Source organism: Geotrypetes seraphini, chromosome 16 (assembly GCF_902459505.1).
Source record: "Geotrypetes seraphini chromosome 16, aGeoSer1.1, whole genome shotgun sequence".
NCBI lineage: Eukaryota > Metazoa > Chordata > Amphibia > Gymnophiona > Dermophiidae > Geotrypetes > Geotrypetes seraphini.
In genome coordinates, this window is record NC_047099.1 from 17,743,759 (window position 1) to 17,887,937 (window position 144,179).

A 144,179-nucleotide genomic window follows, 5' to 3' on the forward strand; every position below is an offset into this window, starting at 1 on the left:
CCTACAATAAGAGTCAGCATATTTTGTGTAAAATTTGCAGAACTGTTGCCAGGAAGGAGTAGTAAAATTATTCCAGGACATATCTACCCTAAGTTCATCTTTGTATTGCACCACTGGGTAGTTCAAGTGGTTGGTTTTGGAGACCTTTAATTTGGATCTCAAATTGTTGATTTTGTTGTTAAAAAATTCAGTCAGAGCATCTGCAGATGGTGTGGAGTCTAAGGTAGAACAGGAAAAGGTCTGTATATCATAGAGATTGTTAACTAATTCAAAGAGATTTCTACTATTAATGCTCGGCGAGCCAATTTTTTTGAGCGTAACAATTGGTGCGTTTTTTTATTATTAGTGTTTTGTATTCTTTTAATTTTAGTCTCCAATTTGATCTCCCGTCACTTTTCCTAATTTGGCATCGTACCAGCCTTCCAAATTCTTATCTCTCATTTTTCTTAATTTAATGGGGGCCATTTTGTTTAATATCTATGTACTCATATTAGACCAAGAATCCGCCGAAAAAGAATCTGAATCTGAACTAGAAGTTATGTCATAGTGTGACCAGAATTCTACTGGGTTCACCAAACCTCTGCTAGCTAACATTTTCTTATTCCTTTTTGCCTCCTTGGATTTGGTTGGAGAGCGTCTTACTTGCCAACTAAATAGGAAATTGCATAATCAATGGTCTGACCATAAAGATTCAGTCCAAGTGGCTTGCTTCCAGTAGATCTTGGGATTAACTAGATCTTTAGAGGAAAAAGTAATTACCGTATTTTCGCGGATATAACGCGCGCGTTATACGCGATTTTACCTACCGCGCATACCCCTCGCGCGTTATATGCCTGAGCGCGGTATAGAAAAGTTTTTAAACATATTTCCCACCCCGCCCGATGCCCGATTCACCCCCCCAGCAGGACCGCTCGCACCCCCACCCCGAACGACCGCTCGCACGCGCTCCCACCCGCACCCGCATCCACGATCGGAGCAAGAGGGAGCCCAAGCCCTCTTGCCCGGCCGACTCCCCGACGTCCGATACATCCCCCCCCCCCGAAGGACTGCCGACTTCCCGACAATATCGGGCCAGGAGGGAGCCCAAACCCTCCTGGCCACGGCGACCCCCTACCCCCACCCCGCACTACATTACGGGCAGGAGGGATCCCAGGCCCTCCTGCCCTTGACGCAAACCCCCCTCCCTCCAACGACCGCCCCCCCCAAGAACCTCCGACCGCCCCCCCAGCCGACCCGCGACCCCCCTGGCCGACCCCCACGACCCCCCCACCCCCCTTCCCCGTACCTTTGGAAGTTGGCCGGACAGACGGGAGCCAAACCCGCCTGTCCGGCAGGCAGCCAACGAAGGAATGAGGCCGGATTGGCCCATCCGTCCTAAAGCTCCGCCTACTGGTGGGGCCTAAGGCGCGTGGGCCAATCAGAATAGGCCCTGGAGCCTTAGGTCCCACCTGGGGGCGCGGCCTGAGACACATGGTCGGGTTTGGCCCATGTGCCTCAGGCCGCGCCCCCTGGTGGGACCTAAGGCTCCAGGGCCTATTCTGATTGGCCCACGCGCCTTAGGCCCCACCAGTAGGCGGAGCTTTAGGACGGATGGGCCAATCCGGCCTCATTCCTTCGTTGGCTGCCTGCCGGACAGGCGGGTTTGGCTCCCGTCTGTCCGGCCAACTTCCAAAGGTACGGGGAAGGGGGGTGGGGGGGTCGGGGGGGTCGGCCAGGGGGGTCGCGGGTCGGCTGGGGGACGGGCGGAGGTTCTTGGGGGGGGCGGTCGTTGGGGGGGGAGGGGGGTTTGCGTCGAGGGCAGGAGGGCCTGGTAACCCTCCTGCCCGTAATGTAGTGCGGGGTGGGGTTAGGGGGTCGCCGTGGCCAGGAGGGTTTGGGCTCCCTTCTGGCCCAACTACACAAAGGTACGGGGAAGGCGGGGGGGGGTGTCGTGGGGGTCGGCCAGGGGGGGCGCGGGTCGGCTGGGGGACGGGCGGGGGTTCTTGGGGGGGGCGGTCGTTGGGGGGAGGGGGTTTGCGTCGAGGGCAGGAGGGCCTGGGATCCCTCCTGCCCGTAATATAGTGCGGGGTGGGGTTAGGGGGTCGCCGTGGCCAGGAGGGTTTGGGCTCCCTCCTGGCCCGATATTGTTGGGGAGTCGGCGGTCCTTCGGGGTGAGGGTGCGAGTGGTCCTGCCGGGGGGGGGGGATGTATCGGACGTCGGGGGGGGGGGGCATCAGGCTTTCAGGATGGGGACAGACCTTCAAGGGGGGACAGGACTTCAAGGGGGGACAGTGCACGGAAAGTCAGGGGGGGTGAACGGAGATTCAGGACAGCGCACGGAAAGTCAGGGCAGTGCACGGAAGTCAGGGGGGGTGAACGGAGAGTCGGGACAGCGCACGGAAAGTCAGGGCGGGCGAAAGGAGCGTCGGGCATCATGCGCGTTATATGCCTGAGCGCGATATAGAAAAGTTTTGGTACATATCATCGTGATTTCTGCGCGCTATACCCCTGTGCGCGTTTTACACAGGTGCGCGTTATATCCGCGAAAATACGGTAGATCTAACTGATGGCCTTTTTGGTGGGTCTTTTCTGGGGCTGGCACAAAGAAGGATAGTAAATCTTTAGAGACACTCTGTGGATATTCAAATCACCGGTCAGTAAATTATAGGGGCCTGCTATTGAGGATTTCACTGACCCTGAGCTTCTTGCTTCTTATATTGAAGAGAAGTCACCGACACCGATTGACTCTGTCTGATTCACCACTTCTGTCTCTAAATCTTGCTGCCTAATTGACTAATTTACTATTGTTTACCTTTGCATTGTCTCTGCACTATCGTTAGACATGCTACACTCAGTCTAGATAACCTGACATTTCATTAGCAGCTTGACCTCTCTCTTGTTTGTTTTGCTGGTTTCACATTTATTGCCTGTTAACCTGAATGACCCAGTTGCTTTAGAACTACATAATCTGTTTATTGGTGGAAGATAATTTTTTCTACACTTTCCTTTAGGTTGCTAGTGTGCTGTCTTTTTTCTGACCATCTGGCCGCTTTGCTCTCCAGACACCCGAAGCTCCATGCCCGTTGCTCTTTTGCAGCACACCTTTTTCACTTGCCTCATGGTATGTTTTATTGCTTCTTGCTGCCTTTTACTGTTTTCACTAAATGTTACTGCTCTCTCATTATCTGCAATTTTACCTTTTGCTATATACTTGTTTGCTAGAACCAATTATTTCCCACTACCTAACTACAGTATGCCATTGTGCTTATAGACTAATATAAATGCTTTTACATGTCTCGTTCACTGATTTCACTCAACATCAAAAGTTTCAATAATACTGTCAAGAAACAAAATTTTTTATCCTATTTAGATGACAACAAACCTGACATTATTTTTCTTCAGGAAACACACCTCAATGCTATTGACTCTGCCAAATTCACTAAGAAAGGATTCTTTGCTCCCCTTTTCTCACCTGCTCTCAATGGGAAAAATGGTGTTCTTATCCTTATTAGACAGAACCCCTCTATCTTGATTATGTATAGTTCCAATGACACACATGGTCGCTGGACTAGCATCAAACTCAATATTTCTGACCAAACCCTCAGAATAATTAACATATATGCCCCTAATATAGACCAACCTGATTTTTTCCACAACCTGGCTAACCATTGTAAGGATTGTTAGTCAGGCTTCCACAATGTTTGGTTGGTGGAGTTATGTTTGAGAGGCGCCCTTACACACGCCAGGTCCCAGGTTCAGTTCCCTCACTGAAGATTCACCAGGAAGTAGACTCAAATAAGAAGCACAGCCAGAATGATTGCATAAAGAATATATTATAGAAATAGGCTTACAGAAAAGCAATATTCAGAATGGTTACATAAGAACATAAGAACATAAGAAATGCCTTCACCGGATCAGACCGAGGTCCATCAAGTCCGGCGATCCGCTCACGCGGCGGCCCATTTAGGTTCTCTTATTATGAAAACCTGAAATTACCGTATCCCTCAATATGATTTGCAAGAAGGTGTATATCCAACTTGTGCTTGAAACCCCGTAGAGTATTCTCCGCCACAACATCCTCAGGAAGAGAATTCCAAGCACCCACCACTCGTTGTGAGAAACAGAACTTCCTGGCATTTATCCTGAACCTACTGCCAGCCAGTTTCAGGCTGTGACCTCTTGTCCGTGTCACATCTGAAAATGTTAGTAATGCTGCTTCTTGGTTACAATGAAGCATTACAATTAAGGAGAGAGCAAAGCAGTTTCCCTGCCTTACAGAGTTTAGAGGCAAAGAGACAGAGAGTCTGAAGTCCTAAGGAGAGCCAGAGAGAGAGAGAGAGACAGAGAGACAGAGAGAGAGAGAGAAAGAGGGATGGGGTGATAGTCTAAGTTTTAGGTTCCATAGATAAAGAGAAGGATAGACAGAGAGATAGACAGAGAAAGAGAGAGCTTCATGTGTGTTGCAGAGAGAAGGCTTTTATAGTTTGGAATCTTATTCTGAATATAGAAACTATTGTATTTCCCAGTATCTTTCTGTTTAGAATTTGTAAACTGTTTGAAACAATGGTTAATTTAATTGATAAGGAAGGTGTGATACTTGCAGGCATGGTAGATGGGATTAGTCTCTGGCTTCTTTGTCCCATTCAAGCAGCCTATCTTCTTGATAAACAATCCAGTCTGGCTGGATGCTTAATGTATGTGAATTCTGTGCAGGAGCACAGAATTCTGCATCAACATTCCAGAGTCAGATAATTTCCCATAGGCCTTTGTTGACATTAGTTCTGCCAGCTGAAAATGCTGATTGCTAGCAATAGCTATGCTGACAACCATATTCTTCAAGATCTGGACACACCATACATAATAGGTGGAGATTTTAATCTCATCCTTGACCCTCAGCATGATAGGAAATCTCACGCCCCATATAAAAAAATGAAATCTTGGTATACACTGCATATTATTTCTCAATTGCAACTTATCACAACCCAGACTTCACAACCCAGATGTCAACCAATTTACGTTCTTTTCAGCCCCCCACTCCACATACTCCAGAATAGATTATTTTCTCATCAGCTTATCATTAACCGATCATCTAGTCACTACTGAAATTAAAGATATAACAGTATCGGATCACGCCGCCATCATCCTTACTTGCAAAAATTTCTCTCTTGAACCCCATATCAAACACTGGTGATTCAGTACCTCTCTCCTTGATGAGGACCATTTCAGAGACACAATTAATATTGCTATAGCGGAATTCTTCAAATTTAATCTCCCTACTCACACTAATTGGATTAATACCTGGGATGCCTTTAAGGCTTACATACGAGGAACCATTATTCAATTCTCCAGCCATCTCCACTCTACCAAAAAAAAACTCCATAATGAACTGGAAAAACTCATTCATGAAGCTGAACTGCTACACCAGTCTGATTTAAATACCTACCCTTATTAACTTACGTAAGTTTCACCTCCAATACAATTCTCTCCTTAGCTCCTCCACGGCCAAGTCCGTCTTCATTCAAGCATCCACCTATTATGCTGACAACAATAAAACTGGTCATCTAGCAAGCTACCTGAAGAAATCCAATGATAAAATATCAATATCTTCCATTAAAGATTCTTCTGGCAAATTAATCACTGGTACTTCAGACATATCAACAAATTTTCTCTCCTTTTATTAACAACTTTACTCCTCAGAATCTTTAATATTGAATCTTTCTTGTCCCTACCCCATCCTTTGCTAGCATCCGAAGATCATCTTTTGTTAGATAAACCTTTTACGTCACAAGAACTTATTGATGCAACCAATTCTCTCGCCCCCAACAAATCTGGTCCAGATGGACTGACTACTGAGTTCTACAAAGCTTTTCTGCCTTCCCTACTCTCACATATGTTATCCTTCTTCCATTTTCTATGTACCCAAGGTCAGTCTCATGGTTCTTTTGCTGAAGCCACTCTCATCGTCTTTCCTTAACCAGGCAAAGATCCCCTAGACATGAAGAACTATTGTTCCATTTCCTTGATTAACATTGATGCCAAACTTTTTGCTAAAATACTTGCCACACGTTTACAATCTGTCCTACCCAAACTTATCAACCCTGACCAATCAGGTTTTCTAAACAACAGATACTCCTCTAATAACACTCATTTACTATCTCATATCCTTCATCATACCACGTCTCATTCTGATAGACTCTTGATAATGGCCCTAGATGCTGAGAAGGCCTTTGATCGGATGGAATGGCATTTCCTTTTTCATACCTTGAGATGGTTTGGATTCTCTGACTCTTTCATTCAAATGGTCAGAGTTCTCTATTCTCATCCACAAACAAGAGTCATGATTAATGGTCATCTTTCACAACCATTTCATCCGACTAGAGGCACACGTCAGGGTTGCCCCCTCTCACCCTTACTCTTTAATCTCGCCCTTGAACCTCTCTTAACAGCTATCAGACAAGACACTAGAATTAAAGGATTTCATGCAGACTCCTTTTCAGTTAAACTTTCAGCTTATGCTGATGATGTTCTTTTATATATTGCTCCAGAATCTCTAACCTACGTCTTGGAACAAATCCAATTATATTCTGCAATTTCTGGTTACAAACTAAACATCACAAAATTGGAAATTATGCCCTTAAACTGTATTGACTCATAACCTGATGCTCTTTCCCATGGTTTTATATGGTCCCCCAATAAAATTAAATACCTTGGAATTTATTTTGGACCCTCTATTGAATCCACCTTACAACTTAATACCGAATTTCTCATATCTATCATTCAAACTTCACAAGGAGATGGTCTCCTCTCAATCTCTCTTGGTGGGGTTGACTCTCCACTATCTGCATGATGATTACTCCCCAAATAAATTACATCCTTAGTATGTTACCCATTCTTTTCCCTCATTCTGTATTTACTCATATTGAAAAAATCCTTGTTGACTTTTTATGGGAAAGAAAACAACCTAGAATTGCACTCAAAAAACTGAAATGTCCTCGAGACCAAGGAGGTGTTAGTTTCCCCAGTTTTCGAGATTATCACATTGCCTTCCTGATGTCACAAGGATCTCTATGGTTGAATCTTAATCCTTCTACTATACTTCCCACATGGTTACAATTAGAACACACTTTAATCGACTCGTTTTACCTACAATATGCTCCGACCATAACCCTTCCTTCCTATGCTAAAAAAACCCCAATCTTATTTAGCACCTGGCAAGCTAAATCCCATCTAGATGCTATCACTGACAAAAAAATGGGTGGACTCTATCTCAGCTCCAATATGGATCAATCCCAAAATAAAAATCAATAAGGAAATAGTTGCTTGGAAAGCTTGGCAACAGAAAGGCATTTGGAACATTGGCCATTTACTTATGGAAGATAAATGGATCTCCTTCTCTGACATCATGGCCAAATTCCAAATTCTCCCTTCACAGTACTTCAAATGGGTACAGTCGCACCATTGTCTCAAATCTAGTTTTTCTTCCCCCTCATCCCTACACAAATCTCCTGATCTACCTTCCATGACACTCTCGTTTTCCCTCTTTAAAGGTCAATCATCCAAAGGTATAATTCATACAATCCAAATGCTATAAAACCTTGTCAGACTCCATTACCAAATGGAACATGACTCTACAAATGTCCTTCACTGAAAAAACCTGGTTAGCTATATGGCCTCGACTCTTAAAATCTTTGCGATCAGCCTCACTATTGCAAGTGGCCCTATTCCTTTACCATAGGGCATTTTAGACTCCTAACAAGTTGGCAAAATGATCCAGGTCAAATGATGGTTGTTGGACATGTAAATCAGGGAAGGGGTAAAACACGGACCTGATGGACCTCGCAGATTTAACCGCACGTCCTTAAAAATCTGAGATCCGTGCCACTTGTAGTTAGTCTCTGGCTCTGACAGACCTCGATGACAATTTAGCGCTGACGGATCCGTCTCAGCTTAGGGAGGGAAAAGTATTAGGATCCGTCAGTGCTAAAATATCATAGAGGTCTCTCAGAGCTAGAGACTAGTGCTGGAGTGGCTCTAAAATGAATCCTTTAAACCGGTTTCCTGAAGCCCCAGTAAATTTAAAAATCTGAGGTTTGCAGCTCTGACAGACCTCTTGATCATTGTAAATCGGACTTTTGATGTTCTCTTCTTTCATATAATATTTCACCCACTGTTGTATTACACTCTGTTCTCCTTTTCATTTCTATGATATACATCTTTTGTCCCATAACTTATACTATTACTATTACTGTATTTGAAATCTTTACTACTATTGCATTGAATCTACATACTTTTATTCTTGTCCTGCAGTACTGACCGTATGCCCCTGATTTATCTATATTTTAAATTCACTTTACCGCAATTTAATATACTTGGCATGTGATGTTACTTGTTACCATATGCTTCCCCTTTGGAAGCATTACCACTGTTTGTAACGTTCTTTATATATGAAAAATCAATAAAATTATTGAACTAAAAAGATAGTTTTCTCCGAAGTAAAACTAGTTGGCTAAACCATGCAATAAACATCAATTTATCCAGACAGTGCGCACAGCTAGGGCTTAAAACAGACCCAGTGCAACATGAAGGTAGAGGCGAAGAAAGGCCCCCGAGAAGGATGGAGTCTTTGGTGAAGTGAGGGGGACGATTGGTCTCCCTTCCCCTCACTGTGCTGATGTGCCTTTATGGGGTGGGGCAAATCCCCTGAAGGACCTGACTGCATGCCACTGATGGGCAGGAAGTCTCAATTGTGACTTGGATATTTTGTTGGAAAATGCCCGTCCACATCTTTGTCAGAAATATTTTCCCAATTAAATGGTCCTTTATGTTCAGGTCAGGTCTCAGCAGAATAATAAACCACTTGGGAATGATTATACAGCCCAGAGGTGTTTTTCACCAAGCTTAGGTGCCCTTCAGGTGCATTAAAAAACTGGCACTATTTAGAGAATCTGAGCCAATATATCTGCATTACTGAATATTCTGTCTTCTTATCTACATTTTCTTCTTTCTTCTAACAGACAGATTTATCCATCATGGAAGAAATCATAAGGGCACACAGATTGGTAAACTCAACTACTTTCAACAACTCTGACATTGAATTCTCATCTGTGTAGAGGTGGCATGAACAAAAAGGTCAAACAAACCATTTTATCACCCTCGACATTAAAAGGAAGAGAAATCAGGTTTGTTAGAAAACTTTTTCCCAGTTAAATGATCCTTTGTGTTCAAGTCAGGCCTTAACACAATGATGTAGCACTTTGGTAAAAAAATACAACCCAGCAGTCCAGCACTAGAAGCCAGGATGGCAAATATCTCCACAGCCACCATGTATTTGCCTTTGGTGCTCAGGTAGGCCGGGATGAAGGACACCCAGACACTGCAGAACACCAGCATGCTGAAAGTAATAAGCTGTGCCTCATTAAAACTGTCAGGCAACTTCCTTGCTAGGAAAGCCACAATGAAACTTAGAAGAGCCAAAAAACCAACATACCCAATCACACTATAAAAAGCAATAGTGGACCCCTCGTTACACTGTAGAATCATCTTCCCTTTTTCAGACTGTATATCATAGTCTGGGAATGGAGGAGAGATAAGCAGCCATGCAGTGCATATAACAATTTCACCTGAGGAGCAGAGAAGGACTACATAGTTGGAGACTCTTGTCCCAACCCATTTGCTTAGCTTGCTGTTTGGCTTGGTAGCTTTGAAGGCAAGGAGAACTGTGATGGTCTTTGCCAGCACTGAAGAAATTGCAGTTCCAAAAATAATCCCAAAAGACACTTGTCGTAGCAGACAGTTCACTCTTCCAGTACGGCCAATAAATAGCAAGGGACATAGGAAAGATAGAATGAGAGAGGTGAGGAGGATGTAGCTGAGATCCCGGTTATTGGCCTTCACCACAGGAGTGTCTCGATATTTAATAAAGATTCCAAGTATTGTAGCTGTGATGATGGAGAAGAAAACAGCAATGGAAGCCACAGCTGCTCCCAAAAGATCATTATAGGACAGGAACTCTATGACTCTGGGGAGACACTGTTCCTTCTTCTCACTTGGCCATTGATCTTCAGGGCACTTCACACAGTTCTCCGCATCTATGGAAGATAGTACATATTAACTCTAATTGTTTAAACATTTTCATACCAATGATTCAGAAATTTTAGGAAAAGGGCAAGACCAGTTTAGATATACACTTTTATTTCTATATGAAAATTCTAGACAAATTCAAATGTCCTTTAGTCATAATCTGTACATCAGTCTTGCATAAGAAAATGTGTATCTTTGTTCATATGCTTTAATTTGATCAGTGAAGGTATCCAATATTCATGAAATGATATGATGCATTTTGTCTACCCAATGAGTTGGAGAATTCTCCTTCAGAGCAAGGGACACAGTCAAAACAGCAGACCTGCTTCTCAGGAGATAGAATTTTTCTGTATCCAGGAGCACAACTCTCAGAGCACACAGAATGGGGAATCTGAGGAAAAGAAGAATGAGAGAAATATAGTTGTACTACATTCAGCAGTTGACTCTGCCTATTGTTTCTGCTTCCAGATCTTTCACTGTGCTAAATAAAAAATCCTTAAATTTTCCCCGCTAAAATGAATATACACAAGCTACCACAGGGCCACTAATTTGCCTAATTTAGGGCCCCATTTACATAGTCACAGTTGTCAGTATTGGCACAGTAAATGCAACGCAGCCCATCGGAAATGAAAGGGCTGTGTCACATTTGCTGCACAGGAATCACTACTGTTGCTTTGTAAGTGGCCCTTAATGGCGTGTAATTGAAATACACATTGCACCTATTTTGTTTCAGCTTGGCACCCTGTGCATGCCCCACCCATCCGGTAACCAGGAAAACACAGAAGAGTCCCAAGAAAGCAACAGCAAAGGTTAACAAAAAACACAAAGCAAACCAGAGATTTTATTATTTCTTTGCTATATTATAGTTCTCCCCTCATCCACTTTGTTTAACTGTATGTCAAGTCTGCGTATCATGTTTGTCCTTGTCTATAAATTTTAGATTTTGTAACCCTTTTTTATTAATGTAAAACACATGGAGGGGCATAATAATAAAAAAAAAAAACGTCTAAGTCTCCTTTTGGCCTAAGGTCTTAAATGTTGAAAGTAGAAGCAGGGAAAATGTCCATTATCAAAAAAAAGTCCAAAAGGAGGTTTTTTTGGGAAAGGGTAAAACACGGACCTCATGGACCTGACGGATATCGCAGATCTAAACACGCACGTCCTTAAAAATCTGAGGTCCGTGCCACTTGTAGTTAGTTTCTGGCTCTGACAGACCTCGGTGACAATTTAGCTCTGACGGATCCATCTCAGCATAGGGAGGGAAAAGAATTAGGATCTGTCAGAGCTAAATTGTCATCGAGATCTGTCAGAGCCAGAGACTACCGTTATGGGGATGAGACAGTGGCAGGAATGAATCAGCCCAAACAGTTCTGCGGCTTTTAATTGAAATATCCTCAGACATTGTAGCAGGCACACCTATTTCTGGCGATCTGTCTTTCCATCACTGAATAACTTACACTGACTGATTACTTATTCTGGCAAGCCTCTGTTTCTTCGGGAAAGACATTTTAGCTCTGACGAATCCTAATACTTTTCCCTCCCTAAGCTGAGACAGATCTGTCAGAGCTAAATTGTCACCGAGGTCTGTCAGAGCCAGAAACTAACTACAAGTGGCACGGACCTCAGATTTTTAAGGACGTGCGGGTTTAGATCCGTGAGGTCTGTCAGGTCCAGGAGGTCCGCGTTTTACCCCTTCCCGTGTTTTTTTGATAATGGCCTGCCTCCACGTTCAGCTGTTAAAATGCCTAGACCACCACTACTTCTAAACTTACACCATATAATCAACCTACAAAAAGCCTAAGTCCCAAATGCCCAAAACAAGGGCTTTTAGGCGAAGGAGGAGCCAGTCCTTCGCCTAAAAGCTGGATTCTGTAACCGGTGTCTGTCAAAAACAACACCAGTTACAGAATTCCCCCCTACAATGATCCGGGCAGGAGGGAGCCCAAGCCCTCCTGGCCCGCAGCACCCTGAACCCCCAACTACGTTCGGGGCACGAGGGAGCCCCAAGCCCTCTTGCTCCACGATCCCCAACCCCCCGCTGAGTCCAAGGGGCCAGGAGGGAGCCCAAGCCCTCCTGGCCTGGCGATCTCCAACCCCCCTCCCCCCTGATCTGGCCAGGAGGGAGCCCAAGCCCTCCTGGCCCAGCGACACCCCCTAACCCCCACCCCCCACTAAATTATAGGCAGGAGGGATCCCAGCCAGGAGGGATCCCACGACAGCCCCCCTGAACCCCCATTCGCCCCCCGCCTACCCCACGACCCCCCCTCCCCATACCTTAAAAATTGTTGGTCGGATGAACGGGTGCCAAGCCCATCCATCCGACAGGCCAGCCATCTCTGGAATGGCTGGCCTTAGGGCCTGATTGGCCTAGGTGGCTCAAACCCCACCCACAGATGGGGCTTGAGGCACCTGGGCCAACCGGAATCGGCCCAGTTGTCTTAGGCCCCTCCTGTGGTACAGTGGTACTGCGGTACTGTGGTACAGCAGTTCTGTGGTATATAAACTGTTATTATTATTAAACTTGTAAACCTTATTGATAGAGAGTTGTTGACTAAACACAAATTGTGTTTGTGATTTATATTGTCCACTTAGAAACTGGATACTGACTAGATGAGCCTTTGGTATGGCCCAGTATGGAAATTCTTGGATATACTTCAAAATATCATACATCTTACACCACATAGTCCTTTGAAACTCAGCCACCCCTCTCACCCTACTATTCTTAACGGCCTGGTCCACGTCCAGGAGAATCAGTAACAGAATACAACTAAATCTGCCGTCCACAAAAAACCTCCATTACAGGCGAATGTTCCATTCAATGTTTACATTTCTGGGCATAAAAACTTGAAATGCCTTACCAGAAGCGATCCAAACAGAAACTGGTCACACCCTATTCCGGAAGAAGTTGAAAACCTTCCTCTTTGACAACTGAACTTACAAGCTACTCTCAGAAAAACTAACTATCTTATTTTTCGCGCCATAAGACGCACCGGAGACTACAAGGAAAAAATGGCCAAGGAAGAAAAAAACTTAAAGCCATTCTTTCAATATATTAAGAGAAAATGACCCACGAAGGATGCGGTGGGGCCGTTGGATGATCAAGGAATAAAGGGAGTGCTAAAGGAGGACAAAGCCATCGCCGACAAACTAAACACATTTTTGCATCTGTATTTACCGAACAGGATATACACAACATACTGGAAGACAACAGGCTATATGAAGGAAATGAAGACAGGAAACTGACTGGGTTGATGGTCAGTCTAGAAGAGGTATGCAGGCAGATTGATAGGCTTAAAAACAACAAATCCCCTGGGCCAGATGGCATTCATCCGTGGGTAATCAAGGAACTGAAAGGCGTTATAGCTGAATTGCTTCAACTAATAACCAATCTGTTGATCAAATCGGGAAGGATTCCGGAAGACTGGAAAGTGGCAAATGTTACGTCGATCTTCAAGAAAGGTTCAAGGGGAAATCCGGGAAACTACAGACCAGTGAGTCTGACCTTGGGAAAGATGGTAGAGGTGCTGATAAAGGACCGCATCATTGACCACCTTGATGGACACAATCTGATGAGGACCAGCCAACACGGCTTCAGCAAAAGGAAGATCTTGCTTGACGAACTTGCTGCACTTCTTGAGGGAGTAAACAGACAGATAGACAAGGGTGACCCGGTCGACATTGTATATCTGGAGTTTCAGAAGACATTTGACAGGGTCTCGCATGAATGACTGCTTTGAAAAATTGCAAGCCATGGAATCAAAGGTGAAATACTCATATGGATTAAAAACTGGTTGGTGGATAGGAAACAGAGAGTGGGGGTATATGGACAATACTCGGACTGGAAAAGCGTCACGAGTGGAGTGCCGCAGGGTTCGGTGTTTTGACCTGTGTTCTTCAACATATTTATAAACGACCTTGAAATTGGTACGACGAGTGAGGTGATTAAATTTGCAGACAATACAAAGATATTCAGAGTAGTGACGACACAGAAGGATTGCGAAAACCTGCAACGTGACATAAACATGCTCAAGAAATGGGCTGCGAAATGGAAAATGAGGTTTAACGTGGATAAGTGTAAGGCGATGCATGTTGGTAACAAAAATCTTATACACAAATACAGGATGTCTGGTGCAGTACTCAGAAAGAAACCCCAGGAAAGAGACTTGGGAGTACTGGTCGACAAGTCGATGAAGCCGTCCGCGCAATGCACGACAGCGGCGATAAGGGTGAACAGAATGCTATGAATGATTAAGAAGGGGATCACGAACAGATCAGAGAAAGTTATCATACTGCTGTACCGGGCCATGGTACGTTCCCACCTGGAATACTGTGTCCAGCACTGGTTGCCATTCTTGAAGAAGGACACTGTACTAGTCGAAAGGGTCCAGAGAAGAGCGACTAAAATGGTTAAGGGGCTGGAGGAGTTGTCATAAAGTGAGAGATTAGAGAAACTGGGCCTCTTCTCCCTTGAAAAGAGGAGACAGAGGGGACATGATCGAAACATTCAAGATAATGAAGGGAATAGACTTAGTAGATAAAGACAGGTTGTTCACCCTCTCCAAGGTAGGGAGAACGAGAGGGCACTCTCTAAAGTTAAAAGGGGATCGATTATGTACAAACATAAGGAAGTTCTTCTTCACCCAGACAGTGGTAGAAAACTGGAAGGCTCTTCTGGAGGCTGTTATAGGGGAAAACACCCTCCAGGGATTCAAGACAAAGTTAGACAAGTTCCTGCTAAACCAGAACATATGCAGGTAAGGCTAGACTCAGTTAGGGCACTGGTCTTTGACCTAAGGACCGCCACGGGAGCGGACTGCTGGGCACGATGGACCACTGGTCTGACCTAGCAATGGCAATTCTTATGTTCTTATAAGATTCACCCTAGATTTAGAGGAGGAAAACAAGAAAAAAAACATTCTGAACCAAATTGTGTACTAATATATGCCAGGCTCTGTACCCTGTCCACCCTCCCCTCCATGTCAGCTCTAGCAGTATACACATTTCAAATCTGACATATTGTAATCACAAAATAGAAAATAAAATCATTTGTTCTACCTTTTGATGTCTGGTCATTATTTATATCATGTTGTAGTCCCAGTGTCTTCTAATAACTCGCTTCCCAGGGTCTCCTTTCTTTATCCGTTCCCTCCCTCCATTCCAGCAGCTGAAGACAGGCATCTGCCTTCAGCGGTCTGAGACAGGAGGCAGGAGAGAGCCAGAGGCCAAAGAGGGGCCCAACAGCTGAAAACAACCATCCACGAAGAAGGCAGGCCACGAAGAAGGCAGGCCCTGATGTCAGCATCAATCTATGCATGACATTCAGACAGGCCCCGCTGTCACCAATCAACCGCACAACTATCTCCAGGCGCAGCCATCAGGTGCAGCACAACTGCAACAATGTGCAAAGGAGCTGCGTCAAAATCGGAGCCCTGCCATCACCTTAGCATGTTTCCTCTGCCGCAGCCCTCTGACGTACATGACCACGGCCGAGGGAACGCGCTGCAGCAGCAGCAGGGCTCCGATTTCGACGCAGCTCCTTTTAACATTGGCGGAGCTGCGCTGCACCTGATGGAGGGAGGAAAGGAATGGCGGGCTAGATCTCGGCGACAGCAGGAATTGTTTGGTGGGCCTGACATGTCTGATCTAAAGGTACTGGGGGGGGAGGGGTTGGTTATATTTGTTTTGTAAGACACACCCTTTTTTCCTTCCACTTTTATAGGGAAAAAAGTGAATATTATGAAGTGAAAAATACGGTAACTGCACCTCCACTTTGTAAGAAACTAAAACTCTTCCTTTTGACTACAGAACTTACATGCTTCTCTTCTCTTCTCTCCTCCCCCTCCTTTCTAATTCCCATTGACCTCCCTGCCCTCTTCTAACCCCTCCCTCTGTAAGTCGCCTAGAGCCTGTATAGGTATGAGCGACACACAAATGGAAGATTAAATTAGATTAGAAAGTCTTTCACAGCTCTCAAGAAGATACACTCTTTTATGCAGTTAGCAGAGACTACTACAAAACCTTGATGTTTATGTGAACTTTCCTAGCCTATATTGTAGTTCTTTACTCCATTTCCTCCCTTTATATGTAACACAGCAGTTATGTATGTTATATAATGCTAAAACTATAGCTATGTAACACCCTTGTTTCAGGAAAATCGTTGGCTTCCAATCACTGTTCCCTCTGAGAAGGAGTCGTTTACCTATACCTGCCAGTGGAGGGCACTGTTTCACTATTATATTTTCAATTGTGAAAGACAGGCATGCTCTGCAGGACTCCAGGGAACCTGCCTGTTTCTAATGATGGAAGACACAATATTGAAGCATCACCACCCCCTGCTGCATTGGCGGCAATATAGTTGGAGGAATGCCGCTCAGCTTCCAATATCCAGTCATATCATAATACATTAATATAGGCACCATTGGGTACATTTAGGAATACTTCTGTTCTGTGTTCACGGAAGAAAATCCTGGAGAAGGACCAAGATTGTTTAGCAAAGTAATGCAAGAAAATGGAGTAGATTCTGCGCTGTTCATGGAGGAAAGTGTTTATGAACAACTTGAAAAACTGAAGGTGGACAAAGTGATGGGACCGGACGGGATCCATCCCAGGATACTGAGGGAGCTCAGAGAGGTTCTGGCGGGTCCTATTAAAGATTGGTTCAACAAATCTCTGGAGACGGGAGTGGTTCCTGGGGACTGAAGAGCGGATGTGGTCCCTATTCACTAAAGTGGTCACAGAGATGAAGCGGGAAACTATAGGCCGGTAAGCCTCACTTCGGTTGTTGGAAAAATAATGGAAGAGGCAACATGGTTTTACAAAAAGTAAATTGTGCCAAACAAACCTGATTGAATTTTTTGATTGGATGACCAGAGAACTGGATTGAGGACATATGCTAGATGTAATTTACTTAGATTTCAGCAAAGCCTTTGATACGGTTCCTCATAGGAAGCTCTTGAGCAAACTTGAATGGCTGAAGTTAGGACCCAAAGTGGTGAACTGGGTTAGAAACTGGTTGACGGACAGACGCCAGAGGGTGGTAGTTAATAGAAGTCGCTCGGAGGAAGGAAAGGTGAGTAGTGGAGTCCCTCAGGGTTTGGTGCTGAGGCTGATCCTGTTCAATATGTTTGTTGAAGGTTAGAAGGAAAAGTTTGCCTTTTTGCAGATGATACCAAGATTTGTTACAGAGTAGACACTGAAGAGGGAGTGGAAAATATGAAAAAGGATCTGCAAAAGTTAGAGGAATGGTGTAATATCTGGCAACTAAAATTCAATGCAAAGAAATGTAGTGATGCATTTGGGGATTAATAATCAGAAGGAACTGTATATGCTGGGAGGTGAGAGACTGATATGCACTAACGGGGAGAGGGACCTTGGGGTGATAGTGTCCGAAGATCTAAAGGCAAAAATACTGTGTGACAAGGAGGTGGCTGCTGACAGAAGGATGCTGGACTGTATAAAGAGAGGCAAAGCCAGTGGAAGGAAGAAGGTGTTGATGCCCCTGTACAGGTCATTGGTGAGGCCCCACTTGGCATATTCAGCTTTGGAGACCGTATCTGGTGAAGGACATGAGAAGACTTGAAGCGGTCTACAGGAGGGCGACGAAAATGATAAGAGGTTTGTGCCAGAAGACGTATGAGGAGAGACTGGAAGCCATGAATATGTATACCCTAGAGCAGGGGTAGGCAATTCCAGTCCTCGAGAGCCAGAGCCAGGTCAGGTTTTCAGGATATCCACAATAAATATGCATGAGATAGATTTGCATCTCAAGGAGGCAGTGCATGCAAATCCATCTAATACATCTAATACATCTAATACATACTATAGGTTTTCACGTATTTGCATACGCTGACGATATTCAACTTCTGCATCCTTTGGATCCTAGTAACCCTTTGGATATCACAACTATTAATAATAAACTTGAACAAATCCATAATTGGTTAGACACAAATATGTTAGCTCTTAATATTGAAAAAACAAAAACGGTGCTTTTTCCATGGAAAGAAAATCCTAAACTTATTACCCCTATTAATATAAAAAATATTCCTTTGCAGTTAGTTGATTCAATTAAAATTCTAGGAGTCATATTTGACAGTAAATTAACTTTTCATGAACACATAGGTAGTATCGTAAAATCATCATTCTATAGACTCCGTCAAATTCGCTCTCTTTCACAATATCTTTGTTCCAAATCTCTAAATATCTTGATCCACTCTTTAGTAATCTCTAGAATAGATTATTGCAATGCCCTTTATAAAGGAATTGCACAGAATGAAATAAGACGACTTCAAATAATACAAAATACTTCAATTAAATTACTAACAAGGACAAAAAAATTTGATCACGTAACACCACTGCTCAAGAAAGCTCATTGGCTTCCAGTATCCCATAGAATAACATATAAACTAAGCCTACTCACTTTTAAAGCGATGCTTTTTAAAACACCTGCATTTATTTTTAATACACTAATTCCTTACTCTACAAATAGAACATTACGATCCAACGAACAGCATTTATTAACAATTCCATCCCTCAAAATTATTAATACTAGAAGACAATATATATTCTCTATTACTGCTCCACAAATTTGGAACTCTTTGCCAATATACTTAAGGAAAGAACATGATATTGAGAAATTTAAGATTAATTTAAAAACATTCTTATTTAAAGATGCTTTTGACTAACAAGTTTTTCCCTAGAATTTCAATAATGCTGTTTTTGACAATTCTTTGAACTCCCATCCTTTTGTTTTTCCCTACCTTCTTTTCTATAATAAATTGTATTTCATTTCCCCTTTTTCCCTTCATTCATGTTTGTTAAATTGCATTTTAATTTTTTTTTTTTTTTATTTAATTTTATTTAATGATTATATATTAATTATTGTTTTATTGTTAATTTTAAAAATGCAATTTTATTTTAAAGTTGTAATTTAAATATTTACTTTTATGTATGTACATCGCTTTGAAGCAAGATTAAGCGATTAATCAAAATTTTAATAAACTTGAACTTGAAACTTGATTGTGGGTATCCTGAAAACCTGACCTGGCTCTGGCTCTCGAGGACTGGAATTGCCTACCCCTGCTCTAGGGTATACATATTCATGGCTTCCAGTCTCTCCTCATACGTCTTCTGGTCTGACCTGGTTCCGGCTCTCGAGAACCAGAATTGCCTACCCCTGCCCTAGAGGAAAGGAGGAACAGGGGAGATATGATTCAGATCAGGGGTCTCCAAAGTCCCTCCTCGAGGGCCGAATCCAGTCAGATTTTTGAGATTTCTCCAATGAATATGCATGAAAGCAGTGCAGGCAAATAGATCTCATGCATATTCATTGGGGAAATCCTGAAAACCTGACTGGATTCGGCCCTCGAGGAGGGACTTTGAAGACCCCTGATTCAGATGTTCAGATACTTGAAAGGTATTAACATAGAACAAAATCTTTTCCAGAGAAAGGAAAATGGTAAAATCAGAGGACATAATTTGAGGTTGAGGGGTGGTAGATTCAAGAGCAATGTAATGAAATTCTAGTTTACGGAGAAGGTGGTGGATGCCTAGAATGCGCTCCTGAGCCAGGTGGTGGAGATGAAAATGGTGACAGAGTTCAAAGAAGCGTCGGATGAACACAGAGGATCTAGAATCAGAAAATAATAGTAAATATTGAAGAACTAAGGCCAGTACTGGGCAGATGTACACGGTCTGTGTCTATATATGGCCTTTTGGTTGAGAATGGGCTGGGGAGGGCTTCAATGGCTGGGAGGGTGTAGATGGGCTGGAATGAGATTTGACGGAGACTTCGGCAGTTGGAACCCAAGCACAGAACCAGGTAGAGCTTTGGATTCTTGCCCAGAAATAGCTAAGAAGAAAAAATTTAAATCGAATCGGGTTGGGCAGACTGGATGGACCATTCGAGTCTTTATCTGCCGTCATCTACTATATTACTATGTATTTATCCCTTCATTTCTGTAAGCACTTCCCATAGAAATCTGACAAGAAAGCTCATAGAAGAAAATAAAGTAGATGCTATGCTATGCCTTTTAATAAACATGTGACCTTTCTTAATACTTTGACAAGACTCTTAACAACTTAGACCCAGATTCTTTAAGCAGTGTCAATTTTATAGGTGTCCAAACTCAGTAAAAAGGTCTGTTGAAACAACGTTTTAAGCCGAGTTTCATGGTGCCCCCAAAAATCGGCATCAGAATCGCACCTCCATCTGCCTAACATCGCTGTAGGCATGGCTAATCTGGGAGGGGTGTTAGTCGGCCTAAAGCACGATTCACTTCAACGGTAAGCACTGGAAATTTAGGGCAGGAAAACCCTGGTTTACATTTCTGGCACCTACTTTTGCCAGAGGCTCAATTCTGTACCTGGCAGCCGATGACGATGGCACCGGTTACAGAATCCAGGCCTCAGTGAATTTAAAGTTTATGGTCTTTTTTTATGTCTGTCAGTCGTATGTTGTTCCTCAGATTGAACTGTTTTAAAATACATCTCCCTCTCCATCTGGTGCCCATTTTATGTTGTTGTTTTAAATATTAAACATGCATATCTAGAAATATCTCCAATTCTTACCCAATGTTTTATAAACCATTTTGATATAAATGCTATATTCATCCAGAATAATAAATAAATAGAATTACATGAACTCTGCCCTCAAACATGTCTACACTCAAGTTTTAAAAACATTTGCACTGTCTTATCACCATATAAAATTTACTGCAGGGTGATTTTATAAAATCAAAGAAGCTTTTAAATATGTTCAACTGTGTTAATGCATGAAAAATCCTTTGTTTCTGGAAGGACACATATATTGACCACTTTCTCCAGCTAGTCAAGCTTCACATCCTGTTTTCTCTTTCTTCTCCACTTCCTGATTGTGTTTATAGGATGCAGTATACAGTATATCCCATTCAAAATAATAATAATAATAATCATGCCTGGTTAAAATAAGGATTCCACAAGATGGCACTTTGGTTGACAATGAGCTGCTGGCCCTCTGGGGCTGACTGATTGAAGCTCCCAACTTTAATGCTACCTAAGGAGCCATCAGGGAGCAGGATCCAGTTTGCAATGTCAAAGTAAGCTGGCACATTGCCTTTGTCATCAAAGAAAACCTCGCGTCCGTCACGGGTTTTGAAGCGAACCTGCTTAATGTAATGGTTGAGCTACAAAGGGAAATGGTTAGAAAATTATATTTAAGCAAAAGGTTGAAACAAAATTGGCATTTTTTAATATTCACTAAAATCAAATCAACCCGCCCCCCTTTTTTTAGTAAATGCTCCGACGCTCATAGCGTCAGAGCAGTATCAGAATACAGTGTTTCCCCGGTCGTTCGCGGTCAGTGGTATTTTCCGACCACGAACCGCCGACAAGGAGAGGGCAGCGGGAGTGGCAGGAGAGAGCAGCCGGAGTGCCAGCGAGTGCAGAAAATCACTCGCTGTATGCTCCGACCGCCTCTTCCTACCCTAAGTCGGGCCTTATCCAATCAGGAGCTGCTTTGACATGTAGCTCCTGATTGGTAAGGCCCGACTTAGTGCAGGAAGAGGCAGTTAGAGCATCCAGCGAGTGATTTCCTGCACTCGCTGGCGCTTCGGCTGCTCTCTCCTCCCTCTCTCGCTGCCCTCCCAAGTCTCCCCCATGAAAAACCGTATTCATGGTTTTTCAAGATCTGCGGGGGGTTCCTGAAATGGAACCCCCGCGAATATTGGGGGAGTACTGTATTTCGCATTTACTAAGCCTTTTACCGCAGCTTAGTAAAAGGGGGCCTAAGTCATTCACGGAAATGCTTACTGTACTGAATATAGCTCATATCTTGTATCATCATAAACATACATAATTTAAAAACCCACTAACCCCCCCCCCCTAATAACTACAACAATCCATTGATCAAACATCAGACATCAGTTGAAATTATCACAGGTCATATCTTCACTCTACTTTCATCCTTAATTCATTCAGAAACCCCTACATGAGCCAACAGAAAGAAGTGTAGCCAGTGGCATAGCAAGGAAGAGTGGCGACCGGGGTGGTAATGCCCCTCTCCGCCCTCTTCTCTGCTCATCCACTTTTTCTTGACCCCACCCCGCTGCGCGCCCCGTTCCCTTCCCCATACTTCTTTAAATTTCTCAGCATGAGCAACATCACGAATTTGCTGCCCAAGTCATGTCATCTCTCTCTCCTGAGGCATGGGACCCAGGAGTGAGGTCAGAGAGAGCCGACGCAGACGCAGGCAGCAAGCTCGCAATACTGCTTGTGCCAGGAAAATGAAAGAGGTACGAGGGAAGGAAAGGGGTGCACACATGCGGCTGGAGGGGGCGAAGAGGAGGACAAGTGCCGGCGCCTCCACCGAGACTGCACCCAGAGGGTTACTAGTAGAGAATGACACGGTGACAAAATTCATCACTGTTCCCGTCCCCGCGGATAAGCGCGGGAAATAATCCCATGTCATTTTCTAGTGTCTATTTCAATCTCAATCCTTCTACACCAGCATTCTTCAAAGCAAAGCTTGCGGGTCAGTGGTTGTGGCCATGAAGATGGTTTCCCGCGGTTATCCGCGGGGACGGGGACGATGATGAATTTTGTCACCGTGTCATTCTCTAGTTACTAGGCCACTGAGTGTAGCTATTCAGCTGTTTCTTGAAGGATGCAGTGTCTTTTACCTGCTTTAGCCAGAGTGGCAGTTGATTACATTCTCATAGGCCAGCTCCAGGGAGCAGAATATCAAATAAAAATAACTGTAATCATAAACAACCTCTTTTGGTGCAGTCTGAATAATTTACTATACTTTCTAGAAATAAACTTTTAGGGCTCCTGTTACTAAGGTGCGCTAGCGTTTTTAGTGCCCGCAGCAGTAGCTTAGTAAAAGGAGCCCTTACTTACTAATCTTTGTTTTTTTCAGTCTAAAGATGCTTCGAAGAGTACGTCATCTTTTTTTTCAGCAACATTTTGCAGTTCTGGTTCAGGCTATTAGTCTATCTCAGTTGGACTGCGGCAACTCGCTTTATGTTTCTTTAAGTAAATGCAATTTGATTACAGAACTCTGGAACAACCTCACATCCCCGCTCAGAAATTCAAACTCCCTCCAATCCTTCCGCAAACACCTGAAAACTTGGCTCTTTTCAAAAATCTAACATCTCCCGCTCTCTGGTACCATGTCCCTCTCTATCTTCCTAGTTCCTTTCCTATAACCCTTCATTGTAGTTCTTTTCTACCCTAACTCTGTAAACCGTGCCGAGCTCTACGCTTGCGGAGATGGCGCGGTATACAAACCTAAGGTTTAGTTTAGAAAGACAGAGTAATAGTCACAATGTAGGGTCATTGAGTACTTGTAAGTAGAATATAGGGATGATCATGTTACACATTTATTGAGATCCCTTCACTGGCTTCCTGTCTATTGGAGGATCCAATTTAAGTGTGCAATTTAAGTGGTATTTTTCTCCATTGGTCTCTGTTTTGTTTAATGCACCAGAAATCTCTAACTCTAGGAGCTCTCAGAAATTTAGGGCAACTTTTACAAAGGCGCACTAGTGCCTTAACGCACATAATAGCGCGTGCTAAATTGCCGCTACCGCCTCCTTTTGAACAGGCGGTAGATTTTTGGCTAGCGCGCTAATCCAGTACGCGCGCTAAAACACTTAGCGCACCTTCGTAAAAGGAGCCCTTAAACTTGGCTTTCTTACTGTTAGGAGAATAAAAACTAAGGCCAATTTCTGTCGATCATTCTCTTTCCTATTCGTAAAAGTTTGGAATGACCTTCTCTCTATAGTTAGAGTTCTCGCTCATTTACCCATTTTTCATAAATCATTGAAGCCATATTTATTTCACAGATTTACTAATGGCTCTCCTTTCTCAAATAATCAACCATAACAGTTAAAATTTTGGCATAAAAGATACAGTTTCTGCTCTAATCTCTTGTATATTTCATTAATCTTTTAACTTTGAGCCCTCTTGTTGGGATGAATCGGTATATAAAATCAAAGATTAGATTAGATTAAAGTAGTCAAGGCCATAAATAACCTTAGGCGCTGTTAGGCTTGATTCTCAGTAAAAGTTATGCACTAGAAGTGTAAGCCTTTAAAAGTCTGTCCTATATTAACGGCATCTAAATTTGATATGAGCATCAATACTGATAACGGCACCAATGCATGATATTTTGTCACAAAAGACTTTAAAATAGGATGTCCGGTCTCAGCAGCTGCCTAAGTGGCTTTTGAGAATCACATACAGGCATTCCATACAGAATTGTTGTCTGTCCTAATGAACAGACACCTATTCCTGCCGAACCACCCCGATTCTCTAACTAGGCATTATTTAGAGAATCGCATTGCCGCTGAGCAGATTGCGGAAAGGAAATCTCCCTGCCATGATCAGTTGAGCGGCAGTGGCAAGGAACCCCCCGAATCCCACCATAAGTCAGCCACCTACCCTGAACTCCCCCCCTTACATACACACACACTCTGTCTACGGCAGGAGGGATACTCACTCTCCCTTGCAGGAACCCCCAAAACAACCCACGGCAGGAGGGATGCCCAAGTCCTCCTACCGCAAACTGTGAAACACAAGGCCAGTGCTATTTTTTTAAGGCGCCAGCCAATGTAGGTGCCATTTACAGAATCCGGTCCCTACTGTCTTATTCACTATATTTTGCCACAAAAAACTTGAAGGGCCTGATTCTGTATAGGATGCCTGGTCTCAGCAGCCACGTAAGTGGCTTTTCAGAATCGCACACGGGCGCCCTATACAGCAGTGGTCTCCAACCCTGTCCTGGAGGACCACCATGTTAGCCCTAATGAATATGCATGGGGCAGATGTGCATGCCTGTCATTTCCATTAAATGCAAATCTCTATCATGCATATTCATTAGGGCTAGCCTGAAAACCCGATTGGCCTGGTGGTCCTCCAGGACAGGGTTGGGGACCACTACTATACAGAATTGAATCTGTCCTAACAGACAGACACCTAACCCCACCTAACTACCCAATTCTCTATCTGGCATCCATGTCACAGGTGTCATTTAGAGAATCACATTGCGGCTGAGTTGATTGCAGAAAGAAAATATCCCTGCTGTGATCTGCTGAGTGGCAGTGGCAGGAAGCCCCCGAACCTCACCGTAAATCGGTTGGTAGTAGGGATGCCTACTCCCTCCCACCGCCACCCGTGAAATCCCCCACATACACTATCTGTGGTAGGAGGGATGCCCACTCCCTCCTGCCAGCACCTCCCAACATCCCCGACAGGAGGGATGCCCACTCCCTCCTGACAGCATACCACAAACATATAACCCCCCACCCCCTGAAACCCTGACCCCCCCAAAGCCCAATTGAACCCACATACCTTTATCTGCAAGGCCGACTGGATGGTTGCCTACTTCCTCTGGCCAGCAGGCCCACCTCTTCAGAATGGTTGGCCTTCCCCTTCCTAGTGCATCCTGGGATGCACCGGGGAGGGGCCTAAGGCCCTGTTTGGCTCAAGTGCCTAAAACCCCACCCATAGGAAGGGCTTCAGGCACCTGGGCCAACTGGATTCTTAGGTCTCCTTCCCAGTGCATTCTGGGATGCACTGGGAGTGGCCTAAGACTCTGATTGGCTTTATCCCTAAGGCCACTCCCACTTCCAGGTGACACCATACCTATACCCAGCCTTGGGCAAGCCTAAGCATTCCTGGGCACTTCTCTGCACCCATGACAGATGGCTACAGTGTAGGCGGCCTGCCTCGGATTGTTTTATTTTAGATAATGTGTGTTCCAATTGGCTGCTTAGACAGCAGCAGGACGTCTATCGCTACCTACAATAGGGATGCCATTTATAGAATTTGGCCCGAAATGTCTTAGTGAAGCAGAACTAAGGGATATTACAGTACAGGAAATACTAGTCAATCAGACATGATCCTTTACCTGCCATGGCTGGAATTCCACTTTTAGATCCCCTCCGGATTGGATCTTAGCTGTGTACATGTTGTGCAAAGCATGAGCCAGGACATAGACCGAAGTGTACAGACTATAAGTGAACTGAAAATTATCTACATCAAACTGTGAATGTGAGAGGTTCGACAGCATCTCCTTTCCTGTGCATTCCTCACAACTGATGAATGCGTTCTTCCAGAGAGACTCCAGGAAGGAAGGTTCTGGGAAAGTGGATGGATGGATACTGTAAAGGAAATCCTTGAATCCTGGGATCTCTCCCTTAGAAATGCTGAATGCCAGAGAACCATTGAATATGAAACAATACGAAACCGCATCTGGAGTATTTAGGTTGAGAAGGGAAGAGATAGCAGCAGAGATGATCCACACTTTGTTGACGATTTTACGCCAGTCATCAAATATGCTGAATTCTAATGCCAAGTAACTGGCAGTGCTGTAGAGAATAACCACATTGGCCAATGAGTTGTTGACCATTTTAATAATCTGTCTATGTCTGGTGTGCTGTTGCTCTGGAACATAAAAAATGCGGGGTATCACTTCCATAAAAGCTACACAGCTGCCACTCCTGATTATTTCCCTCTTTAGTTCTTCACAGTTTCTCTGATCACCTTCGTCATTCGAAGTGAGAATCCCCACCCAGTTCCATCTGAAGAAGTTCAGGAGCTGAATCAAACCCTGATACTGAGAACGATCATTTGGGACAGTGCGATAAAAGGATGGGAATTCAATTCGGTTATTAAAGAGTAGATCCATTGCTCCGTAACTGATCTGTGATTAAAATACAATATGTAAAAAAAAGGAGCTGCCGCTCTTTCATTGATTTTGCTCTTGTCTCTGACACTTTGTCTGTTGCAGCATGATTTTCAACTGGAACCGAGCAGTCATGTTAATGAAATAGTCTCACATCTAAGATCAAGGGCATAAATGTGGAAGGCAAGACTTGTTTTACGTCAGCTTCTGAAATATCCCTGGGAAGCTGACAAGCAGAAAAATAAAAAATAAAAATGATAGTGCATAAAATTTATAAACGTGTGATATCAAGAACTATTATCGCAAGCTGCCGTGAGAGGTCACAGCAATGATTTTGATGTGCTGCCCCAAGAGGCAGGAGTGAGGGGAGCTGTGTCCCTGCTGGACCTCCAAAGTAGAGGTCTGCACGGGAACGGGAATTGCGGGAATCCCACCTAACCCATGGGACTCCCACGGGGACCCCCCTCAGGCCCACGGGACTCCGACGGGGACCCCCTCTAGCAAACGAGACTCCCACGGGGATGGAAGGCTTTAGAAGCAGGGTTTGTCCATATAATATAATGGACACATCAGCCTTAGTAAAAGAGGGGGTTTATAAGTTAATTAACTGAACAGAAAACAAAAAAAGGGTTCCACCAAAGAGATTCCACAAGGAAAACAGCAGCACAAACACAAAAGAAACTGTGGAATTGATGATCTTGTCAGAAGTAATTGCTGCTTTTATGGGGACGGGCGGGGATAGAGGTAATTCCTTGCGGGGATGGGTGAGGATGAAGATCCTGACAGGGACGGATGGGGACGAAGAAGATCCTAGCGGGGACAGATGGGGACGGAGAGGATCCTGGTGGGGATGGGCAGGATGGGTGGGATTTCTATCCCCGCACAACTCTCTACTCCAAAGAGATAGGTAGGCCCAAGGGGCCTACCTGGACATTGGCAGGTGGGGAGGGGGGCTTTCTGGGTGGGTTGTTGTCACAGGCTGGGGGAGGGGAGGAGGAGCCAAGGAGGGGTGATTGGGGGTAGGAGTAGGGTGTTTTATTTTGGGGTTATGCAGATGCCGGCCCGATATTCAATTCTCGTAGAACGAGTGGGTAAAAAGATGATCAAATAAATTAATACCTAATGGTGTTTCTGAGTATCTCCTTATAATCACAAATGTTTTCTTTTTTTACAGGTAGTTTCTAACTTCACCCCAAAAAATATTTATTTAAATTTCTCCATAAACACCTTTAACACTACAAATTCACATACTACTCCCAACAAACATATTTCTTTTAATAGGGTGTGAGCATATCATAATATCATAGGAAGTCAGATCATAGGACCTCTTATGGTCTAGATATCATTTCAAGTCTTAATCATATATGCTCACTCCCCCTTCCAATCCATTCTAAAGTACTCATGAATAAAGCCTAAACCCTAGTCCCTACCATTAACAGCTCTGTTGCACAAAAAAACCTCTCCAACAAACGAATTACATTACCAATCCCTGATAGTTAATACCATTACAGTATTAACAAGTCTACTCATAGGAACAGATATACCATAACAGAACTGAACATTCCCAAAAAAAGGGCAACACTTATCTTAAGTGGATCAAACCACAGTCAGCGCTAATGTATATTACACACTCCCGACACCCTCTTGTGCATGGGCATTTCAATCCACAACAGATCTTTTCCGGGCGATTTTAAACTTTCACATTTCTCTTTCTGTTTTCTTCTAACCTCAGCTGGAAGGGCACTTAACACGTTCAAGGGTCCTTGGCTTGGAAGGGGGAGTGAACATATATGATTAAGAAATAAGGTTGCAGGGTGTAGACTTGAAATGATATCTAGATGTGACTTCCTATGATAATATGCTCACACCCTAATATAAGATGTGAATTTGTAGTGTTAAAGGTGTTTGTGGAGAAATTGAAATAAATTTTTGGTGAAGTTAGAATCTATCAGTAAAAACTAAAATTTTTTAGTGATTATAAGGAGATACTCAGAAACACCATTAGGTAATAATTTATTTGATCGTCTTTTTATCCACTCATTCTATGAAGATTTAATTATGGGTAGGATGTTATTTTGAGGCCTTTGTCTTTTGGGCCTGATATTCAATGACAGCACTCACATAGTTAAGCTGTCTGATTTAGGACAGTTTTTGAGCTGACCTAAATTAGGCCGGTCAGAAATGTGGGTGCTGGCACTGGCATGCTCCTACCCAGTGCTACCTCTGACTTACCTACTTTATAATTGTGAGGTCTGAGGGGATATTCAGTGGTACTCTCCACTTAGGTTCTGCTAAAAATCCCCACTTAGGCAGTGAGAAGCGATTTAAGCGGGCAGGTGAGCTTTCTGCCCACTTAAACTGCTTTGAAAATCACCCCCATGGTCTTTTATCTGCTGTCTTGATCTATGTGTCATCCCAGGAATGTTCTCCTCAAAATGTGTCTTACAAGAGTTCTGTGGAGATTTAAAATGGTTCTGTTCCAAAGTGGTAAATCAGTGCGGCAAATCCAATCTCAGCAAACCAATAAACCCCCAAATTACCAGAACAGGGAAAAGACAGCAAACTCTAGAGGAATAAATGGAGAGACATTCTTCCTGTACCTGAGGGTATCTATACAGCCCTGTGAGTTTTGATATTGCATATGTTGTCGCTGAAGAGAGGCTTCCAATCACACCAGCCAACTGACCCTGCTGATAACAGCTGTATCCAGGAATGGGGTCCTTTTCCCCTGATAAGGTGATCAAGGCTCCACACAGTGAAATAATTGCCTCAGTACATGAGTCAGCTATATGGAAGCCCAGCGTGATGTTAGGCAATATCTCAGGATTTTGGTTGATCTCCTCAATAGCATAATAAAAAGCCAAAAAATGCCGATAGTATTGAAGATTTAATCTGTAAGCAAAGTTATGGTATATTTAATATATATTCAGGTGTTTGATAATTTTGTGATTCAAGTATGTACAGTATTTAAATTGAGAGAAAAACAGATTCACCATTATCCTTAGCTCTGGCTCTATTTTTTATTTTATTTTTAATTTATAAGCATTTCAAACAAATGAAACAAGTAAATAACACTTGTTTAGAAAATTTAGTAAGGAGAAAGAAAAAAACGTAAGAAGTTAAAATGTAGTGGAAACAGGAAATCATTTCTGCAAAAGCTATTTAATCTCCTCCCACCAGTTCAAGTCCATTATAAGGAAATCCAAAAACCTTTAGGAAAGGCAAAATTAGATGTTAAAAGATTTTAAAAAGAGGAAACAAGCGGCATGCAATTGCATGGAAGGAGTAACTAAATTACTTCTCAAATGTCCCTCAATCCGTCCTTGAGGAGGCTCCAGCAAATTCTTTAAACAGCTAGAAAAAATGTCAAATGCGTCGGATCCAAAATTACATACTTAATAGGCTGAAGGACTCTGTGTCTTAACAACAAAAATCACCTACGTTGTTTTTGTAGCTCATGTAATAGCTCATGTAATAAAGCAGGAAATAACAACACTTTTAATTCTCCTAAATTTCACCTATCCTCCCCTCTCTTAGATGGAAGATAATAAACATTATGAAAGTATGGTGTTTCTTCTCTGTCCACTGAAGAACTTCCAGAAAATACTGATGAATCATTTCCTACAAAGAGGTCTTTTTATCTCTATGAAAATTCACAAATCTTACATTTACACTGTTTATATAGTTTTCAGTTTTCTCTAATTTCATATCCACACCTAAAATATTTTTCATAGTGGATGTCTATGTAGCTTGAACCTGCTGTAACGATTTCCTGCATAATAGCTAGTTTTCCCCCACTTCATACTGTACGTTAAAAGGGCTCATCATTTTCTCCAAAACTTTTTAATGTACTGATGTCATCACTGGGATATTTCTTAGATGATATCTTGTTGTAAACCGCATTGAATCCTAGTAGAAATCTTGTTGCAAACTACATTGAATCCTTGTTTAAACTTGCAGTATGGAAGAAAATGTATGATATTATCTATGCGGATAATATTACAATCTGTCTTCCATTTTTAAAGAAGGAAAATAACATTACAGGGTAAATTCTATAAGAAGCGCCCAAAAGTTAGGTGCCGACGTAGACACTGTTCAGCGTGATTCAAGTAAAATCGGGTGCTGTTTAGTGAATCACGCTGAGTGGCACCTATTTTGGAGGCACCCATTAAATAGGCCAGCTCTAGGCATGACTAAAAGTTAAGCGCCTATGCGAGTGCTTAAGTTCGCTTAAGAGAAGTGATTCTGTAAAAAGGCGCCTAACACGTAGCCACGCCCATAGGCAAAGTCAAAACAGGTATAAGATCCGAATCGGGCTGCTGAGCTGATCGCGGCAGCCACGATCAGTTCTGCAGCCCAGGCAACCCATCCCCCTGCACCTGTAATGATCATGGCAGGAGAGATGTCCAATCTCTCCTGCCACCCCCCCCCAAACACAATCGTGCTCTTCACCGGCAGCAATGATGCCCAATTCCCCGTGTGATCCCAACTTCACTGGCAGATGTCTTGCTGGACACTCCCCCCCCCCCCCGCCTGAGCTCCCTGCATGATCCCAACTTCACCAGTAGAAGGGATGCCCAATCTCTCCTGCCACCCCCCCCAAACACAATCGTGCTCTTCACCGGCAGCAATGATGCCCAATTCCCCGTGTGATCCCAACTTCACTGGCAGATGTCTTGCTGGACGCTCCCCCCCCCCCCGCCTGAGCTCCCTGCATGATCCCAACTTCACCAGTAGGAGGGATGCCCAATCTCTCCTGCCACCCCCCCCCCAAACACAATCGTGCTCTTCACCGGCAGCAATGATGCCCAATTCCCCGTGTGATCCCAACTTCACTGGCAGATGTCTTGCTGGACGCTCCCCCCCCCCCCCCCCCCCCCCCCCGCCTGAGCTCCCTGCATGATCCCAACTTCACCAGTAGGAGGGATGCCCAATCTCTCCTGCCGGAGAAACTCCCCTCAAACTCCTGCTGGACTGCCCAGCCCACCCCCCAGACCCCACTCCATCCCCACCTGGCCCCCCCACTAGGACTCCTCTGACCCCATCCAAACCCCCCAGACCCCTCTCTAACCTGGAGACAGCATGACGACTTCCCAGATTTCCTTTCTTACCACTGCATCATTCACCAGCAAGTTTTGGCAAGCAAGAGACTCAATACAAAGACTGTCATGGACATCACTTTCAAAACTGTAAATTCAGTTCATGGAAGATCACATCAAAGACGGCTTTTTAATCTTACTCTTGATGAAGGGGCAGTGGAAATCATTTTGCACACAGATGTAAGGTGGCTAAGTAGGCACAAATTTTTGCAAAGATTTCATGATTTGCTGAATGAAATAAGAAGTTTTTTAAAGGAGAGGGGAGATGACCAAGCAGAGTTGGAAGATGAGGAGTGGTTATGTGATCTGACATTTCTCGCTGACTTTACAGGTGAACTAAGTGATATGAACCTTGAACTACAAGGTAAAAACAAATTCATTGGCAAGATGATGAATACAGTTTCATTCTACAAGAGCAAATTTGAACTAATGATGACTGACCTTGCAAACAACACTTTTGACCATTTTCCTAATACGCAGGACCATCTGGGACAATATCCAAATTTTGTTTTTCAGAACAAGAAGTATGTGACAGAATCTATTTTCGAATACCTGGATAACAAGTGCTTTAATTATGCAGTTCAACTTTAGACGACTTTAGCAGACTTCCCAAAAATTGGAACGTGCTTTGAATCTTAGCAGTCCAAGTAATTCTCCCAGTACTGCTGACACTCTATTGCCTGGGAGAAAAAATATAGAGTGTCAACAGTACTGGGAGAGTAACGTGGACTGCTAAGATAGAGCACTTTTGAAGATAAGTTTTCCTGTGAACTGTGATTGATTTTTAAACGAGCATACTATTTAAGGAATACTATTGAAAGACTATATTAGTTTTTCATAATGGTTTTCATACGGAGTTTTTGTAACCAAGGATGTTTTTTTCCTATGTAGCTGTATAATACAGCCAACATAGAGTTTTTCCAAGTGACAATAATCCCTGGAAAGAATTGAGGTCTTTTCTCCGTTTAAAGAAATAGGAAACTGTCTGGATTTACCTCAGATATAGTGGGGGTTTTCTGAATATATTTTGTGTGGTGTATTGTCTAACCACTATACCACATTATTAAGCTCATGGCCATATTGCACTGGTTTATGAGAGGTTCATGTTTGGTTTTATATATGCAAAGCAATCCAGTTTAGACACACCACCTTAAAAGATAAGGTTCACTTTGTCACATGAATCCTCTAAGACCTTTTTTCTCTCCCCTCCATGATCTCTCCCTGATCTGCCTATGTAACCTTTGCAGATCTTGTCGTTTCGTAGGCTGCTTGTATTTGTATCTACACCGATTATATACAGTCTCTAGTCAATTTTTGTTAACCGCATCAAACTCCACGGCATATCACGTATACAAATAAAATGTTATGCTATACTCTTTTCTGACCCTGTTCAATCTAATATTAGAAATCTACATGTCTTAGGGAAAACTTCCATAGCAAACCGAGAGCAGTGCGGCCCGGTGCTGGATTGTTCTATCTCTCTGCATTTTCTGCCTGGAAGATATCAGCTGGAAAGCCCGAGCTGATATCTGTCCCATCTGGACTTTTGCCGTTGGGATTATTTAAAATATGCTGGGGCAACAGAGCTGCTTCAGGAAACTGGACTTCTGCCAGACTTATTTGATTATGGTTTTCAATTTTTTCTTCCAGTTTATGAATTATTTAAAATTTTATTCCATTGTTTTTACCCCTATTCTTATTTTATTAACTGAATTCTATTGTTGAACGGTTCCTTCCTTCTATTCTTTTTTACATATTACTTTAATTTATTTAGATGCTCCTATCTGTAAAGTTATGGATTTTTATGAAATATTCGACATGCTTCTTTCCTCTCCTCTCCTCTCCACTCCTTCCTGCCCACCATAGTCCTCCCTACCCTCTTCTAACCCCTTCCTCTGTAATGTCGCCTAGAGCTTGTATAGGTATGTATGACACATAAATGGAAGAAATAAATGATAATTGTTCAGTTCATGGATTCCTGTCACTCACCATCTCAGGTCACTGAGGCAGGAGCTGCCTAAAACTAATTCTTTTTAATCTTACCTACTAAGAAACAAGTAAAGTCATAAAAGTACTTACGGTAGGCATATATGGTGTGCAGTTGTTAGTGGTTTTTCCATTATGATACTTGAGTAGGTATGATGAGTCATCTGAATTATCCCACCCAAGAGTATGTCCCCTTTTTTGAGGTAGATATTAGCTCTATGAACTTCAGGAGAACAAACCGAACTAAGTTTCTGAATTCGGATGCTTGGATTTGATGCAGAAAGCAACAAGAAGTCCCCACTCAACAACAGTAACATAAGATGCAGAATCATTTTCCTCTTAAGACTGCAGTCACTGTCTTATCATCTAATAGTCTTGAATGATGCACAAGTTGTCTGAGCAGAAAAATGCAGAGACTATGGGCTCCTTTTACTAAGCTGCACTAGCGGTTTTAGCGCACACGCTAGACGCTAATGCCACCATTGAGCTGGCGTTAGTTCTTGGTGCGTAGGGCGGGGGGGAGGCAGAGTACGCTAATCTGCAGCGCGCGCTAAAAACACTAGCGCACCCTAGTAAAAGGAGCCCTATATTTTAAATACGTTGTCAGTTGCCAGATGGTATGAAGCCTGGGAGTCTTCCAGTAGTCCAAATGGATGTGAATTTCATGCAACTGCTATAAGTAGCCACATCCTTTGTCTCTGTGGAAATCTAATTGCAGGACAGATAAGGACAATAAAGTCCACACCAAAAGAGCACATTTTATCATATCTCTTGTGAACTGGAAATAAAACTTTCAGCAAATTCATGAGAGAGAAAGCAGCTCTAAACATGTTTTGCTCTAATACCTGTTTTGAATTCTTTTTTTCTCCTGGCTCCAGTGACCTTGTACTTGGAGGAAAACACTCTAAACCAACATTTCATGATAGGAGAACATAGAGGAGTTATTTTAGGGGGTTAGCTTAATCAAGAGGACCATTTACAATAATGCAGTAAAAAATGGCTTTTGCACAGACCTATGCATATCTTTTCTGTGACCTAAGGCCATTTGTACCACAGTTGTAAAGCCCAAATTTTCATTTATTAGTTGGGTACAAGCATCTACACCAGTGGCATAGAGATGGGGGCAAAGGGGGAAGGATCAACCTGTGAGCCATCTTGGCAAATAAGTTGGCATCTCCCCTCCACCCCAGGGAAGATCTCTTAAATGCATTCCTTCCCCATACCTCTTCAAGTCTTTTTGTCTTTGTAGTGAGCGTGAACTCTTCTCCGCTGCTCACACCAGTCCCAGCCCTTCCTCTGATATCAATCACTTCCTTTTTCTTGGCCATCACATTGTTCAAACTACTGGTTCAGTCGTTGGTGTTGAGCCAACTAGACTATTGCAACATAGTATATTTGGCAGGTCCTCAAAAGAATCTATCTAGGCTGCGGTTCACCAGATCTATGGATTGGAAAGGTTCGATCATGCGAGTCCTTACTATCAAGAATTGCACTGGCTTCCTGTGGAGGCTCAAATTAAATTTAAATTCGGTTGCCTTTGTTACAAAGTCTTCTTCAGCATGGTGCCCACTTACTTATCCAAATTATTTTCCTTTACTCAATCCAAGCATTCACAGATTCACACCGCCTTTTTACTTTTCTATCTGTCAAAGGCTGTCGTTACACAAAATACCACCAATCTTTGCTTTCTTATCAGGCGGCTTTCTGGGACAAGGAATTGAAACCTTTGTTATTGAGTTACATGTCTTACAATCATTTCCGAAAGCAACGGAAGACAGATTTGTTTGCAAATTAATCAATTTTCTTTAGACAAGCTCCTGCTGAACAAGGACGTACGCTGGTAGGGCTAGTATCAGTTAGGGCGCTGGTCTTTGACCAGAGGGCTGCCGCATGAGCGGACTACTGGGCCTGATGGTCCACTGGTCTGACCCAGCAGCGGCAATTCTTATGTTCTTATTTGTTTAATTTTGTAAACCACATCAAACTTATCGGCTATGCAGTATAGAAATGACTTGTTCTGTTCTGAGCTAAGAAAACAGACACAGCTGGCGCAAGCAGCAGGTAGGTGTTCCTGTATGCTGCTGGTAAAGATTAGAAGATTTGAAGAGGGGGGGGGGCAGGAGATTGCATTAAAGAAACCCACCCCACCCCCATGGGACGGATGCTGGGCACCACCACTCCCAACACCAGTTTCCCTCACTACCACTGGCATTGAATATGTGCTAATCTATTATTCACAGAACAGTTTTTATAAGATTTGTACTTTGCTTGGATCATCCTAGTGCCTAACTTGGGGTGACCTACACAGAATTCACCAGTAACTGTGTGTTAACCAGTCAGCACATGGTAATGTAGATACTCTAACTGGTAAGCACAAGAATGTCCACACACTGTCTCTGACATGCCCTTCAAAAAAATTTACTATACATTAGGGCACCATGTATTAGGTATTAAACAGCTTAGTGAAAGTGCCCCTAAGATAAAGTAATGTGCTAACATATTAGATGATGGCAAGGTCTGTCCAGTCTGCCCTCCAAGATAAAATGTGATATAATTTAATATAACATATGCAATATTGATCTATATTTACCAATTTCAGAGAAGAGAACATCATTTTCATCTAATGGAATTGCTTTTGAGTCCAACCGAGATCTATTTGGTTAAAAGTCTGTCTGACACAAGCCTTAGCCGACAGCTAAGTTTTGCTTTGATTCCATTCTCTTTCCTTGTAGGAAGATGCTCTTAAACTAGCCTCTCTGAAAATTTGCTTCAATTTATGCTCAAAAGTTAATTAAACTCCTTGTGAGGAAGTGAGGGGTACTCGCTCACTGATTCTGCAATTACTCCATTACACAGCAGGGGGTGCTAGCTCATAGAGTGGAAGAATAAGCAATCTTAGAGTAGGTGGAGCAACCCTGCTGAGTCATGGGGAGGAACTCAAGCAAGAAGTTCATATACCCTAGAGTGGAGTCAGCCCAGAAGGTCCCACAGCGAGAGACTGCCCAGAGAGAAGCCCTAAGACAAGAGCTCTCCAGAAGGAGACAATTTCTTTAGCTTTGGGTTGAGGAGGAGTCCTATGAAGCACAGTGGCCCTCAGGGGACTATGAGGAACACTTGCAAGTTGAGGCACCTGTTAATTATTGAAGATTGTGATGTTAAGTGTGAAAGGATGAAGGCAAGTCTGTGTGTGAAGCTAGATCTTCCCTAGATGTGGACTGAGTAGAAGCCAGGGGAAGCAGAGGGACTAGAGAAAGACTGTTGCAACCTGTGTTAGGGAGGGGGGGGGGGCAGTCACTGGTCATGAACAATATTTGGCCTTTCCCTGAACCTGTGATGTAACAGTGCTCAGGATTCTGAATAAAGAGTTTTGTTGCACCTTTCATGTGTGTCTGGATGTGCACAGGCTTAGCCTCAAAATTGACTCAGGCTATTACCCTCCTAAATTTAGAAGCATGAATGGTAAATGGAAACATGGGAGAATGTAGGTTGAGGAAAAATTTAAAAGCAGCCACATCCTTGGTTATTTTAGCCTTGGTAGCTCTTGTTCTGAGGCTCGTTGGTACAGCTAGGCTCTAGAATTTCAGATCAAGGCTCATAGATTTAGAAAACTAAATGTCAGAACTAAATTTTATGCTTAGGAGACAATATTTAGAGAACATAAGAATAGCAAGGGTTACTATATGATTCCAGAAAAAGGAGGATACATCGAGACATCTGGATTTTACTTCCATTGCTTTCAGTGAAAGTAAAACCCAGATGTCTCAATCTCTCCTCCTTTTTCTGGAACTATATGGTAATCCTAAGCATAGGCACCAGAACAGGGGGGGAGGCACAGTGGCCGTGGCCTCCCCAAAAATTTGATCCCTAATGGTCTAGGGGAGCAGCAGGCAGGAACGAACTTTCCACGCTCCTGCCTGCTTCTAATCCGATCGGTGTCAGCTAATTTAAGAACATAAGAACATAAGAATTTGCCTCCGCTGGGTCAGACCAAAGGTCCATCGTGCCCAGCAGTCCGCACCCGCGGCGGCCCATCAGGTCCATGACATGTCATGCTATCTTGATTAGCTCTATAGCCCCCTTGTTTTTATCTTTACTCTTTCCATACGCTTATCTACCCTTATCTATATCCCTCAATCCCCCTATCCTTCAGGAATCCATCCAATCCCTCTTTGAATCCCCGTAGCGTACTCTGCCCGACCACTTCCTCCGGGAGCGCGTTCCATGTGTCCACAACCCTCTGTGTGAAGAAGAACCTCCTGGCATTGGTTCTAAACTTGTCCCCTTCTAGTTTCTCCTAGTGCCCTCTTGTGCCTGTGGTTCCCCGTAGTTTGAAGAATCTATCCTTGTCTACCTTCTCCATGCCCTTCATGATCTTGAAAGTTTCTATCATGTCTCCCCTAAGCCTCCTCTTTTCCAGGGAGAAGTGCCCCAGCTTGTCCAGCCTGTCAGCGTATGAACAGTCCTCCATACCCTTTATCATTTTCGTAGCTCTTCTCTGGACCCTCTCAAGTATCGCCATGTCTTTCTTGAGGTACGGCGACCAATATTGGACGCAGTACTCCAGATGCGGGCGCACCATTGCACGATACAGTGGCATGATGACTTCCTTCGTCCTGGTTGTAATTCCCTTCTTAATGATGCCCAGCATTCTGTTAGCTTTCTTCGAGGCCGCTGCACATTGCGCTGATGATTTCATGGTTGTATCCACCAGCACACCTAAGTCTTTTTCAAGATTACTCTCCCCCAGCAATGTTCCCCCCCATTTTGTAGCTGTACCTCGGGTTCCTTTTCCCTATATGCATGACCTTACATTTTTCTATGCCCCCGCTGAGTCAGGCCAGAGGTCCATCCTGCTCAGCGGTCCGCTCCCGCGGCGGCCCATCAGGCCTAGTGCCTGAACAGTGGTCCCTGATTAATTTTGTAACTTTCCTCTAATCCCATCCCTATAATCTACCTCTACTCAATCCCTTTGTCTTCGAAGTATCTATCCAAGGCTTCTTTGAGCACGCTACAGGGGTTCAAAGAAGCCTTGGATAGATACTTCGAAGACAAAGGGATTGAGGGGTACAGATAAGAGTAGAGATAGATTATAGGGATGGGATTAGAGGTAAGTTACAAAATTAATCAGGGACCACTGTTCAGGCACTAGGCCTGATGGGCCGCCGCGGGAGCGGACCGCTGAGCAGGATGGACCTCTGGCCTGACTCAGCGGGGGCAACTTCTTATGTTCTTATGTTCTTAAAGCACATTTGCCATTTGTTTGCCCACTCTTCCAGTTTGCTAAGGTCCCTTTGCAGGTCTTCGCACTCCTTTGTGTTCCTAACTCTGCTGCAGAGTTTGGTGTCATCAGCAAATTTTATAACTTCACACCTCGTCCCCATTTCCAAGTCGTTGATAAATATATTGAACAGCAGTGGTCCCAGCACCGACCCCTGTGGAACACCGCTTGTTACCCTCTGCCAGTCTGAGTATTGGCCTTTCACTCCAACCCTTTGTTTTCTGCCGGCCAACCAGTGCCTGATCCATCTGTGTACATCCCCTCCCACCCCGTGGTTCGACAATTTCTTATGTAGCCGCTCATGGGGGACCTTATCAAAGGCTTTTTGGAAGTCGAGATAAATACGAACATAAGAACATAAGAAGTTGCCACCACTGGGTCAGACCATTGGTCCATCGCGCCCAGCGGTCCGCTCTCGCGGCGGCCCGTCAGGTCCATGACCTGTAATGTGGTTCCTGTCCGTTTCTGTAACCTACCTCTTCTTTTTTATCTATAACCCTCAATCCCCTTTTCTTTTAGGAACTTGTCTAAACCTTCCTTGAAACCCTGCAATGTGCTCTGGACTATCACAACCTCCGGAAGCGCGTTCCATGTGTCCACCACCCTCTGGGTAAAAAATAACCTCCTAGCATTTGTTCTAAACCTGTCCCCTCTCAATTTTTCCGAGTGACCCCTTGTGTTAGTGATTCCCCACAGTCTGAAAAATCTGTCCCTGTCCACTTTCTCTATGCCCCTCAGGATTTTGAAGGTTTCTATCATGTCTCCTCTAAGTCTCCGCTTTTCCAGGGAGAAGAGCCCCAGCATCTTCAACCTGTCAGCATACGAATAGTTTTCCATACCTTTTATCAATTTAGTTGCTCTCCTCTGGACCCCCTCGAGTACTGCCATGTCCTTCTTGAAGTATGGCGACCAGTATTGGACACAGTACTCCAGATGTGGGCGCACCATTGCACGATACAGCGGCATGATGACTTCCTTCGTCCTGGTCGAGATACCCTTTTTAATGATACCCAACATTCTGTTCACTTTCTTTGAGGCCTTTGCGCACTGAGTTGATGCTTTCAATGTTGATGATATCTATGGATTCCCCTTTGTCCATATGGCTGTTTATCCCTTCAAAGAAGTGCAGTAGGTTTGTTTGGCATGATCTTCCCTTGCAGAAGCCATGTTGGCTCGGTTTCAGCTGTCCATTTCTTTCTATGTGTTCACAGATGCTATCCTTTATTAATGCTTCCATCATGTTGCCCGGAATCGAAGTCAAGCTCACCGGTCTGTAGTTCCCCGGGTCACCCCTCGATCCCTTTTTGAAGATAGGTGTGACATTTGTTAGCTTCCAGTCCTCCGGTACCTTCCCAGTGCTTAAGGATAGATTACAGATTTGTCGGAGTGTGTCCGCTATTTCCGTCCTCAGTCCTTTTAGTACCCTTGGGTGGATTCCATCCGGGCCTGGTGATTTGTCACTTTTCACTCTGTCGGAGGACATCCTCATAGCTTACCTCTAAGGTCTCCAGTTTTTCATCCTGATCCCCACTTATGGTCTCCTCGGGTTCCGGTACATTGGAGGTGTCCTCACTTGTGAAGACCGACGAGAAGAACCGGTTTAGCCTATCGGCTACCTCTTTTTCCTCTTTAACAACTCCCTTTCTGTCTCCATCATCTAACGGACCCACCTCCTCCCTCGCTGGTTGCTTCCCTTTCACGTATCTGAAGAACGCTTTGAAGTTCCTTGCTTCCCCAGCAAGCCTCTCTTCGTATTGTCTCTTAGCTTTTCTAACCACTCGGTGACATTCCTTTTGGTGTTTTTGTGTTCCGTCCGGTTTTCCTCAGTTTGGTCCTTTTTCCATTTTTGGAAAGACACTTTCTTGTCACCTATCGCCTTCTTTACTTCTTTTGTTGTCCATACCGGGTCTGTTTGATTTTTTTTGCACCCCTTCCTAAACCTGGGGATGTACAGGTTTTGTGCTTCTTGCACTGTGTCCCTGAGAAGGGACCATGCTTCCTCTATGGTCCCCATCTTTCTAGAGCTGTTGCTGAGTTTCTTTCTCCCCATTTTCCTCATAGCATCGTAGTTCCCTTTCCTGAAGTTGAGTGCTGTCGATATGGTTCTCTTCACCCTTGAGGATACTGGGCTAGATGGACCATTGGTTTGACCCAGTATGACTATTCTTAGGATCATAGGCAGCGGAATGCTTTTTTGTTTGAGGAAGCCCGCACCCAGCCTCTCCCTGCCAGGTACTGCATTCAGCCCTCTTCTCTACCTCCCCTGTCAGGCTCTTCACCCAGCCCTCTTCCTTCCTTACCTCCCTCCCCTATCAGACTCTGCACCCAGCTCCCTTCCCTCCCAACCTCTATCAGGCTCTTCACCCAGCCCCCTTCCTTCCTTCCCTCTCTCCCTCCCCTGTCAGATTTTGCACCCAGCTTCCTTCCCTCCCAACCCCTATCAAGCTCTTCATCCAGCCCCCTTCCTTCTTTCCTTCCCCTCCCTCCCCTGTCAGACTCTGCAACCAGCTCCCTTCCCTCCCAACCATAGTCAGCCTCTGCAGCCAGCCCCCCTCTCTCCCAGGCTCTGCAGTGCACCTGCCCCATTCTCCTACCTCCTCCCGATTGGTGTCAGCTGATTTCTTCTGCCGCTGAGCAGCAACCAGCAGGAGCACACTTTGGTGCTGCCTGCTCGGCGCTCAGCGGCTTCTTTGACTGGATCCCGTGAATTCTCATGATTTGTGAGAATTTGCGGGAGCCAGTCAAAGAAGCCGCTGAGTGCCAAGCAGGCAGCGCCAAAGCACGCTCCTGCTGGTTGCCGCTCAGCCTCAGGGGATGGCAGCCCGTGAGGGGGACAGCAAGAGAAACAAATTGCGAGAAAAAGCAGCAGGGGTAAAAAGGAACCGGGACTTAAATTGCCTATACTCCAATGCAAGGAGCCTAAGGACCAAAATGGGAGAACTGGAGATCATGGCCAAACGAGAGGACCTAGACATAATTGGAATCACAGAAACATGGTGGACAGAGGACAACAAATGGGACATGGTACTGCCAGGGTACAAACTCTATAGGAGAGACAGGACTTGTAAGGGACTATATGTAAGGGACTCTATCCACTCAGCCAGGATGGATACGGCAGCAAAGGCAGAAGGATTGGAATCACTAAGGGTCAAATTAACAGGGAAAAATGGAGCTGACACAAAAGTGGGGCTGTACTATCGCTCACCTGGAAAACCAGGAGCAAACCTCCATGACCTGGAAGCAGAATTGAGACGGGAATGCAAAAGCTTCTTATAGTTGTGGTTAAGAGTGAAGTGAGGGGTGATGTAGCTTGGGGATAAACCAAATATTGTTTTGTAGCAAAAACAGGCGAATTTGAATATGATTCTGGATTCTAGTGGGAGCCAGTGGAGTTTGTGGTAGAAAGGGGTGATATGGTCCTATTTTTTCAGGTCAAATATGAGGCGGACAGCGGTGTTCTGGATCATCTTTAGTCTCCTGATTGTTTTATTTGTGAAGCTCAAGTAGATGATGTTGCAGTAGTCCAGTATGCTGAGGATGGAGGATTGTACTAAGAGGCGGAAAGAAGAGTCGTCGAAGTATTTTTTTATGGTGCGGAGTTTCCAAAGTATCGAGATACTTTTCCTGACTGTGATATCAGTGTGTTTCTCGAGGGATAGATAAAGGAGAGGCAGGACAGATGCCCACTTCCTCCTATCACAGAAAACGGGACTCCCCTACACTTCAGACATCCCCCCCATGAGGATCGTGGCCATACGAACTCCACATACATAATCCTGACCACTCCTGACCTCCCCCATACACACATTCCTTGCCTTGGCCCCCCTGCCCCCAGGCCCCCCACACCCCGGACACATCCCCGTACCTTATAAGAACAGAAGAATAACCTTACTGAGTCAGACCAATGGTCCATCGTGCCCAGTAGCCCGTTCTCACGGTGGCCAATCCAGGTCAGTACCTGGCCAAAACCCAAGGTATAGCAATATTCCATGCTACCAATACTTGTCCAAACCTTTCTTAAAACCAGTTACACTATCTACTCTTACCACATCCTCTGGCAATGCGTTCCAGAGCTTAACTATACTCTGAGTGAAAAAAAATTTCCTGCTATTGGTTTTAAGAGTATTTCCCTGTAACTTTATCGAGTATCCCCTAGTCTTTGTAATTTTTGACAGAGTAAAAAATCAATCCACTTGTACCCGTTCTACTCCACTCAGGATTTTGTAGACTTCAATCATATCTCCCCTCAGCCGTCTCTTTTCCAAGGTGAAGAGCCCTAACCATTTTAGTCTTTCCTCATACGAGAGGAGTTCCATCTCCCTTATCATCTTGGTTGCTCTTCTTTGAATCTTTTCTAGTGCCACTATATCTTTCTTGAGATATGGAGACCAGAATTCTACGCAAAACTCCAGATGAAGTCGCACCATGGAGTGATACAGGGACATTATGAGATTCTTAGTTTTGTTAACCATCCCTTTTTTAATAATTCCCAGAATCCTGTTTGCTTATTTGGCCGCTGCCGCACATTAGGCGGAAGGTTTCATCGTATTATCTACAATGACACCCAGATCCTTTTCTGAGGCACTAACCCCCAAGGTGGACCCTAGCATCCAGTAACTGTGATTCAGGTTATTCTTCCCAATGTGCATCACTTTGCATTTGAAGGAATAAACAGGGGAAAAACCAAAACCACAAATACAAATATACAAAAGCCAGAATGGAATTATCCAGATCAGAATGATGTGCACTACAAAAGTGTCCTCCAATTGAACATAAGAACATAAGAAGTGCCATCTCCGGAACAGACCCTAGGTCAATCAAGTCCAGTGATCCGCACATGCGGAGGCCCTACAAGGTGTACCCTGGCATAGTATTAGTCCCCATATCACTCTAAGCTTCTCATAAGAGATATGCATCGAGCTTACGCTTACCTATGTCACCTTAAGCCACTCATAAGGAGATGTACATCTAACTTACCCTTAAACCCTAGAACGGTGGATTCCACAATTACCTCTTCTGGGAGAGCATTCCAGGTTTCTACCACTCGTTGCATGAAGCAGAACTTCCTGATATTTGTCCTGAACTTGTCCCCTCTTAGCTTTACTCCATGTCCTCTTGTCTGTGTCACATTGGACATTGTAAATAATTTTTTATCCTGCTCTATTTGGTCGAATCCTTTCAGTATTTTGAAAGTCTCGATCATATCCCCTCACAGTCTCCTCTTCTCAAGGGAGAACAATCCCAGTCTCTTAAGTCGTTCCTCATATTCCAAGTTCTCCATGCCCTTTATTAGCTTAGTTGCTCATCTCTGCACCCTCTCGAGTACTTTTAAATCCTTCTTTAGGTATGGAGACCAATGTAGGACGCAGTATTCCAAGTGTGGTCTGACCATCACTCTATAAAGCGGTAGTATTACTTTCTCCGATCTACTCGTGATTCCCTTCTTTATCATGCCTAGCAATCTATTCGCGTTCTTCGCTGCCGACGCGCATTGTGCCGACAGCTTCAGGGTCCTATCGATTAATACGCCCAGGTCCCTTTCCTGTTCGGTTTTTCCCAGAGTTGCACCTGACATACTGTACTTGTGTTCCTTATTTTTTCTGCCTAAATGCATGACTTTGCATTTTTCCACATTAAACTTCATCTGCCATTTATCTGCCCAATTTTCCAATCGGCTCAAGTCGCTCTGGAGTTCCTCGCTGTCCTTTTGCGATTTGATTGCCCGGCATAGCTTTGTGTCATCTGCGAACTTGATGATCTCACTAGATGTTCCATCCTCCAGGTCATTTATGAAGATATTAAATAAGATGGGCCCAAGTACCGAGCCCTGGGGCACACCGCTAGTCCAGTCTGAGAATTTCCCATTTATGCCCACTCTCTGCCTTCTGTTCTCCAGCCATTTGCCTATCCATCTTAGTATGTCTCCTTCTATTCCATGGCCTTGCAGTTTCCAGAGGAGTCTTACATGTGGAACCTTGTCGAACGCTTTCTGAAAATCCAAGTATACAATATCCACCGGTTCTCCACTATCAATTTGTCTGTTCACTGTCTCAAAAAATTGAAGTAGGTTCGTCAAACATGACTACCCCTTCCTGAATCCATGTTGGCTGGCTCTCATCAGGTCGTGTGTATCTAAGTGCCGGGTTATGCTATCCTTGATCAGCGTCTCAACCATCTTCCAAGGAACTGACGTGAGACTCACAGGTCTATAGTTGCCTGGTACTCCTCTTGATCCTTTTTTAAATATCGGCGTGACGTTCGCTATCTTCCAGTCGTCCGGTATCTGTCCTGTTTTGATTGACAGGTTGGCAAGTTTTTGCAATAGTTCTCTGATTTCAAATTTCAGTTCTTTTAAGACTCTTGGATGAATTCCGTCCAGTCCAGGAGATTTATCACTTTTAAGTTTGTCAATCTGATGGTAAATCTGGTCCAAGCCCACTTCTACTGTTGCTCCTTTGAACACTTTCACTGCTTCTGGAATTGTTGCAGTGTCTTCCTTTGTAAAGGCAGATGCAAAGAAGGAATTTAGTCTGTTTTCGATTTGTTTGTCATCCTTGATGTACCCTTTCCTTCCTTGGTCGTCCAGCGGTCCCACCGCCTCTTTTGCGGATTTTCTCCCTTTCACGTACCTGAAGAAGGGCTTGAAGTTTTTGGCCTCTTGCGCTATTTCCTTCTCATAGTCTTTTTTGGCATCCCTCACCGCCCTGTGACACTTCTTCTGATCATCCTTGTGTTTGTTCCAAGTTTCGGTTGTTTTCATGCGTTTCCATGCTTTGAAGGAGTCCTTTTTTCTTTTATGGCTTCCTTTACCTCTTTAGTAAGCTACGCCGGCTCTCTTTTGTCATTTGTTTTCTTTGCTTTGGACATCCGCGGAAAGTAGAGGCTTTATGCTTCTGTGATAGTATTTTTCAGAAGTGACCATGCCTGTTCTACCATTTTGACTTTGCCTATTTTTTTCTTGATCCGTTGTTTACATGGTTTTCATGCCATCGTATCTTCCCCTTTTAAAGTTTAAAGTGATGGTTGAGGTTTAGTGCCTTTCCCCTTCCAGACATCGAGTTTGAAGTTGATCCTGTTGTGATTGCTCGTCCCCAGCAGGACTGTGACTTCTACATCTTTAGCCGTTGAATGTATCATTGTGTTATTAGAGGAATAAAGATCTTCATATCATCAGATGAATTGGAGGACACTTTTGTAGTGCACATCATTCTGATCTGGACAATTCCATTCTGGCTTTTGTCACTTTGCATTTGTCCACATTAAATTTCAGCTGCCACTTGGACGCCCAATCTTCCATTTTTCTAAGGTCCGCCTGCAATTTATCACAATCCGCATGCATTTTAATGACTTTGAACAGTTTAGTGTCATCTGCAAATTTAATCACCTCACTCATCATTCCAATTTCCAGATCATTTATAAATAAGTTAAATAGCACTGGCCCAGTACAGACCCCTGTGGCACTCCACTGTTTACTCTCCTCCATTGAGAAAAATGACTGTTTAACCCTACCCTCTGTTTTCTATCCGATAACCAATTCCTAATCCACAACTGAACTCCACCACCTATCCCATGACTCTTTAATTTTCTCAGGAGCCTCTCATTAGGAACTTTATCAAAAGCTTTCTGAAAATCTAGATACACTATATCAACTGGCTCACCTTTATCCACATGTTTATTCACGCCATCAAAGAAGTCAAGCAAATTTGAAATGCAAGATCTCCCTCAGATGAACCCATGCTGACTCCGTCTCATTAAATCATGTTTGTCTAAGTGTTCCACAATTTTATTTTTTATAATCATTTCTACCATTTTGCCCTGCACCAAAGTGAGACTTACCAGTCTGTAATTTTCCGGATCTCCCCTGGAGCCCTTTTTAAAAATCGGCGTAACACTGGCCATGCTCCAATCTTCAGGTACTACAGACGATTTTAGAGACATCAGGTCAGCAATTTCATGTTTGAGTTCTTTTAGTACCCTGGGATGTATACCATCTGGTCATGGCGATTTATCACTTTTTATCTTGTTGATTTGGCTTAGATTCACCGAGATTTCTTTCAGTTCCTCTGCATCATCACCCTTGAAAACCATTTCCAGTTCAGATAGATCTCTTACATCTTTAGACCAAAGCAAATAATTCATTCAGTCTTTCCCTATGGCCTTTTCCTCCCTGATCACCCCTTTCGCTCCTTGGTCATCCAATGGTCCCACACATTCCCTCACAGATTTTTTGCTTCTGATGTACCTAAAAAATTGCTATGAGTTTTTGCCTCTTTTGCAAGTTTCTCTTCATATTCTTTCTTAGCTATGTTTATCAATGCTTTGCATCTAACTTGCCAGTGTTTGTGTTTCTTCTTATTTTCTTCATTCAGATCCTTTTTCCATTCTTTAAAGGATGTTTTTTTGGCTCTAATAGCCTCTTTCACTTCACCTTTTAACCACGCCAGCTCTCGTTTCCTCATCTTTCCACCTTTGCTGATACATGGAATACATCTGGTCTGTGCTTCCACGATAGTATTTTTAAATAACACCCACGCCTGGTTTATAGTCCTAACCTTTGCAACTGGTTCTTTTAGCTTCTTTATAACCATTTTCCTCATTTTATCATAGTCACCCTTTCAAAAATTGAATGCCCCTACAGTAGATGTAGAAGAATATAGCAGAATGCCTAATCCCTCCTGCCAGTAGGCCCGCCTCTCCAAAATGTCAGGACTTCCCCTTCCTGGTGCATCCTGGGATGTCATGAGAAGGCCTAAGGCCCATCCCTGCTGTCTTCTAGTATATAAGGTATGGGGCAGGGTAGGGAGTGTCGGGGGAGACTGGGTTCCAAGGCAGGAGGGAGTGGGTATCTCTCCTACTGGCGATGTTTGTGGTGAGTCAGGAGTATGGTTTGGTCCAGAGTTGCCACAATCTTCATGTGGGGGTTCAGGAGCAAGGGTGGCCATGATCTTTGCAGGCGGACGGTCAAGAGTGGGGGAGTTTGGGTGGCCACGATCTTCATGGTGGGTCAGGAGTAGGGAGATCTGGATTTCTAAGTCAAGAGGGAGTGGTAATCCCTCTTGCCTCTTTTTTTTTTTCAGGGGCCATCATTAGGGGGGCCATTGTCGGGGGACCTGCATGACTTTTTAAAATAGGGACAGGTATTGTGCACACTATCTGTGCTCATTTTAAAAGAAAGAGAAAAAAAGTCTTCCTGCCCCGAACAACTGAGTGGCAGAAAATGCTTTGAAGCTTGTCCTTTCGCTCAGCCATTCGGGCTTCCCCTGCCAGCTCTGCACATGTGTCAAAGTTGCTTTTCCAAAGACTGATGGGGTGGGATTACAACAGACCTCCACAAAACTCATTTGCATTGTAAGTCTTTTGAGCATCGATTGCTATTTTGAAATCAGACCTTAAGACATATCATGATTGCATGCACTCCTATCAGGCGGCTACATGGGATAAGAATTTTAAATCTTTGTTTCTCTCTTCAGTTTCTTATTTTCAATTTAGAAAACTACAAAAACTTCTTCGTTCTCAAAATTTTGGGATTCTTAAGTTCAGGGCTCCAATTTTCAAGATTCTCATTCATCATTTATGATATTTATTTTGCTAACCTTTTGTAAACCGCATAGAACTGAACGATTGGCTGGGTAACATCATGCACTCCTCATCCTATTTTAGTTTTAGAAAATTAGTAAAAACGAAACTATTCAACTGATTTGTTACCTAAGAATTTTGTTCATTTTCGTTCCTATTCTGCATACTTGTATTCATTGCTTCTACATTGTAACTATGTCGTGGATTGTCCAGATCTTCTTACACAGTAACATAGTAGATGATGGCAGATAAAGACCCGAATGGTCCATTCAGTCTGCCCAACTTTATTCAATTTAAATTTTAAAAAAAAATTTTTCTTAGCTATTTCTGGGCAAGAATCCAAAGCTCTACCTGATACTGTGCTTGGGTTCCAACTGCCAAAATCTCCGTCAAAACCTACTCCAGCCCATCTAAATCCTCCCAGCCATTGAAGCCCTCTCCAGCCCATCCTCCCCCAAATGGCCATATACAGACACAGACCATGCAAGTCTGCCCAGTACTGGCCTTAGTTCAATTTTTAATATTATTTTCTGATTCTAGATCCTCTGTGTTCATCCCACGCTTCTTTGAACTCAGTCACAGATTTACTCTCCACCACCTCTCTCGGGAGCGCATTTCAGGCATCCACCACCCTCTCCGTACAGTAGAATTTCCTAACATTGCCTTTGAATCTACCACCCCTCAACCCCAAATTATGTCCTCTGGTTTTATCATTGTCCTTTGTCTGGAAAAGATTTTGTTCTACGTTAATACCCTTCAAGTATTGGAACATCTGAATCATATCTCCCCTGTCCCTCCTTTCCTCTAGGGTATACATATTCAGGGCTTCCAGTCTCTCCTCATACATCTTTTGACGCAAGCCTCCTATCATTTTTGTCGCCCTCCTCTGGACCGCTTCAAGTCTTCTTACGTCCTTCGCCAGATACAGTCTCCAAAACTCCAACACAATACTCCAAGTGGGACTGTACAGGGGCATCAACACCTTCTTACTTCTACTGGCTACGCCGCTCTTTATACAACCCAGCATCCTTCTGGCAGCAGCAACTGCCTTGTCACACTGTTTTTTCACCTTTAGATCTTCGGACACTATCACCCCAAGGTCGCTCTCCCCGTCAATGCATATCAGCTTCTCCCAGCATATACGGTTCCTTCCGATTATTAATCCCCAAATGCATTACTCTGCATTTCTTTGCATTGAATTTTAGTTGCCAGGCATTAGACTATTCCTCTAACTTTTGCAGATCTTTTTTCATATTTTCCACTCCCTCTTCGGTGTCTACTCTGTTATAAATCTTGGTATCATCTGCAAAAAGGCACACTTTTCCTTCTAACCCTTCAGCAATGTCACTTACATACATATTGAACAGGATTGGCCCCAGCACCGAACCCTGAGGGACTCCACTAGTCACCTTTCCTTCCTTCGAGCGACTTCCATTAACCACCACCCTCTGGCGTCTGTCCGTCAACCAGTTTCTAACCCAGTTCACCACTTTGGGTCCTAACTTCAGCCATTCAAGTTTGCTCAAGAGCCTCCTATGAGGAACCGTATCAAAGGCTTTGCTGAAATCTAAGTAAATTACATCTAGCATATGTCTTCAATCCAGTTCTCTGGTCACCCAATCAAAAAATTCAATCAGGTTCGTTTGGCACAATTTACTTTTTGTAAAGCCATGTTGCCTCGGAACCTGTAACCCATTAGATTCTAGGAAGTTCACTATCCTTTCTTTCAGCAACACTTCCATTATTTTTCCAACAACTGAAGTGAGGCTCACCGGCCTATAGTTTCCTGCTTCATCCTTGTGACCACTTTTATGAATAGGGACCACATCCGCTCTCCTCCAATCCCCAGGAACCACTCCCGTCTCCAGAGATTTGTTGAACAAGTCTTTAATAGGACTCGCCAGAACCTCTGAGCTCCCTCAATATCCTGGGATGGATCCCGTCTGGTCCCATCGCTTTGTCCACCTTCAGTTTTTCAAGTTGCTTATAAACACTCTCTTCCGTGAACGGCGCAGAATCTACTCCATTTTCTCGTGTAACTTTGCCAGATAATCTCGGTCCTTCTCCAGGATTTTCTTCTGTGAACACAGAACAGAAGTATTTGTTTAGCACATTTGCTTTTTCCTCATCACTCTCCACATATCGGTTCCCAGCATCTTTTTGTTTAGCAATTCCATTTTTCATCTTCCTCCTTTCACTAATATATCTGCAAAAATTTTTGTCTCCCTTTTTTACATTTTAGCCATTTGTTCTTCCACCTGTGCTTTTGCCAGATGTATCTCTCTTTTGGCTTCTTTCAATTTCACCCTGTAGTCCTTTCTGCACTCCTCTTGGTTTTTTTTATATTTCATGAATGCCAACTCTTTCACCATAGCCATTTTTATCGCTCCTTTCAGCTTAGACCATTGTCTTTCCACTTCTCTTATGTCCTCCCATCCTAACAGCTCTTTCTTCAGGTACTCTCCCATTGCATTAAAGTCCGTACGTTTGAAATCTAGGACTTTAAGTATCGTGCAGCCGCTCTCCACTTTAGCCGTTATATCAAACCAAACTATTTGATGATAGCTACTTCCCAGGTGAGCACCCACTCGAACATTAGAGATACTCTCTCCATTTGTGAGGACCAGATCCAATATCAATTTTTCCCTCGTGGGTTCCATCACCATTTGTCTGAGCAGAGCCTCTTGAAAGGCATCCACAATCTCCCTACTTCTTTCCGATTCTGCAGATGGAACATTCCAGTCCGCATCTGGCAGGTTGAAATCTCCCAACAGCAGAACCTCCTCTTATTGTACTTGCATTCATTGTACTTGTATTCTTTGATTCTTCATTGTAACTATGTCGTTGATTGTCCAGATCTTCTTGTTGTAAACCGCCTCAAACTACCATGGCTTTGGCGGTATATAAGAAATTTTAAAAAATATATTATTAAAGGTAATTGATGTAGGACTTTAGATGTTCTTTGTATTAGCTATGGGGCTCATAACCAACTATAGACCAGTAGCATCTATTCCATTTATGGTAAAAATCATGGAAGGATTGGTACACACCCAACTAAAGGAAATCTCGACCAATTCTCTCTTCTGCATGAAACTCAATCTGGTTTTAGGCCTCTGTTTAGCACTGAGACAGTAATTGCGGCTATCCTGGACAATTTGTGCTACTTGTTCAGTAAGGGCCTCAATGTCCTAATCATGCAATTTGACATGAACTCTGCCTTTGACTTAGTGGACCATGGAAAACTGCTACAATGCCTAGATGCAATTGGAATCAGAGGAGAGGTACTGAATTGGTTTCGAGGTTTCCTTATATCACGCACCTACCAAGTCCGTTTTAATCACAATCTCTCTGACACATGGAGCAATCCATCTGGCGTGCCACAGGGATCACCACTGTCCCCTTTGCTCTTCAATGTTTACATGTCCTCATTGGGTGCGCAATTGTCCCAACTGGGGATAAAACTATTTAGCTACGCTGACGATTTCACGATAATTATCCCATTCACTAACTCTGTCTCAGAAGTCACCCCCAAAGCAACAGAAGTACTAAATCGGATGGAGCAATGGATGACAGAATTAAGACTAAAACTAAACTCAGAGGAAACAAAATTTTTCATAGCATCGCCACACTCACTTGACACTAAAGCATCAATGTGCATCAATAACCTTAGTTATCCCATTCAACCCACTAGGAAGATATTAGGAATAACACTGGACCAGAGCCTGACCATGAAAGACCAGGTAGATTCCTTGATTAGAAAAATCTTTCTCACCCTCTGGAAGCTTCAGTCCATCAGAGCTTACTTCGATGCCTCATCATTTCGAATTCTGGTACAATCCTTTATACTGAGTCAACTCGATTATTGTAACATCGCCTACTTGGCACTCCCCCAGAAGAATATGCGATGATTGCAACTGGTACAAAATGCAGCGGTTAGACTACTTTGTGGACTGAAGAAGTTTGATCACGTAACAACTTCCTATCGACTTCTACACTGGTTGCCGATGGAGGCATGTGTGAAATTCAAGTTTGGTTGTTTTTGCTTCAAGGTACTTTATGGCTTAGCCCCTAAATATATAACAGACCTTTTCTCTTTCACAACCAACAGACATAGGCGAAGCTCACACCCGAACTTTGTTTCTCCACCGGTTAGAGGTTGTAAATTTAAAAGTCACCACCAACATCTTTTCTCACATCAAGCAGCACTATGGGGTAAAGATATAGAACAACTACTCGTGCCTACTACTTATAAGGAATTCAGGAAACGCCTAAAAACACATCTGTTCCTGAAATACTTAGGAAACCAACCTATGCAATCTTAGTCCTCAACAAACGATCTCTAGAACTGTTAATCACTAAGTCTGTACTTTGTTTATTCCACTCAATCTGTAACATCTTTAATCATTGTAAACCGCATAGAACTTCACGGTCCTGCAGTATATAAATTGTTATTATTATTATTATAATAAAAAAAACCCCGCCTAAAAAGTGGCCTAAATGGGTACTTGGACGATCAAAAAGCCTGATTGTCCAAGTACCAATACTCAAAGCTGGTTTTAGACATATCTAAAACCAGCTTAGGCCTTTCACCTGCCTCTAAACGCACAGAGAGAAAAGAGGCGTTTTTAGAGGCGGGGAAAGGGCGGGTGGTGGACAGGAGGTGGGCCGACCTACACTTAGGCGTACAACATGTATAACCAAAGATTTTGACAGGTTGCCTAGTTGGCACTTAAATGTTTTGACTTAGACCAAGTCAAAACAGGTATGAGTGCCGTAAAAGGGGCCGCTGAGCTGATGGTGGCTGGTGCGATCAGTTCAGCAGCCCGGCAACCTACCCACTCCCACACCGCAACCATCGCGGCAGGAGAGATGCCCAATCTCTCCTGCCCCGGGTTGTGGCAGTTCGGGTAGAGGAGTGATCGCATCGTGGCAGGGGAGATGGCCGATCTCTTCTGCTGCGATACATCACCCCCCTCAACATGATCAGGGCAGGAGGAAGCCCAAGCCCTCTTGCCCTGGTGAATCGCGACCCCCCGCTGACATTGGGGCAAGAGGGAGCCCAAGCTCTCTTGCTCTGGTGAACCGCGACCCCCCCGCTGACATCGGGGCAAGAGGAAGCCCAAGCCTTCTTGCCCTGCGATCCCCAACCCCAACCCCACCTCCCGCCGAGTCCAATGTTTCACAGACAAACGCGCGGAAGACAAAGGCGCGCGCTGACAACTGAGCGCAGCGCGGAGGTGTGCACTGAAGAAAATCACCGTTTTTAGGGCCTCCGACGGGGGTGTGTGTGGGGGGAATCCCCCCCACTTTAGTTAATACAGATCGTGCCGCGTTGTGGGGGGTTTGGGGGGTTGTAACCCCCCTCATTATACTGCAATCTTAACTTTTTCCCTGTTTTTAGGGAAAAAGATAAGTTTTCAGTAAAATGTGGGGGTTACAACCCCCCAAACCCCCCACAACGCCCCCACAACACGGCGCGATTTGTATTAACTAAAGTGGGGGGTTCCCCCCACACACCCCCGTTGGAGGCCCTAAAAACGGTGATTTTCTTTGGCGCGTGCCTCCGTGCTGCGCTCAGTTGTCGGCGCGCACCTTTGTCTTCCGCGGTTTTGACCTGACACCGAGTCCAATGGGGTCAAGAGGGAGCCCAAGCCCTCCTGGCTCGGCGACACCCTGTAACCCCCACCCCCCACTAAAATACAGGCAGGAGGGATCGCAGGCCCTCCTGCCCTCAGCGCAACCCTCCCATGACCGCCCACCGAACCCCTGGTCAGCCCCCCCGCCAACCTGCGACCCCACTGCTGACCCCACAACCCACACCCCTTTCCCCGTACCTTAAAAATTGTTGGTTGGACGGACGGGTGCCAAGCCCGTCCGTCCAACAGGCCAGCCCACGGGAATGGCTGTTCTTACGGCCTGATTGGCCTAGGCAACTCAAATCCCGCCCACAGGTGGGGCTTGAGGCTCCTGGGTCAACCGGAATCGGCCAAGTTTTCTTAGGCCCCTCCTATGGGCGGGGCCTTAGGCACATGGGCCGGCTGGCCCAGGCATCTCAAGCCCCACCAGTGGGCAGGGTTTGAGCCGCCTGGGCCAATCAGGCCCTAAGGCCAGCCATTCCCGAGATGGCTGGCCTGTCGGACAGATGGGCTTGGCATCCGTCCATTTGACCAACAATTTTTAAGGTATGGGGAAGGGGGTGGGGGTGGGGGGGGGTCGTGAGGTCAGCGGGGGGGGGGGGGTCGTGGGTCAGCAGGGGGGCCGATTGGGGATTTGGGGGGGGTTGAATCGAGGGCAGGAGGGCCTGGGATCCCTCCTGCCTGTATTTTAGTGGGGGGGAGGGTATAGGGTGTCGCTGGGCTAGGAGGGCTTGGGCTCCCTCCTGGCCAGATCGTGTGGGGGGTGGGGGGTTGGAGATCGCCAGGCCAGGAGGGCTTGGGCTCCCTCCTGGCCCCATCACACTCGGTGGGGGGTAGGGTTGGGGATGGCTGGGCAAGAGGGCTTGGGCTCCCTCTTGCCATGATGTCAGTGGGGGGAGGGTCACAGTTTGCCAGGGCAGGAGGGCTTGGGTTCCCTCTTGCCCTGATCATGTCGCGGAGTTCGGGGGTGCCACGGGGCAGGAGGGCTTGGGCTCCCTCTTTCTCGGATTGTTGTAGGGGGGGGTGATTCTGTAACCGGTGTTGTTTTTGACAGACACCGGTTATAGAATCCAGCTTTTAGGCGAAGGACTGGCTCCTGCTTCACCTAAAAGCTCTTGTTTTGGACGTTTGGGGCTTAGGCTTTTTTTAGGTTGATTATATGGTGTAAGTTTAGATGTAATGGTGGTCTGGGCGTTTAAACAGCTGAACGAAGAGGCAGGCCATCATAAAAAAAAACCTCCTTTTGGACATTTTTTTTGATAATGGACATTTTCCCTGCTTCTACTTTCAATAAGGCCTTAGGCCAAAAGGGGACTTAGACGTTTTTTTTATTATGCCCCTCTATATTCCTAAATTTGCCATTGGTGACTATATTTGTTTTTTTGCATCAATAAAAAAAAATGTTTGATCATAAGAAATAAAAAAAAAATAGAAAAGAAAAAAAGACTCATATCTTTTAGAATTATGCTCTTCAATTGACTGCCCTTTCTGAAATTTTACTAAATTTACTTCATTAGTACTCAGAATTTCACTCGACTTCTAAATTTAGAAGTATACAAAGTAAATGGCAACATAAGTGAATTTAGGTTGAGAAATTTAACTGGTCAATATTCAAAGCAATATAATCAGTCAAAAGAGGCTGATGCCCAGCTACTGTAAATCACTTGTGGCCACCTAAACACCAATTTTCAGTGGCACCTTACTGGGTAGAGCAGCTAAATATACTGGTCATGTCTGAAGTAGGCAGCTCAGGAATCATATGGGGACGGAGCTGGCGAAAAACTGGCAATTATGTGGATACTGGCAATATTCAATGCCAGTGTTCAGACAGCTAAGCTGGCATATAGGACTGAATTAATAACTGTTCTAAATATGGCCACTTAACTGTGCAGGTGTTGGCATTGAACATAAGCTAGAAGCCACATGAACTGAAACTTTTCCTTATCTTCTCCCTCCCTCTCACAACTGGAACATCACCAACCACCAGAGCTCCCCCCTCCCCTCCCCCCCCACCTTCCATCCCAGAACCTCACTAAGCCTTCTCCTAGATTCCCTTCCTCCCAGAACATTAGCAATCCTCCCACCACCATCACTTATGAAGCCTCCCAGGTCTACCTGTCCTGTTTTATCATCTAATAGTCTTGAATGATACACCAGTTACAGGTACAGTGAGCAGAAAACTATGGAGGATATCTTTTTTTTTTTTTTAAATTCTTAATCACAGACTGCTGTGAAACCAGGGATTCTTCTCCTAATCAAAATGGATGTGTATTTCAAGCAACTGCTATAAGTAGTCTCATCCTTTCTTCCTTGGCACTGCAATTACAGATAAGAACATTTAAAATAATATAGTTATCAAATATTTCAGAGGTCTCTTGTGAACTGGAAATAAAGCTGTTAATTCACATAATAATATATTGTTTCAGCAAATTCATGAGAGACAATGTCAACTCTGTACATGTTTTTGCCCTTACTGCTCTTCCCCAGTGATGAAGGACACTTTGACCTTGAGACTAGAAATAAACACTGTTAACCAACACTTCAGAACAAGAGATCAGACAGGGTTGTATTATGGAGTTATTTTAGAGGGCTAGTTTAAATAGATTAATATTTCTATTCTTCACATCTCCTTCCATCTCATATACAATCATTTAGGTAGGAAGGTCATTCACATGGGCTACTGATTAAGATGCGTAATTTTACTGTTAACCCAGGTTACTGGTAACTAGGTCTTACTGCATAGAATGGGACCTGTGCTAAAATTGCATGGGTTGAGGTAAAATAACAGCAGCCCACGTTGATAACTTACCCCCTTGGTAATGTCTACTGTTCCCTCTAAATTGAGCAGGAGTCCTCTAGCTGCATTGCTGCCAGTAGGGGGTGGTACTTCAATACTGAGTTTGCCTGTCCCTTACTATTGAAAATGTAGTAGTGAAACATCACCTCCCACTGGCAGGACTGTAGGTAGATGACTCACATTCAGCTTAGAGGGGAATATAAACTCACTTCTTGCATGTTACTGAAGGAAAAATAAAGCTAAGCTGTCAGCCATAACTAAGTGAACTTTCAGCATCCTGTAGGTCTGATATGCAAAAGACTTGGGTCAAGATGCACTGAACTCACTGTGCTTCTAGCGATCATTGTTGAACCAGTTGAACCAATTTAGCATCAATGTAATTTTTTTTTATTTTGGGGGGGGGAATAATTTTTATTGGTAAAGCAGCCAATATAAAACAGTGCACATGAGACAAGATACATCATAACCTATCTAGGATACATACAGTCCAGGAAGGGAAACAAAAACACAACAGTGGATGAACAACAAATACAATGCCCACAAAAGGGGGAAATACTTCAATAGGCCATAATAGAGGTGAAGATCTCCTCCCCCCCCCCCCCCCCCGGTACAGAAGGCATGAAAGGGTTATAAAGAAGGCACTCTCCTGGAGCAAACCAGGGCTGCAATAACTTTTTTTTTTAGATACACACCGAACTTGCCCCCCTCCCCTTCCCCCACCCTCCCAACCAACCATTCCATCCCACACAGTACACACTAGCCTCATCATGCATACCCCAGACATACCCCATGCATACACCAATCATACAGCTCGAGAGCATTCAAGCAGTACCAAAAAGGTGAGACCCAATAGGTTTGATCCCTGAAGTCCCTCAGAGTGGAGCGGCAGATACGACAGACTGCTCTGCGGCCTGGAATGCCATCCATAAGGAAACATAGAATTTTTTATCACTATTCAAGGCAGCAGTGTATGTCTGTATCTCAAAAGTAGCTATCTCCCGCATTTTCTGGAGCCACTGAGGGAAGGAGGCCGGCGCCACCTCTACCCACTATAATAGCAGAAGCTTTTTTACCAACAGGAGTGCAGTATATAAAAACTTCCGGTGGGCAAGGCACCCTCCGCCCCCCCTCCCCCCCCCCCGAGATACTTCCCTCTGATCCCCTAGTAAGCAGTAAACTGTAATACCGGGGCACTGGCCAGCCAACCAGGTCATATAAGAATGGGAAAACATGGAGTCAGAGAGCTGCATGAGGGCATTCCAGAAACATGTGTACCAGCGTGCCCATGGCCCGCTGGCAGTGGGAGCAGTTTGCATCAGCCCAGAGGCCCATAACTCTACCCCTGGCTCTAGAGATGTAAGCACGGTGTAAGATTTTGAATTGCATCTCCCTAAGGTCTGTAGCGCCAACTAGCTGATATAGATTAGCCAAAAGGTCCAAAAATTGAAATTTATGATAGTCAACAGCCAGATCCCGAGACCACTGAGTAGCCACCCTGTCCAAGTAGGGAGCTGGGAGGGCTGTCTTAAGGACCCTATACAAAGTGGCTAAAGTGTTCATCTGAGGAGGTAGCATAGCCAGGTGGGCATCCAGCCTGCTGAGAGACCGTTGTTCTCCCCAGCTGAGTGATAAGGAAAAATAATAGTGTCTCACCTGCAAGTAGGCCCAGAACTGTGTAACAGCCCCAGGAAAGGCCCGTGGTTGCATGTGCAATAAGAATAAGTAGGAATGAGGAGCGAATCACTCAGTTATCCAGCAAGGCGGGGAGTACTTATAAAGTCCCGATATACCCTCATGTACGAACCACAGCAGCGAAGCTACATTGTACAATCAAATATACGGTAAGTTCAGGCCACCCATCTGTTTTATTACGCCAGAGAAAAGAAATAAGGATAGATTTAAAGGTCCGTTCATCCTTAGTAGTGATCCACAGAGGAACGGTTTGTAGCGGGTATAGAAGCTTATGCAATAAAACCATCTTAAACAAAGCCATTCTGCCTCTACGGGAGAGCAGCAAGTCCTTCCATTTCACACAGAGCTTGCGTATAGCCTCGATGTGATAAAGAACATTATACTAATACATGAGTTTAGGTTGGAAACTCAAATAGACCCTCAGGTATTGCATCGGTTTCCGGACAGGGGGTACCGGGAGATCATCATGCCAGCGTTCATGCTTATTAGAAGCCAGGGGCAGTAATTCTGATTTGGTACAATGAACTCGAAGGCCTGAAATGGACCCAAAGTCCTGGACGATAGAGAGAGCCACCGGTAAGTGCAAGTGGGAACGTTCTAAATATAACAGGATGTCATCTGCCATGTCAACAGGTTAATCCGGCTCTCCCTAGCCCCAGAATAGTGGGATCTGATCGGATCTTAACTGCCAGTGGTTCAATAACCAGCAGAAAAAGGAGTGGAGACAGTGGCCAGCACTGGCATGTACCCCGTTCTAGTGGGAAAGGTGGAGTGAGATGGCCATTAACTAGGAGCCTAGCCTGGGGAACAAAATATAAACTGCGCACCTACTCCAAAAAGGTGCCCTCCAACCTTCCAAAAAGGTGCAATCAAATGCCTTTTCCATGTCGAGACGCACGATAGCTGCTCTATTGTCACCCCCCCCTCCTGGAGTAAATAGCTATCAACCTCTGGTAAGAGGTATAAGAAGATGCAGAAAGATATTTAGCGAGCAGTGCCGTGAGTAACTTTGCGTTTTGATTAAGACGCGATATGGGTCTGTAGGAACCTACCTGAGAAGGATCTTTGCCCTGCTTGGGTAATAAGACAACATGGGCCATATTATATCTATCCACGCCCTTCTGAGAATGCAAAGAATTATAGGCCGTTCCCAAGGATGGGGAGATAACATCGGCTAGAATCTTATAGTATTCGGGTCCATAGCCATTGGGTCCAGGGGATTTAGTTATTTTAAGCACCTTGATACCAGTTTCAACCTCAAGGCGAGTGATGGGGGCATTCAAGTCCTGAATCAGGAGTAAGCTTAGGAAGTAAGAAGTTCTGAAAGAAAGCATCCGATCAGTATCCACGTAAGGTTTAAAAGGGTTTGATAATAATTCATGAATAATTCATGAATTGCTGATGGATCTGGGTTTCTTTCGTATATGTGCGTCCTTGTGGGTCCGTGATAGACGTAATGACCTGGTGCTTATGATAAGGACGGACTAATTGTGCCAGCAACCCATCGGTCATCCCTCCCCATCGATGGAGTTTATAGCGACGGAAGTATATCTCATGCTCAGTCCCCTTGGTGAGAATCGCGTCAACCTGTTGTCTAAGAGTGCGCACTCGGAGTCGATCTGCATCCGACATGCTCCCCTGGTGGTGCCTTCACAGCTGCTGTAGCTCTCCAGACAATGCCAATAGCTCCGCTTCCTGTTTCCTTTTCTTTTCAGACACATAGGCAATAATGAAGCCCCATGAGACCACCTTGGAAGTCTCCCAGAAGAGGCCTGGATAGAGATCAGGTTTGCAATTAGTACCGTAATAGTCCGACCACTTATCTCGCAGATACTTATTTAAAGCAAGGTCCTTATAAAGATAACCCAGGAAGCGCCAGGTCCGCTCTGAGGGATCAGCTGCGATTTGAAGAGAGCACCATGGGGGAGTGATCAGACAGGGGGCCCTCCAAAATCTCCATCTCAGCCACTACAGGCAGCAGAGATGGGGACAACAAAAAGTACTCAAGATGGGTATAAAGATTGTGTGGTATAGAGAAGAAGGTGTAAGTGTGCTCTGTGGGATGTAGTAAATGCCAAATGTCCAAAAGCCTGAGCTCTGTGTCAGAAAATATATCTCCTTGCCAGTATGGTCTCTTGGGAAGCGTTTTAGGGGAGCACAGTCCTGAGTGGGATCCGCCGTGATGCAAATCGCTCTAAACTTATGTATCTTGTTCTAAACATATGCTTCTTGTTGTAATCACCGCATACTCTCATTGCATGATTCTTGTTGTAAACCGCTTTGAACTTATGGTATAGCGGTATATAAGAAATAAAATTATTATTATTATTAAAGTCCCATCCCAGGATTATTTGGTAGCCTGTGTACTACACCAGCCTGGACATCACTCTTGAAAAGAAATGATAGCTGCAAACATTAGGGGTATACACATTGCACAGCAGTAATTTCTACCCCCAAAGCTCCCCCAGTACAACAACATATCGGCCCTCTTTATCCTGAAGGACTTTATATAGCTGAAATGGAAGTTGCTTGTAGACCAAAATGGCTACCCCCCTTTGACGACTGCTGTATGAGGAATAATATACCTCCCCTACCCAGTCCCTTTTAAGTTTCTCATGTTCTACTGTCGTGAGCGTGTCTCCTGTAGGAAGGCAATGTCGACATGCTCTTTACGAAACCATGTCAGCACCTTCTTTCTTTTAATTGGAGAATGTATCCCATCCACGTTAAGGGTGGAAAGTTTTAGTTTAACCGTACTCTATCTGCCTATCAAGAACATACGTGTCAGATGTCAGCCATAGATCATAGAGAAAAGGGGCCCCCAACCAGGCCTCCCCCATCCCAGGTGTACAGAAAAGAATCTACACAATGAGCCCTAAAGAACACTCAGACAATCGCTGTCCAGAGTTCAACCCAGCAGTCATTTCAAATGCTTGTGCTCCCAAGCCATCAGATATACTTCCCCACTATCCCTACCCTCTCCCAACCCCTGTCTCCCCCCACAAACAATCCCTCTACACAGCGTCCAGTGCTCCCCAAAAAACCAGAAACCCTCAGGTACCCTGAACCTCTCCCCCACCCTCCAATGAAAAACAATGTCTAGCAAGATATCGATGCTGTCAGCACAGAAGTGTGTTCCCTCCCCAGGAACCAGGATGCTGGAGATAGCAGGAAACAAATGCACCCTGCCAGGGTCAGGTTTGCTCCCCCAGAGAAGTCGCGCCCCAGCAGGTAAGTGGAGAGTCAGACAGCAGCAAATCTGTCAAAGTGAAAGTCAGTCCTTCAGGCCACCCAACTAGAGCCAGTCCTGTGTGAAGAGGAAGCCTCACAAGGAAAGCCAATGAGCCACACCAAATGCTGCTTAACCATGGGCTACCGGCACACCAGAGCCATGCAAATCAAGTCCAAGGAGCAGCCAGGGAGCTGGTCATGAAGAAAAGTCTACCTCAAGCCCAAGGATCAGAGCCTAGCCCAGCGCTTGACTTGGTAGTTGTTGTGAGAGCCAGTCACAGAGCTGGCAACCCCTCCAGAAAGGAGCAGAGCTTCGCTGGTGTGTCCAAAGTAACAGTGCCATTGCTGTGGCTGATGCGAACCCTGGCTGGGTACTGTAGGGCAAACTTTATTCCTCTGGAGTGTAGCTAGGTACAATAGGGAGCCAAGGTCTGCCGCCGCTCATAAATCTTGACCGAGAAATCCTGAAAGAGCAGCAGCTTAACTCCCTGGTAGTCTATGGTGCTGGCTTGCCCTTAGGCCTCTAATATACAAGCCTTAGCCACATAGTTTAAAAAGCGAGCTATGACCAGCCAATGCAATGGGCCCGCTCCACGTATACTGGAAGCAGGGAAGATGTCAAGCCCAAAGTTTGGGGCAGCCAATTTGCCACCAGGTCCCCCAATTCCGACTCACACACAGTCTCTGGGAGGCCTATGATCCGAAGGTTATTTTGGCGGCCCCTATTTTCCAAATCTTCTGCCCTCTCCTCCAGCTGTTTAATATGGGTCTCCAGCATGGAGATACATTGATCCACCACCACTGCTCGATCCTCTTTTACTGAAATGCGTTCCTCTGCCTGTTGGATCCGCGCAGCGTGCCTGACACTGCTGTCCTTCACCTCCTCCAGGACTGTGTACAGCTTGGAGAGATGGCAGACAGAGATCTGCATTCCGTTGTTGTGCTGGGGCGGATGCCTGGAGATCGAGTTTGAGGCTGCCATGCTGGGAGTTTTTGCAGGCTTGTCTTTTGCAGGTTGTGTCAGCTTTATCGGCATGCCTGCCGAAATGCGCCGCACTGGATTCCGACAGAGCTCCCTATCGAAGGGAGGAGAAAACCCGGGAAGGTAAGAATCTTTCAAACGCTTTAGATGAGCTGACAACGCTATTTAGAGGTATTATTTTAAAAAGTAGAGAAGAGCTTGAGCAGGAGATGACCAGTCAGCATGCTGCCATCATGTGACCCCCCAGCATCAATGTAATTTAACCAACCGATGTACACAATGGCTCACCATGGGCTTTTCCATACATTCATTGCAGCCTCTGACTCTGCCATGCAAACAACCTCATTAGTATTAAAACAGTCATTAATATTAAAATGAGCACTCCAACTGATGCTCTAACACAGGGATGTCCAACCTTTTGGCTTCACTGGGCCGCATTGGCCGAAAAAAAATGTTTCTTGGGCCGCACAAACTTTCAAATGCTGCAGCAAGACACAGGAGGGAGCTGGCAAGATGGTAAACACACGGGGGCAGCAGAGGAAAACACTGCATCGCCCTCGACCGGGGCCGCACAAAACACTTCACGGGGCCGCATGCGGCTCTTGGGCTGCAGGTTGGACACACCGGCTCTAACATCACTTAGGCATGTCTGCCATGCGCCTCTCTTGTTAGCCATAATAGCCCCTGAAAAAAAGGAGAGGCGGGACAGATACCCACTTCCTCCTACCACAGAAATCGTGATTCCCTTACCCTCCAGACAACCCCCCCATGAGGATTGTGGCCATCCGAACTCCACATACACAATCCTGAACCCCCCACCTGTGAAGTTTGTGGCCACTCCTGCCCCCTACCCCTACACATTCCCAGTCCACCATACCCCTGTCCCATCCCCATACCTTATGTTGAAGAAGACAGCAGAAGGAATGCCCAATCTCTCCTGCCAGAAGGCCCACCTCTCCAAAATGTCAGGCCTTCCCTTCCTGGTGCATCCTGGGATATACTGAGAGGGGCCTAATGTCCTGATTGTCTCTAATGCCTAAGGCCCCACACTGCTGTCTTCTACTATATAAGGTATAGAGCAGGGTGGAGAGCATCAGGGGAGGCTGGGTTCCAAGGCAGGAGGGAGTAGACAACCCTCCTGCTGACGATCTTTGTGGTGAGTCAGGAGTGGTGGTAGGGGGGTCCAGGGTGACCACGATCTTCATGTGGGAGTTTGGGAGCATGGGTGGCTATGATCTTTGCAGGAAGAGGGTCAGGAGTAGGGGAGTTTGGATAGCCATGATCTTCATATGGGGTTCAAGAGTGGGGGTGGGGGTCTGGGTTTCCGAGGCAGGATGGAGTGGGAGAGGGAGGGAGTGGGCACTCTCTAAAGTTGAAAGAGGATAGATTCCGTACAAACGTAAGGATGTTCTTCTTCACCCAGAGAGTGGTAGAAAGCTTGAACGAGAGGAAAAATGATTTAGTTATTTCTTATTTAATTTTAATTTCTATGCAAAATCCTTTCTTTCTTATTGTTGTTAAAATGATAAAGATGAAAACTTTGATAAATAAATTAAAAAAAAAAAAAAAGCTTGAACGCTCTTCCAGAGGCTGTTATAGAGGAAAACACCCTCCAAAGATTCAAGACAAAGTTAGACAAGTTTCTGCTGAACAGGTGGGGCTAGTCTCAGTTAGGGTGCTGGTCTTGGACCAAAGGGCCGACGTGTGAGCGGACTGCTGGGTACGATGGACCATGGGTCTGACCCAGTAGCGGCAATTCTTATGTACTTAACTGGTGGGGGGGAGGTTGGGTTGGGTATTCATTCCATAAGATGCACCCTTATTTCTACCCACTTTTATGGAGGGAAAAAAGTATGTTTTATGAAGCGAAAAATGCAGTATATGTATTATCTGCAGATTCTTTCACTATCTCTAAGAGAGCTTATAGTCTAAGTCTTTGTACCTCGAATAAAGGTCCTAATGTGTTTGGAGAGTTTATGTTGAACATGGACCCATTTGGGAACTGATCCCTGGATATGGAGACCTTACTAATTGTCCTCTGAATCTTTTCATTGCTATAGTTTGCACAGCTCCTCTATTGTTTTGTTCCTTACATGCACTTGGGAAAAGACCCAACTTCATAATTTTGTCGTTATGTATCTTCTTTGGTACTTTGCATAATTAACTATTGCTTTAATTTCATAACATTTTGTGACCTTAGCTCGGTCAACTATACCATAATCAACAACTAAAGAACATAAGAATTGCCACTGCTGAGTCAGACCAGTGGTCCATCATGCCCAGCAGTCGGCTCACGCGTCGGCCCTTTGGTCCAAGACCAGCACCCTAACTGAGACTAGCCCCACCTGTTCAGCAGAAACTTGTCTAACTTTGTCTTGAATCTTTGGAGGGTGTTTTCCTCTATAACAGCCTCTGGAAGAGCGTTCAAAGCTTTCTTTTTTTTTATTTTTTTTATTTATCAAAGTTTTCATCATTATCATTTTAACAACAATAAGAAAGAAAGGATTTTGCATAGAAATTAAAATTAAACAAGAAATAACTAAATCATTTTTCCTCGCGTTCAAGCTTTCTACCACTCTCTGGGTGAAGAAGAACATCCTTACGTTTGTATGGAATCTATCCTCTTTCAACTTTAGAGAGTGCCCTCTTGTTCTCCCTACCTTGGAGAGAGTGAACAACCTGTCCTGTCCTGTCCTGACTGCTTTGTCTAGGAACACAAATCTTGTTATGCATTGTATATGCAGAGGCCATCTCGTTCAACTAAACTTCCAATATGTAATCATTGACCCAAAAGATACACAGCAAAAATATACCACAATACAATATCGATCTTATTCAAATATGGTTTGATCAGCGATACCTATATCCATGGGTCATAAATCTGTCCTGGGGGGTCTCCCAGCCAACTGGGTTTTCTGGATATCCCTAATGAATATGCATGAGGTGGATTTGCATATAATAGAAGTGACAGGCATGCAAATCTGCCTAATGCATATTCATTAGATATATCTTCAAAACCTGACTGTCTAGAGGTCCTGCTGGACAGGTTTAAGAACCACTCCTCTAAAATCTAATTCCTATCTACTGTGGCTATCCTAGGCCAAAGGTGGTCTCATGTCAAATATATCCAGTTCTCATCTGCCTCAGACAATATTGTCATACCGGACTTTCAAAAGTATTTAGAGCTTGTGAAAATTGACTTTGTGCGAATGGCTTTTCTCAGGGCCATGTTTAACTCTTTACTTCTCAAGCTATAAATAAGAGGGTTCAATAGTGGGAGTATTAATATATACATTACAATAGGCAACTTGTTTGATTTCACAGAGTCTTTGGATTCAGGTTGTAGATACACTCCTATAATTGTTCCATATAAGAGAGTGATGACTGTTAGATGGGAAGAGCAGGTGGAGAAGGCCTTGCTTTTCCCCTCTCTAGAACGGATTTTCAGGATGGTGTTGATGATAAACATGTAGGATGTCAGAGTTAGGAAAAATGGAAGGAAGACTGACAAAATTGATATCGTAAAAGTCAAAGAGTCAGTGCCTGAAGTGTCTGTGCAGGAAAGTTTCATTACTGCAGTGAAATCACAGAAGAAGTGATTGATGACATTGGAGTCACAGAAAGAAAACTGGGAAATAATGATAGAATGTGGTAGAGTCTCTAGAAGAGGAGTTATCCATGAAGCAGCTGCCAGAAGAGCACAGACCTTTTTATTCATAATGATGTAGTAACGTAAGGGATTGCATATTGCAACATAGCGATCATAAGCCATAGCAGTGAGAAGCAGAAATTCTACCGCAACAAAGGCTATAAAGCAATACATCTGCAGAATACACTCATTAAAAGATATAGTATTATTTTGTGCCAGGAGGATTGCTAGTAATTTTGGCACAGTGACTGTCACAGAAGTGATATCTAATAAAGACAAGTTGGCCAAGAAGAAATACATGGGGTTGTGGAGATGTCGATCAGAACATACTATGGAGATAATGAGGAAGTTCGCCAGCACAGCCATGAGGTAGAGGAGTGAAAAGAGAGTGAAGAAAGGGAGCTGTAGCTCTGGGAATTCTGAGAATCCGAGAATCCGGAATTCTGCCACACTGCTGTGATTTCCTTTTTCCCTGTGTTCATGTTCCATAGTGGTGCTGAAAGAGAAAAAGTACAGGGGAAAAAAATTAGAAACTAGGAAACTTTGAAGAAAATAAAAAACAGAAATCTGTCAAATAAACGTCAAAGTGATACATTGGAAGAGTCGAAATCATTGACATAGTCATATGGGGCCCTCCCACTTAGGGTGCAGTCTCTCCAAATTGTAGCACCCGTTGCAATGGCTTGTGGAGATGCCTAAGCCCCGCAACAAAAAAAAGAGATATTTCTGGCTGACCACCTATGCTGCCTGAGTCAGTGACATGCTTCTAATCAATGACACAAACACCCCCATGTGAGCTCAGTCTATGCATATGAGCTTATCATGTATAAAAAGTGCATAGGTTATGGCTAGAAGTGTGTTTCCAACTTCAGATGTGAGGGGAGGGGAGGGGGAAAGGGGGGAAGGGGTGTCAGTCAGAGGACATCCTTGGCACGCATTATTTGGGCATCCCCCCCCAGGAAGGGTAATAATTTTTATTTGTCACCAAACTGGGGCGGAGCATAGAGGCAAGGCATCCTCCATCTAAGGAATTGTGTTCTGCTTATGCTACTGGTAAGGATGCAATACGAGGGGCTGCTGAAAGGTTCTCAGCCCAACCAAGAAGAGAATGATGTGGAGCCACAAAACTTATAAGTTATTCCACACTTTTCATGACACTTCAGTTCATATCATTGAAACGAAAAGTGTCAAGAAAAGGGTGGAATAGCTTATAGATTTCATGGCTCCACATCATTCTGTTCTTGGCTGGGCTGAGAACTTTTCAGTGGCCCCTCATAGAAACTAGGCAACAATGAAGAAAACCCCCCAATAGAACCCTTTCACATAACTGCTAAAGTGATCTATTGAAAGAGTTAAGATATGATACAAGTAAATCACAACCTTTATGATGTCATCTTGACCAGAGAAATAACATCAATGTTGCTGGTCTTTCTTTATCTGCCTGAACTAATAAACAATACGTACATTTTATAAGGTGTGAAATCAATGTTAAATTGGATGCTGAATAGTAAAAATTTCTAGATAGTTTTACCTATATAATTTTCTAGATAATTTTACTTATATAAGAACACAAGAATTGCTGCTGCTGGGTCAGACCAGTGGTCCATCATGCCCGGCAGTCCGCTCCCGCGGCAGCCCTTAGGTCAAAGACCAGTGCCCTGAGACTAGCCTTACTTGCGTACGTTCTGGTTCAGCAGGAACTTGTCTAACTTTGTCTTCAATCCCTGGAGGTTGTTTTCCCCTACAACAGCTTCTGGAAGAGCGATCCAGATTTCTACCACTCTCTGGGTGAAGAAGAACTTCCTTACGTTTGTGCAACACAAAAAGAATATATGGATAAGTTCAAGAAGATTTGGGGACCATTAACAGATTTTTGCAATGACTGTTTTTAATTTTTTCCCATAATAAGATAATGGTTAAAGAAGGGAGGGAGGGAAGGGGTAAAGAATTTATTCTCTTTATTATACATTATAAAAAATATATCATAATGAATGATAGTCTTATGAGAAATTAACGTGATAAAGGGAGGGAAAAGGGTTCATAATTAAATAATAATTGATAAAATCATTACAATATATATGTTATATAAATTCATAAGAAAAATAATATAAAATATGGTTTATATAAAATACATTATAAAGATATCAAGTGTATTGTTAAGATAAATGTATGGAAAATTTATAACACTTGTTGATATGTGAAAAAATCAATAAAAAACTTAAATACAAAAAAAGAATCTATCTCCTTTTAACTTTAGAAAGTGCTCTCTCGTTCTCTTCTCCTTGGAGAGGGTGAACAATCTCTTTTTCTCTACTAAGTCAATTCCCTTCATTATCTTGAATGTTTCGATCATGTCCCCTCTCAGTCTTCTCTTTTAAATGGAAAAGAGGCCCAGTTTCTCTAATCTCTCACTGTACGGCAACTCCTCCAGCCTCTTAACCATTTTAGTCGCTCTTTTCTGGACGCTTTTGAGTAGCACTATGTCCTTCTTCATGTACGGTGACCAGTGCTAGACACAGTACTCCAGGTGGGGGCGTATCATGGCCTGGTACAACGGCATGATAACCTTCTCTGATTTGTTTGTGATCCCCTTCTTAATTATTCCTAGCATTCTGTTCGCCCTTTTCGCCGCCACCGCACATTGCGCAGACGGCTTCATTGACTTGTCTACCAGTACTACCAAGTCTCTTTCCTGGGGGTCTCTCCGAGTACTGCACCGGACATCCTGTATAAGCTCTGGAGTTGATTGGCTTAGGATATGGGCAAAGAGGTTCAAAAAAAGGTTTGGTAGACCTGGGGAAAGCCATTTTTTAACCCTTGGAATATGTAGCATAGGATTTGGTGATATTTGGGCTCCCCTCAGGAATTTGTGACCTGGATTGTGCTTGATGGACCTTCATTCTGACCTACTATGGCAGTTTTATGTTATATTTAATCATATTTATTAAATTTTCAAATACAAATTAAAGAGTAAAAAACATTTCAAATACAAGAAGAAAAATAAAATTTACAGAACTATTATATAATAAACATTATCAATAAAAACAAATATTCCCAATTCTCTCCCTTTTCCCCCCATCCTAGAGCTGTGATTAAAAAAATCATAAGATATTAAATAATATACGACTGCGAGTATGTGGTGTTAAAGTGTCTAAATAAGGTTGCCAAATACAGTGGAACCTTGGTTTAAGAGCATAATTCATTCCAGAAGCATGCTCATAAACCAAAATACTTGTATATCAAAGCGAGTTTCCCCATAGGAAATAATGGAAACTCTCTTTGATACGTTCCCCCCCCCCGAGGCCAGCAGCGCTGCTGCCTCCCCACTCGCAAAGGCTCTCCCTGTGCAAACCGTCACCCCCCCCTCCACGCAAACTGGCACCCTCCGCCTGAACAACTTGAACTTACCGCCCCCGTCTGGCACCGGCACTCAGCCCACAGGATGTACCGGTCTCGGCGAGAGGGAGAATTAGAAGGCCTTGAGCATGCGCAGATGCATGCTCAAGGTCTGGCAGAGGCAGGAAGATCTTCAAGTGGCACCGGCATGTCCTGTGAGCTGCGTGCCGGTGCCAGATGGGGGTGGGGGTAAGTTCAAGTTGTTCGGGCGGGAGGTGCCGGTTTACGCTGGGGGGGAGTGCGCCGGTTTGAGCGGGGGGGGGGGGGGAGGGTCTTTGCAAGTGGGGGGGCAGTGATGCCGGTTCTCAGGGGGGGGGGGGGGTATGCTTGCAAATTTAGTCAACTCTCGGTTTGCGAGACAATTTTTGCGAGAATGTTTTGTTTGTCTTGCAAAACACTCGCAAACCGGGTTACTCGCAAACCGAGGTTTGACTGTAGTAAGAAATTGTCTCCCCTGTCCATTATCCCATTCTAATAATTGCATATGTTCCATTGTCAAGATGTGTAACATTGTAGAACGCCAATATGTTGGTCTCAAGGGTCCAATCCAAAGATAGAGTATGACTTTCAGACTTGATAAAATTGTTCTTTGAAGAAAACCTCTAAGGCCTCTTGGAATAGGATGTTTAAGATCAAAAATCCAAAATATACTATAGCTATTACAATGCCAATCAATGTTCCACATTTGTTCAACCTTAGAAAAACAACCCCCCAAATTTGGCGTACCAAAGGACATGTCTAAAACATGTGAGATAAATTACCTTCAGGGTAACCACACTTTAAACATGATCCTACTGAAGCAAAAATCGCCTTATAAGCATGCCAGGGAGCAATATATATATTCTACAAATAAATTTATAACCCATTTAAAAATAGGTAATATCAGAAAGAAGACCATATCAAATCTTAAAAATTCTTTGAATATGGGACCCTTGAAGCTGAATCTTTAATTCTTCATTCCAAGCTTGAACTATTTTATTATAATCTAAATTAGAAGAAAGATCCAATAAGGAATGTCTAAAATATTTAAGGGGTACAATCAATTGAGCATCTAACCAAAATAATTCTGAAAGAGTATCATATGCTTTAGCATTCAGTGACAATGAAGGCAAAGAAGTTACAAAATATCTCAACTGCATATAAGAATATATATCCAGACTAGACCAATTATAAACAGTACGCAACTGTGATAATGTTGGTAAATTTCCCTCATCAGTTAATATCTGATATAGATATGAGATATTTCCTTGCTTATTAGATTGAAAACCTGCAGCTGTTATACTAGGTGAAAAGGAACCATTACCACAAATAGATAAAAGAGGCATAATCCTGAAATTAAACTTTATCAATTGCATATCCCTCACCAGGTGGATCTCAAAGGAATAATTAAAAAATAATAAGGATTCTCAATTAAAAAATAATGATTTCTCAGAACAGCAGTCTTCATCTTGGAAATATGTAAAAGCTAACTAAAGTGATAAGGTCTCCATAATTTTAACTCTACTAAAGTCCAGGAAAAATAAGATGTTGAGAGAAACCAATCATGGATGTGACGCATATGACAAGCCTCAACAAATTGCAGTTTTAAGTTATATATTTACCACAGTTCTATTGTGCATTATTCATATTAAATCTAAATAGATCACAAACATTCATAAATTAAACACACACAACAATATTCTGTAAGTTATGTCTGTAAATATGTATCCTGTGCAGACAATGCCTGTTTGGATGCCAACCTTCAAACTGTATGCTATCAAAGATATGTGGTATAGTTATAGAATAGAATGCAGTAGTAATATTTTTTATTTATTTATTGCCTTTTCATGAAGAGATTCACCCAAAGTATTATACAATACATTAAATAGTAATCAGATGCTCTTTGGTAGTTCCTTATCTTTTCTGGCAGGCTCAGAATCACACTTTGGTACCTGGGGCAGTGACAGATTAGGTGATTTGCCCAGGCTGGGATTGAGCTTTCAACCTCATGGTGATGAGACAGCAGTTCTAACCACCAGGCCACACTCCCCTCCCAAGTATGTGAACATATGCCCGTCTTCTGTTGCTTTAGATGCATATTTGCATATTTACTCAAGGAGTCCAGTCCTTATCAGTTCCTCGAGATACCTCGACACAAGGAGTGGTGAAGACGCAGAAGGATTGTGAAGACCTGCAGTGTGACATAAACACGCTTGAGAAATGGGACGCGACATGGCAAATGAGGTTTAACGTGGATAAGTGTAAGGCGATACATGTCGGTAACAAAAATCTTATACATGAATACAGGATGTCTGGGGTGGTACTCGGAGAGATCCCCCAGGAAAGAGACCTGGGAGTACTGGTCGACAAGTCAATGAAGCCGTCCGCGCATTGTGCGGCGACTGCAAAAAGGGCGAACAGAATGTTAGGAATGATTACGAAGGGGATCACGAGCAGATCGGAGAAAGTTATCATGCTGCTGTACCGGGCCATGGTACGCCCCCCACCTGGACACTTCAGAAAACAATTGAAGACCCATCTTTTTTCTAAATATTTGACTGCTTAATGAATTATCTTATTCTATGTAACATGTTTACTCTTATAACTTTTTGTAAACCACGTTGAACTTCTGGTTACGCGGTTAATAAGCACAATGTTATTTGCAGTACAATTGTAAGGAACTTTTTACCCCCTATAAGAACATAAGAACATAAGAAGTTGCCTCCACTGGGTCAGACCAGAGGTCCATCTCGCCCAGCGGTCCGCTCCCGCGGCGGCCCATCAGGTCCGCGACCTGTGAAGTGGTTTCTGACCACTTCTATAACCTACCTCAAGTTCTATCTGTACCCCTCTATCCCCTTATCTCTCCATATATTAAAAGTCTACTAATATACAGCAGTTGCTTCTCTATCAGCAAGTCACATGTATGTACTGTGTAATGAACAGTCTTTTAATTTTATTAGCTGTGAGGACGGGCTACTGGGCTAGATAGACCCAGTAAGGCTATTCTTATGTTCTAACTTATTTTCCTGGATATTTGAAAATTACTTCCTTTATCCTCCCTTCTGATTATTCCAAATTGCTGACAAGCACTGACGTTTTTTTGAGGATTGGTTTAGTCGGGCACAAAATATCTCTGATGATACTTCAGATCCTGTTTGACTCACCCTCACTAGGTACTAGATGCTACTTGAGTGATTGATTCATTTTATGATTTTTCAAGGCAGAAATATAGTGAAAAATTGTTTTATAAATACTGTTGAGATTCAAGGGGATGATTCATATAAGGATCGAATGAAGCATCAGCCCCAAAATGATATTGTTAGAACAAATCTTTCTTTCTCTGGAAACAGTTCTACAAAGGAGAAATATAGGAAATATTTTCACGAGGCCATAGTTTATGAGAATACCTCATGTTGGAGAACATTAGTAGAGATTCTAGTCCAAAGTAAAGAAAAGTCAAATCCCCTGTTACTTACTTAGCCAATAGCTTCTGAGTAAGGGTAATGGATGTGATATAATGTCTTTCTGTGGTACAGCCAAAGCATCTTAAATGTATTATTTTCAGGTTCTTCCACTGTCCCTAAGAGGGCTCATAATCTAAGTCTTTGTACCTGGAATAAAGGGCCTGATGTGTTGGAGAGTTTATGTTGAACATGGACCCATTTGGGAACTGATCCCTGGATATGGAGACCTTGCTAATTGTCCTCTGAATCTTTTCACTAATATTGTTTGCATGGCTTCTGCATAGTTTTGTTCCTTATATGCCTTTGGGAAAAGACATAAATTCATAATTCATAAATTCATAATTCTTATATGCTACTTAAGCCTGATGCATGATTGGGGGGGGGGGGGGCGCTGCTGAGCCCGTGAAGAATGGCGGCGTAGCAGACAGGCTCCTGCACCTCGGTATGAAAAATCCGCAGAATCGCTGATTCGATCACGTGTTGTATTGCTGCTGAATACACTGCCTCACTTATAAACGTTCTCTGGCTCTGATTTCTATCGTTCGGGTGAGTGATGGCCGATAAAAAATTAAACAAACGGCACAAACCCGAGCCGGTCTCCCCGTCTAAGGCCCCGCTGCCCTCCTCCGATACAGACACAAACAAAGAAGTACTGGCTGAACTCAGGGTGGTTAAAGAAATGGTTTCTGATATGAAACAAACAACGGAAGAAATAAACGAAAAATTATCCAGCATGTCTACTGATTTTGTGCTGCTACAAACGCGGGTAACAGAGCTGGAGGGGAAATCGGAGGCCACCGCGAACCACGTGGCAGACATGCGGAAGCAGGTCACTCGCATTTCACTGCTGGAAAAAGATTTGGAGGAGAGTAACGACCGTTCTCGTCGTTCCAACATAAGGCTACTGGGAATAGCTGAAGGTGCACACGATCGTGATCTCATTAAATATTTAGAAACTCTGATACCCAAATTACTTGATCTCACCTTTGATAGAGATTTTGAAATTGAGCGTGCACATCGTGTCCCGGCAGCCCGAAATACCAATGGCAGATATCCTAGACCGATTGTGCTAAAAGTCCTCAGGTACCAACATGTGTTGGACATAATGCAACGTGCTAAAATAAGATCTCCAGTACTCCATGAGGGTGCCACCATTTTATTCCTTCCAGACCTCAGCAAAACTACAGCGGCTCGTCGCAAGCAGTTACTGTCCTACAGGCCTCAGCTGAAACAACTTAATGCAAAGTTTGGCATGCTTTACCCAGCGTGGCTGAGGGTGACATTGAATAACCAGACTAAAGATTTCCTCAAGCCTGAAGATCTTGCTGTGTTCATTGAACAGCACGCACCCACTCCTATTCACCAGGTTTGAGAGACTGGATGTATACTGTCCCTGGTACTCAATGCTCTGTTTGCCATAATCCTTTTGTTGTCAGTATTAATATATTAATGCAATACACCTAATGTTTTACTGTTATATCAAAGCGATTATTTCACTTTTCTCTGCATTTGTTTCATGTATATGTCCAAGATGCAGTTGTTCTGTGTGTTTAAGCTGTTGTTCTTTACTCTCCTGCTGCACTCACATTGTTTAGCATACAGTGTGATTTGAGATCACTACTATATACACATGGTATACTCAAGGTTTTATTCTCTTTCAGTGAGCAAGTGCTGTGTCTTCTGTGCTCTAAAAGACACTTACATATATTGTGCTTATACATGACATGTTATTGGTCTGACTCTAATGTCTTAGGTATCTATCCTTTCATATTTCTTGTCCCTTAACATAATTTCTTTAAATACTAAAGGGCTCAACAAGAAAGTAAAACTACGTAAAATAATGGATTATCTAGAACAATCACATCCAGATGCAATCATGTTACAGGAATCCCATTTAGACAGACAGGCATCTGAAAAGCTACACCCTGCTTGGGCTTTAAAACCTTACTTTTCGTCTGCGATAAATAAGAAAGCAGGGGTGATTACTATTTTGAGAAAGAGGCAGGATTTGAATGTCATATCATCTTCCACAGACATTAATGGGAGATGGGTCAAGGTAACCCTGAGCTACAATGATCAAAGATTCACACTACTTAACATATATGGGCCTAATTTAGATGTCCCGGATTTCTTTCATGCCATTACAACCTCAATATTGGAGGAAGATGACTCTCAATTAATCATTGGGGGTGACTTCAATATGGTACTTGATGGAAAAAAAGACAGAAAATCATCTGTTGCTTACAGAAAACCAAAATCATGGTTTGCGTTACAGTCTCTCATTACCACACTACACCTACAAGATGTCTGGAGATCTACGCGCCCAGCAGATGAGGCCTTTACTTTCTTTTCTTACCCGCATCTCTCGTACTCACGTATCAACTTCTTTCTGGTGAGTAATACTCTGAGTTCAACCGTTATCAATACAGCTATCTTGCCTATCATGGTTTCAGACCATGGAGCTATAACGTTGAAGTTGACTCTCACCACTCCTCCGCCGCCTAGAAAACAATGGAGATTTAATGCTGCTTTACTCCAAGATCTCTCCTTCAAAGAACACATTCAAAAAGCTATTAAGGAATACTTCAGTTTTAATACCCCTGAACATACTTCCTGGTGCTGCTGGTGGGATGCTTTTAAAGCTACCATTAGAGGATCCATCATTGCCTACGCGGCTAATAAACATAAAATTAAGAGGCAGGAAACGGATAGAATGGAAAAAGAAATTGAAAGATTGGAATCTCTTCACCAAAAGACGCCGCTGGACATTAATATCCTGCGCCAACTTTCCAAATGTCGTTTTCAATATAATGCTTCTCTCAGTCACCAAGCCTCGGAATCTATTTTGCAGCGTTCGGCCACTTACTTTTCAGGAAATAATAAAGCAGGCAGATTGTTGGCTACATATCTGAAGAAAAAATCAGAGAAGACATCCATATCTAACATTCAGCTATCTGATGGTAAGGAAATCACTGACCCGAATGAAATCTCAAATGCCTTCATGGAATATTATCGGGAACTATACTCTACACAACAACCTACCGGAACTCTAGACTCGTCCTTTCTGGATGAGCTTCCCCACTCCATACTGACAGATGAAGATAATTGCAGTCTTTCTCGACCTTTTACGGTAGATGAACTGTCTCTTACAATTCAAGACATGGCTTGCAATAAAGCCCCTGGACCGGATGGTCTACCGGTAGAATTCTACAAAGCTTTCCAGGATGACCTGCTTCCACACTTTTTGACCTTTCTGGAACATATTGTGACATCGGGAGAAGTGGAAGGCACCTTCACAGAAGCGACCATTATTGTGATACCAAAACCTGGTAAGGATCCGAGACTCATCACCAACTATAGACCCTTATCACTTATAAATGTGGATGCGAAAATATTTGCAAAATTATTGTCCACTAGACTACAGACAGTCATTTCCAAACTCATACAGAATGATCAATGTGGGTTTATAACTGGTCGATACTCGGAGGATAACACTCGTACCTTCACTCATGTAATTGCTCATGCACAAACTCAATCGAATGATCTATTAGCAGTTGGAATCGATGCTGAGAAGACATTCGACAGAATTGAGTGGCCTTTTCTTTTTAGAACGCTGTCTTGGTTTGGCTTCTCGGAGGACTTTATACGCATAGTGAGGGTATTATACTCCTCACCTTCTACCAGAACGTTGATCAACGGTTCCCTCTCACACATGTTCCATCCAACCAGAGGTACCAGACAGGGGTGTCCCCTCTCTCCGCTATTGTTCAACTTGGCTCTGGAACCTCTTATAATTGCTATACGGAACAACCCAGATATCCATGGATTTAATCTTTCAAATATGGAAATAAAGATTTCTGCTTACGCAGATGACATCTTACTCTACATCACGCCCTCATCCTTTCCTGCTATGTTGTCAGTTATAAAAGAATATACTGCCATTTCGGGGTACAAATTGAATACATCTAAAACAGAAGTCATGCCTCTTAACTGTCCCAGCGTAGAAAATGAAATTTCTGCTTATGGAGTACAATGGTCGAGATCTAGTATGAAATATTTGGGAGTGATGTTCGGTCCCACGATTGAGGAAACTACACAACTTAACGTAAATTACATGCTGGAACTAACTAAAAATGTCACGAGCAAATGGTCTCCGCTGAATCTGTCTTGGTGGGGTCGATTAGAAACGATCAGAATGATGATCCAACCAAAAATCACATATGTTTTAAGCATGCTTCCATTTCATTTACCAACCTCTTTCTATAAAGCTATTGATGATATCCTTTCTAAATTCCTATGGAACAAGAAGCAACCCCGCATTGCTTTATTGAAATTGAAAGCTTTCAGGGAAGATGGTGGAGCTGGATTCCCAGATTTTTTACGATATCACAATGCCTTCTTAATGGTTCCAGACACACTATGACAACAGGAACGCAGACATACCGGCCTGGCTTCACCTTGAGCGGTCTCTATATGGTGAATCCCGCCTATCGCTCTTACCAGGGTCAATCTTGTCTAAGAAAGAAAAAGCTGACCCAATTCTCTCTTCATACATGAAAGCGCTCCTAATGGCTGAATCCACATTATCTATCAAGTGGGCTGACTCTAGCCTGATCCCATTATGGAATAACGCTTTGTTTCAAATTCAAGATTCCACCATATCATGGAGTAAATGGCAGAGATGTGGTATAAGATCTGTACAAGACCTGATGGAGGGCGATGAATGGCTGTCCTTTGAAAACTTGATGCTCAAATGGAATCTTTTGAATCAACACAGATATCAATGGATGCAACTACTAATGCCTAATGTTCTCACCGCCTCACCTTTACCAAGTCTATATACGTTTAACCAAAAAATACCCACACGGAATAACAGAGCTTCTACTTGGTACAGATCTGTTTTATACTCTGCTGGTAGACCTGCTAACACAACTGAAAACAAATGGAATGCTGAAAGCCTGATGCATGATTAACTGCTTCATTAATTTCATATTGTTTTGTGACCTGTCAACTATACCATATTCAACATCTTTGTTTTGTCTAGGAACACAAAATGTGTTATGCATTATACATGCAGATATCAACTCAGTCAAGTAAACTGCCAACATGTAATCATTGACCCAAAAGCTACATAGCAAAAATGTCTCACAATACAGTATTGATCTTACTCAAATGTAGCTTTACCAGTGATAGCTATATCCAGGTCCATACTTTAAAGCAGTGGTTCTTAAACCTGTCCTGGGGTCCCACAGCCAATTGGGAGGTTTCAAGATATCCCTAATTAATATGCATGAGGCCGATTTGTATATTCATTAACAATTAGTACAAACAGGGCTTTAAATCACTTAAAATGGCTTCAGCTAACGCAGTGGTTCCCAAACCTGTCCTTGGGGACCCCCAGGCCAATCGGGTTTCAGGAAAGCCCTAATGAATATGCATGGAGCAGATTTGCATGCCTGCCACTTCTATTATATGCAAATCTCTCTCATGCATATTCATTAGGGCTAGCCTGAAAACCTGATTGGCCTGGGGGTCCCCAAGGACAGCTTTGGGAACCACTGAGCTAACGCTACAATAAATACCTACTAACTTTAAGAAGACTTCTATAGTGCTTATCATGTTTTGATTTTCATTACCACATAATAAATATATTTATATCACACTGATTTAAATAACATATTACCAAACCACACTCTCTGAATATAAGAACATCAGAACATCAGCAGTGCCTCTGCTGGGTCAGACCAGAGGTCCATCATGCCCAGCAGTCCACTCACGCGGCGGCCCATCAGGTCCAGGACCTGTATAGTAATCCTCTATCTATACCCTTCTATCCCCTTTTCCTTCAGGAAATTGTCTAATCCCTTCTTGAACCCCAATACCGTACTCTGTCCTATCACACCCTCTGGAAGCGCATTCCAGGTGTCCACCACCCATTGGGTGAAGAAGAACTTCCTAGCATTGGTTCTAAATCTGTCCCCTCTTAATTTTTCCGAATGCCCTCTCGTTCTTGTAGTTTTCGAAAGTTTGAAGAATCTGTCCCTCTCCACATTCTCTATGCTCTTCATGATCTTGTAAGTCTCTATCATATCCCCTCTAAGTCTTCGCTTTTCCAGGGAAAAGAGCCCCAGTTTCTCTAATCTTTCAGCATATGAAAGGTTTTCCATACATTTTATCAATCATGTCGCTCTTTTCTGAATCCTCTCGAGTATTGCCATATCCTTCTTAAGGTATGGCGATCAATATTGGACACGGTACTCCAGATGCGGGAGCACCATCGCCTGATACAACGGCAGGATAACTTCTTTCGTTCTGGTTATAATACCTTTCTTGATAGTACCTAGCATTCTATTCGCCTTCTTAGAGGCCGCTGCGCACTGTGCCGACGGCTTCATTGTCTTGTCCACTATTACCCCCAAGTCCTTTGCTTTCTGATATCACCACTGGACTCTACAATCATATTGTTCAATCAGCCTGACATAGGGCTGTGTTTCACTGGATCAGCATTTTCAGGAGCCATGACTGCTATTGTTATATGATAAAATGAACTATGGTAAGAGGTGAAATAACTCGGTGAAAACCCGACACAGTCGCGGCTCCTGAAGACACAGCCCTGTATTGGGCCGACTGAACAACATGATTGTAGAGTCCAATGGTGACATCAGAAAGCATAAACTATAATCATTGTGGTTGAGCAACATGAGACTGTGGAAACAATTTGCAATGCAGCAAGAGAACATGTGATAATTTTAAACATGGGACAATGTGGTTTTGAAAGGAACTAAAACAGAAAAGGCTAGCTCGAGTCCAGGTTTTCTGGCCCAATGGGGTGTTCCCATTGAGCTATTTTATAAGGTCGTGTAGTTTGATTTGTTCACAGAGAGTGAGGTTTGGTAATATGTTATTTAAATCAGTATGATATAAATATGCATATTTCATTAGAGATATCTTGAAAACCTGACTGGCTAGGTTTAAGAACTACTGCTCTAAAGTCTTGATCGGGCATTCTAATTCCTATCTACTGTGACTATCCTAGGACAAAGGTGGTCTCATGTCAAATATATCCAATTCTCATCTGACTCAGACAATATTGTCATACCTGACTTTCAAAAGTGTTTAGAGCTTGTGAAAATTGACTTTGTGCGAATGGCTTTTCTTAGGGCCATGTTTAACTCTTTACTTCTCAAGCTATAAATAAGAGGGTTCAATAGTGGGAGTATTAATATATACATTACAATAGGCAACTTGTTTGATTTCACAGAGTCTTTGGATTCAGGTTGCAGATACACTCCTATAATTGTCCCATATAAGAGAGTGATGACTGTTAGATGGGAGGAGCAGGTGGAGAAGGCCTTGCTTTTCCCCTCTCTGGAACGGATTTTCAGAATAGTGGAGATGATAAACACGTAGGATGTCAGGGTTAGGGAAAATGGAAGGAAGACTGACAAAACTGATATCGTAAAAGTCAAAGTGTCAATGACTGAAGTGTTTGTGCAGGAAAGTTTCACTACTGCAGTGAGATCACAGAAGACGTGATTGATTACATTGGAGTCACAGAAAGAAAACTGGGACACAATGATAGAATGTGGTAGAGTCTCTAGAAGAGGAGTTATCCATGAAGCAGCTGCCAGAAGAGCACAGATCTTCTTATTCATAATGATGTAGTAACGTAAGGGATTGCATATTGCAACATAGCGATCATAAGCCATAGCAGTGAGAAGCAGAAATTCTATCGCTATAAAGGCTAAAAAGCAATACATCTGCAGAATACACTCATTGAAAGATATGGTATTATTTTGTGCCAGGAGGATTGCCAGTAATTTTGGAACAGTGACTGTCACAGAAGTGATATCTAGTAAAGACAAGTTGGCCAAGAAGAAATACATGGGGATGTGCAGGTGTCGATCAGAACATACTATGCAAATTACAAGGAGGTTTCCCAGCAGAGCCATCAGGTAGAGGAGTGAGAAGAGAGCGAAAAGAGGGAGCTGCAGCTCAGGAAATTCTGAGAATCCGAGAATCAGGAATTCTGCCACACTGCTGTGATTTCCTGATTCCCTGCGTTCTTGCTCCATAGTGGTGCTGAAAAGGAAAAAAATAATAATAAATAGAAACTAGGAAACTTTGAAGAAAATATAAGATGAAAACCTTTCAAATAAATCTCAAAATGATACATTAGAAGAGTCGAGATCATTGGTTTAGCCGTATGTGGCCCTCCTACTTTGGGGCAGTCTCTGCAATAGATAAAGCAGGATCCATAAAAGTTTAGAAAAGTGATTGGGGAAAGTTACTCGTAATAGACTATTATTACCATAGGGTTACAATATGGCTCCAGAGAAAGGAGGATGGATTGAAACATCTGGGTTTTACTTCCATTGAAAGCAATGGAAGTGAAACCCTGATGTCTCAATCTGTCCTCCTATTTCTGGAGCCATATGGAACCCTAATTATTAAGGTAATGCAAATCCACTAAAAAAAAAATAAAAAAAATGAAGTTAATGGCCAGAAATACAAACTTCAAAAACTGCAAAACCCCCTACTGTACACTTATATATACACAATTCAGTTTTCGTGACATAATTTGACAAAGCTTTTCTATCCAATACAGCAGGGGTGCCCACACTTTTTGGGCTTGCGAGCTACTTTTAAAATGACCAAGTCAAAATGATCTACCATCAATAAAATTTTTAAAAAACACAACGCACACTGTACACATAGAAAATGTTAATTATCATTCCTATTCCAGGGTTTTTCAGAGGTCAAGGCAGATGACTCTATGCACTATCACCTCAGTAACAACCATACAAAAATAGACAAATATACCTCCCTCCCTTTTTACTAAACCACGATAGCAGTTTTTAGAGCACAGGGAGCTGCGCTGAATGCCCAGCGCTGCTCTCGACGCTCATAGGCTCCCTGCGCTAAAAAATCTAATGCGGTTTAGTAAAAGGGGACCTTAGTGTAAAATATAGACAGCAGATATAAATTCAGACACATTTTGATCACTAAATTTAAAATAAAATCATTTTTCCTACCTTGTCTGGTGATTTCATGATTCTCTGATTGCACTTTCTTCTTCTGACTGTGCATCCAATCTTTCTTCCCTTCTTTTAGCCTGTATGCTTCCTCTCCTCCAGATCTCATTCCCTCCCCCAACTTTTCCTTCCTCTCTCCCTTTCTTTCTCTCTGCCTCCCTTTCTTTTTTTTCTGTTTCTCTTCTTTCCTTCTGTCTCCCTGCCTGCCCTTTTTCTTTCTTTCTCCCTGCCCTCCCCCAAGCCACTGCCATCGGGGACCAGGACCCAAACCACCACCAATAACAGGCCCGAAAGCCGCCGCCGCCCCAAGCTCTCCCTGCTTCGGCCGTCGGGGAGAGGAAGGCTGATTGGCCCAAGATCGCGATCGACCTATTGGGGGAAATGCTGCCGGGTCCTGCCTTCGCGGAAACAGAAAGTAGGCAGGACCCGGCAGCAAGAAGAGCAAATGCTTCACTAACCTGTCTCCCGCCTTAGCCCATAGCGAATGCTTGCTTCAGGGCTCTCAACATGTGCGTGCCGGCTTCCCTTCTTTCCCCCCCGGACATAACTTCCAGTTTCGGAGGGAAGAGAAGGGAAGCCGGCACGCACACGTTAGAGCCAAGGAGCATAAGTTCGCTACAGGCTGAAATCTCCAAGCCGTTTTTTTTGTTTTTTTTTTTAATGTTCAGCGGCGGCAGCAGCAGATGACAGCTGAGCGGACCGCCCAGCTAAAAGGCCCTAGAGAGAACACTGGAGAGGAAGGCTGATCGGCCCGGTAGATCAGGACGGCAACAAGAGTCTATCACGGAGCCCGGGATGGGCTCCACAATCGATTCGCGTTGCCTTCCTGAGCTACTGGTCGATCGCGATCGACGTGTTGGGCACCCCTGCAATACAGCAATCAGATTCTGGCCATGATACTGTATTAAGACCTATTTTCTGGGTAGGAAAAGCCTCTGAAAATGGAGTGGTCATAATAACGACTATCCTCCTTTCAATCAATGTCTCTATGCCCCCTCTTCTATTTTTTTTCTTTTTTTTTCAACGGAAACATATAATAACTTGTAACAGTTTTTTCATAGATTTTGGGGACATGTTAAATATTTTATCAAATATTCACCTATCTTGAATCATCCACACAATATTTCCAGGCAGCTCCATGTAATTTGTCCAAACAACTCTGATGCGGCCAGCATTCCGTGGCTCTCTCACCGCTGTGAAAAGGAAATTCCTTAGTTGCTGCTAGGCTGCTCAATCTCTGAAAAATAATAGTAATAATAATAGTCACATTTGCTATACTACAATTATTGCACTAGACAGATCTAAGCAGTTTACTATCTAAGGCCCTCTTTTACTAAGAGCGGTAGAGGTTTCCCCTATGTCCCCTTAGTTCACTCCTTCGTGCGTCTCCTACTTCTCTGAATATCTTGACCTACTCTCTCGTGATTTCCTGTATTGATTACTGCAATGAGCTCTATAAAAAAAGAAATAAGAAGACTCCAAATTATACAGAATACTGCAGTGAAGATCATATTTAATGCAAAGAAGTTAGACCATGTTACTCCCCTCCTTTATAAAGCTGGTAGAACATAGAATCAAATAAAAAATTATTTTACTAACCTTTAAAACTAGACAAAATAGTCAACCAGAATTTATCAAGAACCTTCTTATTCCCTATAATTCTTCTAAGACTCTAAGATTTTCTTCTAAAAATCTTTTATCTGTTCCATCTCTGAAGTTTATCAACACAATGAGGTCTACCATTTTGTCTGTCAGCGCTCCATCTCTTTGGAATAATATTCCGGTTCACTTACGGGAAGAATCAACTCTTCACCATTTTAAGACAAATTTTAAAACATTTCTTTTCTTGATGCTTTCGAGACCTAAATGCCCTTTTTAGGGCTACATAGTTTTATTCTACTTTTAGACACCTTCCCTTTTGTTTTTTCCCTATATGTTCTCTTTCATACTTGATGAATTGTAGTTCTACCCTTCTTCCTTTTTTTGTTTCGGTTTGTTTTTGTATTGTTCTTAAATGTTAATAATGATAATTGTTTTAAAGGATGTAAAGTTATCCCATATATGTTTTTAACATAATGTTCACTGCCTAGAAGGCCGATTGGGTGGTTTATAAAATTTTTAAATAAACTTGATGCTAATAGGATTTATACGGTGACACGTCTAAAACACGTGGTATAAAACTGCGCTGACAATCGCGTGCAGTAATTATGTGCGCTGCCTTCAAACAGTTGCTGTTAGCGCTTTGAGGGAACCTCACCCACACACACACTACACTGAAAAATGCATAATAATAATAATCCTATATAATAAAAAGCTAGCCGCGCATGCGCACTCAGACCTGCGTGATCTGTCCTCCCTGATCCGTAGGTCCGTGGCCAGAGTGCGAATGTGGCGGACAGATCGGAAAAGCACAGCACAGCACAGCCGGCGACTCCCCCCCCTCCCGCCCTCACTCACTGCCAAAACCACCACCTCCTCCTCGCAGGCTCACCCGCTTCTAAAAATAAAGAGAAAAGCGCTGCACTGCGCTAACGTTGGCTTTGCTGTCTTCTGTCCACTGCGGCTCGCCCTCTCTGACTACTTCCTGTTTCCGCTAGGGTTGGCCGCAGTGGATAGAAGACGCCGAAGCCAGCGGCTGTAGCCGCCGATCTCCGTTTCTCCGGGGGGGGGGGGGGGTGTCTGGGAGGAGAGGGATCGCGGCCACTCAGCGCCCCCACTGAGGAGCCCTGCAACTTTCCGCTGCCCGGGACCCGACTCATTTGCCGCCCCCCCCCCTCTTCCCTTACCGCGGACCTGACTGGCGGTTTAAGCAGCGTGTCAGCAGTCTTCACACGCTGCTTCGGGCCCTTCTACTGCCCTGATTTGCTCCGGACGTGCCAGAGTAAATCAGGGCAGTAGAAGGACCCGAAGCAGCGTGTGAAGAATGCTGACATGCTGCTTAAATCGCCAGTCGGGCCCGCGGTAAGGGAAGGGAAGGGGGGGCCGCGTTTGTAGTCGCGACTGTGGGAAGGGAAAGGGGGTAGAAGAAACGCTACAAGAAGAAACACACAGGGGAAGGTGCACAGGGAACTGGTGTGGGGGGAGGGAAATGAAGGGGGAAGGAATGCTGCTTTGGAAAGACAGTCAAAGGGAGGAAGGGAGACAGAAAGACAAGAAGAAAGACACAGGGGCAGGTGCACAGGGAACTGGTGTGGGGGGAGGGAATTGGAGGGGGAAGGAATGCTGCTTCGGACAGACAGACAGAGGGAGGAAGAACACAGAAAGAAAAGAAGAAAGACACAGGGGCAGGGAGATATACAGAAAGACAAACAGACAAAGGGGGCCAGGAACAGAGACAGACAGAAAGAAAGACAGCGGGAGTCGCGTCAGGAGGGGTGCGGGATGCCGCACAGGGAACTTTTCCAATGGGTGCAACTGGGCAGCTGTCGGGAGCCTCTGATCAGAGGCAGAGCAAGGTAAGTGTATCATAGGGATAAGAAGGAGGAGAGGGGGAGAAAAAGGAAGGGACGCCTACTGCTGGACAGGGGGAGAAGGAAAGAGGTGCTGATGGACAGGGGGGGTGAAGAAAAAGGAACGGAGGCCTAATGTTGGACAGGGGGAGAAGGAAGGTGCTGCTGGACAGGGGGGAGGTAAAACAAAGGGAGAAGGGCTGCTGCTGCATAAGGAGAACTGTGAAGGGGTGGTGGTGGACACAGGGGAGGTAAAAAGAAGGGGGAATGGACAGGGTGAGCAGGCAAGGGGTGGTGATGGACAGCCAAGGAAAAAGAAAGACAGAAAGAAAGAAAGCGGCTAAGGAGAGAGAGAGAAAGAAATAGAGAGACACACACACATATATTCTAGCACCTGTTAATGTAACGGGCTATAAGACTAGTAATAATAATAATAGCTTTATTTATACCCTGTCATACCTATTCAGTTCAAGACGGTATACGGTAAAGTAGAAATACAGTATCGATACTGCAGGTATCGTGGCAAATGAAGATTACAGCTTTGGTTTGGGGAGGAGAGAAGAGAGGGAATTGCACAGTAGGAGGGGGTGCATGTTAGGATTATAGGTGGGATGGATGGGTTTCGAAGGATCAGATAAACTTGTTGAATAAGTGGGATTTCAGGGATTTCCTGAAGGATTGGTATGATGGAGAATTCAAGAGGAGGGCGCTCAAAGTGAGGTAGGTGGGCGAGGTGCCGAACAGTGTCTTGTAACAGAGGCAGCAGAATTTGAAGATGATTCTGGCTTCAAGTGGTAGCCAGTGCAGTTTTTTGTAGTATGAGGAGATGTGGTCGGTTTTTCCAGGCCAAACATCAGTCTTACTGCCATGTTTTGGATCGCTCTTAGACTCTTAATGGTTTTTTTGGGGGAATACCCAAAAAACTAAGCATAAAGGCAGTTTTCAATGTAGTGCGTGGGTTCCCTCCCACCCACCCCCAATGGAAGCGCCAACACTTGTAAGTTTACTGGGAGGGGTTCCCCCCACATCCCCTCAGAGCGCTAACAGCAACTGTTTGAAGGCGGCATGCAAAAGTCCTGTGCGGGATTGTCAGCGAGTGATTATCAGAGCGGTTTTGTCCCGTGCGCTTTAGTTACGGTACCATGAGAGTCGGAGCATTAAGCACTTTCATGTCATGGTAGAAACCTCTACTGCAGCTTAGTAAAAGGGGAGGGGGGAGGGGGATAGAAGAGTCAGATGAAGAAAAAGTAAAAATGACAGTGGCCCATATACAAAGTAGAGTAGAATTCCAATTGATTCAGTATACAAAGTGGTGTAAGAGACGGGAGCTTGTGGATAATGATTCTTTGTGCATGGTCTGGGAAGCCATATCTCTATGCTAAGTAGGTGAAAAGGCTTGTGTGAATGGCAAGGTCTTGAGGGCTACTTTAAATTCTTTGAGGGAGGGTGTATTGCAGCTAAAAGGGCAAACAGCCGTCCGCGCAATGTGCGGCGGTGGCAAAAAGGGCGAACAGAATGCTAGGAATGATTAAGAAGGGGATCACAAACTGATTGGAGAAGGCTATCATGCTGCTGTACCGGGTCATGGTACGCCCTCACCTGGAATACTGCACCCAGCACTGGTCGCCGTACATGAAGAAGGACACGGTCCAACTTGAAAGGGGCTAAGGGACTGGAGGAGTTGCCGTACAGTGAGAGATTAGAGAAACTGGGCCTCTTCTCCCTTGAAAAGAGGAGACTGAGAGGGGACATGATTGAAACATTCAAGATAATGAAGGGAATAGACTTAGTAGATAAAGACAGGTTGTTCACCCTCTCCAAGGTAATAATAATAGAGAGAACGAGTTAGAAGGGGATAGATTCCGTACAAATGTAAGGAAGTTCTTCACCCAAAGAGTGGTAGAAAACTGGAACGCTCTTCTGGAGGCTGTTATAGGGGAAAACCACCCTCCAAGGATTCAAGACAAAGTTAGACAAGTTCCTGCTGAACCAGAATGTACGCAAGTAGGGCTAGTCTCAGTTAGGACACTGGTCTTTGACCTAGGGGCTGCCGCGGGAGTGGACTGCTGGGTACAATGGACCACTGGTCTGACCCAGAAGTGGCAATTCTTATGTTCTTATGTTTAAACAGATGAGCCTGAAAAATGAATACTCGGTGATGAGTGGACTCAAGATGTGCTTGTCATGGTCCAGATAGGACTAGGCGAGAATCATTCACAGAGCATTGGAAACGGACTGGAAAGTAAGGGATGGTGAGACATGCAAGACAAACTGGGGACCCAAATTGATATGCTTTGAAAATTTGCAGGAGAATTTTATTTTATTTATTTATTGAAAAAATTTACATACACAATATTAAAATAACGACAAGATATAAACAAATACATGATAAAATAATCATATAATAAAAAGAAATACATACAATCCTCAGGGAAATACCATAATATGGAAAGAAGAGCTCATTGATAATTCATCAATTTTAGCTGAATTAACTAAAAAAGGCATCAACGAATAGCTGCGTCTTTAGTCATTTTCAGAAACCTTTTCACAATAATTTCGTTTCTGACTGACTAAGGAGTTCCATAACTTAACCCCCGCACAACAAAAAGTCCTTTTACCTGTCTCAGCAAGTCTTGGATTCATGGACGTCTTCAGTAAAGCTACACTCTCAGAATGCAGAGATCTTTTGGCATGTAGCCAAGTATATTACTTTGACGTAATTCTGGGATGTTTCTATACAAAAATTGATGGCAAATCATCACTGCTTTATATTGGATTCTGAAGGCGACCGGAAGCCAATGGAGTTTTTAAAGTGATCCTCTGTTTAACTAGGAGCCGTTGACACAGTGCGCAGCGGCCTCTAAGAAGGCAAATAGAATGCTAGGTACTATCAAGAAAGGTATTACAACCAGAATGAAAGAAGTTATCCTGCCGTTGTATCGGGCGATGGTGCACCCGTATCTGGAGTACTGCGTCCATTATTAGTCGCCGTACCTTAAGAAGGATATGGCGATACTCGAGATGGTTCAGAAAAGAGCGACACGATTGATAAAAAGTATGGAAAACCTTTCATATGCTGAAAGATTAGAGAAACTGGGGCTGTTTTCCCTGGAAAAGAGGAGACTTAGAGGGGACATGATAGAGACTTACAAGATCATGAAGGGCATAGAGAAAGTGGAGAGGGACAGATTCTTCAAACTTTCGAAAACTACAAGAACGAGAGGGCATTCGGAAAAGTTAAGAGAGGACAGATTCAGAACCAATGCTAGGAAGTTCTTCTTTCCCCAAAGGGTGGTGGACACCTAGACTGCGCTTCCAGAGGGTGTGATAGGACAGAGTACGGTATTGGGGTTCAAGAGGGGATTAGATGATTTCCTGAAGGAAAAAGGGATAAAAGGGTATAGATAGAGGATTAATATACAGGTCCTGGAACTGATGGGCCGCCGCGTGAGTGGACTGCTGGGCATGATGGACCTCTGGTCTGACCCAGCAGAGGCATTACTTACCCACACTTCAACCTGAATTACAACAATAAGAGCTCCCGCATAATAAATCTGTTCGCTTTTCCCTCACTGAAATCATGTCATAAAAGATTCTTCGAAAGAACCTTCTCTTTTCAAGCGGCCAAACTAAATTCATGGCTCACCCAAATTGTGCTTGATGCCTCTTCATATCTCAATTTTAGAACACAGATTAAAACTCAACTTTTCAACAGACCAAATCCTTAACATACTCCATCACTATCCCTTCCCATTCTTTTAAGATTGTTGCTCCCTCCTCTTGGCTTGTAAGTATTTTTTTTTTCCTTCACTTAAATTCTATATATGTACTTATCGTATACTATGTACTGTATTTATTTATTTATTTTTCCCCTCACTTAAATTGTAGACGTATAACTTGTTTGACTCTATGATTGCTTTGTTATGTTCTTCAATTTCAACTTCATTGTTTGTATTTCATCTAACTGCTGTGAACCGCCTAGAACTCCCTGGGTATGGCGGAATACAAAATAAAATTATTATTATTATTCTTATGAGCCAATGGTGAGATTATAGAAAACTGGTGACTCTGCAAATATTGAAGAACCAAAATGGCCAGATTTATACTGTCTTTATTTTCTGTTTTTATATGCCTGTATTTTGTTTCTTTAAGTGCATATTTGCAGTCTAATTGTAAGGATCTTTTTACCCCCTGTTTCTTCCTGTATCCATAGTCTACTAATATACAGCGGTTGCTTCTCTATCACCAAGTCACATGCAAATATAATTAACAGTCATAATCTAGAAATCTGTAAAACTTTTAGGGCTCCTTTAACTAAGGTGTGCTAGGGTTTTAACAAGCGGAATAGCGCACGCTACTTTGCCGCGTGCGCTAGACCTTAACGCCAGCATTGAGCTGGTGTTAGTTCTAGAAGCGTAGTGCGCGGTATAGCGCAATGTAACTTCCTATGTGCGCTAAAAACGCTAGCGCACCTTAGTAGAAGGAGCCCTTATTGTTTTAAAGATATCATTGTTCCTTTTCCAAACTTATTTTCTAGATTACAAAACCACTTCCTTTCTGGCTTTCCAGGCTGCTGACAAGCACTGGTATTCTGCAGAGGATTTGTAAGGTCAGGCATGAGGCATCTGCAGTCATACGTCTGATCCTGCCAGTACGGCCCTGACCTGGTGACAATTCCTGAATGCGTGGTTCAAATTGTGATTTTTTTTATCACACCAAAAATTGAGAGTTCCTTTTACTAAATTGTGATAAGCACAAGCATGTGCTTACCATATATTAAAATGGCTTACCATGAGATGGTTAATTTCCCTATGCATGTGCATATATCGCATGCTAAAAACAATTTCTTAATTTTCACCAAAGGGGCTTGTTTGGGGTAGAGAGTGAGTATGACAGCACTAATCAGTGTGTAAGGCATTGCTGTATGCTAATTGATTAGTACAGGGTTAGCATGTGGACCTATAAAATAAGTGTCAGTGTGGGCTCATGTAATAACTTTTTTTAATGTCTGCATGCCAGTGGAGAAATTAGTGCATGGTGAGCAACAAAGCAAGGCTCTATTATCCTCCTTCAAATTAGTGTATGACCATTAGTTTGGAAAATGGGAAAGTCAGCCATTTTTCTTAGTGTGGAACAAGCGGCCTTAGCGTGATAGACACTGGCATGCTAAAGCCACTTTTACTGAGGCTTTAGTAACACCACCTCTTAATTTGAAAAAAATATTTTATCGCTACTGTACTAGGTGATAATATAAGAAGAAAACATATATCCAGATAAGATGAAGAATCAGCTAAAAAATGAATTAGTTAGAGCAAATCTTTCGATTTTCAGAAAGAGAAGATTAATGTGGGACCATTTACACACCCTTCTTGAGAAGACCTCACATTGGAGAACATTAGTAGAGATTCCAGTCCAAAACAAACAAACAAACAAAAGTCTGATCCCCACTTACCTCCTTGGCCAATAGTTTCTGTATCTGAGAAATAATGAGTCTGATGTTTATAATAATAATAATATTAATAGCTTTATTTATAACCCGTCATACCATTTCAGTTCAGTTTATGTTGATCATGAACCCATTTGGGATCTGATCCCTGGACATGCAGACCTTGTTAATTGTTTCCTGAAGCTTTTCACTAATATTGTTTACAGAACTTCTGTTCCTTGAATACCGTTGGGAAAAGACTTGACTTCATAATATTGGGATTCTGTATCTTCCTCTATGATCTCTAAGCATGATGAAACTTTACATAATTAAGTGCTGCATTTATTACACAATGTTTTGGGACCTTGGCTAGGTCAGTTATACAAGAATCAATCTGTTTGCTTAAAATACGAAGAGATATAGCTTGATTATTACACAGTCATCAATTGAATAAAAGTAATAAAAATAATAACTAATTGATTGAAACACCAACATGCTGTGGACAGAACTACCTCCAAATATTCAATGCAGAGTCATAGCCATGCACCGACACTTACATCTGGGCTAATTCTTTAGGTGGTACCCTCTAGGTCTTAATGATTGGTAGACATGGTCATATATAGCAAAATCAATTTTGTTTACTATTTCCATTGACTAAATCAATTAAGCTATTCCGTCAACTCAATGCTTCTTTTAGTTATCAAGCTCTGACTATTCGGAATAAACTTTCACTGTTGTATGAGAAACTAAGGGGTTCATAATCGAAACGGAAATACATCTAAAAACTGGTCTAAATCGATCAGTGAGACAAGTCGTCCAAGTGCTGATAATCGAACCGGGTTTTAGACGTATCTAAAAATGACTTAGGCCTTCACAGTGCTGGAGTACGCCCAGAGCTACAAGGGACATTTTAAGTCACAAGAAGGTATCCAAAGTGACCAGATAACCACTGTAGAGACAAAGTACAGACCCCTATACACTCCCCCAGTGATCACTGACTCCCCCCACCCACTACCATAAAAATCATAATAGAAGATCAGCACCTGGCAGCCTGGCATAGGAAAGCCTAATAGAGCTGCACAGAGGTGGCTTAAGTGGTCTAGGGGGTGGGCTCGTGAATCATGGAGAGAAGGACCCAGGCCCATAAACCACTCTAAGCACTGCATGCATGGTGAAACAAGTGCACCCCCCAAATTCTTATGTATGCCATATAAGTGGCACCTTCTGCCATAAGGGCTATTGAGGTGGTAGACAGGAGGGTCTAGTCAATTCTGGGGGGTGTTTTGGGGGGTCTCATCATGACCTATAAGGTTGTTGTGTATGTGGCACTCTTTTTGTGAAGTTCACAGCAGTGCCCTGTATGGTACCCCACTATTCTGGTGCAATGTTTGGGTGTCCAGTCCATTAATTTGCTGACCACGCCCATGTCCAAAAGATCTTTTTATAGGCGTCTTTGACTTGGATGAATTTTTGGATGAAAATGGGGTATAAAGACTTAGCGGTCTGGACAATCAGATGGCTGGACATACAGTGAGATGATTTTTGAAAAAAAAAAAAAATGTTGGACATATTTTTCTAAAATGGACCTTTTCCCTTGTCCGACTTTGGGTGACTAACGACTTATGCCCAAAACGGACTTAGAAACATAGAACATGACGGCAGAAAAGGGCCAATGGCCCATCAAGTCTGCCCACTCAAAAACCCTCACTCCAACTAGTCTGTCTGCTCAAGGACCCTTCTTCCCTGGAGTATCTATTGATTGAGCATAACTCCATAGTACTCCCACATGTTTGTCCCATCGACTCTTGAAGTCGAGCACATTACTGGCCTCGACCACTTGCTGGGGAAGATTGTTCCATCGATCAATCACCCATTCAGTGAAGAAGTATTTTTTGATTATGCCCCTCTATTTATCTAGTTTGTAGAAAGCATTTAAAAACAGTTTTATTTAAGAATTTTTTGAACTGATTGTTTTTATGATTTTTTCAATATTGCTTGTTTAACTGGGTTTGTTTCCGATTATCTGTGTTATTGTAATCTGCCTGGAACTCATAAGGGCTATGGCAGAATATAAAAAGCTCTGTAATGTAATGTGATATTTAGCCAGGATCCCGGCTAGGATCTGCAAAACAAATTCTGGCTAGATACTGACCCTTTATTCCAATTCTTCTTCCATTTCTCCAGAACTCTTCAGCCCCATGTAGCTTTGACTAGGTTTGATTCTATAAAATTGAGGCCATAGACCTCTTGTTGTGTCCTTTGACTGCAAACCGCCAAATGCTGTTCCTACTCCAACTTCATGCCAAGCCACTAGAATTGATTGCCCATGCAGATCACATCCCTTGAAGGACTCCTCAGCTTTAGGAAAGCAATAAAAGGAATGGGAACTTACATGCTGCCTTTTTGTTGCTTTGACATTTCAAAGCAGCGGATATTGAAGGATTAAGTGATGTGCCCAGGGTCACAAGGAACACCACCAGGATTTGATCTCACAACCTCTGGGTGAAGAGGCAACCACTCAACCAACGAGCCACAGCCCATACCTTTTTACCTAACTCCCCTGCCCATGACCAAAGGATTACAAAGAAATGTATATTGGTACTAGATCCCGGAATGTGTCGAGTTAGGATAAAAACTTGCATCGTGAAACTTGTACTGAATCTATGGCAAATCGTAACCTGTTAACTGTAACTGTACATTATGTATGTTTAACCTGTAACCTGTTCTGATCTCTTTGGGGAAAATAGGATCGAAAATTAATTATATTGCAAGACATAGCTTGTATATCAAGTAAAATTTAATAAAATGTTTTGCTTGTCTTGCAAAACACTTGCAAACCATGTTACTTGCAATCCAAGGTTTTACTGTAATCCTAACTGAAATCTGGAAAGGATTTTTCTTTCGGTGTGAGTAGTGGCTCGTGGCTGGTTATGGGACGGAAATGGGAATGGATGTTAGGGTGATAGTGCAGTATTTTTGTGGACGTTTTTCTACAAAAGGCCAGTTTTTCATATGATTCTGGGTAATTCTAGTTAGACAAACATCTGTGTTAGTTAAGGACCGCGCCCAAATAGAAGCGTACGGAAAAACAGGTGAATAAAAATCTGAATATAGATGTAGCCAAGGCCAGAAAAACACACTATAGATAAATATTAAGAAAAAGAATAATAATATTCTCTTTATGTACTATGCCATTGAGCCAGATCATAGAGGAAATTAGGTAAAGCGTAACATACATGCATAGAGATATTAAGAACTCCATCTTGGTTCCCTGCTGTTCTTTGTCCTCTCTGGTTCTTTGTTCAGCTTCCCGCCTTTAGCCTCGTGGTTCTAATTGATTACAGATGTGCTTAGGCCAGTTAGGAAGAGCATATTAGACTCCATATTCCAAACTGAGATATAACGTGTCTCAAACTGAATTGGATGTAGTTTTGAATGTAAATTATGATTTATTGAATGAATGAAAGCTTGGCCAAGCAAAGAGTGAATGATTGGATTGAAGTGTATGACTGTGTTGCTTTGAAAAAAAAACATATTTTATATATTTTAAACCTGAAGAAACACTAAGGAAAATCCTAAGGCAGCATCTGGAAGTAATTAGAGTCAGCCTCAAGAATAGGAAGAAGGGGGGCTTTGGAAGCCCATGCTTCAGGGAGAGGAGAGGGGGATTTACCCCCCCCCCTTCCTCCAGACTAAGGTTTCTGTGTAAGGCCATGCAATTTGAATCTGTCAGCTTAGGAAGAGAGTTTTTCCTGTACGGCTGAGAATTTCTCAGCACCATGTTAATAATTATAGATTCTCTTGAATGTTATAATGTTAATTCAGAAATCAAAAGTAATTTTCTGAAAACTTTGTATAACTTTTAAACATGGAGGAATGTTTCTTTGTCTAAACTTTAAGACCACCCATAGAAATGTTATTGGTCGTCAAACTTGATGATGTCACTAAACCAAAAGTTATATAATAGAATGTAATGAGATAGAAAAACGAGACCATTGTGAGAAGGCCAGCCTTTGGCCACGATGATGATCTCCCATGAGCGCAACGTAAGCAATTATGCTGTTCTTTTGATCTAATAATGGAAAAATAGAACCAATAATTCAATAAATCTTGGTTATAATTTTAAAACCTTGCGCTGGTGTCATTTTGCATGTATAATTATTTTCAAACCTGAAGCTTTCACAAATGGCGTCAATGACCCTTGCTCAATTGGTGCCGTGACTCGGAGCTAATTTGACGCCTTGAAAAAGCTTATAGATTATTCATAGAAACTCTAGGAACTCTAGAGATTTCGCATGGTTGTGCAACAAAAGGTAGTCACAGGTTGACTGGCTGCGCAGGAATATGGCTGAAATTAGAGATAAAACGGGACCGGAAAACTGGAAAATTGTGAGTATTACGCCTGTTTAAAGAAAAAAAATTAAAAATAATAATAAAAAAAAAAATTAAAAATAATAAAAAAAAAAAAATTAAAAATAATAAAAAAAATTATTTAACAATAAGGAGCATGCTTGTATATATCTGTACATAATTGTATAAATTTGTGGGTAGAGGGATGTGAAGTTAGTGGAAATTAAATGTTAATGGAAAAAGAAAAAGAAAAAATTAGAAATAAAAGTAACACAGAAAGAATGTAACAGCCCAGTGGAACAGCAAAGGTGGCTTGTAGCTTTTTTAGCTGATGGTCCACATTGCTGGTTCCTCTGTGAAAAGAAAGAAAAATATCCCTTGCAGTGCTGGCATTTTCCCATCTGGCTTTTAAACTGAGCAGTGCCTGTCTGAAAGAAGAAAAAAATTAAGGTAGAAGTGCCCAGTAGAGAGCAGGTCTCCTCTGTGAATGTGAGAACGCCGGCAATTGCTTGTCTGAATTAAGCTACAAATGTTGAGATAATAGAAGTTACTGAGTTTGAAGAGAAAAAAAAAAATTGTCCTTCCCTGCTGTGTGTCTAAGCTTTGTCTCTGAACTAACTTTTTTCTCTCTGTGAAAAAGAAAACTGTCTGTTTTAATCTGACTTTGAAAAGTTTCCCTCGCTGTTCCGTCTCTTTGTTTGAAAACACGGGCTGAGGGAAGTCACCCCCTCCTCCGTCTTCTCCCAGTGCCTATCTGAAGTAAAGCAAACTGGCTGTTGTATTGCTAATTTGAAAAGAAAAGAAATTGTGTTTCTCAGCTTTGTCTTTCTAAACTCCAGTTTCTGTCTCTCTAAACTTCCAGGCTGTCTCTCTGTCTCTGAATTAACTTGTTTTGTGAAAAGTTAATGATGTCTCACTGGAGTAAAAAGTCCTTTCACTCTGGGCAGCTCCTTTGTTTGAAAGAGCGGGCTGCAAATGGGAGATTTTCACCCCCACCTTTTTCCTCCCTCGATGCCTTCCACAGAGCTATCACGTGAGCTGGAAGGCGGGCTTTTTGAGTTTCTCCTTTGTTCACTACCAGGAAGAGGGGGAGGAAAGGGGGGGGGGGGAAATTCAGAAGTATGGAGGTGCTTTGTCTGCAATTCTACGATTTTTCAAACACAGGTATCGATTTATGCTGTTGTAAATATTAGCTAGCAGAGGGATTTCAAATGTAGTAACTTGCAATTACCTTGTTAACAGCAGGAGGATTTTTAGAATGAAAACTTTAAGAGCATACACAGGGAAATGCATGCTGTTTGGAGTTCCGATCAGCCGGGGAAAAGTTCTTGTGAATTTCTCATTGTAAATTGAAAGTTGTTTTTGATGTTCAAGAAGCAAAGAAAGTTTGCGTAAGTTCAAAATAATTTTTGCAGTGTAGATCTGTGCTGTTAAGAACAATTGAGGTACTTTAGTAGCTTCAGAGCTGTTTGTAGCCTAAGGCTATGTCAAAGAATGCATTAAAAAGATGTTATGTAGCCTGTATGTTTCCCTTGTTTCTTTATATTTTAAAAAGGTTATCAGAATGTTGAAAGAAAGGTAATGCAGGGTCAGAAGGAATCAGGATGTGATATTAAATGAGGTGGATTTTGCCATAAGTGAATGGATAAAAGAAGTTTGAACAGCTAGATGGGTTTTAACACTGAATTGTTATATTGGAATTGGAATGTGGGAGAAAGGTTTGTGAAATATGTTAAGGAAAGAGTTATGGAATGTATTTAGCAGTGAACGAATATTTTTTCTGAAAAGAAAAAGATTGATTCCAAAGGGTAGATGCCATGCTTAAAAGAAATATTGTCTTTGTAAGCAGGCAAAGTGTGCATAAGAAAAAAAAAGTTTCCTTGCCTTTGTATTTTTATCTCAGGGTTCAAACTAGTTTTGAATATGAATTTTTGTGCCCCTGCATGGTTTATAAAGTATTTTTAAAAGTGTGCATTGCCCGAAATGTATGATTAGGGAGTAATTAAATTTAAATGCATTTTAAAATTAAATTGGGAAGTTTAAAATAAAAAGATTAACAAAAGTAGAGGTTAAGTACCTATATTTTTTTGACAATTAAAATAAATGTGAAACAAAAGGCTTGTTAACCTTGTTACCGGAAAATAATAATTATAATAAACTTTTATGTAAGTGGATGAATTCGGAATTGAAATTTTGCTTACTTTTTACTAGTAAGCTCTTCAGGATATGAACCTAATAAAGAATATGGATTGAGAATAATTCCCTGGTGTTAGGAAAAAAGAAAGTCTAATTTTACCATGTAGAGAATGTGTCTGCATGTTTAAATTTTCCTGTGGCCATATTTGGTACCACAGGACTCTGAAAAAAGTCTATTTAATCTGTGTGTTTTGTGTTTTAGTTAAGAAACTTCCTTTGAATCTTTTCAACAATTCAACACGGACTCTGTGATGCAAGAACTAGCACTGTTTGCAGAGGGGAAAACGTGCCATGTGTTTCTTTTCTTTGTTCTTTTGTTAATGACCATGTGCTTCCCTTCCAGGATTTACACTGATCAGCAGTACCACATTCCACCACTAGAGCTGTGGAGAACACAGAGAAAAATTCCGAAGCTGAATTTTCGGCGGGAATTTCAGTGTTCCTTTGTCTGTGTTCAAGAACACAAACAGTTCCATAGTTACAGAAAAGCCAAGCTTGAATTCTGAAAACGTTGCAGCATGAACTTTTTAAAGCCATGATTTAAATTTCACTGAAATTAATTTAGAGACTCCGACCTTACAAGTTGCTAAAACTATTTGCAAAAGACATTTCTGGACTCATAAAAAATTTTGAAAGAAAAAACAGACTTTATCTTAAACCACGTTACTTTAAATCACTCCATTTGAATTAGGCTTCTGAACTTTAATTATGCTTTTGCATAATTCAATAGGCTTATTATGATATTGTATTAACAACTATATTTTCTTTATCATTGTCTTCATGCATTGTTCTCAGAAAATATTTTGTGTATCCTGTATTTTAAATTTTATTTCATATTACTGTATTTCCATATACAGTGGCAGCTTCTAAGCTGTTACACAGTGCCACAATATTGTTTAATTGGGTTTAACAGCTGATATCGTCAGTCCTTTTAATGATTTTAATTTAAATTTGAGAAATGAGTTCCTGCAACACACACAGAAAAAGAAAACTTATATCTGATGTGCATGCATTATCTGCACATGAGTACATTTCCATATTAAGCATATAATTGGGTTTTCTTAACACTGTGCATTATTTTACACTTTATTGATTTAATTCCAGGGTTCTATAACATAACACTTTTGAGCATAGGGACCAATTAAATTAGGTAATACTGAGGTTCTCTTTATCTTAGGGAAATCTAGGGTTCTATTTTTCTTTAGCTATACTTTCTCTAAATTTCTGACTTTTTAACTTCAAAAATACTGGAGTTTCATGATTACCTCTATGAATAAAACAACAGACTCTGCTCTAGGACTGTACTTGCACCTAGAACAGACACTGTCTAACTACCACTGGAATGGTAAGTTTCCTATATGATATGGTTTAGACAGCAACTTACATAAATGTACACTTGGATGGGTTTTATCTAGAATAGTGGATGGGATTTGCTTGCATTCTCACTAGAGAATTCAAGTAAGCTTTGGGTAAGATCTTCTAGGCACCTACCGTTGCAGGCCTAGGTAGTACATTTTTCTGGCTTTTGCTATCTAATTGGCATTTAAAAGAATATACTTGCACAGACACATACTGATCCATAAGAAGAACCGTACCCAAAGTAAACCCCAGTGCCACAGATAAGACCACGAGCTCAATTATGAATATTACTTCATAAATTCAGTAATATTCAAGAGGGGTTTGAGTAGTGGCTCGTGGCTGGTTATGGGACGGAAATGGGAATGGATGTTAGGGTGATAGTGCAGTATTTTTGTTGACGTTTTTCTACAAAAGGCCAGTTTTTCGTATGATTCTGGGTAATTCTAGTTAGACAAACATCTGTGTTAGTTAAGGACCGCGCCCAAATAGAAGCGTACGGAAAAACAGGTGAATAAAAATCTGAATATAGATGTAGCCAAGGCCAGAAAAACACACTATAGATAAATATTAAGAAAAAGAATAATAATATTCTCTTTATGTACTATGCCATTGAGCCAGATCATAGAGGAAATTAGGTAAAGCGTAACATACATGCATAGAGATATTAAGAACTCCATCTTGGTTCCCTGCTGTTCTTTGTCCTCTCTGGTTCTTTGTTCAGCTTCCCGCCTTTAGCCTCGTGGTTCTAATTGATTACAGATGTGCTTAGGCCAGTTAGGAAGAGCATATTAGACTCCATATTCCAAACTGAGATATAACGTGTCTCAAACTGAATTGGATGTAGTTTTGAATGAAAATTATGATTTATTGAATGAATGAAAGCTTGGCCAAGCAAAGAGTGAATGATTGGATTGAAGTGTATGACTGTGTTGCTTTGAAAAAACACCATATTTTATATATTTTAAACCTGAAGAAACACTAAGGAAAATCCTAAGGCAGCATCTGGAAGTAATTAGAGTCAGCCTCAAGAATAGGAAGAAGGGGGGCATTGGAAGCCCACGCTTCAGGGAGAGGAGAGGGGGATTTACCCCCCCCCCCCTTCCTCCAGACTAAGGTTTCTGTGTAAGGCCATGCAATTTGAATCTGTCAGCTTAGGAAGAGAGTTTTTCCTGTACGGCTGAGAATTTCTCAGCACCATGTTAATAATTATAGATTTTCTTGAATGTTATAATGTTAATTCAGAAATCAAAAGTAATTTTCTGAAAACTTTGTATAACTTTTAAACATGGAGGAATGTTTCTTTGTCTAAACTTTAAGACCACCCATAGAAATGTTATTGGTCGTCAAACTTGATGATGTCACTAAACCAAAAGTTATATAATAGAATGTAATGAGATAGAAAAACGAGACCATTGTGAGAAGGCCAGCCTTTGGCCACAATGATGATGTCCCATGAGCACAACGTAAGCAATTATGCTGTTCTTTTGATCTAATAATGGAAAAATAGAACCAATAATTCAATAAATCTTGGTTATAATTTTAAAACCTTGCGCTGGTGTCATTTTGCATGTATAATTATTTTCAAACCTGAAGCTTTCACAAATGGCGTCAATGACCCTTGCTCAGGTGTTAGACTGTTCCCTTTACTGACTTGTTTTTCAAGAGATTTCAAAGCATCTTTCTCTACCCCTCTTCTCTGTTCTTCCATACTGCTGACAAGTACTGATAACACAGGTATAAGTTCCAAATAGGGGCCACTGAACTGACCCGACGGCTCCTGAAGACATAGCACTGTGTTGGGCCGACTGAACAACATGATTGTAGAGTCCAATGGTGACATCAGAAAGCATAAACTATAATCATTGTGGTTGAGCAACACGAGACTGTGGAAACAATTTGTAATGTGGCAAGAGAACAATGTGGTTTTGAAAGGAACTGAAACGGAAAAGGCTTTGCTCCAGTCCAGGTTTTCTGGCCCAATGGGGTGTTCCCGTTGAGCTATTTTATAAAGAAAACAGTTGTGTAGTTTGATTTGTTCACAGAGAGTGTGGTTTGGTAATATGTTATTTAAATCAGTATGATATAACTATGCATATTCATTGGAGATATCTTGAAAACTTGACTGGATGGTTTAAGAACTACTACTCTAAAGTCTTAATCGGGCATTCTAATTCCTATCTACTGTGATTATCCTAGGCCAAAGGTGATCTCATGTCAAATATATCCATTTCTCATCTGCCTCAGACAATATTGCCATACTTAAGGTGACCATATGTCCCGTTTTGAACAGGACAGTCCCGTTTTTGGATCCCCTGTCCCGTTGTCCCCACACACAGCTTCGGGACGTCAAAATGTCCCGTGTTCAGGGACAGCATCCCGAAGCTGTGCGCGGGGACAACGGGACAGGTGATCGCTTCCTGTCCATCCCTGCCACACCAAAAAAACCCCAAAAACGTCCCTTCCTGCCCGATTTAACCCCTTCCCCCCCCCGGTCCACCGCCACTGCTCCTCTGCTTACCTTCCTGCTTAATCAGGCCCAGAAGCCGTCTTCCTGACGTCAATTCTGTCGTCGGAGAGGACGTTCAGGGCCAGCCAATCGCTGCCTGGCTGGCCTGAACGTCCTCTCCGACATTAGAATTGACGTCAGGAAGAAGACTTCTGGGTCTGATTAGGCAGAAAGGTATGCAGAGGAGCTGCTGCGGTGGACCAGAGGGAGGCTTTTTTATCCTGTGGTAGGGGGGAAGGAGGTAGGCAGGCAAGCTGGCTGGCTGTCTGGCTTTGTGGGAGGTAGGCAGGCAGGCTAGCTTTGGGGGAGGTAGGTAGGTAGGCAGGCTTTGGGGAAAGCAGGCAGGCAGGCTAGCTTTGGGGGAGGTAGGTAGGTAGGCAGGCTTTGGGGGAGGCAGGCAGGCAAGCAGGCTAGCTTTGGGGGAGGTAGGTATGCAGGCTGGCTCTGGGGGAGGAAGGCAGGCAGACTGGCTGACTTTGGGAGAGGAAGGCTGGCTGGCTCTGGGGGAGGCAGGCTGGCTTTGGGGGAGGTAGGCCAGCAGGCTTTTTGGGAGGAGATGGGACAAAGGCTGGAAGGCAGTGAGGGGGACATAGGAAGGAGGGATGAAGGAAGGAAGGAGAGAAAGAGGCAGAGAAGGTAGGGGGATTGTAAGTAGAAAAAAGACTAGAGAGATAAATGCCTGGACCAAAGGAGAAAGACAGGAGGCAGAAGCAGGACTTTGGGAGGTGCAGACATAGGGGGAGAGCCTCTGAGGAAGAGCAGAGAGAGGCAAGATTATAACAGAGGAGGGAGAGAGAGGGAGACCTGGAACAAAGGTACAAAGGAGAACTGACACTGAATCTGGGGACACTAAGGACATAGGAAGGAGGCACTGGGGCACTAAGGATATAGAAAGAGGCACTAAGGACATAGGAAAGAGGTGCTGAGGACACTAAGGACATAGGAAGGAGGTGCTGGGGGGCACTAAGGACATAGGAAGGAGGTGCAGGGGGGCACTAAGGACATAGGAAGAAGGTGCTGGGGGCACTAAGGACATAGGAAGGAAGGAGGGAGGGAATAGAAAGGGACAATTGTTGGGCCCGAGTGCAGAAAGAAATGAAAGAAAAGGATGCACAGTCAAAAGGAAACGCAACCAGAGACTCATGAAATCACCAGACAGCAAAGATAGGAAAAATGATTTTATTTTCAATTTAGTGATCAAAATGTGTCAGTTTTGAGAATTTATATCTGCTGTCTATATTTTGCACTATATTTGTCTATTTTTCTATAGTTACTGAGGTGACATCTTTGAATACCCCCCAAATATAAATGATAATTAACATTTTCTCTGCATATAGGGTGCTTTGTGTTTTTTTTAATTTTATGGTTACCATTATGAAATAATATATTGTGTGTACATGAAAAATGAATGGAAGAAATTGGGGGTGGGGCTAGGGTGGGATTGGGGCGGGGCTAGGGTGGGATTGGAGGTGGGGCTGGGGCGGGATGGGGGCGGGACTGAATATTAATAGATCTCCTGTTTTGATGAAAAAAATAAATGGTCACGTTAGTCATACCTGACTTTCAAAAGTGTTTAGAGCTTGTGAAAATTGACTTTGTGCGAATGGCTTTTCTTAGAGCCATGTTTAACTCTTTACTTCTCAAGCTATAAATAACAGGGTTCAATATTGGGAGTATTAATATATACATTACAATAGGCAACTTGTTTGATTTCACAGAGTCTTTGGATTCAGGTTGCAGATACACTTCTATAATTGTCCCATATAAGAGAGTGATGACTGTTAGATGGGAGGAGCAGGTGGAGAAGGCCTTGCTTTTCCCCTCTCTGGAACGGATTTTCAGAATAGTGGAGATGATAAACACGTAGGATGTCAGGGTTAGGGAAAATGGAAGGAAGACTGACAAAACTGACATCGTAAAAGTCAAAGTGTCAATGACTGAAGTATTTGTGCAGGAAAGTTTCACTACTGCAGTGAGATCACAGAAGACATGATTGATTTCATTGGAGTCACAGAAAGAAAACTGGGAGATAATGATAACATATGGCAATGTCTCTAGAAGAGCCGTTATCCATGAGGCAGCTGCCAGAAGAGCACAGATTTTCTTATTCATGATGATGGGGTAACGTAGAGGATTGCATATTGCAACATATCGATCATAGGCCATAGCAGTAAGAAGCAGAAATTCTACCTCAACAAAAGCTGTAAAGCAATACATCTGTAAAATACAGTCACTGAAAGATATGGTATTATTTTGTGCCAGGAGGATTGCCAGTAATTTTGGCATAGTGACTGTCACAGAAGTGATATCTAGTAAAGACAAGTTGGCCAAGAAGAAATACATGGGGTTGTGAAGGTGTCGATCAGAACATACTATGCAAATTATGAGGAGGTTTCCCAGCAGAGCCATCAGGTAGAGGAGTGAGAAGAGAGCGAAGAGAGGGAGTAGAAGCTCAGGGAATTCTGAGAATCCGAGAATCAGGAATTCTGTCACACTGCTGTGATTTCCTGTTTCCCTGTGTTCTTGCTCCATAGTGGTACTGAAAAGGAAAAAAATAATAATAAATAGAAACTAGGAAACTTTGAAGAAAATATAAGATGAAAACCTTTCAAATAAATGTCAAAGTGATACATTGGAAGAGTCGAGATCATTGGTTTAGCCGTATGTGGCCCTCCCACTTTGGGACAGTCTCTGCAATAGATAAAGCAGGATCCATAAAAGTTTAGAAAAGTGATTGGGGAAATACTCGTAATAGACTATTATTAATAGGGTTACAATATGGCTCCAGAGAAAGGAGAATGGATTGAAACATCTGGGTTTTACTTCCATTGAAAACAATGGAAGTAAAACCCTAATGTCTCAATCTTCCTCCTATTTCTGGAACCATATGGTAACCCTAATTATTAAGGTAATGCAAATCCACTAAAAAAAAAAAAAAAAAATGAAGTTAATGGCCAGAAATACAAGCTTCAGAAACTTTGCAAAAGCCCCCTATTGTACAATTATATATACACAGTTCAGTTTTCGTGACATAATTTGACAAAGCTCTTCTATCCAATACAGACATCAGATTCTAGCCATGATACTGTATTAAGACCTATTTTCTGGGTAGGAAAAGCCTCAGAAAATGGAGTGGTCATAATAACGACTCTCCTCCTTTCAATCAATGTCTCTATGCCCCCTCTTCTATTTTTTTTTCAACTGGAACACATATTAACTTGCAACATATTTAACATGGCCCCAAAATCTATGAAAAAACTTATCCTCTAAAATAGAACCCTAAGTGTGCATGCGCACTTGGGTTTTGTGATCCCTGCAGCAGCTGTGTCCTTCCGTGGTCATATTCTATTTGCAGCATGTTCCCTATGTGCCGCAAATAGAATATGACCATGGAAGGACACAGTTTGCGGCGCTTGCGCCGGCTTGGAGCGGCTTGTGGCAGCCCCCTGAAAGCAAGAGGGCAGTGACCAGGTCAGTGGAGCCCCGCAACACGTCCCCTGCAGGGAGACAGAGTGGGACTCACAGGTGCAGGTTGTGCCGGATGAGGAGATCAGGTCGTTCCATCTGCTCCCCTCCTTGGAGTGTGCAGTGCGGGCCGTGCACATGGACCCGGAGGCGCAGGTGCAGCGCGGTGCCGGCTCCCCCACCACTCAGGTGCACTGAGAGTGAAACGGGGTTCCTGGGCAGCCGAGTGCAGTCTCCTGGCGGCCTCAGCATCAGCAGCCGCCAGTCCTCCTCTCAGCTCATTTCCAGAACCTTTATGGCACCGCAAATTTCATTAAGTCCAGTCTGCTCCCAGTGAGAGGTTGAGCGCTACTTCAGCCTCGAGGCCTGAAAAGTGCAGGTCCAGAGTGCTGCCGCCACCCAGCAGCAAGGGGATGCAAAGGCAGGCTAGGAGGAATAGCGGCGGACCCTCTTCCGTGCTTCCAGCGCCTCAGCTGGACAGTGGGAGCAGGGAAGAGGTGCTGCTGGACAGGGAGGGAGGTAACAGGAAGGGAGGCCTACTGCTGGACAGGGGATCAGGGAAGAGGTGCTGCTAGACAGGGGGGAGGTAGAACGAAAGGAGAAGGGCTACTACTGGACAAGGGGAGCAGTGAAGGGGTGCTGCTGGACAGGGGTAGCAGGGAAGAGGTGCTGCTGGACAGGGGGTAGGTAAAACGAAGGGAGAAGGGCTGCTGCTGTACAGGGGGAGCAGGCAAGGGTTGGTGGTGGACAGCCGAGGAAAGAGAGAGACAGAAAGAAAGACAGACAGCGGCAAAGGAGATAGAGAGAGAAAGAAAAAGACAGACACACACATCTATTCTAGCACCCATTAATGTAACGGGCTTAAAGACTAGTATCAAATATTCACCTATCTTGAATCATCCATACAACAGCCGAACCTCATCTCTTAAATGCAATATTTCCATGCAACTCCATGTAATTTGTCCAAACAACTCTGATGCGGCCAGCATTCCGTGGCTCTCTCACAGCTGTGAAAAGGAAATTCCTTAGTTGCTGCTAGGCTGCTCAATCTCTGAAAAATAATACTAATAATAATAGTCCCTTTTCTTCCCTTTGGGAAACAGCAAAATGTAACTTTTACTTCCTAATGTTCTCTCCTATGTGTATATTAGTACGTCTGTATTGTCAGTTTTGTCACAGCCCCTTGATATTTTTTATGTAAAATAACTTGTCTCTTTGTCTTATGCTATAACTTTTTTACTATGTAATTCGCTTAGTTTTTGATAAGCGAAATATCAAATTCAAATAAACTTGAAACTTGTCACATTTGCTATAGTACTATTACTGCACTAGACAGATCTAAGCAGTTTACTATCTAAGGCCCTCTTTTACTAAGAGGTGGTAGAGGTTTCTCCTGTGGCACTATATGCTTTGATACCGCTTTGATGCTATAGGAATTATATGGTGACACGTCAAAAATGCATAGGACAAAACCGCACCAATAATCGTGCGCTGACTATCACATGCAGAACTTATGAGTGCCGCCTTCAAACAGTTGCTCTTAGCGCTCTGAGGGTGTGTGTATGAGGGGGGGGGGACCGCCCCCACAGTACACTGAAAACTGCAGAATAATAATAATAGCTTTATTTATATCCCGTCATAGATATTCACTTCAAGATGGTACTGCAGGTATTATGGCAAATGAAGATTACAGCTTTGGTTTGGGGGGAGAGAAGAGAGGGTGTTGCACAGTAGGAGGGGGTGCATGTTAGGATTGTAGGTGGGATGGATGGGTTTCGAAGGATCAGATAAACTTGTTGAATAAGTGGGATTTCAGGGATTTTCTGAAGGACTGGTATAATGAAGAATTCAAGAGGAGGGCGCTTAAAGTGTTGTTCCAGATGCCTGCCTGGAAGGATAGTGTCCTATCAAGGAATTTTTTTGTATCGGCATCCCTTGGGGGTGGGGAATGAGAATAGAAGTGTTTTGCGGGAGGGGTGGGGAATCTGGTCCTGAAGAGCGAAGTGCTTCATGAGGTAGGTGGGCGAGGTGTCGAATAGTGTCTTGTAACAGAGGCAGTTGAATTTGAAGATGATTCTGGCTTCGAGTGGTAGTCAGTGCAGTTTTTTGTAGTATGAGATGTGGTCGGATTTTTTTTAAGTTCAAAAGTTTTATTGAAAATCTTGGGGAACACAAAACAACAATCCATGAACACAATATAGTAAAAGTACAGGCTGCTAAATAAACAATATGCCAAAGATTAGTCTTACTGCCATGTTTTGGATCGCTCTTAGTCTAAAAAACTAAGCAAATCGGCAGTTTTCATTGTAGTGCAGGGGTTCCCCCTCCCCCAACGGAAGAACTAACACTTGTAAATATACTGGGAGGTGGGATCCCCCCCACACCAAAAATTGAGAGTTCCTTTTACTAAATCGTGGTAAGCACTAGCATGTGCTTACCATATATTAAAATGGCTTACCATGAGATATATGCTGGTATTCCATGGTTAATTTCCCTGTGCATGTGCATATAACGCATGCTAAAAAAATTTCTTAATTTTCACTAAAAGGGCTTCTTTGGGGTAGAGAGTGAGTATGATAGCACTAATCAGTGTGTGAGGCATTGCTGTGTGCTAATTGATTAGTACAGGGTTAGCATGTGGACCTATAAAATAAGTGTCAGTGTGGGCTCATGTGATAACTTTTTTTAATGTCTGCATGCAATTGGAGAAATTAGTGCATGGTGAGCAACAAAGCAAGGCTCTATTATCCTCCTTCAAATTAGTGCATGACCATTAGTTTGGAAATGGGAAAGTTAGCCATTTTTCTTAGTGTGGAACAAGCGGCCTTAGCGTGATAGACACTGGCATGCTAAAGCCACTTTTACTGAGGCTTTAGTAACACCACCTCTTAATTTGAAAAAATATTTTATTGCTACTGTACTAGGTGATAATTTAAGAAGAAAACATATATCCAGAAAAGATGAAGAATCAGCTAAAAAATGAATTAGTTAGAGCAAATCTTTCGATTTTCAGAAAGAGAAGATTAATTTGGGAAGCATTTTCACCAAAAGACCATTTACACACCCTTCTTGAGAAGACCTCACATTGGAGAACATTAGTAGAGATTCCAGTCCAAAACAAACAAGAAAAAGTCAGATCCCCACTTACCTCCTTGGCCAATAGTTTCTGTATCTGAGAAATAATGAGTCTGATGTTCCCCGCCAACCCTTCATACCTTTTCAGTTCAGCTTATGTTGATCATGGACCCATTTGGGATCTGATCCCTGGATATGCAAACCTTGTTAATTGGTTTCTGAAGATTTTCACTAATATTGTTTACAGAACTTCTGTTCCTTGAATGCCTTAGGGAAAAAACTTGACTTCATAATATTGGGATTCTGTATCTTCCTCTATGATCTCTAAGCATGATGAAACTTTACATAATTAAGTGTTGCATTTATTACACAATGTTTTGGGACCTTGGCTAGGTCAGACATACAAGAATAAATCTGTTTGCTTAAAATACAAAGAGATATATAGCTTGATTAATACACAGTCATCAATTGAATAAAAGTAATAAAAATAATAACTAATTGATTGAAACACCAACTACTGTGGACAGAACTACCTCCAGATATTCAATGCAGGGTCATATCCAGGCACCGACACTTACATCTGGGCTAATTCTTTAGGTGGTACCCTCTAGGTCTTAATGATTTGTAGACATGGTCATATATAGCAAAATCAATTTTGTTTACTATTTCCATTGACTAAATCAATTAAGCTATTCCATCAACTTAGTTCTTCTTTTAGTTATTAAGCTCTATTTGGAATAAACTTTCACTGTTGAATCAGAAACTAAGGGGTTCATAATCGAAAGGGAAATACTCTAAAAACAGGCCTAAATCGGCACTTAGAAGATCAGTGAGACAAGTCGTCCAAGTCCTGATAATCGAACCGGGTTTTAGACGTATCTAAAAATGACTTAGGCCTTCACAGTGCTGGAGTACGCCCAGAGCTACAAGGGACATTTTAGGAGGAGTGGTGAGGGCGGGATTTGGGCGGGACGTGGGCCATCCTAAACTTAGTCATACTGCATGTATAATCAAAAGTTTTACAACACTGCCTAGACGGAACTTGGACGTTGTGACTTAGGCCATCTAAAACCAGGTCTAAGTCACAAGAAGGTATCCAAAGTGACCAGATAACCACTGTAGAGACAAAGTACAGACCCTTATACACTCCCCCAGTGATCACTGACTCCCCCCACCCACTGCCATAAAAATCATAATAGAAGATCAGCACCTGGCAGCCTGGCATAGGAAAGCCTAATAGAGCTGCACAGAGGTGGCTTAAGTGGTCTGGGGGGAGGGCTAGTGAATCATGGAGAGAAGGACCCAGGCCCATAAGCCACTCTAAGCACTGCATGCATGGTGAAATATGTGCACCCCCCAAATTCTTATGTATGCCATATAAGTGGCACCTGCTGCCATAAGGGCTATTGAGGTGGTAGACAGGAGGGTCTAATCAATTCTGGGGGGTGTTTTGGGGTGTCTCACCATGACCTATAAGGTTGTTGTGGTGAGATGTGTATGTGGCACTCTTTTTGTGAAGTTCACAGCAGTGCCCTGTATGGTACCCCACTATTCTGGCACAATGTTTGGGTGTCCAGTCCATTAATTTGCTGACCCCGCCCATGTCCAAAAGGTCTTTTTCTAGGTGTTTTTGACTTGGATGAATTTTTGGATGAAAATGGGGTATAAAGATGGATGACTTAGCGGTCTGGATGATCAGACAGCTGGACATACAGTGAGATGTTGGACATATTTTTTGAAAATGGACCTTTTTCCAAAGTCCGATTTTGGGTGACTAGCGACTTAGGTCCCAAATGGACTTAGGCGTATCTTTTGATTATGCCCCTCCATTTATCTAGTTTGTAGAAAGTATTTAAAAGCAGTTTTATTTAATAATTTTTTGAAGTGATTGTTTTTATGATTTTTTTCAATATTGCTTCTTTAACTGGGTTTGTTTCCGATTATCTGCTTTATTGTAATCTGCCTGAAACTCATAAGGGCTATGGCGGAATATAAAAAGCTCTGTAATGTAATATGATATTTAGCCAGGATCCTGGCTAGGACCTGCAAAACAAATTCCGGCTAAATACTGACCCTTTATTCCAATTCTTCTTCCATTTCTCCAGAACTCTTCAGCCCCATATAGCTTTGACTAGGTTTGATTCTATAGAATTGAGGCCATAGACCTCTTGTTGTGTCCTTTGACTGCAAACCGCCAAATGCTGTTCCTACTCCAACTTCATGCCAAGCCACTAGAATTGATTGCCCATGCAGATCACATCCCTTGAAGGACTCCTCAGCTTTAGGAAAGCAATAAAGGGAATGGGAACTTACATACTGCCTTTTTGTTGCTTTGACATTTCAAAGCAGCGGATATTGAAGGATTAAATGACATGCCCAGGGTCACAAGGAACACCACCAGGATTTGATCTCACAACCTCTGAGTGCAGAGGCAACCGCTCAACCAACGAGCCACAGCCCATACCTTTTTACCTAACTCCCCTGCCCATGACCAAAGGATTACAAAGAAATTGGTTCTAGATCCCGGTATGTGTCGAGTTAGGATAAAAACTTGCATCGTGAAACTTGTACTGAATCTATGGCAAATCGTAACCTGTTAACTGTAACTGTACATTATGTATGTTTAACCTGTTCTGATCTCTTTGGGGAAAATGGGATCGAAAATGAATTATATTGCAAGACATAACTTGTATATCAAGTTAAAATTTAATAAAATGTTTTGCTTGTCTTGCAAAACACTTGCAAACCAAGTTACTTGCAATCCAAGGTTTTACTGTAATCCTAACTGAAATCTGGAAAGGATTTTTTTTGGTATTAAACTGTTCCCTTTACTGACTTGTTTTTCAAGTTATTTTACAGCATCTTTCTCTACCCCTCTTCTCTGTTCTTCCATGCTGCTGACAAGTACTGATAACACAAGCCCACAACAAAATCTCGGTGCCTTGGGGTTTTTGACCTGTTCCTGGGGTTATTTGGGGCACTGATTCAGAAAATTGCATTGGATAAACCACATCAGTTCTAGTTTCTTAGATACGGCAACAAATATGGTTCTATTTCAATCAGTCACTCTACCAGGATGAAAGAAGAGTACAAGGCCATCTTTTTAGTATTGGAAAAGATAAATTACCAAGAACATCAATGGGTGATTTGTGTAGCCTTAAAGATGGTTAATTTTCTTCTTGATTAACATAGTGGCTACATAAAGTTTCCTCGGTTTTTATGCCTTTGGGATAGTAGAGCCAAACAAACATTGGGCATAAAAAGATACCTGGACTTAACATGGAAAAACTGAAGGCAGGATATAGATAGACCACTCAACTCTCTTTATGCTGATCAAATAATATGAGCTTTAATAATCAAATAGTAATAGCTTACAGGAACAAATCACACAGCATATAGAGCGATAGAGCATACACCAAACTGGCCAGGCTGATGGAGAACTTCTGATAAGTTCTGAAACCATGGTTCAGGGAGCTTCCTTTTATATGATTCTGGTAGCTCTGGCCCACGTTGGTGTATGTTACATTTCACACTTTCATTGGTTAATTATATTCATTATCTCATATATTAAGCTATGGATTGGTTAACATAAATTGAGTGATTCTGTGTCACGCCTTTTTCCATATGCTTCTCCCTCATTTCCCAGTAAATGACCTTTTAATATACCAAGTTCCTCTTTTGAGCTCCTGGGCCTAACGGTTTTTCAGCTTTTGTGGTTAGCCTTCTTGTATACTTATGTCCGTGGTTCTTCTTTCCTCTGGTGAAAGTTATCATGTTCTTATGTTTTTCATCAGAATTATTTTTCTCTAGAACTACACTTGCTGTTTCTAGGAAAAGCAGAAGTGTCTTTCACTGCTGCTCTCAGAGCTGACAATTTCTAGTCAGAGAGTCCATTTGCTCTTTCAGCAGCCATTTTAGGTCTTAGCTGTACTGGCCTTGCTTTGGCCTGCTACTGCTGTGACAGGGAAATTATCGGGGGTCTTCACCTGAGCTTACAGGACTTTCCCCTCCCCCTTCTCAAAATCAAAGACGAGTCTTAAATACATTTGGAGCATTGAGATCAAGCAGCATATTTCTGCAGCTCAATGGCCACGAATTTGGACTTGGAGGATGAAATGTATAATATCAGTGTCTATGAGACAAACCTGGTTTTTTTCTGTTACATAGAAGCTTTTGGACCCCTGTGCGTTTACAAAAAATAGATAGTTCTAGATCTAATAGATGCTTGCATTGTCATACAGATATTGGGACATTAGATCATCTACTGTTTTTTTTGTCCTCTGATACTCAGCTTCTGGAAATCGATATGGAGACAAATCAATGTAATACTTGATTCTGCAATTCCATTGTCATATGAGATAGTTATATGTGATACCTTACTGTATGTTAAACCCCCATTTGACTGGTATAAAGGCAGGATTTTCATGATAATGACAGGGGTAGCCATCCAAATGATAACAAGAAAGTGGAAGAGTTCTGAATACTTTAAATTTTCCTTTTTGGTGAGCAAATTTGTGTTCTAGTCACGCAACCCACCATTTATATCTTCTTCCAGGACAAATGTCAGAAAGTTCTGCTTCACACAGCGAGTGGTGAATGCCTGGAACTCTCTCCCGGAAGAGATGGTGGAGGAAACCACCATTCTAGGATTTAAGGGAAAATTGGACGCACATCTTCATGCAGGACATATTGAGGGATACGAGTGAATAAGGTATTTGCCAGGGTACACCGGCTGAGCCTCCGCGTGTGCAGATCACCGGACTGGATGGACCCCAGGTCTGATCCGGTGCAGGCATTTCTTATGTTCTTATGTTCCATTCCAACACATACCTAAGTCTGCAAATCCCATCCTTCATAGTGCAAAAACTGCTGTTGGAATGATTGAGAAATTTCAGCTTCAGCACTGGGCCTATACCATGTCTGCACCACTCTGGAATAACGTCAACTTTAAGATACACAATGAACACATACGCTGGACTGAATGGCAGAATTGTGGCATATGGATTGTTCAGGATCTTAGAGATGACATTACTTGGATGATCTTCAATCAACTACAGCAACGATACCATCTTTCCAACAATCAACATTTTCGCTGGATTCAACTGATTCACTGTCTATCTTCTTATATGCGCACGTCACACCTCATCTCTGATCCTCCTAGCCAACTGTCTATGTGTTCAAAATTGCATTCCATTAAAAGCTGTGCTTCCAAATGGTATAAATGGCTGCAGGCAGAAATTCATCATCAATTGACTGGTACAGAACACACATGGGAATTTGACTTGCAAATTTCTCCTCTGGCCAACTCCTGGAAACGTGTGTGGCTAACATTAACACGTGGCTCTTGTTCTTCCTCACTGAAACAATCTGTTTTCTTTGTCCTTCACAGGGCCATATGGTCTCTGCATAAACTGTCTCATTTTAAATCTTCCGAATTTGGAAATTGTTGGTCCTGTGCCAAGGAAAAAGGTACTTTTTTACATCAACTCTACTATTGTCCTCTGATTTATCCTTTTTGGCAATCCATCTGGAAGACAATAAGCGAGATGTTTTATACTAACGAACCACTCTAGCCTGCTATTGTCATTCTTGGTACTCTCAGTCTTAAGCAAGATTTAACTGATGGAGACTCGAAACTTTTCAACATACTGCTGCAATTGGCTATTAAATTAGTACTACAGAACTGGAAGAATGTTTCCTTGGTGAATTACTGCATGTGGTGGAACACGGTTTGTGTCACAGCCAAGTACGAGAGGGCTGCTGCCCTAAAAAATAAATCCTGTGCTCATTCGAGCATACCTGGAAGCTCTTATTAGATGTTTCCTTACCTTCTCACAATTGAATTGAGTTGTTTTTTCATACTCCTGGGTTATTTCAACAAATAAATGTCATATCATCCTTTTCTTTGACATACTTAGCATCTATTATGCTGATATTACTGTATGACTGATCTGGTTGTAATTGCACTTCCATATTCTTCTTTTTTTTTGTTATTGCATATTGTTATTCTTGTACTTCCATTGAAACAATAAAACTTATTGAACTTAAAAAAAGTAGAAGGATTGATACAGTGCAGCAGAACTGGTAATTTTATAAGGCATTGACCACATATTTCTCCAAGAGACAATATCTAAGATCATATCCATATCACTATGCCATGCATTCATCACAGTAACTGGACATTGTATTCTAAAATCCTGCAAAGTCTTATACTAGTTGGAGGCCTCCTTCTTATTATAAGCAAATTTATGGCAAAGGCCCAGCAAATCAGGTTCAAATCAGCAAATCAGCAAAATCAGGTTAATCCACATTCCATCACGAAGACGTATTTAGTCATGTAACGCATGTTTGAGCTGTAACTACTGGAAAAAGCCCGAAGGAGGTAACTTATAGAGGGAGCTAAGCTTAACATAAGGTATCCAGTTGCTACCATCATATAATTGGCCTAGTTTCCAGATTCCCAATGCCTTCCACTTTTCCAATTTACAGAGTAATTTTGTATTTTAATCTCCGGATTACACCATAGCAGAATATGTAATGAATTATTCCATTTGCCAGCTAAAAGGTTATAAGAACATAAGAACATAAGCAGTGCCTCTGCTGGGTCAGACCAGAGGTCCATCACGCCCAGCAGTCTGCTCACGTGGCGGCCCATCAGGTCCAGGACCTGTATAATCCTCTATTTATACCCTTCTATCCCCTTTTCCTTCAGGAAATCATCTAATCCCTTCTTGAAACCCAATAGTGTACTCTGTCCTAGCACACCCTCTGGAAGCGCATTCCAGGTGTCCACCACCCTTTGGGTGAAGAAAAACTTCCTAGCATTGGTTCTGAATCTGTCCCCTTTTAATTTTTCCGAATGCCCTCTTGTTCTTGTAGTTTTCGAAAGTTTGAAGAATCTGTCCCTCTCCACTTTCTCTATGCCCTTCATGATCTTGTAAGTCTATCATGACCCCTCTAAGTCTCCTCTTTTCTAGGGAAAAGAGCTCTTTGACAGCTAATTGAGAAGAATCTAGCAAATGATCTTTGTTGCTATCATTGCAATCATTTTGAAGAATCCATTAGGAACATTGTCTAAGCAAAAAAGCATAATGATAATCTAGAAAATTTGGAAAATTAATCCCACCATTTTGATGAGATTGCTTTAGCTTTTGTAAAGCTAATCTAATCTTTGGTTTATATACCAGGTCATCTCCAGTGGAGCTCAACTCGGTTCACATATATTTAAGACTAGAGTACATAGCAGAAAACATAGGAGAAGGAAGTACTAATTAAAAACTAAAGTACATAAGAAAAGCATAAGAAAAATAACTATAATATTATCATTTCGTTGAGGCTGTAGTTATACTATTTAAAAATTGTGAGAACAACAAAGTTTTTAGGAATTTACAAAATAATTGCAGCTGGCCTAAAAGCCTAATGGAGTTGGGAAGTTCATTCCAACTTGAAAACAAAAGATCGACTGAGCTTCCCAGCAGATTTAATTCCCTTAAGAAAGGGAAGGCTAACTTATATCTTTGTGTGTTTCTCAAATGGCAAAGTCTAAAAGTATTCTAACATATGGGGACAAAAGAATCAAATATTCCATAGAGAAGCTTGAAGATTATGCATGCACATTTAAAGTGGATCCTACAGCTAACTGGGAGCCAGTGAAGCTTTATCAACAAAGGGGAAACATGATCATACTTTCGTTTCCCAAAAATGAGCTTATTAACTGTATTAACTGAAGTCGTTTTAGACTGCTCTGTTTAATGCCCAGATAAACTGAGTTAGAATAATCTAGCTGAGAAAGCACAGTGGATTGTACCAATATTGAGAAATGTTCTTGAAGGGATAGTGATCTGACCTTCCTCAACATGCGCAAACTAAAAATAAACACTTTTTTGTCAAGGAATTTATCTGTTAATGAAATGTAAGTGATGAGTCCAAGATGACAGGACTCTAGATAAAAAAATCTATATGTAATGCGATACCTGTTTTAATGTAACAGAGGAAGGGATGTTTTCTAATTTTGGCCCAAGCCAAAGCAATTTGGTTTTGGCAGTGTTCAGATTCATTTGAATAGACAAAGCCCACAGTTGTGAAGTTTAGAAATGCAGCAGTCTATACTAGGGACCAGATTGTTAAGATCAGGATCAACTTCTAATAAAATGAAAATATCGTCTGCTTAGGTATATATAGTCTCTGCTGATGAAAGGCAAAAATTTTTCAGGGAAGTCACATATACATTAAACAAAATTGCTATTCATGATACTTTATTTTTCCACAAAAACTTAGCCAATATTTGATCAAGCTTCTTATAGAATGTGTTTGGGAACAAAGTACTTAGAGGGTATAGGATTTTTGGAGCAATTGCCATTTTGATCGAGTCCAATCTTCCCCACCAGGATAGGTCTAAGGGAGACCATCTCTTAGTCAAGGTTGTAACTCCCTGCAGAATGTCTGATGTGCTGTAATTTATTGTTTCCTCTATAGATGGTCCAAAGTGCAACCCCAGATACTTTAGCTTATAATTCGCCCACTGAAAATTATATTCATTAACATTGTGACATGTTTATTGAGTGGCATAAGTTCGGTCTTGGATGTGTTAATTTATATCCAGAGAATTTTGAATAATCAGCTATGATGCCCATTAATATCGGGAGAGAATGTGAATTGTGTAGATCAATACATCGTCCGCATAAGCAGACATCTTCATTTCCAGTGTGCCACAGGGAACCCCCAAGATTTGGGAATTATTTCTAATGAAGATCAGCAAGGGCTCAAGGGCTATGTTGAACAAAAGAGGGGATAGTGGTTCCTCTGAAGGGGTAGAATATGTCCGATCTTATACCATTAGAAACATAGAAACATAGAGTATAACAGCAGAAAAGAGCCGGCGGCCCAATAAGTCTGCCCACTCCAGAACCCTCCCTCCCGCAAGTCTGCCCACTTAATCAATATGAACCCTCCTCCCTGGGGTATCCATCTTTTGGGCATAACTCTGTGTTGCCCCCACCTGTTTGTCCCATCGACTCTTGGTCGAGCATGCTACTGGCCTCGACCACCTGGCGTGGAATATCATTCCATCGATCAATAACCCATTCTGTGAAGAAGTATTTCCTGGTGTCACCATGAAATCTTCCCCCCTTAAGTTTTAGCGGATGCCCTCTTGTCGCCGTGGGACCCTTTAGAGAACGTCTGACCAGACTGCGCTTATATTCTCTTGAAGAGCGCAGAGAAAGGGGGGACATGATAGAAACATTCAAATACATCACAGGTCGCATTAAAGTATGTGATCTGTCCCCCCTTTCTCTGCGCTCATCGAGAGAATATAAGCACAGTCTGGTCAGACGTTCTCCATAAGGGATGTCTTTCAGTCCTGAGACCATCCTAGTGGCCATTCTCTGGATTGACTCCATTCTCTTCACATCCTTTTGATAATGTGGCCTCCAAAACTGGACACAGTACTCCAGTCTCACCATGGCTCTGTATAACGGTAGTATGACTTCAGGCTTTCGGCTGACAAAGCTTCTTCTGATGTAACCTAGCATTTGTCTAGCCTTTTCTGACGCTTTTTCCACCTGATTGGCAGCTTTCATATCTTCCCGGATGAGAACTTCCAGGTCTCTTTCTGCAGTAGTTCTAGTTAAGTTTTCACCATTCAAGGTGTATGTTCTGCTTGGATTTCCGCTCCCAAGATGCATTACCTTGCATTTTTTGGCATTAAAGTTTAATTGCCAAGTACTGGACCATTGTTCCAATAAAAGCAGGTCCTGCTCCATATTGCTGGGCCTGGTTGCGCTGCCAGATTCTGTTGCCCTGCCCAAAATGTTGCATAGTTTAGCGTCATCGGCAAATAATGTAATTTTGCCTCGAAGTCCCTTAGTCAGATCCCTTACAAAGATATTAAATAGCATCGGGCCCAAGATCGAGCCCTGTGGTACTCCAATGGTCACTTTTGACGTTTTTGATGGAATACCATTTACCATTACTCTATGAAGTCTGCCGCTTAGTCAGTCTTGTCCCATGCTGTCAGTGTTTCTCCTAGTCCTAATGATTTCATCTTGTTCAGTAACCTCTGGTGTGGAACACTATCAAAAGCCTTGCTAAAGTCCAAATACATGATGTCCAGGGACTCACCCCCATCCAGTTTTTTTGTTACCCAGTCAAAGAAGCTTATCAGGTTGGATTGACAAGACCTTCCCTTTGTAAAGCCATGCTGGTGAGGATCCCTTAATCTTTCATCATCCATAAACGTGTCCAATCTGTTCTTAATCAACTTTTCCATTAGTTTACTCACTATTGATGCGAGACTCATCGGTCTATAATTTTCAGCCTCTGACATGCATCCCTTTTTGTGGAGTGGGATAACGTTGGCAGTTTTCCAGTCTAGGGGAACTTTTCCCTTGCTAAGGGAAAGGTTGAATAGCCCGGCTAACGGCTCTGCCAGGATGTCACTCAATTCTCGAAGTACTCTAGGGTGTAGATCATAGCTTTGCTTACTTTTAATTTTGATAGCTCTTGATAGACTTCGCTCGCAATAATTTCCATGTCCCAGAATGGGTCCTTCGAACTTCCCTTTGTCTGTAGCTGAGGACCGGATCCCGGCACTTCGCAGGTGAAGACTGAGCAGAAGTAGCTATTGAGTATTTCTGCTTTGTCTGCATCCGAGTCTGTAAAGCTGCCATCAGGTTTCTTTAGGCGCCCAATACCACTTGTGCTCTTCTTCCTGTCGCTAACGTATTTAAAAAAGGATTTCTCCCCTTTCTTTACCTGCCTAGCTATGTTTTCTTCCATCCTGAGTTTGGCCTCTCTGACTGTCGTTTTAACTTTTCTGGATTTAGCCAGATAGGTTTCTTTAGCTTTCGATCGTTGTGATTGTTTGTAGGTAATGAAAGGTTTTTTTTTTTTTTGCTTTACTAGTTCCGAGATCTCCACGGAGAACCACTGTAGTCTATTGTTTCTGCGTCATTTGCTCACTTTTTATATATATGTTAGTTGCTTCATGCAGGGTAGACTTCAGAGTAGACCATAGTTCCTCTACTTTGTCCGTCGTGCTTTGGTTTTGCAGCACTTTGTAGACGTAGTCCTCCATGCACTGAAAGTTAGTTCCTTTAAAATTTAGGACCTTAGTCAATGTCTTTGACCTAGTGGTTCCTTTTTTGAGGCGGAATCAAATCATGTTGTGGTCGCTGGATGCCAAGGTGTCACCCACCAATACCCCTGTGATACTGTCTCTGTTGGTGAGCAACAGGTCCAGGATTGCCTGGTCTCTGGTGGGTTCCAGTACCATCTGCTTGAGGCATGCTCCTCGCATGGAGGCTAGTAGCCTCTTGCTGCCGCTAGATGTAGCGGAAGGTTTGTTCCAGTCCACATCGTGCATATTAAAGTCTCCCACCAGCACTGTGTCCCCACGCTGTGTGATGGTCTCAATGTCTTCCATTAGTTCGTCGTCTGCGTCCTCCTTTTGTCTAGGTGGTCTGTATACGACGCCAAGATACAAGCATTTGTTATTGCCCCTGACTAGGTTCACCCAGAGGGATTCTCCCATATACTTGATCTCTGTGATTTTGGTAACTTTGATGTCATCTCTAATATACAGAGCTACCCCTCCTCCTGATTTGCCTTCTCTGTCTTGGCGGAGTAAGTTATATCCCGGTATGACCATATCCCATCCATGTTTCTGATATCGCTACTACATCCAGGTCGGCATTTCTCATTTCCGTTTCCAGTTCCAATATTTTGTTGCCTAAGCTCCAGGCATTAGCATACATGGCTGCCCATTCTTTCTGTTTGCATGGAGAGTTTTCTGACTGAGATAGTTTGTCCCCTTCAAACCTGCCTTTGTTCCCTTCAATCTTGCCTTTGACCCCTTCAATCTTGCCTTTGTCACCCTTGCTATTGCCTCTGTCTCCTTCAGTGTCCATGCTATTTTTCCTCCCTGACCCCTTGTCCATGCGATATTTCCCTCCTGACCCCCATTGAGTTTTAATGATGTAGTCGGATCAGTATACAGCACCATTATCAGTGCTATGAACATTTCCTCAAACCCAATCCATGATAAAGCCTTAAACATAAAGGGCTCCTTTTACTAAGCTGTGATAGCGTTTTTAGCTCATGCAGAATTTTAGCGCGCGCTAAACCCACGCTACACAGCTAGAACTAAGGCCAGCTCAATGCTGGCATTAGCGTCTAGTGTGCACAGAAATTTAGCACACACTAAAACCACTAATGCAGCTTTGTAAAAGGAACCCAAAGTCCCATTCTACCCTGTCGAAGGCTTTTTCAGCATCAAGTGCCAGGGCTAAAAATGGTTGAGATGAGTGTTGTATTGTTGTATAAGGGATGCAAATAATCTGGTATTGTCACTCACCAATCTCCCCATCATAAATCCATTTTGTTCTGGACCTATAATTTTTGGTAGTATTTGTTGCAATCTACATGCTACTATTTTGATGTAAAATTTTGCATCTATGTTTATGAGGGACAGAATCAATAGCGGATCTTTTCCTGACTTGGGCAACACAATAATGTTTGCTTCTGTGAAATTCCCTTTCACATTTCAGTCGCTATGAAATAATTGTACAGTTTCAATAATCTGAGAATAAGTATATCCTGAAAGGGACAATAAAATTCCACAGTAAACACATCTGGGCCTGGGGATTTCTTTTTCACCACAGAACGTAGGGAGGTCTTAATATCTTCTGATGTAATTAGAGAATGACACGGGGGAAAAAATTTGTCCCCGTCACTGCCTTTGTCCGCGACCACTGACCCTGTTCCCGCCCCCATGACCACTGTCCCCACCCCGTCCCTGCAACCACTGTCTTCGCCCCGTCCCCGTCCCTGCAGCATTCATACAAGCCTCAGTACTGCAATATTTAGCTTATTCCTTCCTTATAAATCAAAGTTCTGGCTGCTGAACTAGAGAAAGAGATGTTCAGCTGGCAGGGCTTTGTTTATAAATTTTTATCAACCCAACTAATATACTACTTTATCCTAAAGCAAAAAAAAAATAAAATAAATTTTTTTTCTACCTTTGTTGTCTGGTTTCTGCTTTCCTCATCTTCCCCTTCCATCCCTTCCTCACTTCCTTCCATCCACTGACTGCCTTCTCTATCTCTTCCATGTGTTCTGTTACTGTGTCTCTCCCTTCCATCTCTCCCTCCACCCCCACCCCAATTGGTCTTCCACCCAAAACAAACAAAACCGGAGGAGAAAGCAGGAGCAGAGGAGGAAGGATCGACTGGGGCAGCGGCGAGAGTTAGCTCCGCCCACCCCCGACGTCATCCGAGTAGCGTCCCCTTAAAAGGGACGGAGCCAACGGCGCCCAGCCGTTCGGCTCTGTAGAAGGCAGAGAGGAGGCAGAGAAGCGAGAGGAGAAGAACAGGGGAGGAAAACAAACAAAACCGGAGGAGAAAGCAGGAGCAGAGGAGGAAGGATCGACTGGGGCAGCGGCGAGAGTTAGCTCCGCCCACCCCCGACGTCATCTGAGTAGCGTCCCCTTAAAAGGGGCGGAGCCAACGGCGCCCAGCCGTTCGGCGCGCGGCGAAGCGAGAGCGCCTTTGCGAAGGGCCTTGCAAGGGACGAGTATCTACTATCAAGAACACCGAGGAGGACTGAACGGTAAGGAAGCGACAAACACAGAAGGTAAGGAAGAGACAGACGCCAAAGGAACAAACCCACACATACAATCAAGGTGAAGTAGAGCGGAGACAGCACACACAAAAGAGACAACAAGGCAAGCAACATAAGGAAGCAGCAGGCAAGGGACACAAGCACACACGAGGGAAGCAAGAAATGGAAGCCCAAGGAAGTCAGAAGGTGAGCTTTCCAGTCTTCTGTATCGGCTGCAATATGTATGACTACCTCCCTTCGGGGATCCAGGCATACATTTGCAATCGATGCATGGAGATGGATAACTTGAAATACCAGGTAAGACTACTGGAAGGAACAGTGATGGAACTCGAAGACAGAATCCGAGCACAGGAGAAGATTCTAGTGGAGTACAGCCCAAACGACGAGGTCAAGGAACTAGAAATGTTCATAGAGGAAGCTCATCAGCACCACGTAGAGATCCCAGGGCTGGAAAACTGTACTCAGGAAACCGATGTGAGGAGAGAAGACACCCATGCAAACACAGAAGAAACTGAAGACGAGGTAGGAGACAACCGCACACCAGGAGGAATAGAGAGAGCACAGGAAGACATCGCCCCACCCAAAGAACAGGAAACAATTTCAAGAGTATCATTGGAGGAAGAAGACTGGCCCTACTCCAAGGACGTGGACCTACGCCCCCCAAGGAACTCCCGAATAAAGAAGATGAGGATCATCGTAGGCGACTCCATCATACGACATGTGGACAGCCACACCGCAGGAGGAAGAGAGGACAGAGTTGTCACCTGTCTGCCTGGAGCAAGAGTGAAGGATGTGACCAACAGGATCTCCAGGATCATAGATGGAGCAGGGGGAGAGGACACCGCTGTACTTATCCACGTGGGAACAAATGATGTGAGCGGGCGGAAGTATGATAGGGAAGAGCTGAAGGGCCAGCTCCGCTCACTCGGAAGACAACTGAAGATCAGGGAGGTGAAGGTGGCCTTCTCTGAGATCCTCCCAGTACCAAGAGCGGATGGAAAGAGACAAGGGGAATTGCAAGTAATCAACGCCTGGATGAGACGATGGTGCGAAGAAGAAGGCTTCGACTTCGTGCGCAACTGGACGGCGTTCTGGGGAAAAAGCAAGTACTACAGAAGGGACGGACTACACCTCAACAAGGAAGGAGCAAGAGTTTTGGCAGGCAACATGAAGAAGGCAATCGAGAAGGCTTTAAACTGAAAGATAGGGGAAAGCCGACAGTCGACCACCGGTCGATGGTACGGATAGCAGGATGCCCCGACGAAGAAGCCAAGGACAACTACACCTACACAAGAGAAGACGACCTCACAGCCAATAAGGGAGAAAAAAGCAGGAAGGGACAACTCAGACACAGGAGGGGACGACCACACAGCAAACAAGGGTGATAACACAGGAGCAGTAAATGATACCGTAATTGAAACTACAGGGACAGCCAAGAGTAGAAGGTCCAAAAAGGTAATACGAAGGGAACTTAGATGTATGTATACGAATGCTAGAAGTCTGGGTAACAAAATGGGGGAACTAGAGACAATAGCAAGACATGACATATTGGATATCATTGGCATAACAGAAACATGGTGGAATGAAGAAAACAAATGGGACACAGTACTACAGGGATACAAACTGTATAGAAGAGATCGAGTAGGGCAGAAAGGTGGAGGTATTGCTCTATATGTTAAGGAGGGAATAGATTCTGTTGAAATGGTTACAACAGAAATGAAAGAGAAGCTTGAGTCACTCTGGATCAAAATTCCTGGTCAATATGGCGCAGATACGAAAATTGGCCTTTACTATCGTCCACCAGGACAGGCGGAGGAAACTGACTCAGAAATGATGGAGGAAATCAAACAAGAATGCAAGACAGGCAATGTAATTATATTGGGAGACTTCAATTTCCCAGGGATAGACTGGAAACTAGCAACCTCCGACTGCGGCAAGGAAGCCAAGTTCCTGGAGGTGCTAGGGGATTGCTTCCTGGAACAAATGGTAAAAGAGCCGACAAGAGGCAACGCCACCTTGGACTTGGTCCTAAATGGCCTCACGGGACCGATAACAGAAGTGGAAGTCATGGTTCCACTGGGAACGAGTGATCACAATGTAATCAACTTTAAACTTGACATCGGGAAAGGGAAACATGCCAAAACCTTAACCACCACCTTGAACTTTAAAAAGGGTAAATACGATAGCATGAGAGCCATGGTAGAAAAACGACTCGAGAAGATGGTGGACAAACTTGAAACGGTTGATCAGGCATGGACCCTACTGAAAAATACTATCACAGAAGCACAAGATCTCTACATTCCGAGGATTTCCAAAGATCAGAGAACAAAGAGCAAAAGAGAACCGGCATGGCTTACCATACAGGTGAAGGAAGCCATAAAAGAAAAGAAGGACTCTTTCAAAAAATGGAAATGCATAAAGACAACCGAAGCCTGGAACAAACATAAAGATGATCAGAAGAAATGTCACAAGGCGGTGAGGGATGCAAAACAGGAATATGAGGAAAAAATAGCCCAGGAGGCCAAAAACTTCAAGCCCTTCTTTAGATACGTGAAAGGGAAAAAACCTGCAAAAGAGGCAGTGGGACCCCTGGACGACCAGGGAAGAAAAGGGTACATCAAGGAAGATAAACAAATCGCAGACAAACTAAATTCCTTCTTTGCGTCCGTCTTTACGAAGGAGGACACCTCAACAATACCTGAAGCGGAGAAAGTGTTTGCAGGAGAAATAGAAGACAGCCTCACCACAGTTGAAGTGGACTTAGACCAGATATACTATCAGATCGACAAACTTAAAAGTGACAAATCCCCTGGACCGGATGGGATTCATCCGAGAGTCTTAAAGGAATTGAAGGTTGAAATCGGAGAGTTATTGCAAAAACTTGCAAACCTGACAATCAGAACTGGACAGATACCGGACGACTGGAGGATAGCGAACGTCACCCCAATTTTCAAAAAAGGATCGAGAGGGGAACCGGGCAACTATAGACCTGTGAGTCTTACGTCTGTCCCTGGCAAGATGGTTGAAGCACTGATCAAGGATAGCATAGTCCGGCACTTGGACGCACATGACTTGATGAAACCCAGTCAACATGGATTCAGGAAAGGGAAATCATGTTTGACGAATTTACTCCAATTTTTTGAGACCGTGAACGAGCAAATTGATAGTGGGAAGCCGGTGGACATAATATACTTGGACTTCCAGAAAGCGTTCGACAAAGTTCCACACGAAAGACTTCTCAGGAAACTACAAAGCCATGGCATAGAGGGGGATATACAAAGGTGGATAGGCAAATGGCTGGAAAACCGAAAGCAGAGAGTGGGCATAAATGGGAAGTTCTCCGACTGGGAGAAAGTGACTAGTGGTGTACCCCAGGGCTCGGTACTTGGGCCGATCCTTTTTAATATTTATATCAATGACCTGGAGGAAGGAACATCCAGTGAGATCATCAAGTTTGCAGACGATACAAAACTATGCCGGGCGATCAGATCGCAGGATGATAGAGAGAAACTCCAGAGCGACTTGTGTCGGTTAGAAACATGGGCGGAGAAATGGCAGATGAAGTTCAATGTGGAGAAATGCAAGGTAATGCATTTAGGCAATAAAAATAAGGAATACGAGTATACAATGTCAGGTGCAACTCTGGGGAAGAGTGAACAAGAAAAGGACCTGGGTGTACTGATAGATAGGACCCTGAAGCCGTCGGCACAATGCGCGGCAGCGGCAAAGAAGGCAAATAGAATGTTGGGCATGATAAAGAAAGGAATCTCGAGTAGATCGGAGAAAGTTATAATGCCGCTTTATAGGGCAATGGTCAGACCACACTTGGAATACTGCGTCCAACATTGGTCTCCCTACCTAAAGAAGGATATAAAACTGCTGGAGAGGGTGCAGAGACGAGCAACAAAACTGGTGAAGGGTATGGAGAAACTGGAATACGAGGACAGACTTATAACACTAGGATTGTTCTCCCTTGAGAAAAGGAGACTGCGTGGGGATATGATCGAGACCTTCAAAATACTGAAAGGAATCGACAAAATAGAGCAGAGAAGATTATTTACATTGTCCAATTTGACACGGACTAGAGGACATGTAATGAAGCTAAGGGGGGACAGGTTCAGGACTAATGTCAGGAAGTTCTGCTTCACTCAGAGAGTGGTTGACACCTGGAATGCCCTCCCAGAGGAGATTATGACGGAATCGACCGTCCTAGGCTTCAAGAGCAAACTAGATGCATATCTCCTTAAGAGAGGCATATAAGGATATGGTGGACTATAAATTAAGCCAGGTGTACACCTGGCAGGGCCTCCGCGTGTGCGGATCGCCGGACTTGATGGACCGAAGGTCTGATCCGGAGAAGGCAGTTCTTATGTTCTTATGTTCATCTTATTCCCTCCGCTCCCTCCATAGTCTGGAATCTCTCTCTTCCCCATTTCCCTTCAGCGTCTGTTCTTTCCACCCCACATTTCCTCCCTTTCTCCCTCACTGCTCCTTACCTTTGCAGTAGGCAATTTCTCTAAAAGTGCTTCCTATCAGCAGCTAGAGCTTTGAAATCACATATGGTGCAGATTGCATCAGAGATGACCCTTATGGCAGCCACACACGATTTCAATTCTCCGGCTGCTGGTAGGAAGCACTTTTAGAGAAATTGCCTGCCGCGAAGGTAAGTAGCAGGGAGGGAGATGCTCAGGCGGTGATAGGGTTCAGGCAGCGATCGGGTGGCAGTGATCAGGAGGGAGGGAGGGAGGGAGATGCTTGGGCGGCGGCTATCAGTATGGAGGGAGGGAGCGTGTCTCCCTTCACGGCGGAGACAAGGCCATTCACCGCTCCACGGGGCAGTGAATGGCCTTCTCCCTGTACCCGCAGCGACCACTTCTTTTCTCTCCCCCTGTTTTGGTGGGTTACCAGCAGCTACCCATGGCTAGCCATGGGTAATAGCCACCATGTCATTCTCTAGTCGTAATGATATCAGATAAGGCTTCATTATCTTCTTTAGACAATTGTGGTCTGTTTATTGAGTTGAAAAATTCTTCAGCTTTGTGTATGGACAACTCAGTGGAGTAGAGATCGTCATAGAACAATTTAAATTCTGATATAACTGCTTTGGAGACTGTTAATAAATTACCTTGTTTATCTTTGATAGCATATATATGGGAGTTTTCTTCTTGAATGTTTAAGTATTTAGCTAGAAGGTGACCACTTCTGTTTTTATTACTATGGTAACAAGCTGTTTGCATAAATAGTGAAATGCCTACCTGTGTACTTAGCAGTAGATTAAATGCAATTCTCAATTCCCTAAGTTATTTCTGAGACTGCAGATTCCCAGGGCATGTTTGATACAATATTTTCAAATTTCTAATTTTATCTTCATACTCCTTTAAAGTTTTTTTTTGTTGTTTTTTTCGTATTCACCTGATATGCTATTATTATTCCTCAGATATAAGCCTTGCAGGCATCCCGCACAGACGTCCAATTAGTGTGTTCAGGTTTATTTACTTCAAAGTACTCTTGGAGTGCTTTCGTAATATGAGTTATAAACTGTGGATCCTCCAACAGTACATTATTAAATCTCCAGTGTGCAGATTTAATGGTCTGAAAGATACCATCCAAATGTAGTTCTATCGCGGCATGATCCGATATCGATATTTCATTTATTTTAGCATCCATGATGTTTTTTGACAAGTGTTTACTTAGCAGAAAATAAAACGTGTGGCGGAGAATAAAATGTATATAGTGTGGCAGAGAATAAAACATATATGATGACTCAGTGTTATGTGTTAACCTCCATGCATCAATTAAATTGAGTTGAAAGATCATATTGTGTAATGAGTGCCATGCCTTTGTAAGCTTATATGTAACAGTTGATTTTCTATCAATTGAAGGTTATAGAACAAGATTAAAATCTCCTGCTAGAATATAAGATTGGGAAGTATCTGCTATGAATGTAGATATAACCTTGTTGAAAAACTTAGGATCATCGATATTCGGAGCATAAATATTTATTACCGATAATATATTATCTCCAATCTGTAATTGAATTGCATTCCATCTAACCTCTGTATCATTCTTCTGATCTAATATTTTAATGTCAGCCCGACTCCTGACCAATATAGCTGTTCCGCTTTTCCTTTTATTAACAGGCGAGAAAAAAACAGGTCTAGACCAGGTTGACAGCCTCCATCGCTGTCAACTTGATAGCCTCCATTGTTGTTAAATGCGTTTCCTGAAATAGAGTAATGTCCGGAGATTTTCACAAAATATATGGCAGTATTTTTTCCGTTTAATTGGATTATTAAAACCCTTAACATTAAGGGAGAGAAGTTTCAATGACATGTACTGTAAACACTATGGGGCTCATAATAATAATTTTAAAAAAGTCTAAAAAGTGGCCTAAATGGCTACTTGGACGATCAAAAAGCCTGATCGTCCAAGTACCCATAATCAAAGCTGGTTTTAGACATATCTAAAACCAGCTTAGGCCTTTCCCCTGCCTCTAAACGCACAGAGAGAAAAGAGGCGTTTTTAGAGGAGGGGAAAGGGCGGGCGGTGGGCAGGAGGTGGGCTGACCTACATCTAGGCGTACAACACATATAGCCAAAACATTTGACAGGTTGCCTAGTCAGCACTTATACGTTTTGACTTAGACCAAGTCAAAACAGATATAAGTACCGAAAAAGGGGCCGCTGAGGAGATCGCTGCAGCTCAGCGGCCCCAGCAACCTGCCTATTGCTGCAGGAGAGATGGCTCATCTCTCCTGCTGCGATGATGATTGTGTACACCCCATCGAACCACGGCACTTCGGGGTGAGCATCGGGGCAGCCCTCCCCCTTACAACAATCGGGCAAGAGGGAGCCCAAGCCCTCCTTCCTGGCGGCACCCTCACCCCCCCACCGGCCTATTCTGATGGGGCCAGGAGGAAGCCCAAGCCCTCCTGACTCAGCGAACCTCCCCCCCCACACGATCCAGCCAGGAGGATGCCCAAGCCCTCCTGGCCCAGCGATCTTCCCCCCACATGATCCAGCCAGGAGGGAGCCCAAGCCCTCCTGGCCCGGCGATCTTCCCCCACACACGATCCGGCCAGCAGGGAGCCCAAGCCCTCCTGGCCCGTGACACCTTCTAACCCCCACCTCCAATAAATATGGGCAGGAGGGATCCCAGGCCCTCCTGCCCTCGATGAACCCCCCTCCACAACCGCCCCCGAACCCACGATCGGCCCCCCCGCCAACCCACGACCCCTCCGCTGACCCCACAACCCCCTCACCCCCACCCCCCTTACCCTTACCTTAAAAAAAGTTTGTCGGACGGACGGGTGCCAAGCCCATCCATCTGACAGGCCAGCCATCACGGGAATGGCTGGCCTTAGGGCCTGATTGGCCCAGGTAGCTCAAACCCCACCCACAGGTGGGGCTTGAGGTGCCTGGGCCAACCGGAATTGGTCTTAGGCCCCTCCTGTGGGTGTGGCCTTGGCACATGACCCCACCCACATTTAAATGGCTGGCCTGTCGGACGGACGGGCTTGGCACCCATCCGTGTGACCAACTTTTTTTAGGGTACAGGGAAGGGGGGTGGGCATGGAGGGGTCATGGGGACGGCAGGGGGTCGCAGGTCAACGGGAAGGCTGATCGGGGATTCAGGGGGCGGTTGTGGGAGATATCATCAAGGGCAAGAGGGCCTGGGATCCCTCCTGCCTGTATTTTAGTGGGGGGTGAGGGTTAGAGGGTGTCGCGGGCCAGGAGGGCTTGGGCTCCCTCCTAACCGGATCGTGTGGGGGGAGGGGGGGAAGATCACCAGGCCAGGAGGGCTTAGGCGCCCTCCTGATCCCATTGGAATTGTCCGGTGGGGGGTGAGGGTGCCACCGGGCAGGAGGGCTTGGGCTCCCTCTTGCCCCGATGTTGTCGGGGAAGGTTGTGGCTGGCGGGGCAAGAGGATTTGGGCTACCTCTTGCCCCAAAGTCGAGGGGGGTGGATTCTGTAACCGGTGTTGTTTTTGAAAGACACTGGTTACAGATTATTGCGGAATCGACCGTCCTAGGCTTCAAGAGCAAACTAGATGCATATCTCCTTAAGAGAGGCATGTAAGGATATGGTGGACTATAAATTACGACAGGTGTACACCTGACAGGGCCTCCGCGTGTGCGGATCGCTGGACTTGATGGACCGAAGGTCTGATCCGGAGATGGCATTTCTTATGTTCTTAATCCAGCTTTTAGGTGAAGGACTGGCTCCTCCTTTGCCTAAAAGCTCTTGTTTTGGTCGTTTGGTCGTTAGGCTTTTTTTAGGTTGATTATATGGTGTTAGTGTAGAAGTAGTGGTGGTCTGGGCGTTTAAACAGCTGAACATAGAGGCAGGCCAGTATAAAAAAAAACCCTCCTTTTGGACGTTTTTTTTTGATAATGGACATTTTCCCTGCTTCTACTTTCAACGTTTAAGGCCTTAGGCCAAAAGGGAACTTAGACGTTTTTTTTTTATTATGCCCCTCCACATTTATGTGACCAGTTGCAGTCCCAGTGAGCTATAGTTGTATACATTTGAGAAAATAGCAGGTAATATAATATACACACGTCTGAACAATCATATCCTATCTCATTCATCCTAAACAAACAGAATGGGATATGGTAGAGACTCTATGGGAAACGAGAATATAAGAAACAGCACAGCTGCATCACAGCGGTCAAAATTGTCATTGAGACATGTTCGTCATTAAGTACTTATAGGTGTTACTGCTTAAGATTTACAGGCAGAGGGCATCATTAAGAAGGGTATCATGACCAGGATGAAGGAAGTCATCCTGCCATTGTATCGTGCAATGGTGCGCCCGCACCTGGAGTACTGTGTCCAGTACTGGTCGCCGTACCTCAAGAAGGACATGGCGGTACTTGAGAGAGTCCAGAGAAGAGCAACTAAGCTAATAAAGGGTATGGAAGACCTCTCATATACTGACAGACTGAAGAAGCTGGGGCTTTTCTCCCTGGAAAAGCGGAGACTTAGAGGAGACATGATAGAAACCTTCAAGATCATGAAGGGCATAGAAAGAGTAGACAGGGACAGATTTTTCAAATTACAGGGAACCACAAGTACAAGGGGGCACTCAGAGAAATTGAAAGGGGAAAGGTTTAGAACAAACGCCAGGAAGTTCTTTTTCACTCAGAGGGTGGTGGATACATGGAACGCGCTACCGGAGGATGTGATAAGCAAGAGCACGCTACAGGGCTTCAAAGAGGGTCTGGACAGGTACCTGGAGGACAAAGGGATTGAAGGGTACAGATAGGAGTAGAGGTAGGTAATAGGGATAGGAGTAGAGGATTAGAGGCAGTTACAAAATTAGTCAGGGACACTGTTCAGGCAATTAGGCCTGATGGGCCGCCACGGGAGCGGACCGCTGGGCAGGATGGACCTCTGGTCTGCCTCAGCGGAGGCAACTTCTAATGTTCTTATGCTTGCATCCTGCACTCCCATCCAGCTCAGCACAATACATGTGTTATACAGAAGGTTTGCAATGCACACGCCTACTATCCAGAGTACATATAAGTGTGAAAACACAGCCACGCATGATGGTCCATGATCTAGCAATAACAGAGACCCCCAAACAACAGCCTTCTAATTACACCTTTAGAAGCCATAGCACTTGCAGATTAATATGCACATAGAAAGATATTCATTGTGGTTAGCACCTTGCCCCACTCCAACATATTTTGAAGCTCTCAAACTGATCTACTTAATGAATGACAACTAGTTGGACCATTTTACATCCAGTAGCACTATACAAGCAGTGAAGTAACAATACTATTCATATATCATAATCTACCCCATGTATATGATTGGTACTACAAATACCTGCGAGACCTCAACAAGTAAGATATTCCCATGAATTAGCAGGGGTCAATAATTATGATGGTAGTACCCAATAGTTCACTGAGCTTGGAAAGCGTGGAAAGCTAATCCGTTCACTTCATAGCAATGCATAGTCATCCACTAGATTTATATAATATTTATCGAATATTATATAAATAATATTATATAAATTATATATATAATATTATATAAATTATATAAATTATATATATATAATATTATGTAAATAATATTATATAAAAATATATTGTTGTACTATGATTCGCTACCACATCAGAAACCTAGAAACAGTAGAATATAGCCCTAGGCTAACCCATTCAGTACAATCACACATACCAGCATACAGATATACATATCAATGCCATCCAACCTGCACTTAAGTGTGCAAGCAAAGATTTTCCAATTAACACATTGTAAAGCAACCAGCATTGCAAGTTGAGAGATACCAGATGCAAATACATTTAGTGAAATCAAGTGCACAAGAATACTTTGTAATTAGAAGATTAAGACTGTGAACATTGATTTCTTTGCAGGCCAGAATAACTAAATCAACCATCTAATCATATACTCAGCAGGTAGTAATGTATAAAGCGTGTATTGCAAGCAAATCAACAGACACATTAATAATTACAGTACCACCTCCAGAGATTACTTATCCACTATTACCTGGTTAGTGTATTAATTTTCTAAAGCATACTGTATATAACAATATACTGTGTCACAGGTCTAATTGTCTGGTGCAAATTTGAAACTATCACTAATGTTATATCAAGGTACAATGCTGTCCTCATATAATAAAGCCATATAATATCACAAGGAAAAACCAGCACACACATAAACAGAGACAAGAAAATAAACTACAGATATGAAAATTAAACAGAATAGGTTGGCATTACCCAGATGAATATACTTAATACATCATCCAGTCATGCCCCACCTTAACTCGCAGCAAAATAATATTCAATGTGGAAGGAATAAAATGGAGTAAATCACACAGTTACGGTTATAAAGCATAAACGATAGATGTTACAAGACAGTGCGGTTTGATTGATTAAACTTGACACATCGTTCCAACATACACCATTTTGACAGCTTCTTTGTAAGTTACAGTAGAAAAATATAAAACCAAAAAGAAGGAGGAGAAAGCAGAAACATAACACCAGTTCGGGTTAGATGATATAAATTATCTTAATAGGCTGAATAAACTTAAGGCATCAGCCCATTATTTCTACCTCAAACTAACCCCCTCTTCTACAAAGCCACACGAAGCAACAGCCCCAAAGCTCTTTAAATCTCAATGGACTTCAGGGCCGTTACTGCGTGGCTTTGTAGAAGAGGGGGGTAAGAAGATGCCACCACTTAACATTAACAGGCTAAATAAGCTCAAGACCTGATATAGAGGTATCAGAGCACGACCATAGAATGCACTGGCATATAGTTTGCATAAATCATCCATAGTAGACAGAATAAACTTAATACATCGATCTACTATTTCCCGTCTGCAATACATGTAGCTTATGTGCGAAATAACATCAAATTACAACAAAGACAAGAAGATAACGCTGCCAGACAGCAATAGGCTACATAAATTCAAGATATTAACCTGTTGTGTTGGTTTCACACAGACAATAATTAAAACAGTTACATATGAGGTACGGAAGAAATTAGGTAGTGCAGACTGTTAATCTATCTATATATATAAAATTGGAGGTATGTATGTGTGTATGTATGTGTGTGTGTGTGTATGTGCCGCGATCACGCAAAAACGGCTTGACCGATTTGAACGAAACTTGGTATGCAGATCCCTCACTACCTGGGATGATATGTTCTGGGGGTCTCGCGGCCCACCTGCACACGTGGGCGGAGCTACAAACAGAACATCAGATTTTACCCATTCATGTCAATGGAAAAAATATAAAAAGCTGCCAACGCAAAAACGGCTTGCCCGATTTGAACGAAACTTGGTATGCAGATCCCTCACTACCTGGGGTGATATGTTCTGGGGGTCTCGCGGCACACCTGCACACGTGAGCGGAGCTACAAACAGAAAATCAGATTTCACCCATTCATGTCAATGGAAAAAAATGTAAAAAGCTGCCATTCTCACAGTAATTCAAAAACGGCTTGACCGATTTGAACGAAACTTGGTATGCAGTTCCCCCATACCTGGGGTGATATGTTCTGGGGGTCTCACGGCCCACACCTCTATTTTGCTTGATCAAGGGTGGGTTCACCCAATAATTTATATGTTCTTGCTCCAGGAGGTGAAACTAAAATTGTTTATAATCACGTTTTGCGTTAGTTGTATTGTATTCATTTTGTCAAATATTTCACATTATAATTTGAATATTGTACTTTTTTATTAAGCTGTAAAAAAATAATTTCATTCACCACTATAAAGTATCTTTATTTGAATCCATTTACAGTGTTATTGCTATAATTAAATACCCATGCAACGCCGGGGCATCAGCTAGTCCTAAATAAGATAACCTAGGACCATCATTCCAAATATTACCAGCAAAAGAATGAGAGTTATTGTTAGATGCTGATTATTTTGAGGGCGGCACATGCTTAACTGATGGTGAACAGGATTCTTCATGCACTGAACTGCACTATGCAGCCCAGCCGAGGCCAAAGCCCTACTGAAGCGCACAACATGGGTCGATGTGAAAGCTCCGTATAGAACAAATATCAGGCTCATAGACACAAAGCGAACACTCTAGATATTTATCATATATTCAAACTATTTCGCTCAGAATAATGCGGAGTCTCAGAAAAATCATATAAAGAGTTCCCTCGATCTTCTGTTTCTGTGGTATCCAATAAGAGGGCATGTGGACAAAAAATATGGATGCCCAAAGGGCAACTGAAAACAACCACATGCAATGGTTTCTTTGGATCTCCACAACATAGCGTTAAGGCAGTCGAATGCTGAAAACCCTTCATTCTATAAATCATATCAGCATGTTGTACTCCAGAAAGATTACCGTATTTTCACGTAGATAATGTGCACCCGTGTAAAACGCGCACATGGGTATAGCACGTGGGAAACCAAAATATATGTTAAAAAAATTTTGTATACCGCACACACCCGTATACCGCGCATGCTGCCCGACTCTCCCGTTGCCGCCCGACTCTCCATTCGCCCGCCCCGACTCTCCTCTCCCCCTTGAAGTCCTGTCCCCACCCTGAAAGCCTGATGCTCCCCCCGACGTCCGATTCACCCCCCCGCAGGACCGCTCGCACCCCCACCCCGAAGTACCGCTCGCATCCCCACAGCCTCCCGACCCCCCCCATCATGTAGAAGCTCCTACCGGTGTCCTGCTGCTTCCTCTTGGTGGTCTCGGCCCTTCTGTGAGCCCTGCATCTGCGCTGCTTCCTCTTCCGGTGGTCCCGCCCTTTCTCTGACGTCAAGCCCTCTTGCCCCGCCGACTTCCCGACTCCCCAACACGATCGGGGCAAGAGGGAGCTCAAGCCCTCTTGCCCCAGCCAACCGCAGCACACCCGACACGATCGGGGCAAGAGGGAGCTCAAGCCCTCTTGCCCCCCCGACTCCCCGACATGATTGGGGCAAAAGGGAGCCCAAGCCCTCTTGCCCCGCCGACTCCCCAACTCCCCGACAATATCGGGCCAGGAGGGAGCCCAAGCCCTCCTGGCTCTGGTGAACCCCCCCCCCCCGCTAGTTGTTCGGGCCAGGAGGGAGCCCAAGTCCTCCTGGCCCTGGCGACCCCCCCGCTAGTTGTTCGGGCCAGGAGGGAGCCCAAACCCTCCTGGCCATGGCGACCCCCTACCCCCACCCCGCATTACATTACGGGCAGGAGGGATCCCAGGCCCTCCTGCCCTCGACGCAAACCCCCCTCCCCCCAACAACTAGCGGGGGGGGGGGTCGCCATGGCTAGGAGGACTTGGGCTCCCTCCTGGCTCGAACAACTAGCGAGGGGGGGGGGTCGCCAGAGCCAGGAGGGCTTGGGCTCCCTCCTGGCCTGATATTGTCGGGGAGTTGGGGAGTCGGGGGGGCAAGAGGGCTTGAGCTCCCTCTTGCCCCGATCGTGTCGGGGGGTGCCGCGGTTGGCTGGGGCAAGAGGGCTTGAGCTCCCTGTTGCCCCGATCGTGTCGGGGGTGCCGCGGTTGGCTGGGGCAAGAGGGCTTGAGCTCCCTCTTTCCCCGATCGTGTCGGGGAGTCGGTGGGGCAAGAGGGCTTGACGTCAGAGAAAGGGCGGGACCGCCAGAAGAAGCAGCGCAGGCGCAGGGCTCACAGAAGGGCCGGGACCGCCAAGAGGAAGCAGCAGGACACCGGTAGGAGCTTCTACATGATGGGGGGGGTCGGGAGGCTGTGGGAGTGCGAGCGGTCCTTCAGGGTGGGGGTGCGGGTGCAGGTGGGAGTGCGTGCGAGTGGTCCTTCGGGGTGGGGGTGCGGGTGCGTGTGAGCGGTCCTTCGGGGTGGGGGTGCGAGCGGTCCTGTGGGGGGGATGAAACGGACGTCGGGGGGGGGAACTATGTAAAAAAATTTTGTAAAACGCGCTCACGCGTATAACGCGCAAGGTTATGCACGGTTTGTAAAAACCGTGTATAACGCGCGTGTTATATGCGTGAAAATACGGTACATGCTGAGCTAGATGGTGGTATCCTTCACAGATAGATAAGTAGCCAGATTTATTCTTCAGACTTTATCAATATTGGAGGGTCGCAGTTTTTTTATATAATCAGTGAGGGCCATCGGATCCGTGAAATCTTTGGTATTGTTGTTTATAGTATTACGCATCCTCGGGGGGTACATCAGGCCATACTTCGCATTGAGTTCCTTCAATTTTGGCCAGTTTGCAAGCAGTTGCTTCCTAAGATGTGTTGTACGTTTGCTCAGGTCTGGGACAAAATGAATATTGAATCCATCATATTTCAAAGGAGATCTGGCTTTTGTTCTCAACATTATTCTGGGATTTACTGAACCTAAGCAAGCAGAGAACAATCGGCCTCGGATAGTGAGAGTTGGTAAGCATATGAGATGGCTCCCTGTGAGCTCCATCAATTTCTAGTTCCTTAGTAAACTTCAATTCCAGAATTTTGGGGATAAATGATTCCATAAATTTAATCATATCAGTGCCTTTGCATCCCTCCGGCACTCCCAGAGCTGACAGCTGTCGCGACTGCCTCTTCTTCTTTTCTCTTGTGGCATAGCGGTGCACCAGGCTGCCTGCCTGGTCCTGAGTCGCTTCCTGCGAGAACCTCTATGTGCAAGAGAACAGAAGAGGAGGCAGCCACGTCAACCATTCTCGGGGGAAGCAGCGGAAAACAGGCAGCTAGCCAGCCTTGTGCGCTGCTCTCAGCGAGAGAAAGTTCAGAAGTAAAAATAAAAAGGTACGCATGGTGGGGGGGTGGGGGTGGGTGGAAGAGGAAGAGGGTTGTTGCCTGCCCTGCCGTGTTGATCTGATTCGATCCGAGCCTGCCCTGCCATGCCGATCCGAGCCAATCCAAATTTAAGTTCAAGTTCAAGTTTATTAAGGTTTGTTATCTATGCAATATCATATATTTCAATGCGTATAACAGTTTTTAAAAAGGGGAGGACAAAACAAAACATTGTATACAAATTATATACGTTCCAATACAAACTGGTACAAAAGGCAAGAGGGATGAACTACAATCTTTAAAGAAAGAAAAGAAACATTTAGGGAAGAACACATATGGTGGGAACACATAATGGGAAAAAATAAAATAAAAAATAGGGAGGGAGGAGGGAGGAGGGAGAAGCCGGGGCCTGCCTGGGGAGTAGGGAGGGAGGAGGGAGAGGCCAGGGCCTGCCTGATCTGCTCTGCCAAATTAAAAATAAGGAGGGAGAGGTCAGGGCTTGCCTGCCACCTGCCTGGGGGGAAGAGGCTTATCTGCCTGTCCACCCTGTTCCTATCTGCCTGCCAGCCACTAGGCCTGCCTGCCCGGTCCCTGCCTGCCCTGTCCCGGCCTAATACTAGACCACCAGAGGGGGGACAGGGTTCAGAGCCTGTCAGGGAGGGGGAACAGGGTGCAGAGAATGGCAAGGAGTGTGGGGTTGGATGCAGAGCCTGGCAAGGAGAATTTGATTCAGAATGTTTTTTTTCTTGTTTTCCTCCTCTAAATCTAGGGTGCATCTTATGGTCAGGTGTGTCTAATGGTATTAAATACAATATTAAATCAATACGACAGCTGGAGCCTTGCAGCTATGCTACCATTCACTATACTGCTCGTTAGCACCCCCGTCAGGGAAATACTTTTAAAACCAATAGGAGGAAATTTTTTTTCACTCAGAGAATAGTTAAGCTCTGGAATGCATTGCCAGAGGATGTGGTAAGAGCGGATAGCATAACTGGTTTTAAGAAAGGTTTGGACAAGTTCCTGCAGGAAAAGTAATTAGTCTGTTATTGAGAAAGACATGGGGGAAGCCACTGTTTGCCCTGGATCGGTAGGTAGCATGGAATATTGCTACTCCTTGGCAGTGGCGTACCTAGGGTATGTGGCACCCGGGGCCCATCATTTTTTGACACCCCCCATGTAAAAAAATGTTTTTTTGTAATAACCATGAAAAATAAATGGTCATAATAGAAACAGGCACTGAAAATTTTATTTTATTGAACCTCATATATGTAACCATTATTCCAAATATAACATAAATTATGTCTGAATTGTCATGACATTAGAAGTACATATGGAGTAGTTGCAGGTGATGCTTGGGACAGTTCTGATTGTGTTAGTTCGGTTTTATGTGTTTTTTGAATAGAAGGATTTTTATTTCTTTTTTGAAGGTTTTGTAGTTTGTGGTCGAGGACAATAGATTGTAGTGTTGGGGGTCGAGTGTTGTAGAGTTGGGGGTCGAGTGGTTGTCGAACAGTTGTTTTTTTTGACGATTTTGGTTGGAGGGTGTGTGAATGGTGCGTGAATGGTGCGTGAGTTCTCCTATGTCTAGTTGAGGTGGATTGAATTATTTAGCTGAAGAAATTAGTACCCCCCCCATTCCACACACATTAATTCTCTTCCATTTTTGTTCCCATTCTAAAAAACACTGATAAGTTCCCAGAAAAAAAATGCATTCAAATAAGAAGTGAAAACAAAGGCCCCTACAGATGAGAACATAACATAAGAATAGCCTAACTGGGTCAGACCAATGGTCCATCATGCCCAGTAGCCCATTCTCATGGTAACCAATCCAGGTCACTAATACCTGGTCAAAACCCAAAGAGTAGCAACATTCCATGCTACTGATCCAGGGCAAGCAGACACTTCCCCCATGTCTTAATAACAGACTATGGACTTTTCCTCCAGGAATTTGTCCAAACCTATCTTAAAATCAGCAACGCTATCTGCTTTTACCATAACTTCTGGCCACTTCATTTTTAAGCTTAGATCTTTCCTTCCAAACAGAGACCTTGGTAGATGTCAAATACAGCACAAGGTAACTTCACATGAACTTAGCTGTGCAGGAAATGTGAATCTCCTCATACACCCACCATATAGTGCAAAAATGTGCAAAGGTCTGTTTTTTTCTTTCGATCACTACATAGCCTAATGCCACACAAGCAGCGCTGTTACAAACATATTCTGAAGGTCAATGCTAAGGTTAACAAAGTTTCCTTCTTTGGACCACAAGGAGATACTGACAAACCACTTGAAGAGATCCCAAAACAACTACCCAGGCACAACACCCAAAGACCCACTCAGTGTGTGAACCAGTTGAGTGGAGTGGACTAACTGGGGGGTGGAAATGGGCCCGGAGTTTGCTCAGCAGAATTTCCCAGACCACCTCTTCCTCTCAACATATCGACATGCTGCCGCCACCACCACCACCATTAGGAACACCTCACCGGGTAGGCCAGCAATGCTTATAAACTTTATAAAACACATTATTACATTTTCTTATAAAGCACATATTTTAACTGAACTCTCTGACATCCTCAGCCTTGCCATTCACAAAAACAGAAGGAAGAAAAGTTCCCATTTCCTGCTGTCTCATGTTCCCGGCCTATACAATATTTTTCTTCTGCAGACCCTTCAAAAGTCTCACCAAATCCTCATTTCACTTGCATTATAAAGTACTGAGGATGCCATCTCTCCCCAATCCCAGGTCCTAAAGTCTAAGACAGTAGCGCAAACTAGTGCTGCCCAATTCCAAAAAAAAAAAAAAAATTTTTGATTCGATTCAGCCTACTGAATTGGTTTTTCGATTCAACTTTCCTGCCCAATTGGGTATTTGTTTTTTTTTTTCAAACATCCTGGTGGGTTTATTTTATAGCTTTTTCACCCCCCTTTGGCTTCTTCTAACCACACTTGCGCTGTGGTGTAAATAAAATAAAGAAACAGAAAGGACTTTTCCTCTCTGTTAAATCCTAGCTCACGTTTGCAGTCTAACACCAGCTATGGCAGAATACACATTTCAAATCTGACATATTGTAATCACAAAACAGAAAATAAAATTAGTTTTTCTACCTTTTGTTGTCTGATTATTTTTCAAATCTTGTTGGTCCAAGGCTCTGGTTGTCTTTTGATAACTTGCTTGCCAGGGTCTCCTTCTTCCTTCTTTCTGCATGATAACCATCCATTTGCCATCTCTGTCCTCCCCATTTCCCTTCCCTCCCCAGGAGGACTGGCATCTTTCCTTTTTTCGTTTCCCTCCACAAATCCATCTTTTCTTAACTACCCTTTCATCCAGCATCTCTCCCTCCTTCCCCATCACCCCAGGGTCCACCATCTCTCCCTTTCTTTTTCCAACTACCCTCCTATCCAGTATCTTTATCCACCCTCCTCCACACCATCCCTTGTGTCCAACTTCTCTTCCTTTCTGTTCCTTCCCTCTCTAAAAGCCATGGTCCATCATCTCTCTCCCTCCTCTCTATTTTCAGACCCATTATTTCTTCCCACACAAAGTCCGGCATATGCGCGTCTCTTTGAACCCCCCATTCCCTCCATGTATTTCTACATCAGGGCCCCCCTTCCTGAAGGCCTGTCCCACACTTAAAGGTCTGTTTTCCCCCAAAGGCCTGCACCCCCCCGAAGGCCTGCACCCCCCTGAAGGCTTGCCTGCCTGATCCCCTTGAAGGCCTATCCCCCCCTTGAAGGCCTGCACCCCTCGAAGGCCTTCACTCCCCAAAGGCCTGCACCCCTCGAAGGCCTTCACCCCCCCGAAGGCCTGTCCCCCCCCTTGAAGCCTGCTTGCCTGCCTGCCTGATCCCCTTAAAGGCCTATCCCCCCTTTGAAGGCCTATCCCCCCTCTTGAAGGCCTGCACCCCCGAAGGCCTGCACCCCCCCTTGAAAGCCTGTCCCCCTCTTGAAGGCCTGTCCCCCCTTGAAGGCCTGCCTGTCCCCTCCCTTGAAAGCCTGCCTGCCTGTCCCCCCTTGAAGGCCTGCCTGCCTGTCACCCTCCTCCCCCTTGAAAGCCTGCCTGCCTGCCCGCCCGCCTGATGCCCCGACTCACCCCGAAGAACCACTCGCCCTCTGGCCTCCCCACACCACCTACGAAGCAGCCCGTAGCGAGATCGCGATGTCAGCAATCCCTGCGCTGCTTCGGGGCTGCTTCCTCTGCCACGGTCCCACCCCTCCTCTGACATCAGCGGTCCTTTGGGGGTGGGGGGGACTGAACGCCAAGGCCGGGAGCACTTCCTCAGGGCTTGTACCCGGGGCGGACCGCCCCCCCCCTCTTAGTAAGCTACTGCTACTTGGGTTTTGGCCAGGTACTAGTGACCTGTATTGGCCACCGTGAGAATGGGCTACTGGGCTTGATGGACCATTGGTCTGACCCAGTAAGGCTATTCTTATGCTCTTATGTAAAAGATTTCACCAAGACATAAAAACAATGAAAGCCAGATACCAAGGAAGATGGGATGCACACATGATGGCAGATTATAGTTGGAATCTTAAGCGGGATTATCCTGGCAGAAGTGGCAAGGGGAGTGGTCTGCCTTGGGTACCATGTTAGTGGGGGTACTGGCATCCCCCTTCCTCTTTACCCCCTCCCCTGCCTCCTAAACTAAACTCTAAGTTTTTATACCGCATCATCTCCATAAAGATAGAGCTCGACATGGTTTACAGGTAATTCAATAAATGAGGGAAAGACATAATAAGAAATTACAGGTTATGAAGAGGATAGCTAGCTTTACATTTTAAATAGATAGCTTTACATTTTGGATAAAAGCCAGGTTTTCAGATGCTTTTGGAATAATTGGAATGAGCCTAGGTTCTGCAGCGGGGCAGGGAGGTTATTCCAAATCTCAGTGAATTTGAAGAAAAGGGATTTCCCCAATTTACCTGCATACACGACGCCTTTTAACAAGGGGAAAGATAGTTTAAGTTTGTGGGTGGATCTGGTAGTGTCAAGTCTCGAAGAATTTCAGGATAGTGGGATTAGGGGAGGAAGAATGCCATGTAGGATTTTGAAAATTAGGCAGGTACATTTAAAGTGAATCCTAGAAATCACCTTCACTACAGTTGCTCCCTTCCCTCATACCTCTAGTTGAAGTTGTAGTTTGTGGCAGTCAACAACGTGCTCCTCGCTACACCATCAGCTCTCCCACTGATGTCACTTCTGGGTGTCGCACATAGGAAGTGACATCAGAGGGAGAGCCGAAGGGGTAGTGAGGAGCATATTGTTAACTGCTTTTAGGGACACTGAATTCCTAGAGGCCATGCGGGACTGTTTCCTGGAACAATTCGTCAAGGAGCCAATGAGAGGGAATGTTACACTTGACCTAATCCTCAACGGACTGGGAGGGCCTACAAAGGATGTAGACGTAGTAGGACCGCTAGGGAACAGCGACCACAACATGATCAAGTACAAATTAGAAGTAGGAACTGCCAAAGGGAAGAGAACCACAGCAACAACGCTCAACTACAAGAAAGGGAACTATGACGCAATGAGGGCAATGGTGAAAAAGAAGCTTAGGAACAGCTTAAAAAAAAACAGAGACCGTGGAGCAGGCCTGATCCCTATTCAAGGACACGGTACTAGAAGCACAAAATCTGCACATTCCTAGATTTAGAAAGGGGTGCAAAAAGAAAAAAACAAAAGACCCAGTATGGATAACAAATGTAGTGAAAAAAGCGATAGGAAACAAGAAAAAATCATTCTAGAAATGGAAAAAGGACAAAACCGGGGATAACTGGGTAGAGCACAGGAAACTCCAAAAAGAATGCCACCGAGTGGTTAGGAGAGCAAAAAGAGAATACGAAGAGAAACTGGCCAGGGAAGCAAGAAACTTCAAATCGTTCTACAGATATGTTAAAGGGAAGCAACCGGCAAGGGAGGAAGTAGGACCACTAGATGATGGAGATAGAAAAGGAGAAGTAAAGGAGGAAAAAGAGGTGGCTGATAGGTTAAACAGGTTCTTCTTGTCAGTCTTCACGAGAGAGGACACAACCAATGTACCGGAACCTGAGAAAATCTTCAATGGAGACCAAGAAGAAAAACTATCGACAATAGAAGTAAGCCTCGAGGATGTCCTACAGCAGGTAGATAGATTGAAAACAGACAAATCCCTGGGCCCAGATGGAATCCACCCAAGGGTATTAATAAGAACTTGAAAACGAAATAGCAGAATTACTCCAATTAGTTTGCAACCTATCTTTGAAAACAGGGGAGATCCCAGAGGACTGGAGCATAGCAAATGTTACACCTATCTTCAAAAAAGGATCAAGAGGGGACCCGGGAAACTACAGACCGGTAAGTCTGACTTCGGTCCCGGGCAAGATGGTGGAAGCACTGATAAAAAACAGCATCAGTGAGCACATAGACAGAAATAGGCTACTGAAAACGACCCAACACGGCTTCTACAAAGGAAGGGCGTGTCAAACAAACTTACTACACTTCTTTGAATGGATAAACAGACAGATGAACAGAGGAGATTCCTTAGACATCATTTATCTGGACTTCCAAAAAGCCTTTGACAAGGTACCCACAAGCGGCTTCTTAGGAAGCTGTGGAACCAAGGGGTGGAAGGCGACGTGCACAGATGGGTTAAGCACTGGTTGGCAGGCAGGAAGCAGAGAGTGGGAGTGAAGGGCCACTACTCAGACTGGAAAGAGGTCACAAGTGGTGTTCTGCAGGGGTTAGTACTCGTACCGCTGCTGTTCAATGTATTTATTAATGACCTAGAAAAAGGGACGAAGTGTGAAGTTATAAAATTTGCAGATGACACCAAACTCTATAGCAGGGTAGAAACAGTAGAGGACTGCGAAGAATTACAAAGGGATCTGAACAAGCTGGAGGAGGAGTGGGCCAATAAATGGCAGATGAGCTTCAATGTGGAGAAATGCAAGGTCATGCATGTGGGGAAAAAGAACCCGAGGTTCTGCTACAAAATGGGGGGGTTGGTACTGGGAGAGAGCAACCTTTAAAGGGACTTGG

At 43.5% G+C, this 144,179-nt stretch overlaps 3 protein-coding genes across 3 annotated transcripts; all 3 read right to left on the reverse strand.

The window, feature by feature from the left end:
• Positions 1-9,138: 9,138 nt before the first annotated feature.
• On the reverse strand, positions 9,139-63,053 carry LOC117349755 (vomeronasal type-2 receptor 26-like). Its single transcript, XM_033923346.1, has 7 exons — positions 62,693-63,053; positions 60,441-60,684; positions 29,323-29,614; positions 25,946-26,740; positions 20,991-21,218; positions 10,327-10,450; positions 9,139-10,067 (listed from the first exon to the last, which is right to left on the reverse strand). The coding sequence occupies exons 1-7, from the start codon at positions 63,051-63,053 to the stop codon at positions 9,139-9,141; spliced, it is 2,973 nt and encodes a 990-aa protein (XP_033779237.1).
• A 3,115-nt stretch (positions 63,054-66,168) lies between these two features.
• LOC117349756 (olfactory receptor 3-like) lies at positions 66,169-84,994 on the reverse strand. The gene is made up of 3 exons (XM_033923347.1): positions 84,983-84,994; positions 83,625-83,762; positions 66,169-67,144 (listed from the first exon to the last, which is right to left on the reverse strand). Exons 2-3 carry the CDS (start codon positions 83,663-83,665, stop codon positions 66,169-66,171), a joined length of 1,017 nt encoding a protein of 338 aa, XP_033779238.1. The 5' UTR covers positions 83,666-83,762; positions 84,983-84,994.
• An 18,379-nt stretch (positions 84,995-103,373) lies between these two features.
• On the reverse strand, positions 103,374-104,342 carry LOC117349757 (olfactory receptor 24-like). The gene has a single exon (XM_033923348.1). It carries the CDS (start codon positions 104,340-104,342, stop codon positions 103,374-103,376), a length of 969 nt encoding a protein of 322 aa, XP_033779239.1.
• Positions 104,343-144,179: the final 39,837 nt, after the last annotated feature.

Coding starts and splice junctions, on each gene's coding strand:
- LOC117349755 (XM_033923346.1), bottom strand. CDS start 63,053: ATGCCGATAAAGCTGACACAACCTGCAAAAGACAAGCCTGCAAAAACT. Junction 60,685..62,692: donor AGGCCTCCCAGAGACTGTGT/GTGAGTCGGAAT, acceptor TTCAAATCGCAG/CTGATCCCTCAGAGCGGACC. Junction 10,451..20,990: donor GGAATCCTTATTTTAACCAG/GCATGATTATTA, acceptor TCTTTTCCTCAG/ATTCCCCATTCTGTGTGCTC.
- LOC117349756 (XM_033923347.1), bottom strand. CDS start 83,665: ATGGAGCTGCCTGGAAATATTGTGTGGATGATTCAAGATAG. Junction 67,145..83,624: donor GTGTGGATGATTCAAGATAG/GTGAATATTTGA, acceptor TTTCTCTTTCAG/CACCACTATGGAACATGAAC.
- LOC117349757 (XM_033923348.1), bottom strand. CDS start 104,342: ATGGAGCAAGAACACAGGGAAACAGGAAATCACAGCAGTGTGACAGAA.